This window comes from Papio anubis, chromosome 19 (assembly GCF_008728515.1).
Source record: "Papio anubis isolate 15944 chromosome 19, Panubis1.0, whole genome shotgun sequence".
NCBI lineage: Eukaryota > Metazoa > Chordata > Mammalia > Primates > Cercopithecidae > Papio > Papio anubis.
The window spans coordinates 17,083,445-17,227,623 of NC_044994.1; the positions used below are offsets into that span (position 1 = coordinate 17,083,445).

General features: G+C 41.5%; 1 pseudogene; it reads right to left on the reverse strand.

The window, feature by feature from the left end:
- Window positions 1-3,741: 3,741 nt before the first annotated feature.
- On the reverse strand, window positions 3,742-105,999 carry LOC101012818 (annotated as a pseudogene).
- Window positions 106,000-144,179: the final 38,180 nt, after the last annotated feature.

A 144,179-nucleotide genomic window follows, 5' to 3' on the forward strand; every position in this document is an offset into this window, starting at 1 on the left:
TGTGTGACCTTGGAACACAGTTATTTGACCTCTTTGCATCTCAATTTCCTTCTCTGTAAAGTGGGGGTAACCATAGGACATGCCCTATAGACCTGCTATGAAGATTAAATGAGGTAATCAATAGAAAGCGCTAGAAGAGTGTCGGGTACCACGTTAACTATCGTAAATGTTAGCTAAAATCCCAAATCCCGACTGCCTTCTCCAAAGAGCGCAAAATTCGCCCTTGTATCCAAGTGAAGAACGAATCAGAACTGCTTTGATTTTTTTTTTTTTTTCCTGGAATGGTTTCCAGAATGATTTGGCTTCTAGAGAGGGAATTATAAGGCAGCTGAACTTCTCTGGTTCTGTCTTCGACTCATTATCGTGCAGGAGTAACACAGGTTAATCGCATAGCTAATTAAGAGATAACATTAATGGAATCTGAGTTGGTGCCCTGATAAAGCCGAGCCCTGGCAGATAAATGCTGAGGTGGAGCCAAGCCATTTATTTGAGGAGCAGCAGGGCTCCTATCAGGGCACCAACTCTGCTTCCATTAAAGTTATTGATATTACACCCCAATCTACAACTGTAAGAAAATTCAATGTGTCTTTTTTTTCTGTTTCTGTTTTCAGAGGCAGTTCAGCGTTTGCTGTGCTGGCTGAACCAATGCAGCAGAAGCCAGGTGATATAGCTGCTTTTATTGAACAACACACTTAATAATGAATTAACAAATAAATGAATGAATGAACATTAAAGAAATTCATTCACAGCAAACACCACTGCAATTAATATGCTGCCATTTGCAGGGGGCTGTTGACAGGGCATCTAGCAGAGCAGAGCCCTCTCTGGATTGATCAGTGTTTTTCTTTTTTTTTCCAGGGCTCTGCCTTAGAGCAAATCAATGAAGAACCTAAAGTACCATTTCTATATTTCTCTCTGTCTCCTTCTAGTTAACTTGATGAAACGGTTTTGGAGAATTCCTACCCTATTTGCTGTAATAAATTCTCTCATGGCTTTTTTAATTGTTGCTTTTTTTTTTTTACCTTTCTCAAGGAATAATGATCAATTATTGCATTCAGCTGGCTGATGGCTGGCAAATTCTATTTGACATAATGCAGCTGTGATTTAAAGGAAGAGTCATGGTGCTAACTACGCGGCTGCTTCCTGAGGAACAGTGGGGATTGGACTGTACCCTCTGTGATGGTGTGAGCTTTAGTATCCCGCAATTAGGCAAGTGCATTTCACCAAGAGCCAAAGATAGTCTCAAAGAGAACCGGATGCTATCATCTCTGGCCATGGATCTGGGGACATCTTCACCATCTACATCCTCACAGCGTCCTGCACACAGGCTGCTGGTGCCCCTTGTCTCTACTCCCTGAAAGCCCCCACACAGGCAAATTCCCTTCAGAGTCAACAAGCTTCAACAAAGGCCTTCACCAGGCTGAGGGGAGTCAGCCACTGAAGAAATGAGACTTCACTTGGCATTCCTGTGCTGAGAATGTTAAATACCAATTCCAGAATGAGAAGTAAACACTGGGGCTGTCTGAGAATCACGAAGCAGTACCACACAAGCTCATCCACGGTACAGGCGTAACGGTGAGTTGGTCAGAACTGCGTCCGGATAGCCACTCTGCCACTTGTATAAACCTTGAACTCTCGGAGGCTTGGGAGAATATGTGCCTAAAACACAGTGTTTGGAATGGGTAAATGCTGAACACAGGGTAGCTCCTGTTATTATTGTTGTGGTTGCTGTGATGGTCATATGCTCTTGTTTTATAGCCCAGGCTTAAGTGAAAGCAAAGCCGAATTCCCAAAGAGTGTCAATTAGGAGGAGAGAAGGAGCTATCCCGTCCTAACTATTAACTCAGATAACGAAAATTCACAGCCGGGTGTGCTGGCTTATGCCTGTAATCCCAGTACTTTGGGAGGCTGAGGTGGGAGGATCACTTGAGCCCAGGAATTCAGGACCAGCCTGGGCAACATAGTGAGACCCTGTCTCTACAAACAAAAACAAAAACAAAAAACCCACAAAATTAGCTGGGTGTAGCGGCTCCCGCCTGTTGTCTCAGCTACTCAGGAGGTTGAGGCAGGAGGATTGCTTGAACCCTGGAGGTCAAGGCTGCAGTGAGCCGTGATAGCACTATTGAACTTCAGCCTTGGTGACAGAGAAAGATCTTGTCTCAAATAAGTAAATAAATAACAAAAATTCACTCTAGACAATGTGAGCTTGATATTTTGTATTATGATGTCAAGTAGGAGTGAATTTCAATATAAAGAAAGTTCTGTCATTTTTTTAGCTATATAAATTAAAAATAAGTTGAAAATCGAACATTCACACACTGTGTTCTTCAAAATTCTCATTTACTGAGTCTCAAAAGCAGATATACTCATTTTAGCAATTTGCCAAGTAAATCTGAAAACACCCGAGACATTGAAACTCAAGGGGAAAATTCTTTTTCTCTTGAAATTTTAAGCAGAAATTTTATAATAAGATTATATGTCATAATTGTGTCTGTATATATGAAGGTCTGTCATTAAGCCTTATAAACACATGATTACATGATTTATTTTTATTGCCTCATTAAACTAGTAATTCCTAAGTATATAAATATGTGATAAAATAGTCTATGAAAACTACATGCAAAAGGCCCTCACATTAGGAAAAGGAACTTGCAAAATAAAGAAACTCACAATTAAGAATTAAATCTCTAAAATCTACACACAAAGCAAACCAGAGTTTTATGGAGATGGTGACCTACCGTGCCTACGTACTAAAAAGTAAATTCTATTCTGTTCAGTCCTTGATAAATACACACAATTTCCATGTAGAGCTAACTCTAATTACCGACAAAGTCAATATGAAGTGCGTGCCCAAGAGCACAGAATAGCTAGTGGACATGAGGATTTTCTTGATTTTTTTTTTCCAGGGCACAAAACTTGAGGTTTTTTGTTTTGTTTTTTTGAGACCCAATCTCACTCTGTCGCCCAGACTGGAGTGCAGTGGTGTGATCTCGGCTTACTGCAACCTCCCCCTCCCAGGTTCAAGCAATTATGTTGCCTCAGCCTCCCGAGTAGCTGGGATTACAGGCACCCACCACCGCACCTGGCTGATTTTTGTATTTTTAGTAGAGACGAGGTTTTACGATGTTGGCCAGGCTGGTCTCAAACTCCTGACCTCAGGTGATCCACCTGCCTTGGCCGTTCTAAAGTGCTGGGATTACAGGAGTGAGCAAATCATGAATTTGTGAGCCCCAAACAGGCCAGTTCTTTGTGTGTATGTTTCTCCACATCTCTTTCCATTTAAAGTTATAGCAAGATGCTCTAAAAGAGTGGCTACAGAGGCAAAAAGAAACATCTGACTTCCTAAAAATGTGCAAAACATGTCAGAGTCAAAAGTTAGAAACTTGCTACCTGACCTAGTCCGTCTCGCTGCTAGGAATCAAAGCTTCTATTTTCTGTGGTTCTCTAAAGCCTTTATCATATCCATATTTGCCTTAGTTTTCTGCCTTAGTTCATCTCTCTTTTTCACACCTTGACTTCTACAATATGTTATGCACCATCTGTATTCTTTCACCTAATTCTTTGTGATTCCTTTCAACCCAGTTTTTATTTACTTCATGAGGGCAGAAACAGTTACATTTATTTCTCCCTATTCCCTGAACCAGATGCACAGTCTCTAGCATAGAGAAGGTGTTTCTAAAAGTGTTTATTGAACTGAATTATTGAATGTGGCCCTCTAATCATCACTTCTCATTTCGTGTGTGTGTGTGTGTGTGTGTGTGTGTGTGTGTGTGTGTGTGTGTGTCCTCCGGGATTCCTTAATAAAACGGCTCTTGAAAATTACCCTTTCCTAACTCACTGCAAACTCTGACACATCTTTCTTTCAGGGGGTCAACTTCTTCAGCTCTGCTGGGGCCTCAAAATGTCCTCAGTTCCTGTATGTGGGTCTCTTGTATTTTTCTTTCCCCCATAATTTTTCATTGAGAAGTTGCCTCTTTCTTTGCTCACAAGTCACCTGAGTGGCTTCTGGGCCAACCTTGCTTTCACCTGTGCCTACCATGAGGATGAACTGGTGAGACACTAAGATCCCAATCTGCTATGACCACGGAGGGTTTTAACAGTGATTCACAGGAAATGCCACGGACTCTATGTTTCTGTTCAATGAGGGATGCGTCTTGAGCCTTGGTCCTTGCTAGAAGTTATTCTTCCTACAGAAGGAGCAATGGAGACACATCTTCTCTACAGCATAGTCAGACTAGAGACCCTCCACAAAGTAGAGGGAAACCACTCTCTACTAATAATTAACTGGCTGCAGATATTTTAAAGTGAGAAGGACAAATGCTGTTTAGCAATAAATTAGCATAGTCCTTGTTCTTTTTTACACACAAAAAAATCACATATACTGTCTAATTATTTTCTGCAACTAATAAGTGCCTCAATCAACTAGAATCCGGCCAGAGAAACAGAGCTCATATCACCTCAATGGAGGGAATTTTATATGGGGTACTGGTTATAAAAGTGTTGGAAGAGTTAACAAAAACAAAACACACACATAAAAAATGGCAGGAAAGCAAATCAGAGATTTACAACAACAGGAAACCTCTAGGACTTGAAGGTTTGAGGGAGGTAGTGGTGTTTCCAGAACCCAGATGCTGTCTGATGGCAAGTAAGGTCACAGAGGGCAGGCCTGCACCAAGGATCTGGGACTGCAAAGGAGACGGCAGGAATGCCACCTGAAGCAGAAAGAAAGGAAAGAAATACCTTAGATTTTCTTCCTCCCCGTCTAAATTACCAGGCTCAGAACCCAGGACTTTGCAATGATTGCAATACAGACTTCCGCGGGCTAAAAACCACGTGGAATGCATTCAAGATGCTTAGAAGCACCTGGACTATTGAGAAGAAAATAAATCCCAACCAAATCAGAACAAATACTCTAGTATTATCCACAACCATCCATGAGGTTTTTTGTTTTGTTTCAATTTGTTTTTTAACCACTCTTTTAATGAAGAATAACTAGAACTTGATAGCAGAACCCCAGTATAGATTCATGTATGATTTCTTGCATATAATTATATTTCATGGTTTACCCCATATAGTTCTCATTTCATCAGTGCAGTCATTTCAGTTAATTTTTTTATTGTCTTCATAAAGTCCAGCATCCACAGATTCTTCCAGGTATTGTCACAGATATTGAGTACAAGGTGGTTCCTTGTTGACCAGTACAGAAATAATATTGGTGTCCAACTTAGGCACCTTTCTGACATTTATTTTTGACTAGAAAAGCCACATGTTACACAGCCATAAACACATTTCTCACTTCCTCTTATCTTTTAGCGCAGGTCACCTCTCTGACATTTCATTCCATTAAACAAGACAAATGGAGATTTTTTTTTTTTAATCTCTTGAAAACTCTTATCCAAACTTTCACCAAACTACGAGACATTAGAAAGTTCTTATTCTCCTAGAGAGTACCTTAGGTCTTCTTCCAGTTCCCCTTTCCTTCTCTTACTCTTTTCTCCTTTTCCTTGAACATATTTCTCTCTTCATAACTAAGTTCCTATCTCGGGCTCCAATTATCTTATGTCTTGACCCTTACTGTTTTCCCTCCAGAAACTTCCTTTTCTTTTCACTAATTAATTAGAAGGGAGTGTCCCCCGTTATCACCTATACCAATCCTACTGATCAGGAGTCCTCCCTCTTCCCATGCCCTGGGATGTCTACCCTACAAAGTTCTTGAAACTTACTCTTTTTACAGTACAGAGGGAAAAATATCTCGTCCTCTGCAGTCTCAGAGAAAAAACTCTTTTTAAGTTTTTTGAGAAATATCGACAAATCAACTTGTTCATCGTGTTCAATATCTGGAATAAGCAACCTCCATGGCTTCGTTTCAATCCTCATTTCATTTCATGAAATGGAACCTGTTCTCTTTGCAGACTCCCATAGTATCTTCCCCAAAGTACAAATCAGAATAGCAAATCCAGGTTAAAGCAAGCTCTGTGTCGATGTGGAGCCTCAGACCAGACCCCAGACTCCTCCAAACCCCAACCCTGGTAGCCAAGGAAGGGAAATGCCTGTCATTTCGGGGGCAGGGACCCTCTGCGGAGATTTCTCAGTCTCCGGTCTTAATGAGTTTAACTCTAGAGATGGGCAGCTCCAGCCTCCCCGCTGAGCATAATTATGTGATGGGGCACCTGGGGAGAGATTGTCACAAAGATAACTGGGTCTCAGGCTATTTAGCGCTTTACAGATGAGAGTAAGGTGGTGACTTGGAAAAACGAGGTCTGGTTCAGATAGGAAGACTGCAATGGTTCATCTTCCTCCCTCCTGTGGAAGCATACACTGTTGTGTTTTTAATTGATGTACGGGAGCCCAGGGCACAAAATGGACTCACGTGAGAAATCACAGGATACCAAGACCGGATGGCACTGGAGGGGTCATCTCGTCTACCCTCAGCCTGCAGGCAGGACTGCTTACAAGCTATCTTGGAAGGAGGGCTCACTGCCCTTTTCATCACTACCTCTGGAGGACCGAATACAGCAGATAACCAAGGGCTACCTGGGCACCAGTGCACACTGCAAAGGACTATTTGTATGTGTTTATTCTGGCTCTCCTTGCTTAAAAGGCATAGTCAGGGTCAGGATCAGGTCCCCAACATGGGCAGCTTAGAGCAGCACACTGAAATGTCAAAAATTCACCGGACGGCATGAATATACTGAAGAATACACAAAGAAAATATATTGAATCATCTTGTGCAAATTCACACCTCACCGAGGTGCTGAATGAGGAGAGTGATCTCTTAACCACGTCAAACTCTTCCTGTGAGTGCAGCAGGACGGGACAGGATTTCTGTTTTCCCCTAAGAAAAAGTTCATGGAGGACCTAAAACAGGGAATGGTGGAAGGGGGATTGGACAGCTGATCCTGAGGCATCTAGATGCTGACATCCAGGCTCCTGCAGAAAGGAAGCACCTAACCATGCAGATCAGGATGAGGTAGGGGGTTTGGGAACTGCAGTCCCATTCTGGCTTTAGGGCCTCCCTTGTCTGTATTAATGTGATAACATGGAGAGGAGAGGTTGTGTTTAGGGCCCGATGTAGGCAAGCCACAGGGTGCAGGCTCCAGGAATTGGCAAAGAGAACTGTCCCATGGTGCTAGTCAGACCGGAGGACATCTGTCAAGAAGCCTGGGCACATTCCCATGATGCCAGGGCACAAGGGAAAGTTGTAGGGCAAATGGGCCCTGCTCCCTGCAAAGAACTGAAGTGGAGGTTTCTCTCTGGACTGTCCACACCTGAAGCCACTGGATTTCATATGTCTCTGAAGCCTCTAGAGGAGATGAGGAACCCCTCCTCTTGGCCAGAGATTCACAAACTATGACTCATGGGCCAAATCTAGCCTGTGGCCTGCTTTTGGACAGCCCAAAATGTTTTTATATTTTTAAAGAGTTGAAAAGAAGAAAGATATGCAACACAGACCATATCTGGCTCACAAAGCCTACGTTATTTACTCTCTGGCCCTTTACAGAAAGAGTTTACCAACCCCCGTCTAGGTCACTGATTCTCAAATTTCCATGTTCATAAAAACCACTTAGAGCACTTATTAAATCTGCAGATCACCCCAGCTAATATCTGAGTTAGTAGATCTTGGACTGGGCCTCCCATATCTGCATTCTAAGAACTACAGAAGCTAATTCTAAAGTAGGTGAAGCCTAAGAGAACCTTAGCAATATTCCCTTTCAACTAATCACTAAGTCTGTATTTTATAATTTCTATGTGGCCAGCACCCTACTGAGTGTGGTGGGAGACACGATTTGTGGATGATCACTCCACTCCATCACAGAATGCGCAATCTTATGTGGGGAGAGGAAAGTCCTTATATGAGTGATAACTCAGGGCCAAATGGCTTGGGGCCAATTCCACATCAGCTGAGAGTTTGGGTGCAGGGCCACTCAGTATCATTGTAGCCGCCCTGAAGGCAATCGGTGCATAATGAGTGTTTGAGAAACAGTAGGCAAGTTTGGGATATGCAGAAGGTTTCACAGACATTTGCAAAGACACAGAGCAGGAAGGGGCTTTGGGGATGATAGCTGTGGAGGTACAGACAGAGAGCAGAATGGCCTGACTGCGAAGCGCTGTCTGGAGGGCAGCACTGCTGGGCTTCCTCTTCACAGCAAGAAATACTCAGAAAAGCAGCTTTTCTTCCTTACCTCCTGCTGAAGCCTCGTTAGATCCTAAGCCATGGCAATCATGATTCTGTATCTTTCTACCTAAACTGCTTTTGCCACTTTTCACTCTTCCCTCCTTGCATCCACATATCCTCTCTAAATTCTTACCTCATTGAGAGTTTTTCATCATGCACTACAAATTTATGCCTTTATTTCTTTGCAAATGTTATTCTTGTAGACTAGATTGTTCTTTCTATATCGCCTTCTTATTTATAGAGAAAATTTTGTCTCGTATCCCAATACCCAATTTAAGCATCATATTCTCCATGAAGCGATACTTTTCCTAACCTTATTCCTTCTAAACAGAGTTCAGTTATTTTTTATTTTGCACTACCCTGGTATCTTGAACAAGGCAGAAGATAGGGCTTATATTGTATTAGAGCTCTTTGTCTTCATTTCTATCTTCTGAATGACTATGACCTCTTTGATATCAAAGACCATGTTTATCCACCTTCACTTCCTTGGTGCCTACGACAGTGCACACAGCAGTGATCAGTAAACATGTCCTCAGTGAATGATTGAATGATTTATGAGAAGGGCATTTTCGGCTTGGGGAAGCCCCTAAACATCAAAGGAGTATGGCCTTGCTGATGCTATCAACGAGACCCATACAGGTTCTTAAATAGGGGATGATTCCGTTTTAGGTTACTTATAAAGAAAATATGCATGGGAAGTAGGAGTCTAAAGATGATTCGTTGAATAGGTAGGAAGGCTGGAACTTCTCCCTAGAGGAATATAATCTCATACTTTTATAATAACCCCTTGGCATCCCAGCATCTTTAAATTCAATAAATATCTGCAGAGGAAGATCACAGGTGAGATCTGAGCTAGACACTGTCCCATGTGTATTGCACCTTGGCTGGGCCCTGTGCTATTTGATTACCTGAGATTTCAGATGGAACAATATGGGAAGAGCTGCTGGTGCCCTGGAAGTTCTAGAAGACTAGAATAAATTAAAAAGTAATAATAATTTTAATATCAACTACACCTCTAATCTCACAAATCTTTTAAAATTAGAACTTAAATCTGCCCACAATAGGATGTGGTCCAGTAACAACTTATTTACCTTAAGGACAAGAGCCAACACTACATGCAGAGAAACTGGAGAAGTTCTAGAGAACAACCAGAAAGTACAAAGACAAAGGAAAACAGGTCTATGGAAGTTCCGTAGAAGATGTTAAGAGGGAAGAGATGTTCTAACAGGCAACATGGGAAATGTCAATGGGCAAATGCCAGTGATGGTTGGGTTTCCAAGCCGCAAAGGGGAGATTCAAAGTAGGTGGAAATGTAGCAATTGTTTTCCAATTGGTGGTTCCAGGATTCTGAGTTTTGTTTGTCAGAGGATGTGAGTATTATTTGGGGGAATATGGCAGAGCCAACTATCTGGACTCCAAGGATATCCAGCCAGGATTTTTATTTTCCTGACTCCTCACATCTTCATGGGACTAAGTGACAAATGCAGGCCAATGGAATGTGAACAGAAGTAGCAGGTGTCACTTTCAGGCGAGATGGTTAACTACCTAATGTGCCTTCCTCATACTCTCTTCTGCTTCTACAGCCACCGGAGAGGCCCTTGATTAAAGTTGGAGACATCTCAAGATGGGAGAAGCCCCATGTCACGGCTTGAAGGAGAGCTACCAGGAAAGCTGCCAGAAGAGACATATCTATATTGGTCTTAGCGTGCAGGAGAAATTAACTTTTATTGGATTAATCCTACGAGATTTGAGGCTGTTCCTTGTAATTTATTAATTCAGGGTAGGAGGCTAGATTTCCGGGAAATTTTCAAGGGGCTACCAAGTCACAGCCTAAATTAGCATTTTAGGCAGGGCACGAGCAGGATAGGAAGAGTCCTGGGTGGTCTTGGGGCAAATAAAAATGTAGGAGAGATCTTGGCCAGCAGTCCTTTTCCACCATTGATTTTTGCTGGGGGCAGCAGCCTTCGACTCATTGATTTTAGCTGCTGATTAAGTCATGCTCTCCAGCCTGTCAGCAGTCACTTCATTTCCTTTCATCTCATGTTTTCACCTGCTTGAAGCTCCACAACAATCAGGATGTTGATTTTGCAACTGAACGTTCAGGAGGGCTTTAAAAATGGCTCCCATCCCTGCATGGCAGTTTTCAGCCCAGACTCTTCCTCTCTCCTCCAAGACAATTGTTCTCCGGGCTGATGCCTGTTAGGCACAGGAAAACGCTAAAGCCAGAGGCAGCTGGTCTTCACAGAGGCTACAGCAGGCCAGAGTTCCATCTGGAGGAAACTGGAGACCGACTTGGAGTTACCTCAAGACCAAAATGCTCCTTTCTCTTCTGCAGAACGAGCTGTGAAGATACCCAAGACCCAAAGCAAGATTTACAGCAAACAGGAACTAAAGAGCAGATGGCAGGAGGTAGCTCAGATGCCAAAGCAAGCCTCATTGTAGTTGAAGAGGGGGCACAAAACTAGAATTGAATGCGGCCCAGAGTGCTTAGAGTGGGAAAGAAGATTCGAAGCCTCGGGACAGATCTGTAAGGGAGAGAGGAGATGGACATATTCTCCTCACTCACTTGCTCACTCTGTCTCTCTCTTTCTCTCTCGCATCTGTGGTTGCTTAAACAAATAAACAAAACAAGATGGCTGCTGATGGATGGCTGTCCCCTGCACACCGGCAGAAACATCTTCATGCTAGGTTTGCCCGGCTAAACACATGCCACAGCTGATCTGTCTGTCAAGCAGGCCGCACACCACTGCTGATCAATCTTCACATGCCAATTATGTGATGTGGAGTGGGCTGGGAGGGGATGCACAGGTGAGGGGCGCTTGGTGCAGGGAGGAAATCGCTCTTGGGATTCTTCTCTGTGCCCCTGCTCTCCTCTTTGTCCCTGCTAGGAGAGAGTGAGGGGACAGTGAGGGCTCCTCTCCTCCCAGCACCACACCATCTTATACATAGTGCCCCACTAGGCAATGTTTGGTGCCGCCTCCATCTGCCTCTGAGGAGGGCCAACAGAATCCAAACATGAGAACTTATGACAGACAGGAGATTGGTTCCTGTTTGTGGCAGATGCAAATTCTGTCACCAGGCTGGAGAAAGGCTGGCCACTGTGCATTCTTGTTAGGGTTTCTTTTTCTTTTTTTTTTTTTTCCAGACAGAGTCTTGCTCTTGTTGCCCAGTCTGAAGTGCAATGGTGTGGTCTTGGCACACTGCAACCTCCACCTCCCGGATTCAAGTGATTCTCCTGCCTCAGCCTCCTAAGTAGTTGGTATTACAGCCGCCCGCCACCACCCCCGGCTAATTTTCTATTTTTAGTAGAGACAGGGTTTCTCCATGTTGGCCAGGCTGGTCTTGAACTCCTGACCTCAGGTGATCTGCCCGCCTTGGCTTCCCAAAGTGCTGGGATTACAGGCGCGAGCCACTGCGCCCAGCCTTTGTTAGGATTTCTGACAGGGATACAGATTCGTTTTGTGCCCTCTCTTTTCTTCTTCCCTGTGTTAATAGGCACACCAGAAGCTTAACTCCCCTCCTCAAGGAGGTCAACTCCCTTGGCAGCCAAGCCCCAGACCTACTGATGGTGGTGTGGGTAGGGGAGTGGCCAGCTTAGCACATGTGTGTGTGTGCGTGCACACATGTGTGTGGTGTTTAGTCAACACATCTTCTCAAATTTTTGCTACCAGTTTGAGTAGCCGTCTGAGGGGCTCCCAGGGAAAGCTGGCAGGACCTAGCACATAAGAGAAGCCCCAGTGTCTAGATGGCAGTGTATGGAATGAAAACCTCGTGGAAGGCCTGGGTTATTCTCCTGAACCCACAGAGCCGCACACTCAATGCATTTCTAAGATTCTTGTCTTCTCTCCAAACCAAAGCTGCGTAGCAATGGCAGAGGTCCTCTTGTCCTTCCCAAACTCAACTTTTCTTTCCTCTCCGTAAGCATTAGTTCATGCATCGTACTTACCTGCAGGCCAGAGTCCAGCCTGCTCTCCCTTCATAATCTCTTCCATCACCTTAGCCAGAGGGACCTCTTCCTTCCCTCTATGGACTTTATTGTCTGAATATCTCATGGAACTCTGCTGCACACGATATGGTTTGTGAACACCACTAGATAATTAGTCCAGTGAGTTCAAGTCTCTGTCTTGCACGTTTTGGTGTTTCTGCACAGCGCCAATAATAGTGCTATTCAACTACTGGGCTTGAAATATATATTCACTAAAATGAGGGAGTTCTCAGGAAGTGGCAACTTGAAGATTTGCCCCTGCAAAGTATATGCCTCAGAAAAAAATACTAGTAACAAAGACCCTTACATGTACGCCACACTCCCTGCCTTCAAAGCTTCCTCAAGAACCAGGAAGTCCCGTTGACTGATCAGTTTCACAGTGCTTCCCTGGCCATTGCCTTCCTGCTGTGAAGCCATTGGAAACTTCCCTCATTTGCTATTATTTGTTACGGGCCCCAAAGTCAGAATCACTCATTGCTAAGTTTTGGTTTTCAGGCTCATGTAGAAGCATTTTCATTTGTGTCCTTTTTCATCTGACTCTTTAAACTAATCCTTCTTGACTTCAGATCTTTGCACAAACCTCCCGTGTCATCATCGGGGAGCTCTGGGCCCAGAGCAAAGGTAGGAGGCAAAAAGCCCCAAATCTGCACGTTTTATTTCATTGGTACATGTATTTAATCCATCTGCAAACTATTCATTGGATAGCATTGTAGGCTTCCCTCTCTGGGAACACTAAGGTATGTGTATTCAACAGTGGAAAATAAACATAAGATTTTATTACAAAGTGCCACTGCCGCTCCTGGCATGAGTAATTTGTGCACCTGCATTTTTAAAATGTTTCAAAGTTTTTCCCCTTGGTGGATTCCGTGGTAACACACATTAGCTTCCTGGCTGTCACAGCCTGGTTCTTGTAGGCTCCTGTGACTTCTGCCCATGCCATCCAGACGTCATTGTTTTCAGAGCAGATAGCAAACAAATGTGATGACTGCCCCTGTAAGCCTTTGAGAGTGCAGGTTCCTCTTTTGTCATGATAAATGCCTTCCTCCCAAGAATGAGCAAAGCTATGGAGTGGCTTAATCCCAAATCCCAAGAGGTAAAGGACAGATTATCAAGGGAGTAATAAAAGTCAGGCTTTATCCCCAAAAGACATGGGGATGGTTTTAGAGACAAAAGCTGAGTTGATCCCTTCTGCCATGCTCTTTGCCTTGTAGTCTGCTGTTTCTTAAGCACAGAAACCAAGTCACTTGCAGCTCCTCACTGAGGTTCTCCAGCAAATTGGGCAACCCAATATGATCCAGTCGGAACTGAGATGCCCCGTTAGTGATGGAACCTGGCTCCAGGGAGCTTCAGGTTTGGAGAATGGTATGCAGGCATTGGCAGGGGAGTGCACTATTACTTGGAATGGGACACAGCATCTTGGCTTTCCTTTATCTTTTCCTTTCTCTCTCGCTCTCTCTTTTTTTTCCCCATGATTCTGATTTTTGCAGGTGTCTAAAGTCAGCTTTGTGTGCACATTGCTAACTAAACAATTTCCCCTGTGATCTCTGTAATCTCCTGGAAATGTTCATTGATTCCTTCCAATGTCCCCCACAACAGCCCAGAAGACTGGCAATTTCAAGTCATCTTAGGCATGTTAATACTTTCTTAAAGTCATATTGCAGCATATTGCACACTTCTCCCTCAAACAGTGGGTCTCAGAGGAAGATGATAATGACCCACTGCTACATCAACTCGATCATTAGAGTTTCTGTCTCTCTAAGCAACATCAGGCAGATAACTTGATCTAAAGAATATTTATCTGTCCAATGTGCAAATGGAGACAGAGAGAGCTCCACTGATAGAATCGCTGGGTGTGAAATCTTCATTGTTCAGTGTGATCGACAGCAATGGAATGCTTGTTTCATTTAAATAATACTGAGTTTTCCAACACTACACACCATCTGCCTTGGGAGCTGCCTGGCCCAGGCAAAGAATTTAATGTATGTGGCATTTTGAGTGGTTTAAATGCAAGTTTGTTCTGGTTTTAGTCCAAGGGGTGGTGGTGAAGTAGTAGGCAGTGTTTTCACTGCTGAGGCTCAAATTCTTCATTCTTGCTGTAGATGAGGCCTTCATTGGCCAACTGTCCATCTCTGAGCTTGACAATCCAGGAAAATAATTTCTCCAAGAATGTAATTCTTTTTTCTGGGAGAACAGGAAGAATCTTGCTTTGATATGCTCTGTGATTTTGTATACCAATACTTATAGTCAAGTCCCAAGTTTAAATTCTGGGAAACATTTCTCAAAGAATCCCCTAAAACTTTTGAACCAGGTTCTCTGGTTAGTTCTGCCTTCCATGGATGTATGGACCATTGTCTAAAAGGAAAGACTCTTTGAATTGTAACTAAAACCAAATATAAAATGCGCACACGCGCGCACACACACACACACGAGTTTATTTGGAGAGAAATCAAAAACTTATTTTGACAGAGACCACTTGTGCCCAGGTTGCTTGTGAATGTTATTTTGTGTAAAGAATACTACAAGCAGACTGGGTAACAACACAGGAAGTAAGTGCCACATTCAGCCATTCAGCTGTGTTGTATAGTGAGTAGCATTTGATAAATATACCTTGTCTTGGATTCAATATTGCTTAGGCTCTGTCTACAGTTTTAGGCAAAGAAACTATTTGGACTAATTACTTCAACAAACCAGGGTAAGGATACTGTATTGGTATAAGAAACTCTAACTTCAAATTTACAACCCTACAATTTCAGCACCTTAACAGAATAATGGTCTATTGTTCCTCCCACCACTGTTTTAATATGAGTTGGGGGTAATGTAAGGCTCTGCATCATGAAGTCATTCAGGGATCCAGGCTTCTTCCATCTTTTGTCACCTCCATCTTTACCATGCAGTCACCAAGATCACCACAGAAAACGAGGAGAGAAATAGAATGTGGAACCTGTACACTCACTCCTACTGTCTTGGTCCCAAAGACTCTCCTCAATACAAAAGGACTGGAAATGTAATCTGGGGCCAGTCTTTGCCACAGATGCCATTGCCTTCATTATCTAGATAGTTCATGTGAAAATATCCAGCTGCAATCATAGGGAATTGTTCCAGCTCTCTCCATCTCATTGTGTCTTGGAGCTGGTGGAAGGAACACTTACCAAGCCCCCTTCCTGAGGTGTTTCTTAGTGAGTACTAAGCCAGTGTCCTCCACAAGAGCGATGGCCTCATGGTGAGTGGTTGTGAACGGAGCTGATGATGTCACCATGGCATTTATGCCTGAGGTGTTCTTCTAGCAGTTTCAGTGACTCCAGTCTAGTTTAGTTATTCTTTAGAGTAGCAGGACTTCTTTCATTTGCAACTTGAAAAAAAAGTATAATAATATCAAAATTAGGCCATAAATATTGTTTTATTATATTGAAATAATAAATAAATTAGTAATCCTAACTTATAATAATTTTATAATAAATTAGTAAATTACTATTTTCTTTTTTTTTTTTTTTAAATTTATTTATTATTATTATACTTTAAGTTGTAGGGTACATGTGCATAACGTGCAGGTTTGTTACATATGTATACTTGTGCCATGTTGGTCTGCTGCACCCATCAACTCGTCATTTACATCAGGTATAACTCCCAATGCAATCCCTCCCCCCTCCCCCCTCCCCATGATAGGCCCCGGTGTGTGATGTTCCCCTTCCTGAGTCCAAGTGATCTCATTGTTCAGTTCCCACCTATGAGTGAGAACATGCGGTGTTTGGTTTTCTGTTCTTGTGATAGTTTGCTAAGAATGATGGTTTCCAGCTGCATCCATGTCCCTACAAAGGACGCAAACTCATCCTTTTTTATGGCTGCATAGTATTCCATGGTGTATATGTGCCACATTTTCTTAATCCAATCTGTCACTGATGGACATTTGGGTTGATTCCAAGTCTTTGCTATTGTGAATAGTGCTGCAATAAACATACGTGTGCATGTGTCTTTATAGCAGCATGATTTATAATCCTTTGGGTATATCCCCAGTAATGGGATGGCTGGGTCATATGGTACATCTAGTTCTAGATCCTTGAGGAATCGCCATACTGTTTTCCATAATGGTTGAACTAGTTTACAATCCCACCAACAGTGTAAAAGTGTTCCTATTTCTCCACATCCTCTCCAGCACCTGTTGTTTCCTGACTTTTTAATGATCGCCATTCTAACTGGTGTGAGATGGTATCTCATTGTGGTTTTGATTTGCATTTCTCTGATGGCCAGTGATGATGAGCATTTTTTCATATGTCTGTTGGCTGTATGAATGTCTTCTTTTGAGAAATGTCTGTTCATATCCTTTGCCCACTTTTTGATGGGGTTGTTTGTTTTTTTCTTGTAAATTTGTTGGAGTTCTTTGTAGGTTCTGGATATTAGCCCTTTGTCAGATGAGTAGATTGCAAAAATTTTCTCCCATTCTGTAGGTTGCCTGTTCACTCTGATGGTAGTTTCTTTTGCTGTGCAGAAGCTCTTTAGTTTAATTAGATCCCATTTGTCAATTTTAGCTTTTGCTGCCGTTGCTTTTGGTGTTTTAGACATGAAGTCTTTGCCCATGCCTATGTCCTGAATGGTACTACCTAGGTTTTCCTCTAGGATTTTTATGGTATTAGGTCTAACATTTAAGTCTCTAATCCATCTTGAATTAATTTTCGTATAAGGAGTAAGGAAAGGATCCAGTTTCAGCTTTCTACTGATGGCTAGCCAATTTTCCCAGCACCATTTATTAAATAGGGAATCCTTTCCCCATTTCTTGTTTTTCTCAGGTTTGTCAAAGATCAGATGGCTGTAGATGTGTGGTATTATTTCTGAGGACTCTGTTCTGTTCCATTGGTCTATATCTCTGTTTTGGTACCAGTACCATGCTGTTTTGGTTACTGTAGCCTTGTAGTATAGTTTGAAGTCAGGTAGCATGATGCCTCCAGCTTTGTTCTTTTGACTTAGGATTGTCTTGGAGATGCGGGCTCTTTTTTGGTTCCATATGAACTTTAAAGCAGTTTTTTCCAATTCTGTGAAGAAACTCATTGGTAGCTTGATGGGGATGGCATTGAATCTATAAATTACCTTGGGGAGTATGGCCATTTTCACGATATTGATTCTTCCTATCCATGAGCATGGTATGTTCTTCCATTTGTTTGTGTCCTCTTTTATTTCACTGAGCAGTGGTTTGTAGTTCTCCTTGAAGAGGTCCTTTACATCCCTTGTAAGTTGGATTCCTAGGTATTTTATTCTCTTTGAAGCAATTGTGAATGGAAGTTCATTCATGATTTGGCTCTGTGTTTGTCTGTTATTGGTGTGTAAGAATGCTTGTGATTTTTGCACATTAATTTTGTATCCTGAGACTTTGCTGAAGTTGCTTATCAGCTTAAGGAGATTTTGGGCTGAGACAATGGGGTTTTCTAAATATACAATCATGTCATCTGCAAACAGGGACAATTTGACTTCTTCTTTTCCTAACTGAATACCCCTGATTTCTTTCTCTTGCCTGATTGCCCTAGCCAGAACTTCCAACACTATGTTGAATAGGAGTGGTGAGAGAGGGCATCCCTGTCTTGTGCCAGTTTTCAAAGGGAATTTTTCCAGTTTTTGCCCATTCAGTATGATATTGGCTGTGGGTTTGTCATAAATAGCTCTTATGATTTTGAGGTACGTTCCATCAATACCGAATTTATTGAGCGTTTTTAGCATGAAGGGCTGTTGAATTTTGTCAAAAGCCTTTTCTGCATCTATTGAGATAATCATGTGGTTCTTGTCTTTGGTTCTGTTTATATGCTGGATTATGTTTATTGATTTGCGAATGTTGAACCAGCCTTGCATCCCAGGGATGAAGCCCACTTGATCATGGTGGATAAGCTTTTTGATGTGTTGTTGAATCCGGTTTGCCAGTATTTTATTGAGGATTTTTGCATCGATGTTCATCAGGGATATTGGTCTAAAATTCTCCTTTTTTGTTGTGTCTCTGCCAGGCTTTGGTATCAGGATGATGTTGGCCTCATAAAATGAGTTAGGGAGGATTCCCTCTTTTTCTATTGATTGGAATAGTTTCAGAAGGAATGGTACCAACTCCTCCTTATACCTCTGGTAGAATTCAGCTGTGAATCCATCTGGTCCTGGACTTTTTTTGGTTGGTAGGCTCTTAATTATTGCCTCAATTTCAGAGCCTACTATTGGTCTATTCAGGGATTCAACTTCTTCCTGGTTTAGTCTTGGAAGAGTGTAAGTGTCCAGGAAATTATCCATTTCTTCTAGGTTTTCCAGTTTATTTGCGTAGAGGTGTTTATAGTTATCTCTGATGGTAGTTTGTATTTCTGTGGGGTCGGTGGTGATATCCCCTTTATCATTTTTAATTGCGTCGATTTGATTCTTCTCTCTTTTCTTCTTTATTAGTCTTGCTAGTGGTCTGTCAATTTTGTTGATCTTTTCAAAAAACCAACTCCTGGATTCATTGATTTTTTGGAGGGTTTTTTGTGTCTCTATCTCCTTCAGTTCTGCTCTGATCTTAGTTATTTCTTGCCTTCTGCTAGCTTTGGAATGTGTTTGCTCTTGCTTCTCTAGTTCTTTTAATTGCGATGTTAGAGTGTCAATTTTTGATCTTTCCTGCTTTCTCTTGTGGGCATTTAGTGCTATAAATTTCCCTCTACACACTGCTTTAAATGTGTCCCAGAGATTCTGGTATGTTGTATCTTTGTTCTCATTGGTTTCAAAGAACATCTTTATTTCTGCCTTCATTTCGTTATGTACCCAGTAGTCATTCAGGAGCAGGTTGTTCAGTTTCCATGTAGTTGCGCGGTTTTGATTGAGTTTCTTAGTCCTGAGTTCTAGTTTGATTGCACTGTGGTCTGAGAGACAGTTTGTTATAATTTCTGTTCTTGTACATTTGCTGAGGAGTGCTTTACTTCCAATTATATGGTCAATTTTGGAGTAAGTACGATGTGGTGCTGAGAAGAATGTATATTCTGTTGATTTGGCGTGGAGAGTTCTATAGATGTCTATTAGGTCTGCTTGCTGCAGAGATGAGTTCAATTCCTGGACATCCTTGTTAACTTTCTGTCTCGTTGATCTGTCTAATGTTGACAGTGGAGTGTTGAAGTCTCCCATTATTATTGTATGGGAGTCTAAGTCTCTTTGTAAGTCTCTAAGGACTTGCTTTATGAACCTGGGTGCTCCTGTATTGGGTGCATATATATTTAGGATAGTTAGCTCTTCCTGTTGAATTGATCCCTTGACCATTATGTAATGGCCTTCTTTGTCTCTTTTGATCTTTGATGGTTTAAAGTCTGTTTTATCAGAGACTAGGATTGCAACCCCTGCTTTTTTTTGTTCTCCATTTGCTTGGTAAATCTTCCTCCATCCCTTTATTTTGAGCCTATGTATGTCTCTGCGTGTGAGATGGGTCTCCTGAATACAGCAGACTGATGGGTCTTGACTCTTTATCCAGTTTGCCAGTCTGTGTCTTTTCATTGGAGCATTTAGTCCATTTACATTTAAGGTTAAGATTGTTATGTGTGAACTTGATCCTGCCATTATGATATTAACTGGTTATTTTGCTCGTTAGTTGATGCAGTTTCTTCCTAGCCTCGATGGTCTTTACATTTTGGCATGTTTTTGCAATGGCTGGTACCGGTTGTTCCTTTCCATGTTGAGTGCTTCCTTCAGGGTCTCTTGTAAGGCAGGCCTAGTGGTGACAAAATCTCTAAGCATTTGCTTATCTGTAAAGGATTTTATTTCTCCTTCACTTATGAAACTTAGTTTGGCTGGATATGAAATTCTGGGTTTAAAATTCTTTTCTTTAAGAATGTTGAATATTGGCCCCCACTCTCTTCTGGCTTGGAGAGTTTCTGCCGAGAGATCTGCTGTTAGTCTGATGGGCTTCCCTTTGTGGGTAACCCGACCTTTCTCTCTGGCTGCCCTTAAGATTTTTTCCTTCATTTCAACTTTGGTGAATTTGGCAATTATGTGTCTTGGAGTTGCTCTTCTCGAGGAGTATCTTTGTGGCGTTCTCTGTATTTCCTGGATTTGAATGTTGGCCTGCCCTACTAGGTTGGGGAAGTTCTCCTGGATGATATCCTGAAGAGTGTTTTCCAACTTGGTTCCATTTTCTCCCTCACTTTCAGGCACCCCAATCAGACGGAGATTTGGTCTTTTTACATAATCCCATACTTCTTGCAGGCTTTGTTCATTTCTTTTTCTTCTTTTTTCTTTTGGTTTCTCTTCTCGCTTCATTTCATTCATTTGATCCTCAATCGCTGATACTCTTTCTTCCAGTTGATCGAGTCGGTTACTGAAGCTTGTGCATTTGTCACGTATTTCTCGTGTCATGGTTTTCATCTCTTTCATTTCGTTTATGACCTTCTCTGCATTAATTACTCTAGCCGTCAATTCTTCCACTTTTTTTTCAAGATTTTTAGTTTCTTTGCGCTGGGTACGTAATTCCTCCTTTAGCTCTGAGAAATTTGATGGACTGAAGCCTTCTTCTCTCATCTCGTCAAAGTCATTCTCCGTCCAGCTTTGATCCGTTGCTGGCGATGAGCTGCGCTCCTTTGCCGGGGGAGATGTGCTCTTATTTTTTGAATTTCCAGCTTTTCTGCCCTGCTTTTTCCCCATCTTTGTGGTTTTATCTGCCTCTGGTCTTTGATGATGGTGATGTACTGATGGGGTTTTGGTGTAGGTGTCCTTCCTGTTTGATAGTTTTCCTTCTAACAGTCAGGACCCTCAGCTGTAGGTCTGTTGGAGATTGCTTGAGGTCCACTCCAGACCCTGTTTGCCTGGGTATCAGCAGCAGAGGCTGCAGAAGATAGAATATTTCTGAACAGCGAGTGTACCTGTCTGATTCTTGCTTTGGAAGCTTCCTCTCAGGGGTGTACTCCACCCTGTGAGGTGTGGGGTGTCAGACTGCCCCTAGTGGGGGATGTCTCCCAGTTAGGCTACTCAGGGGTCAGGGACCCACTTGAGCAGGCAGTCTGTCCCTTCTCAGATCTCAACCTCCGTGTTGGGAGATCCACTGCTCTCTTCAAAGCTGTCAGACAGAGTCGTTTGCGTCTGCAGAGGTTTCTGCTGCTTTTTTGTTGTTGTTGTTGTTGTTGTTGTGTAGCTGTGCCCTGTCCCCAGAGGTGGAGTCTACAGAGACAGGCAGGTTTCCTTGAGCTGCTGTGAGCTCCACCCAGTTGGAGCTTCCCAGCAGCTTTGTTTACCTACTTAAGCCTCAGCAATGGCGGGCGCCCCTCCCCCAGCCTCGCTGCTGCCTTGCCTCGAGATGGCAGACTGCTGTGCTAGCAATGAGGGAGGCTCCGTGGGCGTGGGACCCTCCCGGCCAGGTGTGGGATATGATCTCCTGGTGTGCCTGTTTGCTTAAAGCGCAATATTGGGGTGGGAGTTACCCGATTTTCCAGGTGTTGTGTGTCTCAGTTCCCCTGGCTAGGAAAAGGGATTCCCTTCCCCCTCGCGCTTCCCAGGTGAGGCGATGCCTCGCCCTGCTTCAGCTCTCGCTGGTCGGGCTGCAGCAGCTGACCAGCACCGATCGTCCGGCACTCCCCAGTGAGATGAACCCAGTACCTCAGTTGAAAATGCAGAAATCACCGGTCTTCTGTGTCGCTCGCGCTGGGAGTTGGAGACTGGAGCTGTTCCTATTCGGCCATCTTGCTCCGCCCCCGTAAATTACTATTTTCTAATTTATTTATTATAAATTAGTAAAATTTATAATAAACTAATTTATAATAAATTGTTTATAATTTGTAATAAATTCTCAATTACAAATTTCTTATACAAATTTGTTATACAATAGTATACATTTGTTATATAATACCTTTATTTATATTACTTACACTAATTTATTATTTTTTTACCATAATTTATTATACAGTATTTATAAATTTCATTTATACTAACATAAAATATTTTATTCTAGTGTTAAAGGTGCTGTGTTCTGAATTTATAGCCACATGCAGTACCAAATTCTTTCTCATTGCTCACTGTGTAAGCATTTGGACTTGCCTCTGACCTATCTGCTCCTAACACAATACTTTTGACCTATTGGACCTACATTGTCAAAAGTGTTAATAATTTTTTTTCAGTCATTCTGAAATATTTCTTATACGTGTGACTTGTCCTATTTTAAAATTGTAATAGAAAACAATAGAAAAATGGGATTACTTCAAAAATTTTGCTAAAGGGTATTTGAACCAGTTGGAGTAGAAGCTACCTCGTTGCGTTTATATGCATCCACTCCCTTGTGCCAGAGATAAATTGCTGTCGTATTTGTCTCTATTCTAAGTGTGCTATACAGACAGGGGCCTACTCCTCAGGAGAATAACCAAGCCAAGGATGTCATGTTCCATCTTTGTGATGAAATGCAGATTGGTTGTTGAAAGGCAAATTCTTCATTTCCAAAAGTTGAATTTAAATGATGCTTTAAAAGATTTTAGCTAATGAAATTTAGGCCCCTCTCTTTCAAAAAAGAGGAATTTAAGAAAATGCTCTGGAACTTAGCCAGAGTATTTAATTTGGTTTCAAAATGCATACATTTTCTTTTACTTCATGATCTCGCCTTACAGTATTTTGTTATCTAGAGGCTTGCAGACAAATGTCAATAGCCTTGTTGAGTTCAGCATTACTGCCTGCTTGGTTTGTCTGATTTATTTCTGTGCCTCGTGGTTAGTTAAGCATAACCTGTGTGGTTTCTGGCTGTTCCAATAGTGAAAAGCTGTATGCACCAGGAATGGCGCTGCCACTCTGTACACTGCGGGTGAGCTCATCATCACTCCTACTCTACTTTGCAGCCCTTTTCTTCATCTTCTTTGAAATAATTTGTGCAAGAAGGGACGAAAGAGATGCCCTCTTCCTCTCCAAGATTTCTATCAGTTGAGGCTGGTTTTTCAGTCTGGACTCTGCTTAGGAGGTTTTAGGTTTTGAGGGGGTTTAAAGATTCTTCCAGGACTCACCAACTAGTCCTGAAAGACTTCAGTTTGGGGAAACCTCTTCCATCAGTTCCTCGCAAATGTCCAAGCAGGAAAATCTCACTTGACTCCCTTATTTCTGTTCCCCTGGCTCCGATGAGTCACTGCGGAGTTGGGTTGCTGTTATGGACTGGCCAAGGAGAATTGAGTGAATGAAACCCTGTAACTACATTCAATATAGCTGCTCTCAAATAACCAAAGGCTCTTATTGGAGAGGTAGCCATGTGCAAAGGCAGATTCTGCTTCCTGAAGCTGCCAGACCTTTAGGAAGATGCAACAAATGCAGTGACCTAGGAGAGACAGTCACGTTCTTTCCTATGTGGTGCTGGAGAGGCAGGCATCACACCTAACACCTTCCAAGTTGTTTTGCTATAAATCCCAGTGTGGCTTTGGAAAATTGAATTTCAACCTGTCCCACACATTCCTCACCCTCAAGACTATGAGTGGAGAAACTGAACCCACGGATTCATGGTGATGATGGTTGAGGTAGAACGGGCTGACAAAGGTGGTTCCTGCATGTCCAGGTCTCCTCAATGCCGAGGAAGGCCGATGAAGCATTTGTTAAACTAATGTGGTGGCCTCCAGTGTGGCCTCCATGGCCCATGCCATGGTTCTGCATAAATGCCCATGGGGAGACAGGCAGCAGTGATCCAGACACTGAAGGATGGCACTCTCTCAAAGTGAGATTATGTGGCTCACCCTGGATGTGAACTTAGATGAGGAAAAAAACCTGAATGACATTCAAACCCGAAGTGATTCCACTTCATCATTTTGTACACATACATTCACGATGTGCTATATGTTATATATAATTTACTAAAGCATGCTTTTAAAAATAGATTTGAGGAGCATGGAGACCCCAGAAGTGTATGTTATTGTACTGGGCTTGAGTTTCTCTTTCCCTCCCACAGGGGACCTCTGAGGGTCTATTTGAGGGCATGAATATGGAAAATTCAGCTCCAGCTCCTCCACCCCACTCCCTGAACAGCACTGCAGAACTGTGCTAAGCTCTTGTGGTTTGGAAAGAACAGATGCAAGAGACATAATAAGTATAAAAGGAATTTGGGGAATGGGTCCTAAGAATCACCGTGTTTCCTATCACTCTCAGAAAATGCATCTATTTTCAGGGGGTACTGTACATCTGTGTGGCTCCAAACCACCAATTATTTTTCCAGGCAACATAATAACAGCTTTCTTCTGAAAATGCCAAACACTGAAATGAAATACAGCTTCAGAAATTTTCACTTAAGTTGATTTGTTCCAATTACTCAGACCTGCTTTGCATCCCTGCCCCCCAATACATAAAAGGCAAGTTCTGTTTTTATCGTCCTGTTCACTTTTTCCAGATAAATAAAGAGACAGGAAAGAAGGTAGGAAGGAAGAAAGGCAGGGAGGAAGGAAGAAAGGCAGGGAGGAAGGAAGGAAGGGAGGGAAGGAAGGAAGGAAGGATGGAGGTAGAGACAGAAAGAAACCACCTGAATTCTACATATCCTATTAGAATACAACCACCCAGGACAGGAAATATAATTGAAGGCGGCAAAGAGAATACTGTCCCAGGGTATATCTGCACCCCTTTGTCTGTTTGGGCGCTGAAAGGTCACAGATATCACTGGCCTTCCTGTTGAGCCACTCTGAATGTAATCTGTTGGGTTTGGTTTACTGAATGTATATGCACGTCAAAGATTGTGAGCATGGATTATTTATAAGATGTTCACTTCCAATTAGTGCAGCTTAAAACATGAGCTTCAACTTGGCACGCAGCAGCTGCGGCAGCCTATTCTGAGAAGGCTGGGCAGGTCTGGGGGTAAGCAAGCCTCTTGCTGAGTAATGGTGTGAGCCAGTGGCTAAGGTAGCATTTGGGAACAGCCCTGTTTTGAGACAGATTCTTATTTCAGATAAACAGTCCTGTAAGTTACATGATAAAATACATATAAGGGTACATTTTCTAGGGGCCACCCGGGAAGCAATGCAGACAGGCCCAGAGACTGTTAGGTCATTTTGACCCATTACCCCTTAAGTACTCACTTGGCAAACTGATGGAGTCTCATTTAGGACCCATGTCTGCCTTGGTGGAAACCCCATTTTGTACCTTGATGGAGACTCACAGACAGTGGCTTCTAAATTCCAAGATCTGGTATGAAGCAATCGCTTCTGGGAAAATCAGTTTAATTTACCTATTTTTTAAACCAAATCTAATTAACCAAATTTAATTAATCCATTTGCTGAGGTTAATGAAACCCTTGTTAACCTGACTCAGAAGGAGGCTAGAAAGGAGGGCCTTTTAGGCTGAGATTCCTAATAGGCTCCATGCCTCAGGGAGTCATGAACCGATCAGAGACAGGGCACCAGGTGCATGCTCTGAGGCTGCTGACTCTGTCCTGGAAGGCCGCAAGGGGCCAATGTGAACAGAGACCAGGATCAGAAGTGTGGCCAGCACTCTAGTCTCTCCTGAAGTTATTCAAAACCCGACTTTGTTATTTAGTCTAAAACAGAGTGGACTTCCAGAATCCTGACATGTTATACCCAAATTGCGGCCGGCCACTCCAACACTGAACAGAAATGATTTGGGGATGATGTACACCGTCAATTAGCCGACCTGCTGCTCCATGTTACAAGGGGCCTCCTTCTCAGTCAATGGTATTGGCGAGGCAGCCATAAAGACCCAAAGCTATGACTCTCTTGCCTGAAGTTTAGTATCAGTGCAGTGAACTGACAAGCTTAGCCTGTTTTGTAGTTGCCAGGAGTCACTGTTACAAAAATCCCCTTCATCTGGCATTGGCCAAAAGACCCGGCAGCTGACTCAGCCAAGAAGGTTTGAATATCATGAAAGTGGGTGCCCTTTCCTCCCTTGCAATGGTGTTTCCTTAGCAGTTCTTTACCCTGGCTGTGTCTTCTGACCCTTCAGGGACAGTTATCATGCTAAGCCCGTCCTTGTCTGGAGGGTGGTTCATTTATTTCCTCAATGCAAAGCTTGTGCTCAGGAGGTAAAGAATGGACAAAACCTCTGCAGACATACAGAGAGAAGAGGCTAAATAGGCACTCTGCAGTCAGAGAACATTCTGTCAGGACACAGAGGAGCTTGAGAGCTCCAGAGGGCACAGTATCAGGAAACCATGGAGGTCTTTTCTTCTCGACTCAAAAGATGGTGAGATCAGCTCAGGACTGGCCTGGCCAAGTGAAAAGATTTGGAGACATCACACATTGCTGCATGCAATGAGCTCAAAATCTAAGGTTGAGAGAGAAGGGGTTCACAGCGGCATAAGATGCACTCCTCACACACTGAAAGCTGTTGCTTCCAATCGGACCCTCCATGTCGGTGACCTTGAGGTAAAAGGGCAGAAATACAAAGTGAAGCATTTCTACTGCTTGAAAGGAATACATTTAGCAAGCCCCTACCTCCTTCGATCTTTTGTAGGAAGACTGTGCCAAATGCTAGATGAACAATTTTATTCCTGATCCACCAAAAGGGGAAGGAAAAAAAGCAACTGAAGCTTATAGGAAGGATTTCTGCAGAACAACGTCAGTGGGAAAACATTGTAACAAGACTTGGATCAGATTTACAACAGGAGCAGAGCTTTTTCTTTATTGATTATTTTAAGTCTTTTTCAAAGAATTTTCCTGGGACTTTAGAAAAACTCAGTGGAAGACATTACTTATTTGTTTATGGGTGGAGATGGCACTTTTTCTAAGAAATATATATGTATATATATACACGTATTTTTCTAAGTAATATATATACACATATATTTCTAAGTAATATATATATTTCTCTATATAAATTTATATTAAAAATTCATATATATACTTTTAATAATATGGGTGGAGATGGCACTTTCTTTTTCTAAGAAATATATATATTTCTAAGTACTATATAGCTGTGTCTATATATATACCTATATAGTACTATATATACTTATATAAGTATATATTACATACATTATTTACTTAGAAATTTGTATACATATAAATTAGAAATTTGTATACATATAAATTTCTAAGTAATAGATTACTTAGAAATATATATAATCATATTATATATGAGACACCAAATAGAATATATAATATATAATATGTAATGTATAAATATATAAATTTAATATATAAAATTATATGTTTATATGTTGTGTGTGTGTGTGTGTATATATATATACAAAAACACAGAATTTGGCATTACTTAGCATGGAAAATAAAATATTTTTGGGGTGTTTTCCTAAAAATGGCCTAGTCTTTCAAATATAAAACATCCTTTTCTTAAAATGTCTTAAGTTTTAGCCATCTCCCTCATTCTTTTCCAGATAAATGCCTCCAAATAACTTAGTCCTCAACCTGAAGCCAAAGTGATTTCGGTATACCAGGATTGAAATACTTCTGTGTTCACAACTGAATAGATAAAGGGGCACTCCTTGTGGCTGCTCATTGTATGTCCCCTAGAGGGTCAGCAAGGCCAAGAATTGGTTTGTGGAACAAATATTCATTACTAGAATTGGGGATGAAAAAGAGTACATGCCATGGATTTTGCTCTCGGGAGTGATTGGTTCAGCGAGTGAAATAAGACCAACACGCACGAAAGGGTTGATGATGCTAGAATCTCCCACACTTTGCCAGTCACAGGGAAGTCAAATCAGTATTGACTTTGTTATTCAAATCAGCACCAGACTGGTCACTTTTAGAAGTGACACCACGGGAGGCAATTAAACCCAGGAAAATGCTGAGCACTAGAATGACCATGCAGGAAGGGGCCTTAGAGATAGATCCTGTATGTCTTCACCTGACGGTGCCAGGGCCAGAACAGAGGCCTGCAAGGGTAAGAGCAAGCTCAGCGCCACAGAACTTGTAGGTAACAGAGCCAGGCTCAAGTGCACGCTTCCTAACTCCAATTTCAACACTCCCATTCCAGATGAGAGTGAAAAGTATTTTCCCCTCGGCTTTCCCTGGTGATATTCCCCTATGCACCAGCAGAGCATGAGGGTATGAGAGAAGATCCACATCCTAACCCCAGCTTTGCTGCTGACTAGCCATGTGTGTTTGAGCAACTCACAAAACTTCTCCAGATTTCAGACTCATCTGTAAAATAAAGTCATTAGATTTGTCCATTGCTCTCCACAGTTCACCAAAGTGCCCCTCGTAGGAGAGTGGAATGGATGATGTTTAGGGTAGAAGCTTGGAGATGTGGCAATAAGTGACCTTGTGCAAGTGACAAATGCACTCAAAATATTGGAATTTGTCTGTCTTAATAATTTGTGTGGCTTCTACATTTTACTTAGTAGTATATCTGTGTTTGCTTTCGGGTGAAAATACTGTTTGAAATGTCTTACCATCCATGAAACTTGGTTCACCAAAGAGGGCCTGTTTTCCCTGAGGTACAAGGACTAGAAGGTTTTCTGAGGCCACTCCCAGCCCCCATTCATTGATTTCATGTCTTATGTTTGTGTTTTTTATTTTATCACACCCTCCTATTCCTGGTTCCCAGAATGTAAGTAGTTCTCCCTCCACAATGTTCAATGGTACTCAATAATGTCCGGCTATGTGAAGATGGAAAGGTGAGGGAAAATTAGCACCATAAGCAGAGTCTAGAAAGTTACACACTCATTTAACAGATGGAAACAGGAGGGCTGCCATTCTAGAAAGATATGGGGAGTGCTCATCAGCCTGGCTTCCGCTAGAGGAGATCTACTTTGGTGTCTAGCCAAATTTTGATCCTTTGCCTTAAATCTTTTCTGGAAAGAGATGGACTATGAATAAATATTTGGATTTAGGAGGAATTAGTTTAAACATCTCTGAAAAATACCACATTACTTTTTCTTCAGATGCAAATCTTCTGAGTACCTAAGAGTGGATTTTCCTCTCTCTGAAGTTGACACCAAAGCCAATGCCTAACTTTGCCTTGGATCTCTGATTGTGGCTCCCATCACCTCTGGAACTGTGGGGTGACTGGGAGTGGAAAGCATAAAGCTGGGGGATGCAAAGAAGGATGGTTCTCACCCAGTCTCTGGGCATTTATCAGCAGAGAGGGAGGTCAGCCAAGTTCCTCATCTGCTACAGCAGCAAAGGCGTTCTCCCCAGTGACTTTTCCAGATGGAAAAGTGCTCTGAGCTTCTGACCATCTCCCAGAGGATAAAGGGAATTTGATGAGGAGAGACTCTTGCTCTTCGAGGCAATTGCGCCTGCATGAACCAAGCTGTTGGTTGGCATCTCCAAGCACCTTGCACATAGTAGGCACATGATAGTGATTTTTCAGATGCAAAAATCAATATCATTCTTTCACCAAAAAAGAAAAGGTGGCAAGTGGCTTATGAAAAAGAACATTCTATTACAGTACAGCATCTCGGCCCAGGTTTTGTGTTCAAGCCTATATTTAGAGAATAACAGATTAACCTAGAAGAGGATGGAATTATTGTGTAACCAAATTATTTCAACTCTGGCTGCATGTTAGAATCACCTGGTAAGCTTCTGAAAAATGCTGATGCCCCACTCGAGAGTAATTGAATCAGAAACTCCGGGGAGAAGCCCAGGCATTGGTATTTATCTGTAATTTCCCAGGTGATTCTGGTGCACAATGAGACTGTGAATGACTCATTTCTCCAGGCAGGTGGAGTGATTTACCCAGGATCCCACCAGGCTGGTACGGGGCTGGGAAGAGAATCCAGGTCTCCCCATCCAACCCTGTGCTCTTTCCCACACACCACATCGACTCTCCTTTGGCCCTGTGGCCTGTGGGATAACTTGCACTTTTCCACTGGGAATAGGGAGCCGCAGTTGACCCACTAACCCCCTGGAAACAAGTGCCTCGGCACCATGGGAATTTTCCTGGTCCTATTTGTGGAAATACTCCAACCTTGGATGTTTTTCCAGTAAAGGATATTATGAGCAGGGTCCCTTTGGTAACTATCTATAAGCATTATTTGTGAGGCATGGGAAGATTCTGGCCCCAAAACATCCCCTTTGCCTTCAGTTACTTATGCTGCAAGGCATGTTATAAGAATATTTTAGGGGGTTAAGAGATATTAGTTATTAGAATATAAATAAAACTGTAAGTAGCCCCTTCTCTCTTGCTAGTCTAAATGAAGAGTCGAAGGTTTAAGTACCTAGCACAGTGCTTAGCTTTAAGTTTCACAGTACTTACATGGCAACGACCTCTTATTCTTGCTATGTTTGAATAAACCATGCTGGGTCTTATGTACATTCTCTAATTTAATTATCACCCAAAACTTAGGAGGCTGTTTATATCCTTGTATTAAAATGAAGACACTGAGGCTGACATTCTAATTATGATGCCTATAGATTTGAATGAAACTGGAAGCTCCTATTAGGTTGAACTAACCCCTTCTGCTTTACCTACGAGGGAAATGGGGTCTAGAAAGGTGCTGTGATTTTCTCTGGGAATATGTAACACGTTCAATTGTTTATCAGTGATTCATGTCATAATTAATGTATCAGTTCCTTTCAAAATTAGAAAAGGAAGGCCTTTGAGTCTCTCCGTTTGGTGTTCAAATCCTGGTCTGATCATTTTCCGGCTGTGAAAAAAGTGACTTAACTTGAAAGAGCCCCACCTTTGGAAGGAAAGGAGGAAGGCAGGGGAAGAAAAAGAAGACAGTGGGAGGAAAAGACAGAGGAAGGAAAAATGCAGAGAAGGAAAAGAAAAAAAGAAAAAAGAAAAGAGAAGAGGCAAAGAAGGGAGGGAGAGGACCGTTCTCTACACAAGGCAGAGACAGAGGAGACATGATGAGGAAGTGGTTGGTGGTGCCAAGCAACTGAAGGTCAAAGGGTACTTGGTATTGCGTTCTAAAGGGTATTTTCTAGAATCCAAGATTCCAATCAGAAGTCCAGGACCTGCTGCAAGAAGGAGGAGAAGGCTTGAAACTGGAATAAACAGGAGAAAGAGTGTGAGAGTTTCTACATAAACAGGGCAGGGGAAGAGCTGAATTTGTTCCGGAGAAATTCAGGGACAAGAAAGATGTGAAAAGAAAACTCCAGTGTTGGGTCCATAAAGGCTCTGAATGGCTTCCCTACAGGACTGAAGCAAAGGGCGTCATAGGAGTCCAAGGCATGAAACAGTATATTCCACCAGAAGAATGTACGTCTTTGAAGTACCCCGCCCCCCCCCCCCCCCCCCCCCCCCCCCCCCCAAAAAAAAAAAAAAAGGTCCATTGTGGACTATAGCTTTTGAAGAAAAAAGAAGGAAAAACTGGTGAAAGTGAATCAAAGGAAGTGATAAATCTGTCAGTGACCCTCTCCTGAAACAAAGCACATGATGCTTAATTAATGCATTTAGCTGCCTGAGCAGAGGAGCCTGGTAGCCAGGCCCACCTCCAGAGCCTCACCTAGTTCTAGAGGTCTTTGAAGATGAAAAGCACTTTTAAGTGCGGACTCGGACGATGACCACGAATGCTGTTAACTCCATGGGGAAAGAAATAAAAACACATATTAAATGTGTTATAATACTTATGAGTGCCCTTTGAAGGCAGTGTCCTCTAAACATAGGAAGACATATGTAAGGAAGTAGAGAAAAATGAGAAGGGGGTGGAGGGACGTGGAGAGGCCAGGGCAGGCCCAGTCGGCGTGCTCTCTAATGCCACACACTGGACAGGGTGACAAAGAAGGCTTTGGGCAGAAGGAGGAGGGAACGGTGGGAGGGAGGACCCTACCAATGTGAAACGTCAAGTGCCGGGAACTGAGAAGAGACAACTAAGGCCACTCTGAGGCTGGGCCACGTGAGAAGAAAAGAATTGTGTCACGGTGAGCTAGAAGTCGTTAAATGTCTAGAGAAGGGACATCACCCACATTTAAAGGCATCAAGCACCGAGGCTTTACTACTAGCCTGGGAAAACAGTGAAAGAGGACGTGAACAAGAAATTCTCAAAAAGCAGAACGGCACTCCTGGACGAGAAATTCTGTAGAAGCTGAACGCTGCTCCTCAATGGCCTTTTGGCCTTTCTCTCCCTGTCTTTCTCTCTCCTGTCTCTGTGTGTCTCTGCTATCTATCCGACATTCATCAAAGTTAGCTGAAATGACAATAGACAATACTCAAAAACGAGGAAAAGCAAAAAGTGGCATCCAGAACAAATGTAGGGACTTGTTTACATGAACCGTGTGTACTTGTGTATTTTTTTTTTTTCCAGTAAGGGAGAGTTCTAAGGTAGCAGATGGACTATTCAAAGACTTAGAAAATGAGGCCAAACAGATGAATAAATGGTGAGAGTAGTGGGTCTTGCTTTTAAACGGAATTCGTAATTTCTTTCTTTTCTTTTTTTTTAAATTAAATTAAATATTTTTTTTTTGAGACAGGGTCTCGCTCTGTTGCCCCAGCTGGAGTGCAGTGATGCAATCACGGCTTACTGCAGCCTCAACCTCCTGGGTTCAAGCATTCCTCCTGCCTCAGTCTCCCAAGCAGCTGGGACTACAGACACGTGTCACCATGCCCAGCTTTTATTTTCTTGTAGAGACAGGGTCTCACTATGTTGCCCAGGATAATTTATTTCTTTTAATTATTTGATTCAAGAACATAAGAGCATATCTGAAGTTTACTCATAAATTTGGGGAGACTTTCACGCCATCGGGTTAACCCCACAGAGGAGGTCAAGAAGAGGCCATGTGGCATGGCAGAAAGAACATGCAAGTGGCGGCCCCAAGCTCCAACTGCTTTTATTTGCTCCTCTGCGGACACTCAGCCTTGGCCTGTTAGCAGATTCTGGGGTTCAATTTTCCCCTTTGTGTCAGAACTATGGTATCCAAAGATTGGACTCAAGAAATCTCTGTTTCTGAATTGGCGTATCACCAAGACCTTGTGAATAAAATTTTGGAGCTTTGGCATTTTCATTACCTCCTGATACCTGTTCCAAACAAATATCCTTTCCAGGTATCAGCTTATGAATCTGGGAGAAATAGAATCAGCTGTACTTAAGTCTTCCTTCTGCTAACTTCCTGGTCAAGACATTGTTGAGTTTGATGCTTCTTTCTAGGCAGCCCCCGTATAGTTTCTTGGGACGAAGTATGTTCAAGGCACCTTTCCTATTCTGCCCTAATAAAGTAAGTGGATGGGACCATCTCTCAAGTGTTCCTGGGCCACCTCTTCCTGCGTACCTTGGACACATCCATTGGGAAGGCCTCAGAGCATGGTGAGGCTGAGACCTGGGTGTAGTCTAGGCCCTCTCATGCATCAGCCATGTGGCTGGAGCAGATGTTACTCTTCTTGTGCCTCAGTTTTCTCTTCTATGAAACAATCATAAGTGTGCTTGAGAGAGTTGTGAGTGTTAGATAAAATAGTACATAAAAAACACTTAGCACTATGTCTGTTTTAGAGTGAAATCAATAAACGTAAACTATTATCATAATGTCATTGTCATTAATACAATTACCAGGAACTTATTACATAACCAGTAGCCACAAATTAAATTCTGCTCACTGCTCTGGTTGTTCATGACTCAGATGTTTTTCCCATCCCCTTTCTGATTCTTACTGCTAGGTAGTTTTTTTTTTTTTTTAATTAAAATATAACAAGCCAGATATTGTTTAATGATAACAGTTAATTCAGGAGAATTATTTTTTCTCTTTTTTAAACACTTGAATTCATTCCACCTACCTTTATATTGGGGTCCTCAGGGTTAATTAGGAGCAACTTTGTACTTGGATAGTTGGTTAATCACCAAGAAGAATGTTGGAAGAAAGCTACTCATATGCTTTTCATCTTAGCATCCAATTCCCAGGAAACCTAGAAAAAACCATTTTACTTGTCTAAGGCCACCTGCAGTATTAGGTAATTATTAAAGCTGATTGCATATCAGAGCCTAAATACAGTGCTGCAGAACCGTGCTCCCCTCATGCTCCCCTCACGGCAAATGAATCAGAGATGCCGCCATGTATTTTTGAAGAGTAAATCTTTGTGCTAATTAATTATATTAATATCAACATGTTGATATTGATATAATTAGCACAGTGGATGACATTGATATAATTAGCACAAATATTTACTCTTCAAAAATAAGTGGCAGTGCATATGCATATAATAACCTTAATAATAATACTGAGCGGTTATAGCATCACTTTCTCTGAGGAGTTTACAAAATACATAAATAGCAAATAATTAAAACTCAAACTCCATTGAGAGCTTTGATAGCATCATTGAGCAAAGTTGAAGGGGTTTATGCAGTCAGAGTAACCTCACAAATACATCCTGACAGGGGCATTTTTTGCCCAAACAGAAGTGACTCTCCAAGCAGCTATCAGTAGGCCTAAAACTAAGAGATATACCAAACTCTGTAATTGAATTGAAATTGAATAAGGCCCTGTCTCTTTCTTTATTCTGATTCATGTTCAGCTAATCTAAAACCACAATTATTTTATTCTAAAATGAAACAACTGGGTGAAAGCAAGGATGTTGGGGTACAAGACAGAAAATATATTCAGGTGTCCTTTTCCCCAGCGTCTTTTTACGTAGAAAGACCATGGGCCTGCTAAATCTATCCAGAGGCCATCTCTCTTTTGTTTGAAAATGTAGACTCCACACCTCATCACATAATTGTATGTGGTACCATGAGAAGAGAGGTGGCATGGTGCCTAATGGTTCCATTGGCACTCTGCTGTCAGGAGCCGATGAGAACCAACTTTCCCACTGTGTTTGTGATGGGAGATATTAATCTCAACCAATTTCTTATTTCTTTATTTCTGAGAACAGGCTAATTGAGTTTCACGTTCTCTTACCATTACAAGTATATTTACTGCCACCAGCACAGCACATATACACAGAAACACACACATACACATCTGCACATGCAAACAGATAATTACATACAAAACAAAACATAACTGTGAGTTCCAATGAGCCCATTGATAAGCATGAAAGATACAGGCCAGGAGACTTTTAAAATACGTTGCATTTACAGAACACTGTGCTTACTGGCAAACATCGGAAAGTCAAATTGGCTTCATGGACTGACAGAAAGAGACATTAGTTATTTTAACCCTCTTTTCCTCTAAGCACTAACTTCTATAATAGAGCATCCCAGATGTTTTGCTTCTTAGTGCCTCTTTGGATGTGAAGATTGCACAGCAGGAGGCAACATCTGGGGGAGAAAGGAGAGATTGTGTAAGAGACTTAGGATATTGGTGCACACCCGGTTGTGATTCTTGGATATGTTTCAGAGATTTTTTTTTTAAAAAGGCAGCCTCCATTGTAATTATCATTTATAATTAATTTCTGGGTGCAATAGCAGAAGAGTATTTCAATATTCTAGTTTTCCAGAGAAAAAGGACTTTTCTTGCATTTGTGCAGATTTAGAATTTCAGCTGTAAATTGACCTCCTTTTTACCACAATCCGTATTGTTTTGCAACCTCCTAATACATAAAACTGCTTTGGTCCTTCAGTGAAAGGTGTCATTTTTACCATAATGAGAAAAACTAGAAGGGCTCAGCATCTCATGCATTGCTCAGACAGCGCTTGGTTCGGGGGGGTTTGAGGTTCAATCCTGATGTTTATGATTGTCTCATTTCATTCTGACATCATAATTGAAACTAATCTCCACTGATTTTTCCCCCACGTTCGTTCTTGCTTTCAAGTTTAATCATCCACTACAATTTGGACATAACAGCAGTCGAATGGGTGTTTTCTGAAAGGCACACATTGGAATCATTTTGCATTGTAGCTTCAGTTCATGACGTTTTGCTAAGCAGGTATCCAAAGGCACACACTGAAATCATTTTGCCAGCATACTTTTGCCTTTTAATAACTTCCTAACAGGGTATCTGAAGAAACACTCTTGAAACATTTTGCCCTCGTAATTTTATGTTGTAATGACATCAAAATGTCATAAAGCAATTACTGTCCCAAGCACAAAATGATCTTTAGAAGTTACTTTCTCCATAGGCTCATTAACTCCTTTCTAGCTTCAATATCTTGATTGTTTAAAAAAATGTTTAATACTAATTGAGAGGCTTCATTTAGAACTGAATACCATTTATCTAGCACAATCTCTCTTTCTCTCTCTGTCTCTCTCTCTCCCCTCCCTCAACCAAGTTGGACTAAGCTGACAGAACCCTATATTTACAGATACACACACTCTTTCTGACCGCTCCAGTTAAGATTCTAAGTGGAACTGAGCTGGCACAAAGCAAAAATCAGCATAGTGGATTGCTTTGGAGTCAAAGGAAACAGTAGATAGTGGCTGTGTACTTGGCAGTGAGCACATCCCAAACTTTCTGCACTGCCTGAAAAACATGAGGCTGGGTACTCATTATGGGGTCTGGAAGAAATGTGAGATGCTTAACTGGAGAAGTTCTACATGGCAACACAACCATCTGATTCCAACCACACTTAGTTCTAACGACTGAGATCTGCCAGGTATATTTCTCCAAACAAAAATGCTAAATCAAGGGAACAAACAATGACGCGTTGGGTTCAGTTATTCTGTGATACAGGCTGTGATTTGCAGTTATACCCTCCTGAACCATCTGTAGGAAGAGTTAAAGCTTAAGTTTTCCTCTGGGCCATTTGAAATAAGTAAAGAATAGCCACCAACCTCCACCACCTTTTTCTAGTATAAACATTAAAACAAATGTGCTTGTGCCAGATAATATTCATAACTTAACCTTTAACTGTCTGAGCACATTCTTATCTGGATAATGGAAGGGTTGGAAATGAGCTCAATGAATTTGCACAACACGATGCCAAGGATGTCATGGCCTCTCTACTCACATCAAGAGATAAGATGGTCTCTGACTTTTTCTATAGACTCTCTGTCCATGACTAAACAACATAGCTCTGTTCTTGCCAAATATTTTTTTTTCTGTTTTAAGCATCCTGAAAGGTGACACATAGAGTTCTAGCAACCAGTTTGATCACAGAAAAGAGGCAGAATGATTGGTTCAGATGTCTGAAAGTAAAGCTAAAACTGGGAGGAGCTAGTTGGTTAATAATAAATAACAAGAAAGATAAATGAATACAAATAAGCATCTTAATGATTTACCATTGCTATGAAACCAATAGGCTGGTAATCCAATCCGATATCTGCAAATTTGTATAATCCTCAGGGCAAAACAATTTAATGGGCTGTCTGTTTTATAGTTACAAAAGGCCTTTCATGTGATCAATTACACATAAGAGTACAATAAATGTAACTTTCTTCATACTAATCACATCTAACTTAAATTCTCTTGTTGGTCTTTGGAGTGTATGTGGCATTCCCAATAAAGTTTTTAGTTCTGACTCTTACCAAAAGTTAATCTGCCCAGAACTTCCAAATAAATCTTCAGTATGAGGGCCTTTTTTTTTCACACTAAATAAAACTGTTCAAACAATACGGTTTGTTAGAAAACTGCCACCTCCTCCTGTTCTGGCCCCTTCCTCGACACAACAATCCTGCTGCCTCTGTAAGCCAGTGGGCGGTGGGGGGTTGGTTTGATTGTTTTTCTTCTGTTTGGTTTTGTTTGTATTTTGTTGAAAAGGCAGCCTAACACTGTGTTAACACCGTCACCTGAGGCTAACAAAACTTGGCTAAGAGATGGAGAGTTCCAGTCCTCACTCCAGTGACAGGTCCCAGGAGGCCCTCAGACCCTCCCAGAATCGTATAAAGTCTAAATTCCCATCTGTTTTATTATACGTTTAATTGGTTTGCTCCTCTATGGAACAGGAAAGTAAAATGAAACCCCTCATCATGTGCCACTTAAGTTAGGGGTAAAGGTCACGCTGACTCTCAAAGAAGTGTAAAAAATAAGAAATGACTAAATTCCTCCCAATTGCCTAAGTCAATCAGTTGATGCCTGACTCTGAGTTGGTTGATTCAGTAAATTGATTTTTTAGCTACTATTAAGTACCAGAAACTATTCTAGATGCTGTAGATACAGTCATAAGTAAGAATTAACTCTGCATTTGCTTCCAAGAGTAGAATGGACTTTAGGACCTCCCCTGTGGACACACGATATACAATTCATTTCAAGATGGGAAGCATCTCAGGACATAAAGTATAGGACTGAGGAAAAGAATACAGAACTTCAGTGGGTTCTTTTCTGCAAGCATCCAAGAAGAAAAGGAAAGGTTTCTCAGAAAGGAGATTTCTTAAGGTCCTAGTTGGGGGATTACTTAGTCCCTAGAGGACCCATTTTGGAGTTACATATCCTGAGAAAGTTACAGGTATGTGAACATTTAGGAAAATCCAGGCCTAACTACTAAAATAAAAGGTGAGAGAGTTTGTGTGTTTGTGTGTGTGTGTGTGTTGTTTGCCCAAGAGTGCCTAAGAAAACATATTCTGAAGGCTCACTTGCTGCCTGCTCCATGATTTTGGCCTTCCAAGTGTGGTTTGCTAAAGAAATCAGGCACAGTATAGCAAATTGGAAAAATGAGCTGGAACATCATAATCTACTGCAGCTAGAGCACAGAAAAAGACATCTGGTAGACCACTTGGAAGCCAGCCAATGACGAAGACTTCAGTTAAAATAAAGAACGTGTCCTCAGGAGAGCATCTTCAAGCTCAAGAAGTTATAAGTCCAGCGAGCTACTTGAAAGCCAACTACTAGAAAAAGTCGTTTTCAAATAAAACAATCAAAGTGAGCAGCCTTTGAATTCTTCCAAGAATTCAACTCTTTCTGCATGTCTGTCCTAACGAATGACTTAATAGGAATTAGAGAGGCCGCGACTCAATGCTGGGAATTGGCTGTTATACAAGAAGAGAAGCTATAGGTCTGCCTGTAATGTTTCTGGGGAAACTTAAATGTTAGCATCAAGTGATAGGGGGTGCCATGGTGTAGCAGAGAGTGTGCTGGACCAGGAGTTAGCAGACCTGGGTTCCAGTTCCAGCTTTGCCACTTTTTACTTGTGAGCCTTAGGCAGGAGACTTCATCCTTGTGGGTCTCAGTTTCCTCAACTGAAAACGAGATTACTAAAACCTGCATCATAGAAATAAAGGGAGAAGTACATGAAATATTCCATGGAGAGACACTTTACACTAGTGCTTGGCATATAAAATGCTTACCACATGTTAGTTAAAGACTATAAACCTGATAAAAGATAAAAATCATCTTTGCTAAAAATCAGCTACTAATGTTCATATAAAAGTAATGGAATCTGATATAAACAGCATGTATGAAATAAATGCTATAATCATAAGATACTGTAGTGTTTTCCTGAAAGGAGAATCATGTGACTAAAGAAGGGACAAAAATAATTTTGTAGAGTCCCAGAAACAGAAACAACTGGATACCAAGGCATCGAATCTCCACTCAGCAAAAGAAATAAAGGGCTGGTGGTTGCAAATGTAATGAGGGTTCTGTAGACTGAAGTTGCACAGAAATTTTCAATAGACATGTAGTCTACTTACTTACTTCTTGGTATATCAATAACAGAGTTTTTTGTTAATATTCTTGATATAAAATTTTTAACAAGACCATTTCTATATTATAATTATTCCCAGAAATGCCAGTAACCATGAAGTTAAACACCTGAATGAATTCCAGAGAATTAGCATAGATTATGACCCTAACTCTTTAAAAAAATTTACTTTAATTGACATAAAAACTGTTTATCATGTATAACATGTTGTTCTAAAACATAGTTAATTATTGTATATGGTATGAGATGAGGGTCTAACTTTATTCCTTTGCATGTAAATATCCAGTTGCCCAAACACCATTTCCGCATTGTTTAACGGTTAAGTCTACCTAATTAATGTACGCATTCCCACACATACTTATGTTTTTGTGATGACAACACTTAAAATCTACTTTCCTAGAAATTTCAAGAATGTAATACATTGTTATCAACTATAGTCACCATGTTGCATGATAGATCCCTTAAGTTTATTCTTCTTATCTAACTGTATTCTTTTGCATGTAGATATCTAGTTGCCTAAACACGATTTAGACACTGTAGAATGTATATTTGGGATATTAACCCCTTAATATCAAAATGCGTAAGGGGTTTTTGGATGTAAACCCTTAATATCCAAATCTCCAGAGGTATGGTTTGCAAATATTTTCTCCCATCCTCTAGATTGTCTCTTCACTCTGTCCATTGTTTCCTTGGCTGTGCAGAAGTTTTTTAGTGTGATATAATCCATTTGTCTATTTGCTTTTATTTGGGGGTTCATATTTTTAAAAATCATTGCTCAGACCGACGTTATGGAAATTTTCCCGTATGCTTTCTTCTAGAAGTTTTATAGTTTCAGGTCTTACCTTTTAGTCTTTAATCCATTTTGAGCTAATTTTTATATATGGTGTGAGATGAGAGTCTAACTTTATTCTTTTGCATGTGGATATCCAGTTGTCTAAACACCATTTATTGAAGAAACTATCCTTTCCCTATTGTGTTTTCTTGGCATCTTTGTCAAAAATTCAATTCACTATAAGGGCATGGGTTTATTTCTGGGCTCTTTATTCCATTCCATTGGTCTACTCATCTCTTTTTATGCCAATACCATGCTGTTTATGCTGTTTGGATTATTAAAGCTTTGTAATATATTTTGGAGTCAGGTTGTGTGATACCTCTAGCTTTGTTTTTTGGGGTTTTTGTTTTGTTTTGCTCAAGATTAGTTTGGTTATTCAGGGTCTTTTGTAGTTCCATATAAATTTTAGGATTTTTTCTATTTCTGTGAAAAATGTCATTGGGATTTTGATAGGGATGGTTTTGTTTTTAGATCACTTTGGGTAATACAGACATGTTAACAATATTAATTCTTCCAATTCATGAACATGGTATGTCTTTCCACTTATTTGTTCCTTCATTTATTTTTATCAATGTTTTATGGTTTTCAGTCTTTCACATCCTTGGTCAAATTTATTCCTTTTCTTTTTTTTTTTTTTTAGATGGAGTCTTGCTCTGTCGCCAGGCTGGAGTGCAGTGGCACGATCTCACTCACTGCAACCTCTGCCTCCCGGGTTCAAGCAATTCTTCTGCCTCAGCTTCCCGAGTGACTGGGACTACCAGCCACTGGCGTGAGTGTGCCACCATGCCCAGCTAATTTTTGTAATTTTAGTAGAGACGAGTTTCACCGTGTTGGCCAGATGGTCTTAATCTCTTGACCTCATGATCCGCCCACCTCGGCCTCCCAAAGTGCTGGGATTATAGGCATGAGCCACCCCCCCTGGCTGGTTAAATTCATTCCTAAGTGTTATGCCTGTAACTCTTGAAAAAGTAATGCTTAAATAAACATCAATTAATATTCTAGAGAGAATTTGTTCATTGAGACTTTCTTATTCACTAAGCACAAACAAAACCCATCTCTGCCAGGCTTTCTGTATTATTATAATATTTAAATTGATCTGTGTTTGTGTATCTTTCTCTTCAGCCAGTCAGGAGTGTCTTGAAAGTAGAGATTGACTCTTACTCCTCTTTAAATCTTCAGCTACTATTAGAAAGACTGGCATATACTATATGCTAAAAAAAAAAAAAAACACAAACCATGTTCAATGAATGAGTGAAAGAATTCACCAGAAGCAATGCCTTGTAGAGTGGGACATATAAGTTGTGCAGCTTGTGTATCTAGATAATGGCTGGGGAAGGAGAGAAGGGGGCATTAACTGAAGGTAAGTAATAGAAATAGACTCACCTTATACTTCAGAGTTTAGCTTGGAGGAGATAGTCCTTACATTCCCAATTCCAAACAATTGCTTTAGTGGGTTGCTGACCCCAGGAAAGATAAAGTTCATTAGTAAACACTGTCTTCCTATTTGAAAACTGATGGATAAAGTCTGAAATAAAGATAGGCAAACTATGACTCTCAAAACTAATGACTGCTGATTACAATAGAAGAAATCCCCCATCCCCTGCTGCAGAGACAGCCTGCCCTCTAGCAGATGTGGAGGAATAATGCCTTTGCTCTTTTGGGAGATTCAGAGGGATCTGAAAACTGTCAGGCCTTGAGAAGTGGGAGTAGGTTTTTTGTGAAGCCAAGGATATGTGGATTCCAGGAGTCTGTGCCAGAGAACCAGGGCCTGACAAAGAAAATCCCCTTAAAAGTGGTGGGAGAAAAGAAACCAAAACCAAAACATGAATATAAAAGCACAGAAAAAAAATGGAAGAAGCTAGTTTTTTGGCTGGCTTTGCAACTGTACTGAATGCAGTTGTGAATAATAGGAAGAGGAGGAAGTCCAGGATCCTTTTTTGATAAGGCCTTGTAAACATGTCTCTCATTGTTACCTTTCTCTTCTGACTTTTAATGGAGAGGAGCACATATAATAAATGAGTCTGCATCATCAGATGGAGTATTAGCATTTGGGCTGATTTCCTCCTAATGCTTTAACGTACATCTTTAATTCAAAGAAGCCACATGTGCAGATGCCTTTTCCACAAGAGAGAAAATTGAGAGAGAATAAAGGCATTGTCCATCCCACTGCCATAACCTTTCACAGCCAGGGATCATAAAAGCCCTACTGTTGGCCAAATGCTGGTCCCTTCATATGGGAGTGAGCAGGACTATGAGGAGGAAGGAAAGATGACGGTTTCTCTAGGGCATCTCATTATCACACCAATTGGAAGGCCACCCTGAAAGTGACAATCTACAGTGCCCAACACACGCACACGGAATTCACCCATGAACTTGCCTTTTCTATGAAAGTCTCCTTCACTCTGTTTTGTCTTAAAACCATACTACCTGCAGCACTGGAGAACAGAAAGGAGCCACCCAGTTCTGGGGTCTGACCCTGGCTTTGCCCTTCACTGGCTGCCCCAACTTAGACAAATTTATTACCTTCTCTAAGGTTGTTCGATCTTTCTAAAGAATACAGAGTGTGTTACCTCTTTTAAGGGTCACCTAGAGGACTGAATGAGCAAGCCTATGTGAAAGTGCCCAGCAGGTGGTGAAAACTTAATAAATATGAGTTTCCTTGACGCTGTTGTTCCAGAGCAGAACTACTCACCCAAGGGGACCTGTCAGGCTTAGCCTCTTTATTCTACATTTCTCCCCACTTACCACAGTAGCTTGGCCAATATTATGGGACAGAAGTCACCTAGCCCATGATGCTACATCTCATGTCATTTTCTAGAATGTCTATTATGAAGTTTGTGAGGCCAGGCACAGTGGCTCATACCTGTAATCCCGGCACTTTGGGAGGCCAACGTGAGAGGATTGCTTGAGCCCAGGACTTCAAGACCGGCCTGAGCAACATAAGGAGACCTTGTCTCTCCAAAAAAATTTTTTTTAATTAGCTAGGCATGGTGGCACGTGTGCATGGTGGCTCATGTGCATGGTGGCTGCCACCTGTGGTCCCAGCTACTTGAGAGGCAGGAGGGAGGATCCCTTAGGCCCAGGAGTTTGAGGTTGCAGTGAGCTATGATCACACCACTGCATTCCAGCCTGGGCAACAAAGCAAGACCCCATCTCTTAAAAAAAGTTTGCTCAGCCCAGTTACTCAGGAGGCTGAGGCAGGAGAAACGCTTGGACCCAGGAGGTGGAGGTTGCAGGGAGCCAAGATCGCACCACTGCACTCCAGCCTGGGCAACAGAGTGAGACTCTGCCTCAAAAAAAAAAAAAAAAGAAAAAAAGTTTGCTTGGGAGGCTGAGGCAGGAGAATCGCTTGAACCTGAGAGGCAGAGATGGCAGTAAATCAAGATCACACCATTGCACTCCAGCCTGGGTGACAAGAGCGAAACTCTGTCTCAAAAAAAAAAAAAAAAAAAAAATGTGTGAGCCCCCAAATTGTCAGCTTCAGGTAAGTATGGCAGAACTACAAAACCCCACGCCATCCATGATTTTGGAATTCTCTTGGCTCTTGAAAATAACATGAATAGTAATAGCAACAATAATGAAATTCTGCTACTTTTAGTAGCTTATAAGTACGTTAAATAGTTTGCTAGGAGTCTTATATAATAATTATAACTTAAAGAAGTTATTATTTTTTAGCACTTATGTGCCATTGTAATGTGTATTACCTAATAACAATCATATAACTAATAATAGCTAATATTCACTTAAGCTCTTAAAATCTGCCTGGCACTGCCTCCCACCTTGTATAGGAAGTTGAGGCTCCAAGAAGGAAGTGACTTGCTTAAGGCTACACAGCTCATAACTGGCAAAACTGGGTTATCAATTTAGGACTAATTCCGAAGGGGTGCTTTTAATCACTATACCTTGCTCCTTTTGCAAGAAACCAAAGTTTCAGGTGAGATAACCTCAGAACATGGAATGTTCCTAGAGCCATAGAATGACCCTGGAGATAAAGGGCTGCCTTAGATCAGATAGTAGCTACTTTGGCCCACTCCAAATTTAGGGCCTCTGAACGCCCCTGCTCTTCAATCTGCACCCTCAAAAACATGCCCCTTAAGGGAGTGGTTACAATCTGAGGGTGTTTGTGTCCCTTGATGCAGCCCAGGATTACACACCATACATGTGTTTTGGGTGAATACCCTTTCTTATCTCCCAGCCACAACCAACCAACCTTCTGTGGGACCTGCCTGGGACTGCATCCTGGGAGGACTGTTTTAAGTAGTAACTTTTGGGCCAGGCGTGATGGCTCATGCCTGTAATTCCAGCACGTTGGGAGGCCGAGGTGAACATATCACAAGGTCAGGAGATCGAGACCATTCTGGATAATGCAATGAAACCCCATCTCTACTAAAAATACAAAAAATTAGCAGGGAGTGGTGGCGGGTGCCTGTTGTCCTAGCTACTCGGGAGGCTGAGGCAGAAGAATGCCATGAACCCGGGAGGCGGAGCTTGCAGTGAGCCAAGATTGTGTCCCTGCACGCCAGTCTTTGTGACAGAGCGAGACTCCATAAAAAAAAAAAAAAAAGTAACTTTAGCAATGGCAGAGGTGCAGTCACTTATAATTGTAATTTCCAGGATCTGGAGTAGGTGCAGTCACTTGCCATTGTAATTTCCAGGATCTTGATAGTAGCATTCTCATGCTGCTATAAAGAACTGCCTGATACTGGGTAGTTTATAAAGGAAAGAGATTTAATTGACTCACAGTTCCTCATTGCTGGGCAGGCCTCAGGAAACGTACAATCATGGCAGAAGGCACCTCTTCACAGGGTGGCAGGACGGAGTGAGAATGACTGCCAGCAGGGGAAATGCCAGATGCTTATAAAACTACCAGATCTCATGAGAACTCACTCACTATCAGGAGAACAGCGTGGGGGAAACCACCCCCATGATTCAATTACCTCCCACCAGGTCCCTCCCACAACACGTGGGGATTATTGCAATTCAAGGTGAGACTTGGGTGGCAGGGACACAGAGTCAGAGCATATCAGTTTCCTTTTTCTGAAATGCCTCATCCACCTTCTTACTGTGGTCTGGTGTTTCCTGAACAAGTGAAAAGTCTTCACTGCATGAGGTGATTGGTCCTGCAAAAGAGAACTTAAATGCAAACCAAGATGCAAATACCCAGTGTGTTTCTATATTGGAGATTTGTATATTGGGAAGGAGAGGGAACCTGGATGCCTAGAAATGGAAAAGAAAAAAACATGTACTTAGAAAAGGCCAGAGATGCCCCCAAACAATACACCTCTTATAGTCAAGCCAAGAACAGAGCCCACCCTGAATTAGTGTGACAGCCTGCAACAAATGGCTGGGAGCCATTGGATTACAGGAATGTGGCTGAGGTATGGGAGGTGTGAAAAGGAAACCAGAAAAGTTAAGAGCCCTGGTTCTGGAATCAGATGGGATTTCAAATCCCACTTTTGCTACTTGACAGCTGTGCATGACCATTGGGAAAGTGTTTTATAGTCATTGAGCCTGTCTCCTCCCCCATAAAATGGAGATGGTACTAACACCTCTCACTCTCTTTGTCGATGAAACAAAATAATACACATAAAGCATTTCGAACAATGGCCGACAAACAGTTGGTGTCTGATAAATGTTATTGACAATGATGCTATTAGTTAATATCATTAACTTTCACCAGTCTCCCAACTCTCCCTCATGCAGAGGGAGTGATTAGGGTAGTTCATCTTCATGGGTTTGGAGTGCTGACAAATGTCCTGTGGAACAAGGCCATGGAGGAGCAAGGGATCAGGAGGGGAAGGCAGGACTGTGGATTCCATTAGCATTGGGGTCTGATGACCATGGGGCTTCAGAAGCACTTCGGAGAGCAGATGAGACTCCAGATGCTTCATTTTTCACAAAGTTGCTTAATGTAGAGCACAAAGACTGTATTACATCCACTGAAAACACCACACCTTCTGCTCCTACCTGCTATGAAAATATTCTCATTCCCATTTGCAGGGTGGCAAAAACAAGGCCTGGCAGACCCTTGCCAGGGCCTGAGTGTGCACAGTGGGCCCTGAGGCTGCTTTGCCCAGGGGCAGCCCCACATCTGCTGGCTCAAGCAAGTCGATTGGCTGTCGGAGTAACTTGTCTTTGCCTCATTCCTGAGTTCTGAGGAAACGATCAGCTGCCTGAGAGGATGTGTTACAACTCAGTGCTTTTTAAGCTCCCCTAACACTGTTTCTGCAAAAGTTGCTCAATTTCAAAATGATCTTTTTACCAAACCTTGATTTCTGCAGGTTGAAGCCTTCCTGTGACACATCGCAAGCAGGCTGGAAGTCAAGTGGTGTTTCCCTTACAAATTACCCAGAAAGCTAAGGATTTTTTATATATATATATATATAAAATGATGATATATATATATAAAAAAATGATGATATATATATATAATCCATGCCTGAGCCCACGAGCTGTCTCAGACGTGGTGATAGAAACCAGGTAGCTGTCTGCTCGCAGTCACACATGGCTCTGGGTGGAGCCCAGAATCACAGGGAGTTTTCTCGTAAAACCAAGAAATACGGCACTGTCCTCCAGAGAGGAGCACGTGACCTGCTTTATTGCTGTGCCTTTGAGCCCATGAGTCGCCGATGGACTTCAGTGGCTCTTCCTGGCTGACCTGTTGCATGTGGTGTTCATCTCCAAACAGTTTCATAGTTAACACAGGAAATTCATGGTGTTGATCTGTTTGAAAAGCAATTTAAGACTTGAGGTGCCTGTGCTTTCTTCTTCCCATCATCATTTCTTCTGTGGCTAATGTACTATCTGCATGCTCCCTTTCTTCATGGCACCTGCTGCTTTAGCTAGCATTAATTCCTACAAATTACTAGAAAAGAGAAGGCTTCCGAGACAGAACCACTTAGGTCCAACCTAATGCTCTGAGAGGGCAGGGTTTTAGTCTAACTTGGTCACCACTGTCTGTTCAGTGCCTACCATAGCACCTAAATCACAGTAAGTGCTGAATGCAAATTTGTAATAAACTAGGGACTCCTGGGACTCACTGTCTGAAGGTATGAGCCACCAAAAATTACCAGGACCAAATTAATGCCTTTTATAAATCAATGCCAGATCTGCAGTTGTAATAGTTAAGCTTCACTTTAGTTAACTACTAGATAACAAAAGTTAAAAATCTCAGCAAAATGATAGGTAATATTTTACTGCATGAATACTGTGCTGTGTCTTAAAAGTTTGTCATTAGGACCTCTAGAACACTCTTGGAAGGGACCTACTTTAGAACTAGTAGGTCTCTCCTGTCTTCTTCTGATTATTACAGAAAAACTCTTCTCTGTGTATCACAAGTCCCCACGCCCCCACCACTGCTTCACTTGACAACCAAAGACCTCTCCATTCCTGCTATCCAGAAGGCAGTTCTTGAAAGGTGCCTTGCGTTACACTCATGTATAAAGAAAGTCTGAAATTAAGAAGTAAAAGAACATGTTAAGGTTGCCCAGTGTCAGGTTGGGTTCCCCCAAAACAGACCCTGAGATGAAGCATATGTATAAAATTAATGTATAAGGTGCTCCCAGGGAATTTGGTAAGAAAATGGGGGAAACAGAGTAGGGAAAGGGAGGAAAGCAAGCAAGCATGTGGCTCAGTCAAAGCCCCACAGAGGATGACCTCACACTGATCTCTAAGCAAGTTCTGGAGCCTGAGTTATGCCTCAGCATTGTCTACTCTAAGGGACTTCCGTCTCCATCTGTCATTGGTTAAAAGGTGCACCAGGGAGAATAGGAATCTCCAGGTGCTTCAATTTCTCATGAATGTGGGCAAAACAGGCTCCGGTAGCCTAACTGTGGACCCCCAGAGGACAAGCACAAGTGTGCTGTGTGAGTGGGGAGGGTGGGTGTGATATCTGTAGAAGGGGACCCAAGGGGACCTATGTAGGGCAACTACACCCACTGCCTGGGCTTCTGGCTGGCGAGCATGACTCTCCTATCATCATGCAATGCAGCTCCCAATCAGTAACCAAGTCTTCTCCAGAAAGTCTGGCTCTATGGTCTCATTTTCCAAAGGCTGAGCTGTCAAAACGCTTTCAGGAGACCACCTGGAGTCACAGAAGTGGAATGTTTTGAGGGAACCCTGCTAATTCCTTATTCCTTGCCTGAAACTCCACTGTTACATAATTCTTTGACCCAGGGTATCCTGTGTCAAAACATGTTATCTGAAAGGGGCATTCCACTAATGGAATCACAGCCATGACTCCTTTCATGAGGTTCATTAATCCGATTCTCCAGCCAGCTCCCGCTAAGGAGAATAAGCCTTGATGTGGTCAGGTGCAATGAAGTGAAAGTGTAATGGGAGAAGTGAGAGTGGGGAAGGTCCCCAGGGTTGAGGCGCTGTCTGGAAGGGAGCCACAGAAGAAGGAGCAAGACACAGCCACCTAATGGGGCAGGGGCAGTGGATGTGAAAGGAAAGGATGTGGGTCAGGAGTGAGTGGAGCACAAAATGATAGGGTGCCAGAGAGGGACAGTACTGTCACGGGGCAGCTTATCCCACATTTCTGTTGCGGGACAATCTGTTGGGGTAAAGCTTATCTCATATTTCTGACTTTTCCATCCATTGGAAGAAATGTACATTCTTTAAAGAGAAATTTGGCAAAATAGGTTCTGCCTTCTCAGGGATTCTCCCTAAGGCATCTAGATGCAGTTACATTCTCCTTTTGTATAATATACATTCTCTTCCTCCTTAGTAGGAGAGTCCTGATTCTGCTGAGCGTGCCAATGTTACCAATAAAGTATTTTCTCCTCCCTAGGCTTCCTTGTAGCTGGGGTAGATTTGCTCTGGTTCTGGCTACTGAGATGTAAATGGTCATCCGGATAGGGCTTGGGGTAAAGTTTGCTAAAGGAGGCCAACTCAACTGACGAGTCCCTTTTCAGCTTTTGTCTTTGGTTCTTCCCCTTCTTCCTGCCTGGAACTAGATGTGATGACTGGAGGGGGAGCAGCCATTTTGTGTCCATGAAAACAGGAACACAGATTAAGGAGGATGGAGCAGAAAGGGGAAGGGAACTAGGACCCCTTGTGGTCTGATGGCACTGCAGTGCTAACTCTGGACTGTCTACATCTGGAACATGTGTCAGTGAGAACAATACTACCTTTTGGTTAGACTATTTTTCCTGAGTTCCTGTTATATATGTAATCTGCCTACCAAAGGTTAAAGACGGAAGAAGGGGTTAGGTATTCACATTTCAGTTCTTTCTGGCTCTCCTCTTTTTTTCAAAGTGGCCTGTCCTCAGGGTATAGAGATTCTTTGTTTCTTCTTGCACCATGCTCATTATGTGGGTGCTACCCCTGTTGGTGGTGACGAGGGAATAGTCTACAGCTAGGTGGGTAAGTTCAGTTCAGAGAGGAAACTATGAGGCAGCCCAATTGTGGCCACACATCTAAGCACTCTGTAATCTTTAAAATCACCTTATCAGAGACAACGCTCATATGTGGCCTTCCATCTGCCTAATTTCTGGTCCATCTCTCTCTCTTTTTTTTTTTTTTTTTTTTTTGAGACAAGGTCTCGCTCTGTCGACCAGGCTCAAGTGCAGTGGCACGATCTTGGCTCACTGCAGCCTCAAACTCCCAGGCTCAAGCTATTCTCCCACCTCAACCTCCCAAGTAAATGGGACTACAGGTGTGTGCTAATTTTTTTTTAGAGATGGGATTTCACCATGTTGCAGGCTGCTCTCGAACTCCTGAGCTCAATAAATTTGCCTCCCTTGGCCTCCCAAAGTGTTGGGGTTAGAGGCATAAGCCACCAGACCCAGCGGTGTCCATCTCTTAATAGGTCTAGAATTTGGAGAAGAATCTTATGCAAAGGTGCTTTGGGCCCCTCACACTTCAGAACTGTTTTGCCGACTGACAAAGCTACCTTAATGGCTTTACAAACCCATTTCTTAGTAGTCTATAGGTTGGTGCAAAAGTAATGGTGGTTTCTGCCATTACTTTTGTACCAACCTAATAGATCCCATGTATGCCACTGAGAGAGAAGCAGAGACTGAATATGATCTTTCTTATTGCTGTATGCTCACCACTGCCACCCACACAAATACTCAGAGCACATGCAATGCTCTCATACAAATATTCTCTCCTCCAACAGCTCGAGAGGCTATCTCTTGAGAGATGTATGCTTTACAAGCCTGCATGTGGAATCCAGTCCATTTACTAATAGGTACCCACTGAGCACTTCCTTATTCAGTAAGTTCCTCTACTAGATATAAGCTCCATGAGGGCAAACTTGGCCTAGTTGTTTACCATTGTGCCCCCAGAGCCTGGAAGGGAGGCTAAATAAGAAGTGCTCAATAGATAATATATATATAATATATATTATATATTGTACAATATTAATATATATTATATATTGTACAATATATATTATATATTGTACAATATATAATATATATAATATACACTTATGTATCTATTTCTTAAATGAATGAACAAACGAATGAAGTCATCTCCAAGTAAGCTAAATTATTTAGTCAGTTTCCATCTATCTAAGTGAAAACTGATTTTGGATGATTTCGTCTACTTTTTAGTCAACTCAGCACTGTTCTTTAATGATTCAGTCTCTTGAAAGTACCTTCTAATGGGTTTGGTTATTTTATTTATTCTGTTTTGCTCAATCGCAGATAAATTTGCATTTGATTGGTCCTAAATGGTTGGCAAAGACCCATCCTTGGCTAAGACTCATCCAGCCATAATAAGACAAGCTGCATTTGGGCATTGTTCCACAGAAGCAAAAAAATATTTCCCACAAATATTCAATTCTTCATTTTTGGGTGGACTGTTCTGCATGAATATTATCTATATGTTTGGAATTCCTTCTTCCTCCAGCTTTCCAGCATTTGAGCTTTTCTTCTAACAAATGGTTGGAAGGGCACACGAAAGGGTGTGCATCTCAAACCAGTTCATGTTGCCAAGTAAAAGTAGTTCAGTTACCTGCAACTCCTGCATATTGAACTCTGAATTCTGCTTTCTCCTTCTTCCATGCATGCCCGTGAAGTTCTCTCTGAAATCCAGTCCTCTCACTAAACTTTATATGCAAACTCCGTCCTTCAGGACCCAGTCCATGGGGTGTTTTCTTCAGGAAAACTCTCTGTAGACAGACTTAAGTGCTTTCACTTCTCTGTACCCAAAGGCACCAGATTTGAAGGTTTCTTAGAACAGATTATTCCTGCCTTTTGTATAGACAAAATCAATTCACTGAGACCACAGTATTGCAGTAAAGAAAGAGTTTAATTAACTCAAGGCTGGCCACACAGAAGATGAAGTCATTACTCAAATCATCTCCCTATAGGCTCAAAGGTTAGGGTTTTTTAAGGACAGTTTGGTGGGCAGAGGTTTAGGAAATGGGTGCTGCTGGTTCGTTGGGGATGAAATCATAGGGGTGTGGAAAACGGTTCTCCTGCACTATGCCTGCCTCTGGGTGGGGCTGAAGGACCAGCTGAGTCACAAGTCACAGGTCTGGGTGGAGTCAGTTGGTTGTTGGCAATGCAGAAGTCTGAAAAGACATCTTAAAAGGCCAATCTTAGGTTCTACAATTGTAATGATAACATCACTACAGGAGTAACTGGGGAAGTCACAAATCTTGTGACCTCCAAAACAACAGCTGGTTATCATTTAACTATGCCTACATTTTAGCAGAATTTGGGCCCCTCTCACAATCCTAACTTTGTGGACTTTTATTGGTTTTACAAAGGCAGTTTAGTTTTGAGACTATAAACTAAATTCCTCTCAAAGTTTGCTTGGCCTACACCCAGGAATTACCAAAGAACGCTGGGAGGCTAGAAGCAAGATGGAGTCAACAGTGTCAGGTTTCTTTTACCGTCATAATTTTGCATGGTGGTTTCTTTAGCACTTATCATATTTTGATGGAAATTCATCAGAGCCATTAAGCACATAGGCTTTGATCCAGACTCACTGAGTTCAAATCCTGGCTCTACGCCTTATTGGCTGTGTGATCTGGGGCAAATGACTTTATCTTTCTCTGCTTCAGTTTCTCATCTTTTACAAAAGAAAAGGATAATGGTAGTATTGGGACCAGCATGGTGGCTTATGCCTGTAATCCCAGCACTTCAGGAGGCCAAGGTGAGAGGACCGCTTGAAGCCAGGAGTTCAAGACCATCCTGGACAAAACAGTGAGGCTTCATCTCCACAAAAAATGAAATAATTATCTGGGCATGGTAATGTGTGTCTGTGGTCCCTATTCAAGAGACTGAGGTAGGAGGAGCACTTGAGCCCACGATGTCGAGGCTGCAGTGAGCTATGATTGGGCCATTGCACTCCAGCCTGGGTGACAGGGCGAGACCTTGTCTCAAAAAAAAAAAAAAAAAAGGTAGTACTACCTACCCCATACTTTGTTCTGATGATTCAATGAGTTAATGCATTTAAAAAAAATAAAACCCAAAGCACTTAGAAGAATGTCCAGCAGGTAACCAGTGATCAATAAATGTTAGCTTTTAAAAACATTATTATTGCTCTTTTACATGTTTGCTTCATCAACTAAATGGTGATCTCCTAACAGGCCTTGATCTGTGAATTTGGCATCTTTCTACTTCCAAGTCCTAGAGCAGTACCTGGATCACAACTGAAGTTCTATAAATGTCAAAGCAATGCATAAAAGCTAGCCATTGTATATGGAGATATAAGTAAGGTTTGGACATTGTCTGCGAGTGAGTTGGATATCTTAGAAAACTCTTGTAAGGGGCTGTATTTCATGTAACTGCATTTACGGCCATGGTAAAATGGCCATCCCCAGGCCAGTTTTTCTAGGAAAGGCCCTAAGTTCTGAAGCTGGACTAGTGTCTCATATAGGGAACATGCTCATTGGTAGGTGCTGAACCTCAAAGCTACTCCAAGATAACAAGGACGATTTTGGCAGGTGGTCCACTGGGGTCGATAAGGTCCTCATTGTATTTACCAAGGCATTTATTACATGCACATTATTTAGGCTGGTGTTCAGAGGGGTTGGGATGGAGACTTGCCTCTGGTTGCTAGTAAACTATATTTTATAAGTTATTCCCAGCATTCCTGTGGCAGAGCTCCATTCTCCCCTTCTTCATTGCCCATAGAACTGTAATTTTCCTTCTTAGGTCAGTGATATGTTTGGCCCAAGACATTGGATCATGTTTGGCTTAGGCTAAACATGGAAACTGTTTTTTCCCTTGTGATATAATCACTTTTCCAGATTCCCCTGTGACTAATGGCCTTATGATACTATTTAATGAAGTTTAAGAGAAAGTCTCCTGGGGGGGACTCCTGGAAAAACTTTTGCTTTCTTGTTAAAAGGATAGGTACAAGAGACAAATTATTTGGCACCACTTCTTTCTCCTTCTTAAACACAAAATGTGATCTCTGGAGCTATGGCATCCATATTGCAACCATGAGGCTACAAGCATGAGGATGAAAAATCAACACAAAAAGGATGAGTAAGTACAATGATAGAAAAAGCCTAGATCCTTGATGGCATTGTGGAGTTGCAAAACCAAGAGGCAGTCCTGAGAGTGCTTGCCTTTGGACTTCTTGGTATAGTTTAAACTACGGGTTAGTAAGCATTTTCTTAATAGGCCAGATAGTAAATATTTTAGGTCTTTTCACTACAGGGTCCTCATAGTAATTGCTCAAGTCTGCCACATTTTATGCAAAATCAACCATAGACACTATATACATGTATGGGTGTGGCTCTTTCTATTTCAATAAAACTTAGTTTACAAAAACAGGTACTGGCCATGGACCTTAGTTTTCCAATCCCTGGTTTAAGCCACTTTTGGAAGGGTATTCTTTTATTTGCAGTTCAATGAATTCTAATTAATATATTCCTTCTCCCTAAATTCCACTCACTAGCTTCATTAACATCTAAAATTATGCAGTTAGCACCTTACTTCTTGTTTAAGTGAAAGTTCACTGCCCCGTTGCAGTATAAATGGTACTAAAAGGAATGAAACACCGAACTTTATCAGTTATTTCTACTTTAGTATAAATTGTTTTAATAAACTCTTTGTTAAGCAAAGAATGTTGTAGGCTAGATCAGTTTTAGGAAGGTATTTACTGTCTCTTCTCACCTCCATAGAAGATGGGCTTGGCCATGTGACTTGATCTGGCCACAGATACGGGTAGAGGTGATAGTGCATCTGTTCTGACCCTTAAAAGCATTGCCTCCTTTTTCTCACCTCTCTTGTGACTTAGTGCTTCTGTATTAGTATAAATAGGGTAGACCTGAAACCTACCCAAGACAAGCTGAGATTAGCAAAATCTAGCCAATCCACTGTTCCACAGCAGGGCCTAGAGCTCAGTGAGCTCAGTGAGCTTAGGCTCTCACTTCAGTAGTGCCTAAAACCTAGACCCTCTGCCTAGAGTGCAGCAACCCAAGATGGCTGCAGATAAGTGAATAAGAAATAAATGTTTCCCATTGCTGCCACTAAGATTTCGCAGTGTTTTTCATGTAGCATTGTTGGATATGGGTAATTAAGGAAGAGTAGGAGATGCTGAAACATAGACTAACTCTACCTCCTTTATATTTTTGTGAGCGTTGTCCCTAGCTAAGCTTAGAAAGCTCCATGTCTCATGGCCTATAGGAAAAAGTTGCATCCTGCCTCTATTTGCAATTGTAACACATAGAAAGAGAAATCTTGCAGAATTCCTCATGCATATTTTCCCACAGAGGGAAGGAGGAAATTTGGGAGAATCCCTTCTCAATAATAACCAAGTACTTAAGAGATGACTTAACCAAGTACTACCTATGTAAGCTGGAAATGTAACCTTTTGGTTGGACTCAGGAAGGGAAATAGATTGCTTCAAACATTGTGAGTAAAGCCCCAATTCTCCAAAGGCAAAGTGGTGGAGTGGAAGGTGTAAATCGGAAGGCCTGGAGTCAATATGATTTGTTTAGAAACCTGCTTCCATCAGGGCAAATTATGTAACTTTATTGACACAATTTCCTCATAAGCAAATTCAGGGTAGCAATATCAATTTTGCACAGTTATTTTGAAGAGTAAATGAGATAATCATGTAGATTCTATGGTTCATGGTAGATGGTCAATAATAAAAAAAACAGGGATTTGTGCTATTTTTCACCAAATTTCTCATTTTCCCTTTTTACATGAAAAGATACTATAACTGATCTAATGACATAGAAACATGTACATATCATAATTTAGTTATTTATATTTAAAATCGAATGGTAATCATAGCAGGAGGTATCTGGTTTTCCCAACACTGAATAACACTGCTCCAGTCCAGATGAGTTTAACTGGAAGGTGGAGATTCTGCTCCTTCCTTTCTCACTTTGACTGTTATGGAGGAGACGGAAGGCCTCAGGGAGGCTAAGATAGAGTATGGAGCAAGTCCTAGGCTTCCCAAGCATATGGAGACTTCTGCCAAGACAAGGCACAGTATTATTAAGATTAACGGTTTTCAGATGGAGTCAGCCTTTTCCACTGACTCAAGTCAGAATGACTGGTAATGATGTTCATAAGATGCCATTTCCTGCCAAACAGTAAGATGTGGAATTTGTTAAATTAAGCCATGTGATGGGTCTGAAATGTATTAACTTAATCCATAATGAATGTCACTCCATTCCTTTTAACATACTTCCCCAATTAAGCTATGTAGGCCTCAGATATCTAAAGAAATTGAGCTGTCCCACTTGTTGCCAATTGGTTAAATCCTTGATGATGGATAAAAGCTACTAGCAGCTTTTGCTTTCATTCATTTTTTTCTTCAGTAATAGCAATCTTTTAATCAGCTGCTACAAAAGAAATGCTTAATATTCCATAAATAAATGCTTAGGAAAGTCAAACAATTAGTAAGATTAATGCAAAGAGGCTGCCTGAGCACCTCTGATGGGCCCCAATAATGGGCTGCCATTACAGTCAGTGGGCCACATGAAGGACCTGGTGGTCATTTTTATTTTATTAGCCCCATGCTGGACACACAGTAGATGTTCAGTGTTTATCAGGCTGAAGTGAACTAAATCCTGGAGGACTCTTGAGGTTTCAGACAAGTGTCTTTCTACAAGACAAGCATTTCTGGATTTCTGGCACTCCTTCCCATTCCCATGGGGACCGTGCTAGAAATTCTTAATAAGAGCATATGCTTCTGCTGCACCCATAGGAGTGGGGGGTGATATGGTTTGGCTGTGTCCCTACCCAAATCTCATCTTGAACTGTAAGCTCCCATAATCCCCATGTGTTGTGGGAGGGACCCCATGAAAGGTAACTGAACCATGGGGATGGGTTTTTCCCATGCTGTTCTCATGATAGTGAATAAGTCTCACAGGATCTGATGGTTTTATAAAGCACAGTTCTTCTGCACATGCTCTCTTGCCTGCTGCCATGTCAGACGTGCCCTTGCTCTTCCTTTGCCTTCTGACACAATTGTGAGGCCTCCCCAGCCACATGGAACTGTGAGTCCATTAAACCTATTTTTCTTTAAAAATTGCCCAGACTTGGGTATTTCTTCATAGCAGTATGAAAATGGACTAATACAGGGGGCAGTCTTTACATAGGGAGGCCACTGCTTCATGTCCACAAGTGACTTAGGCAGCTTAGGCTATTCCTGCTTCAGCCACCAAGGCAGGCATGAAACACAACAGACATCCAGAGACTTTCCTGGGCAGTGTGTTATTTGCCCACAAAAGCATGGTGCAATCTTGCACTGTGTGACCTATCAACAGATAATAAGGTGAAATATTTCAGCTTGTGAACCTCACCTTCAACGGTGGAACATACCAACTTGAAGGAAACTTTTAGATAAATAGTTATCAATGGTAAAATTACTAAAGAATCTAATATTTCTGTTGTTTTGTTATCTTTGGGGCTCACCTGATATTAAAAGACATAATCTATTGCCAAAGCCCCTTCTATATGTGAAGGAGCTAGATGGGGAACTGGGGTGGTTTAGATCAGAGTCAGTATACTACAGCCTGTGGGCAAATAAAGTTTCATTGCAATGTAACACAGCCATGACCATTCATTTGTGTATGGTCTATGGCTGCTTTTGAGTTATAATGGCAGCATTAAATAGTTGGGACAGCAGTCATATATTTCATAAGGCCTAAATTATTTACTATCTGGCCATTTACAGAAAAAGTATGCCAATCCTTGGTTTTGATTTTTCTTTTTTTTTTTCTTTTTTGAGACAGAGTCTTGCTCTGTTGCCCAGGCTGGAGTGCAGTGGCGCAATCTCGGCTCGCTGCAAGCTCTGCCTCCCGGGTTCACGCCATTCTCCTGCCTCAGCCTCCCGAGTAGCTGGGACTACAGGCGCCCACGACCACGCCCGGCTATTTTTTTTGTATTTTTAGTAGAGACGGAGTTTCACCGTGTTAGCCAGGATGGTCTTGATCTCCTGACTTCGTGATCCTCCTGCCTCGGCCTCCCAAAGTGCTGGGATTACAGGCGTGAGCCACCGTGCCCAGCCAGTTTTGATTTTTCAAATATATTCACTCTTTCTCCCTTGTCTCTAATAAGATTATACTCCTCTCACCCCCATTGATGTTGGCTTGCCATGTGACATGCTTTAGCCTCATGGTGGACTAGAGGGCATGTCTACACCCCTTGACTTAGGGTCTGCAGTGGACCAAACTCAATGTTTCTGTCCACTGGCTATTCAATTAACATGAATATAAGTGTATAAGAGAGAGACTTTGCAAATGAAATTAAAGCTGCAGATCTTAAATCAAGGAAAGTAGCCCAGATTATCCAGGTAGGCCCAATTAATCACAAGAGCCCTTAAAAATGGGAAATCGCTCTGGCTGGAGTCAGTCAGAGAGATGTGGCAGAAGAGGAAGGTGGAAGAGATGCAGTACAAGGGGAAGTCAGAGAGATCTGAAGCACGAGAAGGACTTGATGTGTCCTTGCTGGCTTTGCAGATGGGGAGGAAGGCATGGGAAGGAATGTTGGAAGCCACTAGAAGCAAAGATGAGTCTTGCTGGAAAGCCAGCCAGGAAACAGGGACTTCAGTTCTGCAACCAAAGGAACTGAATTTGGCCAACAATCTGAATGAATTTAGAAGTGGATATGTTCCCAGATCCTCCAGTGAGAAGCACAGTCCTGCTAACCCCTTGAGCTAAGCCCATGAGACCCATGGTGGACTTCTCATTTGCAGAACTGTGTGAGATAATAAATTTGTGTTTTAAGTCACTAAGTTTGTGGTCATTTGTTATGACAGTCATAAAAAGCTAACACTAGGTCTACCTTGCTTTCACCAATAGGGTATAAAGAAACAGGATTCATGAGAGGCATCAAATGTGACTAGGTTTCTACCATTGCCATAAGAAGTACATGATGCAGCAAACCTAGTAGTCTAATGAGATTCACAGACCAAATCTGGACCCAACCTGCAGCTTGGAGTGGAGCCCAACTTTGCCCAGCCTGGATCAGCCAGCCCCTAGGCAACTCACAGATGCATAAGCAACATGACTGTTTTTAAAAGCCACTGAATTTTGAGATGGTTTGTTATGGAACATTATGATAGATAAATGATGAATACAGGGATGTATAATAGGTTACTTCCATAACGAAAACCTAAAATAGGTGGCAGTGGTTTGGGAGCCAGATAGTAACTGGTGTAAAAGCTACCATAGGGAGCTAGAAAAAAAAAAAAAAATGGCCAAAAACAAACCAAAACAAAAACAGCCATGCAAACACGTGTTGCAGGAGACTGAAAAACTGAGAGCATATGGTATGACATGAGCATGTCCATGTTAGCACCATGGCAAACACTGGTAAGCTATTGCCTACAATAATCTGGAAGGTTGAATATGCACTTAACGAATTTGTAGATTTGAGGGAGGAGATGGGAAGCAGAACGTTGAAAGCTTGAGCTGTTTTGCCTAGCTGCTTTTGACAAGCTCTGAGAAGGAGAACTCAGAAAATAGCTGACTATTTTTGCAAGCAAAATTTTGGGGAAATATAGAAAATTCAGAAATCTCATTGTGGAAAATAAAACTGACGTCTTACTAAACCCAGGGTGTGGCCATGATGATAGAGACTATGAAAAAATCAAATCCAACTGCCAAAAAGATATATTTTAAAACATAAAAACCAAATCAGAGGGATGGCTGTTCCATGCTTTGTTTGAGCTACAAAAGAAATAAGATGGTGTCTAATGCGCCTTCCCAGAGAAGCAAAAAGGCTTGTAAGAAGATTAGGCATAGTTCTACAGACATCTGGTGAGGCCAAAATACTCCTAGTTGATTCTAGAGAGAGAGAACTGTCTTGGAAATAATTAAGAGTGAGTTTTGGGCACAATGAATTGACTAGAATCAAATATACAGAAAACCCACACAACTTTTAAGAAACGCACACAGTAGTTTCCTCTTATCTGCCGGGGTTATGTTCCAAGGCCCTCAGTGGATGTCCTAAGCCATGGATAGAACCCAACTTTATATATTCGATGTTGTTTGTTTGTGACAGAGTTTCACTCTTGTTGACCAGGCTGGAGTGCAATGGTGCCATCTCGGCTCACTGCAACCTCTACCTCCCAGGTTCAAGCGATTCTCTCATGTCAGCTTCTCAAGTAGCTGGGATTACAGGTGTACACCACCAAGCCCAGCTAATTTTGTATTTTTAGTAGAGACAGGGTTTCACCATGTTGGCCAGGCTGGTCACGAACTCCTGACCTGAGGTGATCCACCCACCCTGGCCTCCCAAAGTGCTGGGATTACAGGCGTGAGCCACCACGTCTGGCCTCTATGTTTTTTTATACATACATACCTATAATAAAATCTATAAATTACACACAGCAGGAGTTTAACAATAATAAAATTAAACAATTATAACAATAAACTATAATAAAAGTTGTGTGCACACGGCCCCTCTCTCTTAAAATGTCTAATTGGATGTAATATTCTTGGGCCATGGTTGAGTGTGGGTAACTAAAATTGTGGAAAGTGAAACTGGGTAAGAGAGAACTGCTGTATTGGCAAAAGCACTGCTGGACATAGAAAAGGACTGAAATTGTTTGAGCTATAAACATCCCTTCTCTGAAGAAGCTACTCAGCCTTTAAAAAGCATATCTTTTCTTGTCTTCATCAGAAGTAGCCAAAGAAGATGTTGAGAAAAAAAAAAAAAGGACCTTCCAGAAGGTCGAGCCAAGAGTGGTGGAGAACAATGGACACAAGGTCCACCCTAAGGAGCAGAACTGGGGCCTAGAGGAGAAACATTCCTAACCTCAGGGAAGGGCCTGGACACTTTTGCCCAGTAGACTTTTCGTCTTGCTGTGAATGAGAGCAGCAATGGGCCACTTACCCTTTCCTTTTCAAAGAGGAGAGGGCCTGTCCCTGTTCCACCATTGTGTGTTAGGCGAGGAGGGAGCATATATCTTGCCTTTTCAGTTCTTTGGTCTTTAAATCAACCCAAATTTGATCCAGTTTAAGAAATCATGGGCTTTGAGCCTGATGCCATGATTAGATGAGGCTTTTGCCGGTCCTGACATGCAGTTTCTCCCACTAATGGCACCTTTAACTCTGAGTTTGGATTTGACCTTGCAATTTGCTTTGGTCATATTGGAGACCAGAATATGCCATCCCCAAATATGAAGGATGGAAGGATGGTTGAACTGAAGATGATTAATAAGAAGCAGATACAGGAACGCTGTCTGCCATCCCTCTATTTGCCTTTACTTGTCTAAAAGCAAGACTTAGATTTACCAAGACATGAGGGTATCCTGCCCCTCCACCCTTCCCTTCTACCAAAAAGAGCAAAGATAAACCACTGAAGACAACTTGAGATCCTTATTGGCTTTGACACGGTACTAGAGAAATTGACATTTGCTAACTTTGCTAACTAGCCTTTATCTGCCATTTACTTGCCTTCCTCCAAGTTACTTACCCTAGAGGCTCAAAGTCTTTTTATGTCTTGTCATTTCTCTAAAAATTTAACTTTCTTTGTTGAAGATGCTACATAAGCAGGAATTCAAAGCCATTACTTTGAGAACTACTCATTCCCTGGGTGTCTTCCGTGTATATATGAAATATACATGTTAATAAACTTGTTTGCTTTTCTCTTAGTAATCCCTTTTGTTACAGGGGTCTGTTCCCAATTAGAACCTGTGGGGGTTATTCTTCCCCTACAGTCAATAGAATGACATCAGAAGTGACACAAACAAGAGATGTGAAATGTCCTTAGGTGGTTAATCTTATTCTCCTGTGCTTCTGCCATTACCATGATAAGAGAAAGCTCTCACTGGTCCACTGGTCCAAGGAAGATGAGAGACATAGAGAGCAAGGCTGGACCCAAACTGAAGCTTGAAGCTAAGCCCAGCTGAGCCCAGCTTGAATCAGCCAACTTCCAGCTGATCCTCAGATACCTGGTGGTTGTTTTAATCCACTGAGTTTTGGGTGTTTGTTACAGCATTACTGTAGCAAAAGCTAATGATATTGGGATTTCTTTTTTCTTCTTTCTCCCAAGAATTTCATTATGAACAACAGTGACAAGTCCTGTGTTTCCTGCTCCTTTTAATATGCTTCCCAATTAGTCTTTTAACTGACAAACCTCTACTTCGGGAGCCAGAATACTTAGTTTTCAATACCAGCTCTGCTGTGTACTGGTTACATGATCGTGAGCCCATAAATTAATACTCTATTGGTCTCAGTTACCACATCTATGAAACAATGATAATCACCCTAACTTCCTATGGTTTTGTAAGAATGAAATCAAACAGCAGATTTCACAAAACAGTGTATTGCCTGACATAAAGCAGGGCCTCAATATGAATTGGGCCTAAATCATTGGAATGAGCTACTGGATGCTTTCCAAGTTTTCTTTCAGCTCAACAATACTACGGTGTTAAGAGATTTTTGGTTTTCATCACAATACTTGCTCACTGATGCTTGTTTAATGATGACAAACTTTTTTTTTTTTTTTTTTTTAGACGGAGTCGCTCTATCGCCAGGCTGGAGTGCAGTAGCGTGATCTCCGCTCACTGCAAGCTCCGCCTCCTGGGTTCACACCATTCTCAGCCTCCCGAGTAGCTAGGACTACGGGCGCCTGCCACCATGCCCGGCTAATTTTTGTAATTTTAGTAGAGACGGGGTTTCACCGTGTTAGCCAGGATGGTCTCGATCGCCTGACCTCGTGACCCACCCGCCTCGGCCTCCCAATGACAAACATTTTGATTTCACTCTTTGAGATCATCCTGACGCTGGTAAGATGCCAGGAAGGGTTAACACATTGACTTAAATTTATACTCTGTTGTGAAAGGCTAACACCAGGGCACATTTTAATATCCATGAGAAAGACACAAAATATTTGGGTTTACAAATAAGTTCCTAGCACATACTAGGTCAATGTGTGGAAATGAAAGAGAACATATTCAATTAGTCTACAAGCCAGGTAACATCTCTATAGTGGCCATAGATATAGATATCCTAGAGAAAGATATCTAACAGTATGTGTGTATTTCAGAAAATACTCTATAACCACTTCAACAAAACACTGAAGTCTAAAGCACCTATCCAAATAAACTAACAAAAATTATCCCAACAACCCATTTAAATCTTTTTAGAAATGCATTACGTGTTTCTAAGTATGGTAAAAACCCTTACATACTAAAATAGAGCTTGATCTAACTTAAAATTTTTAACTTTTGCATCTTTTTATTCGGTCTTTACTATTGACAAATGTGTGTCATACATACATTTGCTTTATTTTAGGAAATGAAAATTCGTAAGTTTATTTTTATTGGAGAATTCTGGGTGCTGCTTGGCCTCTGGGTCATTATTACAAATGGGAAATCTTATAGTTAAGGACTGAGGACATAGAAGGTACCAGAGCTGGGAATAAATCTCTAATTACATTAAATGCCCTGAAAATGAACTTTCCGATTAAGCCCCAGACAACACTACTATTTTCCCCCAAAGCTGAATATAAATAGAAACAAACAATAGCAAACAAACAAACATATAATTCAGCTTATTTCGAGATTCTGTTTAACTGGGTTTCGGTTAATTGCAGTTTTGCTGTATTTCCTCACAATGCCATTTTCCTTAACCATAACTCTGTAGATTACCAGAGTGGACTATTTCATGCACAATTTATTGCAGAGACAGGCAGTATTTATCAGTTCCTTCATGGCAAAGAAGAATCATCTGCTTGAAGGCCATCACTCACACTGCTGTCAGCAGAGTGGCAAAGGCTGAATAATAAAAGAAAAGACCCCCACAAATACTGGATCTGTGATAACTCCATTAATTTGAGAATAAGAGGACTTTTTTAAAAATGGGGAGAAAATATCCAGCCTTTTAGCAGAACATCCTAGATAAGATAGAGCCCAAGCCTTGGCTCATCCATCATTGTTTAGAATTAGCTTTCATGCACTTGACCTTAACCATCACTCTTTTTGTCAAGCCTGGGTGTCAACACAAAAGAAATTGGTTCATGGATGAAAGTACTGAATGAGCATCTGATCACACTTCTTTCAGGCGCTTACCTTCTCACAGTAAGGGATCAATTAAAACCAAATGGAGCAGATTTCTCTGGATATCTGGGTCGTCAATGTGGAATGCTATGGTTTGGGCAAAGAAGCATTTAACTGAGAAGAGAGATGCTCCTGGCCTGAGCACAAGCAGGCCAGGCATGTATGTCATAAGCTGCGGGATGTAAACACACTCAGCACTGGACACAAAAGGACAAGGACACAAGAGACCGTCTGTCATGTCATTACCTGAATATCTAGCTGTATTATTTATAAACCAACTTGCAGCAGATGTTGTCTTTTTTAACACAAATTCTCCTTCCAGGGCATTATGCATGAGGCCTAATTGTAAATGCCTATATTGTTTCTTTCCCCTACTGATTTATTGTTCTATAGACATCTACATGGGAACGCAGTGTGGAACTGCACTGTTTTCTCTATTAATTATTTTCACTCTTTGATTACTAATTTCAGAAGACAAACTTTTCACTGTTGACCTCCTCAGGAGTGGATTGTTTTACAACGAGACTGTATTAGGGAAATGAGTCCCCAGTGAAAGCAGAAGGGCATGAAAACCTTGTGTCTTATTTACATTAACCCAAACACAAGTTTCTCAGTCATTTCCCTCTTAAATCTTTATCTACTCGTGAAATAAAAGTCACAGATCCAGGAACAATGCTTCCACCAGAGTGATGGCAGTTACCGCACAATACTGGAGCTGTTACAATAGAATCAAAGTCTGCAAAAACAATTACTACTGTTAGACAATAAGACATGTATGCCTATTTCTGTGCCACAGATGTAAAACCACCAAGCACTACCCTGTGCACCCAGTAGGTAGGTGCTCAGATTATTAGGAGTGTTCTTCAAATTTAGAATCTGACATGATTTCCAAAGTAAGTGTTCATGACATAATGAGTTACAATTTGGGAGAGTCTGGAAATCTTTTCCAGAGAAGATTTTGAAGGCTTTAGTTGCGCCATGGGATTTGATTGGTTCTTTTGACCAAACGCCCCTCTGTATGTGCAATTGCCCACCCTCCTGCCTAATGGGAGAGAATTGCAGTCCCTGGGGAGCATCCAGGGAACCTGGCCCTTTCCACACCTTCCCTCTCACCTCCTCTCAGAAAGAGGGCGCACTCTGTATAAGCCAGGACTAAAATGTAACATCCAGTGGCTCCTGGGAGCCATTGTCCTGAGCCCTGGTGGGGAGACAGAGATAGAGATGACAAGGTGAGCATCTCTTGCCTGTTGCACAGGCTGCCCATCTCTGCCTGCGTCTCACACCTTCCTCAGAAGTTCATTCTGACCTTGGATGAAGTGTGTGCATTCAGAATCTAGAAGATTGGCACAGACCATCTATCGAACTCAAGCCTCTAACCTGAGCATCAATCTCTTCCATCCTACGTCACTTAAATGACCACCCAGCTTCTGTAGAGATGCCTCTAGGGATGGAGACTTCTCACGCAACAGCTCATTCTCTTTGGTGAGAGCACTAACAGAAAGTCTTTCATTGCACTAAGGTTTTGTCTAGAGAAGACCGTAATTTCCACCATTCTGTTCTATCAGCTTTCGGGATCCACACAGAGACTAACTGTTCTTCCCTATGACAGATCTTGAATTATTTAATGAGATTGTGCAGGGCTATAGAACTATATTTCATTTCTGTGCACAGGGGAGATAGTCACTTTCTGCCCACTGTGCCTAGTTCCTCTCAACATTGTCAAAAATGAGCAGAGGTTTCTCCAGCCTGGGGCAGACTGAGTAGCTAAGCCTGGTTGGGGCATGCAGGGCTGTCCACCATATGGAGGGAGAATGGAGGCCATAGGTAGTATAGAACTAATATTCCAGAAAGAGCTCACATGGATGGTTCATCTTGAAACTTGATAGTTCCCAGGCTAATGTTTCTTATTCTACTCCAGTGGAATTACTTCATTTCAGGTATTAAATATCTGGCCTTAGAGGTCTGCTTCAGTTCTGAAGGACACCCACATGCTCATAAAGGCTCAAAGAGGCTTTGTACATAGAAGATCTGGTGGCTTCCCTTTCATCGTGAAAGTAGTCACCTGCTCTTTAGAGTAGGGATATAGAGATAAACCATACTGACTCTCAGGGTCCCCAACACTGAAAGACACTGTCACTATTATTATAATCATGGTTCGTTTATTGCTCCAAACCCTGTTTTGATAGTCAAATGTAGCAACCACACTATGTGTTCAGGTTCTACCTTCTGTACCACTAAGCCATTTTGCTGCAAAAAGGACAACTCTGACTCCCCTGCCATCCAGATGTTATGAAAGGTATTTCATTTATTTTTAAATTCATCCAATCATTCATCCAATGTCTACTCTCAATAACATGTGTGAAAACCACGCTAAATATACATCCTCAGTGCCTGCCACCCTAGTAGGTCTGCAGTAAGATGTCTATTGAGAAGAGCTTGGATGCTGTACTCTTATCATCATTAAACAGTGGGCAGGACCTATAAATAGCACCCAAATTTTAAACTGCTCTTCTGGAGCAAAATGCTTAGTCTCACCATGCAATATTTTAAACGACTAATTTTGAAGTAATTATAGATTGGCAGGAAATGGCAATGATAATATAGAAGGGTCCTACAGACCCTTCACCCAGGTTCCCCTAATGGTAACATCTTGTGTAACTATAGTGGGACCAGGACATTGTCCCAAAGTCAATTGCAGATCTCACCAGCTTTACACATACTCATTTGTGTCATCATACACTTGCTGACTGGCATTCAGTACACAGCATACGACTTCTATTTGGCATTTCAGAAGAGCTTACTTAGAACTTTTAGAGGCACACCTTTCTCCTAAGAGTCCATTTATGGTAGCTTCTAAGTTGGGCTAGTTTCTCAAGATCTCCGAGTCAGCATACTCTCTCCCTCTCGCTTTCTCTCTCTCTCTCTTTCTCACTTTCTCTGTCCTTCATCTCTCAAGAACACAAGCAAATAGGGTTCTTATGTGTAATGAAGAGATAAGAAGGTCTTGTACCTGTGGCTATTGATTAAAATCTGTGATTGGATCCAGCATAAAGCCAGGAGAGGGTAGAATTGTGCAAAGCAAATAGGCTTTATTCCAGAGGCTGAGGAGAACCTCTGTCCCTAAACAGTGTAGCAAAAAAAAAAGGGGCATGAGGAAGAGAAGAGCTAATCTGTAACAGCACATGCTGAATATTTCCCAGCAAGGTTCCATGTGCTGGGTCAGGAGGCTGGGAGCCCAGACAAACCCTGCACCGTGGTTCCAGCACTTTGAGTTTGAGCTCCCTGCTTGCCAAGCTCCTGGTGATCCAGAGGACCTCAGGAAGATCCAGGCAGCGGGGAGGGGGTGGGGGAGAAGAGGTGAGGGGGAGTTTTCCCAGCCAAAACCTACTTCAATGGATCAGCCAGCCTCTGAATAGCAGCTTTTGACATCTCAGTGGGTTGTGAGGGAGGTGTGGTCATCACAAATGAAACAGACCACAGGGGGTGCAGGAGACCTCTGCAGGGCCCCTAATCAATTACTAAAAACACAGAGAGGGTCCTTGGAAAATGAGTGAAGAAGACAGACGCATGCTGACACTCAGTGGTATTACTGGGCACCAAAGGAGAAATTGGGGGATTTTCAACTTCACAGAGGATGGGGTGATTGTTTTCTTTCATCAGCCGTTGCCCTCAGAAAACAAAACAGAAACCAGAAGAGAAACATTGCCTATGGAAAAAAAAATACATATAGAGGCTGAAAAGGAGGAAATAAAAGGAATGAAATTTGCTTTTATGAAATCATTTAAATAGTCTTGAATGCCCAGAGGGCCCAGGCACTATATTATGCGTTACACAGAGGTTGCTATCTCCCAAAGGGAATATGAAATGGGAGATGAATATTATTAATCATCCCTATTTGCTATATGTTAGGAAACCGAGGAAAAGTGAAAATGAGTGATTTTACCTTCAGATTCACATGCTGCGGCAGCCACAGAGCTGGGATTGACAGACAAAAGCGTGACGCCCTGCAAAGCAGAAGCCACACCAGCAGGCTGGGGGTGCTCATGCTGTTGAATGCAATGATGCCCAGGATCCCCACGCGCCACCTAGCAGCTGGGTCGTCTGCTGCCTGAAGTACTCTGTAGGAGTGGCTGGGGACTCCTTTGCTGGGTCATGTCCACCAGCAGTTCACCTGCTTGGCTCAGGCTGGCTCCAGTTCACTTAAAGGGACTCTAAGGGATTGGGTTGATGTTGAATCTCATTGATCAAACTGAGATTACAGGGAACAGACTAGAACATTAGATTCACTAGATAGGAACTGTCTATTTAGTTTACTTCTATATCCCCAGGACTTAGAACACTGCCTGGGGCCCAATCCATACGTGTGGGATAAAGGAATAGATCATATTGCCACTTTCTTGGAGCTGGTCATGGTGACAGGCACTAGAAATAGAGAAATGAATAAGTCAGCCCTTCCTGAAGAAGTTCTGTGAGCATCTAAGAGGTGTTATGAAGGGGTAGGGAGGAGGAAGTTCTTTGACCAAATAAACATAAGAAGTTTGGTTTTATTTCAGAAGGATTTCTCATAGACTTCAATAAGTGAATATGGCTTGTGAATTTCCAAAAGGGGCATATATTTGCATCCTTTCTGAAGTATAACTGATGTTGAAAACCCACTCCCTGTTCTGTACACACCTTTACAGTGTATACTGGGACTGGTGTTTGTTCCTTGGGGAAAACATGGCACCTGTCCTTGAGTAGCTCTTGATCTCTTGGTAGCCACTTCCGTCCAAGGTCTGCCAAGCAATAACTCAGTCTTGCATGCCACTGGTCTGAGAGATGACTGGATCACTGTAAGACTATGGCTGCCAACTACTCTACCCCAGACATTTTTATCCACTGTGGTCCCTAGATAGTCCTTACCTGGATTCCCAACCCCGGGCCCCAGAACACAGGGGTAGAAGTCCTGATCTCCCTAAAGACAGTCAGTTCTAAATCCAAGCATGTGCTCATGATCTGATATTTAAAGCTGAGACAGACTCAGAAACCTTGAAGCCAGTTCTGCTCTCAGTAATTCTGACCTGGGAACACAAAGTGTAAATCCTGCCACCATGCCCATCATCGACGCAGGGATGAATAACAAAAGAAAACCGCTCTTTCAACCCCACAGCCAGAATATGCCTTCATAAGACAGAGCCCAGAGTTTGCGACGTGTGGCGTTCAAAGTCCCCACATTTCAGCCTCGATCTCCCACGTGGAGGGCCGTGCATTCTCTCAGGCAGTGGACTCTACCCTTGCTGTAGTCCGAATAAATCACCAGTGCCCTGGTACTGAAGGGAGTTAATTGCGTTTGGAAATACTCCAGGTACTGAGGCTGGTTTGGTCAAAGACGTGGGCAAGGGTAGGGTAACATATGCATCCACTTTCATGAAATACACGTTAAGAATAGTGGGCTCTGTGTTGCCTAATTTATAATGGATCCCACACACACTCCTCCCTGCCTTCTTTTCCTGGAGAAGAATGTGAGGAACCATGGCAGTATTTTTCTTTTAGGTATAACAGTCTGTCAGTATCAAATTCTCTCAGTCAGTGGGGAGCATATAGTGTTGATTTACTGAAAATCTGGGATTATGTCTGCTCTGTGGTGAGTAGATTTAAGAGAGGAGAGGTAAGGGTCTCGGAAAGGTGAGGAAAAACACAAATGAAAGCTAGCAGGGAAAAAATAGCTTGACAGTTAAGATACAGTGCAGCCACCATCAAAATCTTCTAGAAAGAGAAGCCCAGGAAGGAACACACTCACATACACATGAACACGCACGTACATCCGCTTCAAGTCCCATGTACTGGAAGGTTTGCAACCTTTTCAATTAACCCCTTTCTCTTTGGGGCATTCCGGATGTGTCAATGAAGGCTTAAATACTGTCATGTTTCACGCTGGAGAGAAATTGTGACAACAGATACAAAGTTTTGTTTCAGTTTTTAAGAACTGACTTAAAAAAAAAAAAAAAGATTTGTGGCGAGTAAAGGGAATTCTTTTCTTCAAGGGCCCTTTGACACTTGACTACATTCCTGGACCTTTTTGTCACCAACATTTCATTATCCTGATCATATCCCTAGCCTCCTGCTCTTTCTCTCCTTTGCCTCAAAATAGCTGTCGCCCTGTGTTACTTTACCCCCAACAATATTCCCTAGGAGCCCCTCAGCCTTCCCTTTCTTCTTTTACTCTTCCTCCTCTTTGTCCTGTTTTGAAGTGGAATACAATAACTAAATAGAATTAAAATGTGGGGAGAATAACACAAACCCCGTGGCAGTAACTGGGTGCTTTTGAGAAGGGATTTTGGTACCTTTCTCTTTTCTGGGGCAAGGCTCCCAGCAAGCACTGGGAAGGATAGAGTCGTGGAAGTGGTGGCAAGTGGGTGATGGGAGTTCTGGGGGTGATATCACCCCCTACCTGCTCCCTGACCCTCACCATCTTCAAGAATTTCCTCTGAGGCTTCAGGATGGTTGGCAGGGGTGCAGTAACTTTTGTCATGAAGCATCCCAGCACTGATGCTGTGACTCAGTAGCTCTAGAAGAATCGGATGAGAAAGGCAAGCCCTGAGGTTCCCATCTGGCAGCTAGAAGGGATTCAATTTGTCTTTCTGAAGGCCACTGCCAGCTGCAGAAGTGAAGGATGTTGGGGTTGGGGGAGGACCACACTTGTAAACCCCGATTGCTGTGGCCACTAAGAGACACAGGCACTGCTGAGTGTCTCAGAGCTTGAAAAGAGAGATGAGGGAAAAGAGAAAAAAGAAAAAGAGGAAAGAGGGGATAAATAATAGTAAAGAAGATGCCACTAGCATTCTGTAACTCTAGAAAAGAATACAGAGATATCCAGTTGTGAATGAAGCATCATTTTGTCTCTTTATTTTATTTAAATTATTTATTCTTCATCTGCATACTAGGGATTCCTGTGATTTTGCTAAGTGGATTCTCTTAGCTTGTGACTCTCCAAGACCTGCCTCCGAGTTTAGGACAGGGGTCCTCTGTGAGGAAGCCTGGCTTCTGCTGTAAGGCTAGCCCGCGTGTTAAGCCACCATGTGCCTGGAATAACCCCGGTTTATGCCTGTTGTCTCTGACTGATTATGACTAATACCCCTTTCACTAAAGTGTCCTGGCTTTAATGAGAAATTACATAGTCAGTCTACATATAGACAAATTAAAGACTTCTTTTAATAGGACTATCAACCACACCTCCCACGTTCATTGAGACTAAAAACTGCCTGAAAAGAGTTACTGCAAAATGAAATTCCAGGGCAAAGAATAACTCCTTCAAGATCATTTCTCCTCCTCAGAGATAAGTGCAGTTAGACCTCAGAAGAGGCTCCCGTTCACACGTACTTGGGCCCCATTTGGATGATATTTCTCTCTCCCCCTTTTTTTTTTTTTTTTTTTGCACATGGATCCAGCTATTCAAAATGGCACAAGAACCTGGTTGTGACCAATGTCATTCACAAAGCAGCATGACAATGACAAGTGTAATAGTGAAATCCTACATAATAGTGGACTAGCAATGGGGCCCACAGGGCTGGCCAGCTCGGGGTTCATAGAGGGCCCTTTAAAAATTTAGCCTTAGGGGCGCCTTTCACTTTATTATCAAGACCCAGAAAGAATGCTAGGGCCTATGAAAGAAACAACTGCAACTCCTCTCAGATTCTCTTCATACTGCAGGCTGCAACAAAGCCTGCCTTTTTTACATTTCAAAAGAGGCTGCTTTCTCTTTAAAAAGTAGGAGCTACTTGGTCTGATGCGGCTGCCTTTATCAACCATGAAGTTCCCAGCAAGGTGCTGTTAGTGCCTGATTAAACCTCATACCAACCCATGTCCCCCATGGTAACCCAGAAGACATCCGCTGAGACCGGGAGCGCTGATTCAGTTTAATTGCCCAGGCTCTCTGTGATGACCGGATTTCTTGTCTCTCAAGGCCTGGAATGGAAATCTATGTGATCAGATGAAGTATCCGGGTGTCTTGACAGATCTGAAATATGAATATGGAGATGGCGTTGTGCTCTGCAGTGACTTATGAAACCCCAATGGTAAAATATGATCTGCCATTGAAACAATTTCAGGAGTGTGTGCGTGATTCACATAAAACTCATTTTCTAATGGAACACTAATTATTAATAAATCAGACCCAAAATGGAAAAACAATGTGTATATACACACACATGTAAGATGTACACATATGTATAAGATATACATAAGTATATATTTATACACATGTGTCTATTTCTTTACCTATATATAAAAATATATAGGGCCCCATTTAGACTGTATCAGTCTGTATTCTTGCTTTTCTTGGACTAATAAGATCATAACAACTTGTATTTACAAAGTATCCTGCTCCAAGGAATTTGAACACTGAAGAAATAGATGGTGCCACCTCCTTTAATTTCCTAGAAAGAGAAAACAAAGCACTGATGGAGATGGTGATGAGCAGGAATGGGAACCTGCAATCTCCTGGAATCTGCAACACATTTCTGCTCTATCAGAAGAAGAAATGCAAGGAAGAAGTCAGACAAGATGCTCTAACAATCCTCGGGTCACCAGTTTCCTCCTGAAATCTCCCTTCCTTCTGGAAAGCCATCCAAAGTAAAGGCACTGGCCCTATAGGACCATGGGGTCACTTAAGGAACATTACAGAGCAATGATTCTTGACCTTCTCAGCTTCAAACTCCCTTGTAGAAATTGCACCCCCCTTCCCCACCTCAGACTATTTGTTCCAAAGGCTTTTATCTATCAAAGTGGATAGGGGTGCTCTAAGAACAGCTTGAGATCTACTGGTCATACCCCAGAGTCCCCGTGCTGACAACGACATCTTTCCCATCCACACAAATTATCCGTCGTTAACACATGGACTTGCTATATTTCTAACCAAATCAAAGAAACTGTACTGATCTTTTCTGCAGCCTTATTCTGAGTAAATATGTGATTTCCATTAGGCTTTTTGAAATATGTAAAATATATAGACTCCCATTACCAGCTTCAGGACCTCTAGGTGTTTTGGGACCCTTACTAGGAATTCACTCCTATGCCCAAAATGAGTTTGAAGATGAAAAATTATAGCTGGGGGGCGGGCGGGGGGAAGAACTGTTGGCGTAACAAGATATTTAAAAGCAAAATTTTTTTTCCCACCTGGGTAGGTCAGGGCCTAGCATTGAAGAAAGGGTTGTTTTCAAAGTGAGAGTAACTGCTAAAGCAAAATGTGTAAAACTGAGACACTGGGCAAAGCAGGGAAGGGTGTTGGCTTATAAGAGAAGAAAATTCTACTGTGTTAAACTGTTTCCCCTGAAATAACATTTCCACTCAGCTGGGAAATTTTCTGGGATCCCGAAACTTCATTAGGTTTTTGGCAATTACTCCAAGGAGACCCCCTAAAAGGCAGGCAATAGTTACACAATTGACATGCATTGTGTGACAGAAATGAAGGAAGCTGCACATGCTTTTATTCATTAATGTATTTTTTCCACAGTGCCGTAAGGAAGGAAATTGTAAATTTGTAATCAGGCAGATCTCTAAGTTTTCCAAGAATGGCTATTCTCTTCCCAACTAGGGTTAAAAGACAATTTGTTGCACTCTGGGCAAATCCTGACTTGGTTCCTGTCTTACTTAAGTAAGGTTCCAGAAGTAGTCATAAATCTTTTAAAATATTTATTATTAATTCATTTTGGGGCAGCTTTTATGATTCTAAAACTCCAGGATCTGTTTGAAAGTTTCCTGAGTCTCGAGTTTCATGGAGAAAGGCTGACAGGGAACCAAATTCCACCAGTGGTTTGGTGGTGTGTGAGCACAGGCCATCAGCCAGAACATTCTAACATGTCTACAAAGGGCATGAGTTGGGGTCTTCTCTGCCGAGAGACTCTATGGACTAGGGGGAAACACTTTCTTCTTTCCCCCAATACTATTTGGACTAGTTTCTAGAAATGGACAGAAACACCTCGTCAGCCTTGTGATAAATCCAATAACCTTGTTAATAAACAGACAAGGGTACTATCAACATGACTTATTTTCCACTAACTAGTTAATGCAAATAAGGCAAGCTAAAAGGCAAAATTCTGACTTCATTTCATCTATTGCTTTACCCCACACCAAATGTAAATGTAAAAGTCTCCTGAATTGGGTGCCTTATAATCTCGGTCCACTGATGGATTGTCTAGAAGCAGACTCACATTTCCCCAAAAAAAGAACCTTGTAAAAATAGCCATTGCTCTTTGTAGATATCAAATCTGTGACTCCTGCAGGGGGTGCAGTGGATGCAGAAACCCAAATCCACCTTCAGGAGAGGCAGCCTGGAGGAGTAGCATGAAGCAAGCAAAGAAGATTTGGTGGATGGGTTCTCAAAAAATCTTCCTTACAGCCAAGTCTGTGAGGCCAGGGGACAGTCTCCCAAGGGAAGTGGTGGGAACCCCACAGTTAGAGGCATTTAGAAGGGGCCTTGATGGAGCAATGGAAATGTAACCCTAGGTTAAAAACTGTGCCCTAAAAAGGGCTAGGGGAGACAAGTTTAGAGATTCTTTCGGCTGTAATTTCTAAGAATCTCATTAGACTACAGAGAAAAAAATAAAAGAAAAAATGAAACAGGAAAAAAAGGAAAAAAAAGCCAGAAGAGAAAATAATGTCAAGGCACCCTGTTAAGAAACACACCGGAAGACCCTCATGATCTCCCAGCCACTGTTCCATCCGAATGCCATGTAAGGGTTTGCTGAAAATCAAGTGAGCAGAGGGGAGATCCCTCTCGACTGACTGTGAACAAACCCTGCGAACTCCAGAGCCATTTGTCTAAACCAAGTGCTGAAAGAAAGGAAGCCTGAGATGGGGTAGCCACGAAGATTCATTTCCTTGTGGAGTTTGGCTATTCCTCCTCACTTTTAATCAATGCAATCCTGTCTAAACAGCCTACTTGCCTTAGCAAAGAAGTCTGGATTGAAGCTCTGAGCTTGCTTTTTTTTTTTTATTAAAGGCATGTTGGCAATATCATGGTACATGACTTCCCTGATTTCTAGCAAACAGAGTCATAGACAACCTGAATACCAGAGTGCTAGCTGCTTCACCCCAGTTGAAATCAGCCTAGATTAAACATGTAAGTCATATAGTATTCCAGCATGAATAAATACGATCTGTGTATTTATGATTGTATGTGTTGTGCATGTGTGAGCGTGTGTATAGTGAACCGCAGACATTTCCATGCTTAGGATTTTTTCTTTTAACTGGTGAAAATAACTGTGACCTGAATTGAGAATGAACCAGGCTCCAAAAAGGCAGTTTTCCTGAACATGTACAGACAAAGGAAATAGTTTCCTTACCAGAAAGGAGTCACTTGAAAGCTTTTAGGCCAGACCCTGCTCGGGCTCAGATTTCTTTTCTTTCAGCTCTTTGATGAACAACTCATATGGAGATTCAAGCGTCTTGTGCCTGGTTTGAATTTAAGCTGTTGCTGACTTTAGTGGAAAACTTTCATAAACTCAACTCAGGCTTTCTTCCTTTCCCCATGACTGCTGACCAGGTTTTGCTATATCTTTGGATATTCATCTTGAGTCATTCACTCTCAGTGTGATCATTATTATCAACTTGACGGAAAACAATTTTTCCCCAAGAGAGACTGAATTCAGTCTTCTCCTTTCTCCTACAGCTCTGAGTTCTGTCATTCTTCTGGAGCAGGGGGAGGGTGAGGCGGGGCTGGGGGACTACTGGATGCAGGAAGGAGGATGGAATGGGAGTGAAGCCTGCCGACAGCTGCTGGAGATCGCGTATCTCCGTGGCAGTGTTATTGCTGGGACAATACCACATGGATCCCGTCCAGTACCCTAGCAAAAGGGCATATTCTTCACGTGCCAAAGCCCTTCTTGAGGAATGAGCTGGGTGGAGAGTGTAGTTTTCAAGAAACGCCTTCGCCCTCAAAACAGGACTCTTCCTGTGGCTCACTTGAGAATAGTTCCCTGAAGGATTTCTCCCCGTTTTTGCTGGGCTCTTTGGTGAGAGTTGCAAGTTTGGAATGCCCAGAACACTTCGTTCAGGAACCTGTGCTGCCTTCAGAATTGTGCAGTGAAAAACAAGAGCCTTGGAATCAATCCAGCCTGGATTTGGAGCCCAGCTCTGCCATTTACATGGGTAACTTTAATAACAAGTCTTCCTGGTCTTCAGTGTATATGTGAATTTGAGAAACCCTCAATTTCTGGATATTGGAAAGACTAAATGAGATTACGCTTCTAAAGTTCACTGTCTCTGCTTCATTCTTCCTCTCTGACCCTATGCTCTTGTTGATAACTTTGCAAATTCTCCTGGTCCTACGTAACTAAAACAATTGTGTCCCGTCCAAGCATGGAGGATCCAAGAATGATTCCCTAGGGTGTGTGGGGCCCGAGGTGAATCACATGGCGTGTCCTCACTCCCTACATGTTTACAAAGCCACAATCAGATTTAAGCGATTTTGAGGGCAGGTTTGAGTTGAAGATGAAAAATATCACAAAAAAGGAGAAGTCTAAGGAATATGTGTGGAAGCAGGAAGAGGGGGCATCCTGTTTGGCCTCAGGGTGGCTGTGTGGGGCACTGTAAGATGCTCCACGCCCAGCGGCACCGATCTCCAGAGATCCCTGAATGCAGCTCAGCACTTACTCACTGATGCAGCACACAGGCGTCCCCCGGCCCAGTGCAGACATCCTGATTGGCCAAGACCTCCGGGAGTGCCTCTCACAGGAACCCTTCTCTCTTGCAGTTTCTGAACTTGGGGAGGCTCACTTGCCGCAGTTCTTGCATAAACTTTGTTGCAAATGAGCCAAGTAGTTTGTATTTGTTTCTATAGTGGTGCAAATCCGACAAGTAGCTACCCACACAGCCACTTCATTTAAAAATATATAAGACCCAGCCGGGCACAGTGGCTTATGCCTGTAATCCCAGCACTTTGGGAGGCCAAGGTGGGCGGATCACTCGAGGTCAGGAGTTTGAGAACAGCCTGGCCAACATGGCAAAACCTGGTCTCTACTAAAAATACAAAAATTAGCCAGGCATGGTGGTACATGTCTGTAATCCCAGTTACTTGGGAGGCTGAGGCACGAGAATCGCGTGAACCCAGGAGAACCCAGGAGACAGAGGTTGCAGTGAGCCAAAAATGCACCACTGCACTCCAGCCTGGTTGACAGAGCAAGACTCCATATCAAATACATACATATATCCATTTATATATATATATCCCATTTAAAAAACCAGGCTGTGTGTGGTGGCACATGCCTGTGATCCCAGCACTCTGGGAGGTCGAGGCAGGAGTATCACTTGAGACCAGGAATTCAAGACCAGCCTGGATAACATAGCGAGACCACACCTCTATCAAAAAGAATTAGCTGGGTGTGGTGGCATGATCTGTGGTCCCCATGGCCTGGGAGGCTGAGATAGGAGGATCATTTGATCCCTAGAGGTTGAGGCTACAGTGAGCCATGATTATGCCACTGTACTCCAGCCTAGGCAACAGAGCGAGACCCTGTCTCAAAAAAATAAAGAAAAAAGAAGAGAAGAGAAAAGAAAGAGAGAAAGAGAGGAAACAAAGAAAAAAAAAAGAAAAGAAAAAGAAAAGAAAAGAAAAGAAAAGAAAGGAAAGGCAAGCTATAGAATGTAACCACATAGCTGAGGCTTCCCTTTGAACGTAGCCCATTGGTGTGTTCATTTCCTAAGGCTTCTCCTACAACTTACCACGACCTAAGTGGCTTAAAACAACACAAATGTATTCTCTTACAGTTCTGGAGGCCAGATAGAGGAACTCAGTCTTACCAGGTTCAAGTCAAGGTGTCAGCAAGACTGGTTATTTCCAGAGCCCCTAGGAGGAGAACACGTTCCTTGCCTCTTCCAGCTTCTTGTGGCTGCTCCATCCCTTGGCTTGTGGCTACATCTACTCCAGGCTTTGTCTCTGGGGTCACATTGCCTTCTCTTCTTCTGGAATCAAATCTCCCTCTGCTCTCTCTTATAAGGACACTTGCAATGGCATTAGGGCCCATTCCGATAATGAGAATAATCTCTCCATCTTGAACTCCTTGATTTAATCACATCTGCCAAGTCCCTCCTGCCATATGAGGTGACATTCATAGGCTTCAGGCTTAAAGATGTGAACATCTTTGGGGACCTTTATTCAGCCTACCACAAATGGATCCCCCTTCATTAACAACAGCCAACAGATGCCTTGTTACAAAGCGTTTCTTGCCCAATAGAATAGAAAAACAATAACTCTTTGGTATTCTATTTTTTTTTTCCATTCTAAATCTATAATACAGACCAGTGTATTACATGGACGCATCATTTCCTGCTACTGCCATTGTCTCTGCCATCTCAGGAAAGGAGCTGAGAAGTGGATTCTAAAGATAGTGACAGTCCTAAGACCTCATTCTCCTTTATGCAGAATGACTGAACACAAACATCCCAGTCCTTTTCCATCATGTTAAAATTGATGATGTGCTCCAAGTCTGGCCAGAAAGCATGTGCTTTTCCAGACACACAAAAACCTAAATTTATACCTCCTTAAGAGACAAAAGAGTGGCATTAAAGCCAGGAATGGTTGCCCAGTTGAAAAACAGGAGGTTGTAAAGGAACAGCTATTTAAAAGTCACTCTGATATGACCTGTACCCCAAACAATTCATCGCAGGGTCACAGTCATTGTTGCTAGGTGGCATAACATTTATTACTATGGTGTCCTGGGCTCCTTGGATTGGTAACAGACACATCTATTCCCAGAGGATGAGCAAAGGTTGATAATATCCTCTTACCCTAGGCGAGTTGAACTTCAACCGCCAAGATACTGGTTGACATTAAGACTTTGCAACACCTATCATTGTCTGTCACCTCCCGAGATAAACTCTCTCGTGACTGGTTTCTCCCGTCACCAGCCACTGATGCCATTTTATTCTATCTCTTTTGTAGACTGGCTCTTGGGTCCCTGACACTGTCTGTCTGGCTAGATTTGGTCATATGCTCAAAGCTAAATTCACAGACCTCCAGACCTCACAGTGTGATGGGATAGGAAATAATCAGAGAGGCCTGGACGGAGTTAGACTGTCAGAGAAACTGCAAATCAGCAAAAGAAAGAAAGCCCCTTGACCCTGAGCACATCTGCCACATATTTAATTCTACGTTCTTGCCAAGCCCTGAAAACCCTGGCTGGGGAGACTTGGGAGCGAATGGGGTTATGAAGTCCAGGAGAATGTAGAGGTGAGAAGGCTGGCGGGCTGCCGGCTGCTGCGCTCCTCTCCCCGGACAGGGACCGGGCGTGGGATCGGTGGTGGTGAAGTGGACACTGTGAGCCCTGAAGATAGTCAGGGACACAAATGTAACCAGCTATGTGCGGGTGTCTGGATGACCCGCCGCAAGATGTACTGCATCGACTTTATTTGCTCGCTTCTTTGCCAGCTGGCTCCAGACCAGAGGAAGCAAATGAGCTTTTCCCTGTTCCTTGGGGTTTCTGATCTCAGGGCTACATTAAGGAGATCCCGACATTTGGGCGGAAGTGAGCCCGTGCCTTCCTGAGTTCCTGAGTGGCTTCTCATTTCCACATCTTAGGGGCAAATTAGAAATGGGTGCAGAAAAGTTTTGTTTGGGAAATGCCAGAGGGACCTTCCTGATAGGGCTGCACCTACTTCTCCAGCTTCCTTCTCACCTCCTGCAACCTCTTGCATTTTAGTTCTGGGAAGACTGAGGATTTGCTGTTGGTTTCTTTTCACTGCTCTTCATATTCCCCAGCTTTCTCATCTGGTTCAAATGTCACTGTCTCTTGGAAGCTTTCCTGGATTTCCCAAGCAGACTTAGATTACCCTTCACGGTTGTCTCTTAGCATAACCTCATATTCTTTATTATGTGAGGAGCCAGAATAATTTATTGATCTATGTTTTCTACTAACCAAAAAGTGTTTGAAGATAGAAATCCCATTATATTTCCAGTCTGGCACATGACAATGATTCAATAATTGTTTGGTGAGGAGAGGACATTCCTACGTTAGACACTAGTTTTCAATATAGACCTGGGCTGTGGACCTTTAGTTGTGGTAACAGACTGTGTGTGATGGATACACCACAGGGGAAAATCTATGAAGTCTCAGGAATTTTTCAAAAAGAAAAATGGCCCTAGCTGATTTTTTTATGTTAGTTGCTTGGGTACATTATTTTGTGGAGGCAAAGCTAGAGATGCTGGATGAGCATAAGGCAATCATGTATGTACCCAGCACAGGAAACTTGGCCAACATGGAGATGCCAACAGGAATTCTGCCCAATTCAGGTGCTCCACATTGAATGCACCTATGCAAACTCAATTAAATCTCTCCTTCAGAAAAATAAAGAAAAGCCAAATAAAGATCAGAGATAATAAAGTTCTAAAATACTTTGTGGGCACACCTACTTTTCTTATACTTTCATTAGACTGAGGCATATGATGTTTTCTGGTCCATGGACTGCAACTGGAAGTGACATGCATCACTTCTGGGCCAAAGCACAGAAAAGTAGGCAGAATTCTCCAAGCACTTGCTTCCCTGCTGTGGTGATCATGGAGGACTCATGTTGAGATGGCAGAGCAAGAGGATCAAAGCAGCCTGGATCACTGAGTCACCGCATGGAGAATAGCGGTGTCTTGGAGAGCTGCCCAAACCCACAGCAGAGTTTACATGAGTGAAAAAAAAATGTTTACTGTTATGAGCCACTGAGTTTTGGGGTGGGAGATAGTCTGTCCTGACTAGAGCAGGCAAGTTGTTCTAAAACACTTTCTTGCATGCTTATGAAATAGACCACTACTCAGTGTCAGAAGGATTCAGCTGATTGTTTCTTCAACTTCACGGTGAGTAATTAGCACTCACCTTTACTTGAAAGTCCAAGGAACCTGGAAAGCTGATAGGCTCAGGGTGAATTCAGTGAGCGTGTTGTGGAAAATTCAGAGGAGAGGCACTGACATATGGGGCTATAAACATCTGTGCGCCTTCCTTATACAAATTCTTGAATTATAGTGTCACAAATCAGTCATCAGATGACAGGGACAGAGATGATGGAGGATAGTGGTGGGATCATATATTTAATGCTTTGGGATATCTTGCCATAGGCCTTCAAAAGCCCCTACCCCTTATACCACTATTTGACCTCTTTTGTGTGTTTATTACTTAATACTTATTAAATGTGTAATAACTATACATTGTTAATTGGTTCAGGGATGTTTTCTTGGCCAGGCTTCTGAATGCATTCATCCCATATGGATATTGCTTAGCTTCCATGACCCACTATTTATTAATGTAAATAGCAGACCTCTGAATAGAGCAAGTGTTCAATATGTATCCTTTGAGTGAACAATTCTATTGAACAAATCTATCTCTTATCTTACCCTACCTTAGAGCTTACAAACACAGGATTCACTTACCTGAGCTAAAGAAAGTAATTACCTTTTAAGTAAACAACTACCTGGTTGTCTATTTCAAATTCTACAAGAAATATTCTACAATTTCTTTTCCTAAAAAATATGTAATTATTATATAGAACTAGAAGGGAAATAGGCTTGATTTGCAAACAACCTTAAAATATACAATATTCTCTCTCTCTTTTTTCCTCTGTAGGCTCCATGAGGCATTTCCTATTAAAAATTTCAGCTCTGCTTCTTATCACCTTTGCCCTCTCCTCCGCTCTGACTTTAAATTCAGGAGATGGTTTCCCTGGGGAATATAGATGCTAGTGCCATGTGATCTGGCCTAAAGGGTAGTGTGACAGAGCGAAACAAAAGAGGATGCTAACCTTGCCTTTCTCCCATTCACGTGTGCACTTCCCCACTGAATGCCAGAGACGTGCAGCGAGTAATGCTCCACCATCTCAGTAAAACCTATTAGTTTATGTGATTGAATCACTGGCAAGACTGACTCTGAAACAGAAGGGTGACAAGGAGTTAGCAAAATTTCTGGTGTTTGAAAGGGACTAGTAAGAAATGTAGTTTTTTAATGGCAATTACTGCTTTCATCTTTCCTTACTACAGAATTATTGCTCATCATGGAAAAAGCAAAAAACATACAGTAAATAAAAAAGACAGAAAAATCATTTTCATTCTAATCCTACAGATACTGCTCTTAACATGTTGGTTTGAAACGTTCTCTCTCAACCTCTCTCTGTCTCTCTTTCTCCCTTCCTCTCTCTCTCCCCTTTCTTTCCCTCTTTGAATGCCTGTGTATACTCAAGTGTAACTATTTATCTATAATTTAATATTATCTCAATAACATTAATTACCTTAAGAAATTAGAATTTGTTTTCTGAATACAATGTACAAATGAATACAATAAATACAATAAAATTAGGAAACTGTCTTGATATATTGCTCAAAGTTAGACAGTATGACACTGAAATCATGATTGACAAGAGACAACTAGACCAAAGAGATGCTTAAACTGCTAATACTCAGAGGTGGAGTTGTAAAAATGGGAGAGGGACATTTGGAGCCACTTTAGGGAAATCTAACATTCATTTGCACTTTTCTTCTATGTGCAGCTGAAATGTAATTCTTCTCACTATTTTTTCAAACCTCCAGTGCCTTCAGTGATCTTTCTGGAAGACATCAAGGAAAGATGCTTTGTCTCACTCCACACTTCTGGGGTGATGTCCTATGATGTCAACCCAGGATGGCAAAAAGGACAAGATTATCTACTCCCTGACCTACTTCAGCGACTGCGTAAGCTCAGGGTCAGAAGCACTGAAGAAAGCAATAAGGGGCCACCCCTCCATCCTAAGGCCTGGACCTCAGGAAGAGAGTCCCTGGAGAGAACTGGAGAAAGAGAGAGAATGTGAAATGGCGTTGGAGTGAATTTAATTTGAATTTCAAAGGGCAAGGTCCCTTGAGCTTCATCTAGGTTGCACGTACGTAGTTGTAAAAAGTAATATCATGCTGTTTCTGTTATTTTACACTCTATGGATTTTCATGTAACAAATATTTGAAGGCGATTCATGACATATATATATATATCCATAAACATCATGATGTTGGGGGTGGCTGTGACAGAGATTGACCACTCAGCACAAGTAACAGATGCTGCTTCTGGGCGGAAGGAGTGAAAAGACCAGGCATACTTCTCCAGTTTCCTCCTCCCTGTTCTAGCAATCATGGAAGGGACTTTGTATTGAGATGATGGTGCCAAAGAGGAGAGTGGTCTGTGCTGCTGAGTCATCATGTGGAGGACAGCTGCCTGGAATGCCGTACAGACTTCGGAGGGAAAGAAATATATGTTGTCGGTTAAGCCACTGAGATGTTTGGAGTTGTTACTGCAGCATCAGTAAGCCTACTCTGACTAACATATTGGTCACCAAACCCATTTTTTCCTTTTCCTGGTTACTCAGCTAGATGACATTTCCCAATTCCTTATAAAAAACTAGATCAGACTTGGTGGCTGAATTTTAACCAATGAATTGTGAGCAAAAGCTAACCATGTTACTCTGGGGTTGAGATGAGTAAGAAGTAGGTGTAGCTTCTCTTCCTCTTTCTCCTGACGACCATGAAGCCTAGGAGATGAAGGAGCCACAAGTTTAAAAAAAAATTGTGGATCCTTGAAACACTGCTTAGAAGAGAGCTGCCCACCATTTGGGAACACTTGTGTTGAACGTTATGTGAATGACAGTAAATGTCTATGTTTTTTGAGCCATTACACATTTTTCGTTTTGTTTACAACAGCAGACCACATTAACTTTTAAAGAAATTTGTATTTTGAAGTAGAGTGCTTCCATAAACCAAAACCTGAAATCAATGTCATTTGGCCTAGTGATGGAATGGCAGGAAGTAAAGAAACAAGCGGTATCCTTTCTTTGAAATGAAGGCTGAGTGCCTCATTATATGTTGGCAAAACATTTAGCAAAGTTGTTGCCTGTAATAACTTGGAAGGCTGACTATATCCATACCAAGACTGTTAACTCAAGAAAACTGTTGGCAAGAGTCAGTATAAGTATGTGATGGCTACTATTTAGCAAGGTTTTATAAGAAAAAGTGATGCTGAGGCCAGAACTGGCTAGTTTTCAAGTGCAGATGAAAGACACTGGAGAGAATTCAGTTCTGGACTTAAAGAAAGAATTAAACTTTTATCATGGGGACATTTTTGGTTTTGTGCTTTTTACAAAAGCTATCATTACTTTAAGTAATATGGCTGCATATTATTTTATTGTATGACTATCTCAAATTTGTTTAAACAAATCTCTACTGATGACCATTTGGGATGTTTCCAATTGTTTTGCCATTGCTAAAAGCTCTCCTTTGGATATCTTGATACTACAGTTTGTCCACTTGTCCGATTATTTTTTTACAATTTATTATTGTAATTGGAGGTGCAGGGTTAAAGAATATGGACATTTTAAACTTAATGTATTCTGCCCAATATCCCTGAAGAAAATTTACATCATTTTGATATCCCACCACCATAGCCTCAACATCAGAGGCATTATCACTATAGGTATCTTTAAAATAGATGAGCAAAAAACATGATGTTCCATTGTTGTTTTGTTTTCCTTTTGTAATTAGTGAGGTCGAACATAACTTCATATGTTCATAGCCATTGCATTTGGTCACTTGTGAACTGCACTTCTCTCTTGAGATAGCTGTCTTACTTATTTAGAAGGACTCAATTTAGTTTATCTGCGGAAGTCCTACATTACGCCTGTTCTCCTGGCATAAATACAAATAGCAACTCCTTTCACTCTCCAAAGTACTTTGGTCTGAACAATAAATTATATGAATACCCTGGATATAACCCCTTATTTTGCCAATATGTTGCTATTTTTACCCAACTTGTCATTCGTCTTTAAGTTTGATTAAATTTTTATGTTGTAAACTTTGTCTAGTTTTTCCTTATGATTTCCAGCTTCAGTATTAGACTTTGAAAAAAATCCTCATTTCAAGATTTCAGAAATAAGCACCTAGCTTTTCCTGTATTCATTTTATGCTTTTGTTATTCACATGGGAGCACAACGATGTTCTCTCACACTCTTGAGGTCTTCACCCAAATGTCACCTTTCCAGTTAAATTGCATCGCACACCTACCTACTGGGGAAACACTAACTCTATTTATGGCTTCATTTTCTTTCATAGTATTTGTCACCATTCAACCTACTATATATTTTGCTTATTTATTTCAGCGTCTGTCTACCACCACTGAAAGGTAAGCTCCACGAGGGCAGGAATTTTCAAGGTTTTTTTGGTTATTGTTGTTGTTAATTACTATATCTCTAGGAGCTGGAACAGGGCTTGGCATATAGTAAGTGTTCAACAAAACACATGTTTAATAAATGAAATTAAAGCTTCAATCCACCTGACACTTGTTTTGTTGTAAGTTATAAAGTAAGTGCCCAGTTTACTTTAATCCTTCTTTCCCTTATTGAATTAAAATCTCCTTTAGCCTATACTCACTCTACCTTCTGGTACCACACATTTTGTTACATTAGTCAGTCTCTCTATTCCTTCACCAGCATTATTTTTTAAACAAATATATACCATTAACCTATTTCACAGTGTATTGCAAGAAAAATTCTTCAATAATCTTCTTCATTTTTAGTTTTTTCTATCTCTGTCTTCAAACATTTACTAAAAGATAAAACTTACAGACATCTGTCATGTGTCCATTGATACACTACTGGGGATGATTGGAATCATATTTAAATCACAGATTGATTTAAAGAAAATTTACACTTCTATGTTTAGCTCTCTTGCCCAGAACAAAGTACAAAGGTCCATTTTCAAGGTCTGTGTGTGTGTATGTGTGTTTTAGTTATGGTAACACTAATTGCCAAAACAGATAACTTCTAAAAATGTGGTAGCTTTACATGAAAAGTTCAAGCAAGGATTCACAAGGCTGCATGCTAGTCAATGATGCAAGGATCAAAGCTTCTTTCACATTGTCATCCTGTCCCTCCTCTCCCTTGCTTCAGCATCCTTTGCCAGGAGGTGGAGAAAAAAGCAGCAAAAAGTATATACCCGTTTCTTAACCACTTTGGTCCAGAATAGGCATATATTATTCCTACCTTAGATCCTACCCAATGTTTTAAATAAATTAAAGAAAAAAATCTGAGGAGTAAGAACTGGAAAGGAAAAGACAGGCAGTTATCATTTGTAAGTCATAGGACCCTCATATAGAAAAAGAAGAATCCACGGACTTTACATCTAAGGGGTTGCCTGATCTGAGATCAATCTATAAGAATCAGTAGCATTTTTCTACAGCAGCAATACCCAAATACAGAATAAAACAAAAAGTTATTTTTCTTAATAGCAAAACAAAGATAAAACCCGACCAAATGATAATGAATACACAAATTGCAGCAAATACATAAGACCTCTGTAGAGAAAAATTCAAAATTCATAAAAGAACATAATTTTAAAGACCTGAATAAATAGTCATTACACGCTCTTGGATGGAATGACTTAACAGCAGAAAAATGTCAATTATTTCCCAAATTACATATATATATCATATATATAATTTGTATATATAATACATAAATTATATATATACAAATTACATATATATGATATATATGTACAAATTATATATATGATATATATACAAATTACATATATATATCATATGATATATATGTATACATATGATATATATGTAATTTGTATATATATAATTTATGTAGCTATTATATAATTATATATTATATGATTTTTATATAAATTCAATGCAATCTGAAATGAATTCCAGCTACATTTGTTTAGGAACCTGATATGAGTATTCTAAAAAGCACAGAGGCCAGGCATGGTGTAATCCCAGCACTTTGGGAAGCTGAGCAGGGCAGATCACCTGAGGTCAATGTTCGAGACCAGCTTGGCCAACATGGCAAAACCCTGTCTCTACTAAAAATACAAAAATTAGCTGGGTGTGTTGGTGCACACCTGTAGTCCCAGCTACTCGGGAGGCTGAGGCATGAGAATCACTTGAATCTGAGCAGTTGCAGTGAGCTGAGATCATGCCACTGCACTCCAGCCTGGGCAACAAAGTGAGACTCTGTCACACAAAAAAAAGAAAAAAAGAAAAAAAAACCATATAGAGTAATAAAGTTACACAAATTTGAAAAACAACAGGAAAGCAAAGATAAATTGCTTCATTCTCTATAGTAATAGAGTCAATAGAACACAATAAAGAGCTCAGAGACAGACACACAATTTAATGTCTTATAATGGTGTCATCACAAAGATATAGGGAAAATATAGACAATTAGTAGATGCTGTTCAGAAAAATGGATTACTATATGAAAAACCTAAAAGTTAACATCTACCTAACACCATAAACAAATATACAGTTGGATTAATAACCTAAGTATAAACAAAACACTGAAAAAAAAAAAACAGAAGAACATGTAGGGTAATACCTTTGTAACCTAGGAGTGAGGAAGAATTTCTTAAACAAAATACTGAAAGTACAAAATACTGAAAGTATGTCACAAAGCGAAAAGTGACATAACTTGACACCAGTGAAATGAAGGCTATCACTCAACAAAGAAAACTATGGATAAAATTGACATACATGAGACATTTGCAATTTCAAAAACAACCAAGGGCCTCGAATCAAGAAGAGATCTTGAAAAACCAACAGGAAAAAGACAGAAATACAATAGAGAAAGGGTTAGATTAATTAAGAAATTTCTAGAAAATGAACCTTAAAAGGCCACAGTGAAGATATGCTCAAATGTAGTATATTTTGATAACTGCAAATTTAAATGGCAGTGATATATGTTACACTCTTCACATTGGGACAAATTGGAAGACCGGACAATGCCAGGTGCTGGCAGGTGTATGGTGATAGGGCAAGCTTCCACCACAACAGGGGGTAGTAGAGACTAATGCAGACATTTTGGAGAACATTCTGTTAATATTTGATCAAAATACGTGTATGTATATCCCATGAGCCAGCAATCTCACTGCTGGGATATATCTCAAAGAAATTCACACAGTTTTACTTTTCTTTTCCTTGCCTTCTTGCTCTGGCTAGGATCTCAGTACAACATTAAATAGATGGGGTAAGAATAGATATTTTGGCTGTGTTCATAACATTAGAGGAAAATATTTGATCTTCTCCATTAAATATATTATCTGTAGGTGTTCACTGATGCTCTTGATTAGCCATCATTTCTTCAAATGTATTTTCTGTCCTTTTCTCATTCTTTTCTTCTGGGATCCCAATTACATGTATGTTATGCTACTTGATACTGTCCTACAGGTCACGGAGTCTTTATTCAAGTTTTTCAGTCTTTTTATCTCTGCATTTCATTTTGCATAATTTCCATTGCTGTGTTTTCAAATCCGTTGATATGTGATTATGTAGCATATAATTTGAGGTAAGTTTCATTCCAGTAACACTTTCTTTACATATGTTGTATTTCTTAATTTCTAGAATTTTTATTTTGTTTTTTCCATATGTTCTACTTATTTCTTCATGTTTTCCTCTAAATCCTTGAACATATTTATACTTGTGGTTTTAAACATCATTTTCTGATAATTTCACCAGCTCTGTTATTTCTATATCTGTTTCTATGATTGAATTGTTTCTCTTCATTATGGGTCACAATTTCCGGCTTCATCTCTATCTTACACTTTTTGATTAGATGATTAGATGCCACACATTATGAATATTATGTTTCTAAGTATTTGGACTTGTTGGTTTTATTTTAAGGAGTATTTGAATTGTGGGAGGGAGACAGTTACATTACTCAGCTTACTCCGTTTCAGATTTGTTTTTAAATTTTATTAGAGCAATTCTAGAATAGCTTTTGTGATTTGTTTTTTCTTCTTTAGCCTTTACTACATAGTTTGCTTCTTTTTCTCATCACACATGGTTTGTGAAAAAATTTAATGTATAGAAAAGCTGACAGAATGATATGCAATGAACAGCCATACACTGCTGCCTAGATACACTTATTAACATTTTACCATGTTTAATTAATCTATCTGAAATATTCCGTATTTATCTTTTTATATTAGAATGTATATTTTTCCTCCAATTTTTCTAAATGTTGCTTTTACGTCTTTATATACTAGCTTACACATACCAAACATTGCTGTATCTTTTAATCTATTTCCTGAACGAATGAGAAAAAATCTGCTTTTTTTTTCCTGCCACTCACCCCCTTGCTTCCTGGTATGTGTGTGTACATGTGTGTTTAGGTGTGTTGCTTTCCTTGAAGGTTCTGTCCATATCTATTGTATCTAAAATATTATTTTTATTGTATATGTATTCCATCAAAATTTAATATTTAATTTTTGTTTTGTAATCACAATGAACATAGTTGAACTTAGATTTGTGTGTAAAATGGGATTTGTGATCTATGGATTCCAAAGGAGGCCATGGATTGATTTCCATAGATTTCTGAATAACACCAAGTAGTATGTACATTTTCAGGTATCTGAAATTTCTCTTTCTGAGAAGGTCCATGTCTTCCTCAGAATCTCCTAGGGGTTAACAAATTAATTAAGTAATCCATATTCACAGTCCTTTTATACCATAATTTCTCTATTCTTTTTTATTCATCTTTCACATTGCTAGAAAACTTGTGCAAATGACCTTTTCCAGGAATTGTTCATTGGTAATATACTTCCCAAATTCTTGCTTTTGTGAATATGCCTTTCTTTTGCCTTTACAAGAATAACAACTAGACTGTTTATGGGATACTTGGCCACAGCCTTCCTTTTAAAATTCTCTTATACTGCTAATGTGAATCCTGGACTAGCCTGATGATTTCCATTGTTGGTTGCATGTTTTCTCTGGCTGGATGTTTGTGACAGTAGATGGCATTTACCAAGTACTTATTATGTGCCAAATAACAGGCTAAGTGCTTTTGCAAACATTTTAGTATTTCATCTTCATTATAATCTTGTAAGTTACATACTACCTGCTTAATATCACAGTAATGCAGCTTGTACCCAGGTAATCTGACTGTAGTCTTAAGCAGTGCTATTCTGACTTGAAGGATTATTTTTCTTTTCGTCCTTAAAGTTCTGTACATTTGCTCAGAGACACTTAGGGTTTGACAAATTCTTTCCATTTGGCTTGCTACAGTGAGCCTTCGCCACCTGTATATTTCTCTTTTTGTGTTTGTTTATCATTTCTGACTTCTGCAGGCACACAAACTATGTGCTGAATCTTTGTTGTTTGATTTCCATAGCTGTTATCTTCACACTGATCTTTTTGTTTCCTTTGTCTCTCTTTCTTCATTCTGATTGATTTTTTTCCAGGACAGTTCTCTATGGATTCTAGTTTTTAGTGTCAGTTCTGGCTTTGATTCTTCTACTGTAGTTTTCAGTTCCATAATAATATTATTTTTCTCCTTTTTTTTAAACTCACCTCAGTAGTTTCCTTTTCATTTTGTTATCTTCTCCCGTTTTATATTTAATAAGTCCATTTATCCTTTTCTCTTCATAGGAGTGTGATAAAGTTATATATATTTTCATTATGTCTTTTTGTATAAAATTTATGTCAAATTATGCCTTTTATCTCTTATCTCTCTCTTAGATGTTGAGCTCACTTCCTCCCTTTTCATTGTGTAATTTTTCTAGGTCGCAAGCTTCTGTTTTTATTTGCATTCTTCACCTTTGAAAGGGGAACTTGTAGCTCTGAATTTGCCATCAATATAGAGAGAACCAAATATTCTAAACTCTCATTCCATAGGATTTAATATGGAGAGCTAGATGTTGTTGATTAAAATATCACTTTATTCATTCATTTTCCCAAGGAAGCTAGAGAAGGAGCTAGGATCACACACAGCTTGGTCCGCTGAATTTGATAGACATAAAAAGAAAACTCTTTTATTGAGGGTCAGCTCTTGGAGGAAGGAGTAAGAAAGAGGGACTTTGGGTTTTGCTTGTTTTTCTAATACAGTTCTTTTTCCCTCCAGCTTTACTGTGGTATAATTGGTTTACAAAAAAAAAAAACTGTACATGATTATTGTATACAATTTGGTGAATTTGGACATATGTGTATACACTCATGTTACTATTACCACAGTCAAGGTAATAAACATATCCATCATCTCTAAAAGTTTCTTTGTATCCCTTTGTTGTTGTTGTTTTGTTTCAATGATAAGGACACTTAACATGAGCTCTATCCTCTTAACAAATTTTTAAGTGCATAATGCTTTATTGTTAACTACAGGTACTGTGTTGCACAGTAAATCCCTAGAATTTAGGCAACTTCTATGACTTTTCACTCATGGAGCTACAACTTCCCATATCTTCCTTCCCCCACTCTCTGATAACCACCATTCTATTGCCTACTTCTATATACATTTGATTACATTGGATGCCTCCTATAAGAGGAATCATGCAGTATTGGTCCCTTCGTGACTGTCTTATTTCACTTAGCCTAATGTCTCCCAGGTCCATCCATGTTGTTGCAAATGGTAAGATACCTTTTCTAGGTTTGAATAATATTCCGTTATATGTATCAACTACATTTTCTTTATCCATTCACCTTTTATTGGACATTTGGGTTGTTTCCATATCTTGGCTATTGTGAATAATGCTGCAGTGAACACAGGAGTGCAAATATCTTTTGAGATCTCGATTTCAAATCTTTTGGATATGCACCCAGAAGTAGGATTGCAGGGAACTTTGGCTATTCTGATACCCAAGAGCACTTAGGCATTGCATTTGGTCAGTTGGATATTTTCTCAACAGAATTATTATTGTCTGATGCTGCCAATCTAGGGTTGAATGTTGTTTTCTAGGAGATTGCCTCGCACTTTTCATTCATGTTAAGTTTGCCTCCAGACTATGCTCTCAAGCTTGAGAAAACAACATGGAGCCTGAGACCTCCAAGGAATTCCACCAGCTCGGTGCCCACTGTTGAGTCAGAGGGAGGGAATGAGTTTCTGGAATGTGGTTCCATCTCTTCAGCAGCCCACATTCCCAGAAACTCATTCCCAATTCTCCCCAAATTGGAAAACATTATCAGGAATTGACAGAATTGTCTCTGCTCACTTCCCTTAATTCTCCACCAGTCTCACAAGTGTATAAATTATACATTCACTCCTGGAATCTTCTTTTAATTTGATAGAGAATCTTCTTTTAAATTGTAGTATATCTGGTGGATGTCCCTCAAATCTCAGCAAATATTTATTTTCTAGAGGCAAATGGGTATGATTGATAGGTATTAGTCAGAAAGACTGGAAATGAATTACAACAGTGTGATAAGAGAAGATAGGTAAAACAAGTATTTTAAGACACAGAGTATACTTATGAAATAATGCAGAGACAACAGATAGAATAGGAACTGAGAGGAGTCCATAGAATTTATACAACAGAGAGGCCACTGATGAAGCTGGGATGGAGAAGTTTTCCATGGAATGTCCACAGCAGTGAAGGAACTGCAGAATGTTATTAAATACATTTTAAAACACTGTGAAATAGATGTGAAGAGTATATGGTAAGGGAAATGGCCAATGATCTCTCTGGTCACCAATTCCCTTCCCCATAAAATATGAAGATGGATTTGATAATCTCCAAGGTGCCTTTTGCAGTAGGAGCTGCTGAGTGCAGGTAAGGCTCACTCTCCTTGATGCACATTACCCAGGAACTTCCCCATCAAATCTGGAGAAAGAAGACCAACTCTGAAGCTTTTGCTGAAACAGACTGAAACTGACTCTAATAGAGTCTTTAGTCTGATTTCCAGTGTGCAGGAAATATAGGGGAGGGAGGAACAAGTTTAGGGTACCAACAAGGACTAATAGTCACGTGGGTCTCTCTGTTCCTCTGTCTGGGGTCTTTCTCTGGAACCATGTGAGCTCACTCAGCCCATAAGCAACGCAGCCCAGAAGTGAAGAGTGAGGGGTGAGAGTCTGTAGACAGAGATTTCACATACCCCAGCTGAGAGGTGTGTGGTACCCAGGTCCTCAGAGCATCACGAGTAGAATTAAGCCCCAGTTGCCTACAGTGATACACTGCTCATTAATGCATCTTTTCTTGGCCTTTCGCCCTTTCCTGCCTCACTTTTGCTGCTACCTCATTGTTTTCTTCCTAGCACTACTGTGCAAATAAAATGCCTGCCCTCAAGTCCTTATCATAGGGTCTGCTTTGGGGGAACCCCAAATAAAGACAAGGGGACTCTTAGAAAATTAAAACTATGTAGGAGACAAAACACTCAAAAGCATCATGTGGACATTGATTAGATCTGGGTTTGAACAAACCAACCGTAAAATAATGTATTTGAGATAATCCAGGAAATTTGAATATAGACTTAGCATTAGATGATATTAAGAAACTATTGCTAATTTGGTTAGTTGTGATAATGATATGATGTTTGTAAGATAAGGTCTTTATTTGGAGATGTATAAGAGTAAAATTATAGATCAGTGGGATTTTTCAGTACTTAAAGAAAGAAAAGGAAAGGAAAAATAGAATAAATAAAACAAGTGTGGCAAAATGTTAACTGTTGAATCTGGGTGATAAGTATTTGGGAGTTCATTATAATATAATATTATACTTCTTATTTTGTGTATTTTCAAAATGTTTCATAATAAAAGTTTTGTTCTTTTTTCAGAAGAGAAAAATTCCAAGAAAATACTACCTTTGACAGTAGACAAAATTCCTCAAGAGCATTTACTTTCAGAGACTTAAGTACAGAAAAGACTTTCATACACCTCTTTCAGACAAGACAAAAAAAATAGGCCCTCCTACTTGCTGCAAAATGACATCCACTGATTACTCATCTTCTGAATTCCCTGCCTGTAGCCTTGCCACATGCCACATTTCTCTCTCTGAAGTATCAAAAAGCAAACAAACTCTCCTGAAATCAGCATATTCCATTGCAAGAGGCCAGCCACTAAGCCGTCACATGAGTAGCACTCAGAGTACCAGAGTGGGTTTTGAAATATTCTGGCCAAGAATAGTTCCAAGGGCAGAGCCCAGACACGCCATGGAGCTCACGTAAAAAAAATTCCATACATTTTCCATGCACTGATTCAAGATGCCCACAGAAATAGACCAAGGCATTGCTGAATCAATTCTCAAGACAGGAAGGAACCTCCTAGAAAAAAAATAGCTCTTGGTCTCCTGCAAGGTAAAATGTGTGCCTCAGATCTGCAAATGAAAGAGTATCACAAACATATGGTTAATGACTCATCCCAAACGGAAAAACAGAGTTTGTTATATTTTATGGAGATTTTACATGTTGAAGGTACATCTGTTGCTATTTATGCTGACATGTATGTAGAGATTGGCAGAGCAAGTTCTCTGTAGGGATGAGCGAAATCCAAACCAAACCACAGAACTTTCTAACTTTGAGGCTGGCTCCTGGGATGGAAAACGGCTTCCTGATCCCTTGAAACACTGCCCAGTTGAGCAGGGTGACTCTGAGAGGCCCACATCACAGGACTGCACAGTTGGATAAAGCAACAAAAAGTCCTGCTTTGCACAGGGCCTCTAGAGAGAACAGAACAAAGACAGGAAGCCAGAGAGGTGTTGGAGAGCTCACGGAACAGTCTTCTGATTACTGAACACCTTCTTTGGGTGACCGTTCCAGGAAAAATAGACCACATCTATTCTGACATAAACACACCACCCAGAATCAGACAAAAGCCCACTCCCTTTAGCTCTGTTAATAACACTCTCTAAGAAAGTGTTCATCTGCTCTGGCCAACTTTTTTTTTTCCAGTTGGATAGCGCTGATAAGTTTGAAGACTTTTCCTTGGTTATTTACATTTCCACATCTCCCATTTTATAGTTCATTGGTCTTTATTTTTGTTTAGTTACATGATTGTTTAACCTGTGAATCATGTGTTTTACTGATTTGGTCTAGCCTCTGCCTTCTTCCTTCTCTTTCTCCTTCCTCTCTTCATTGCTTGCCATCTAATAGAGGAGAAACAACAGGCAAATAAACAACTATACAGTAAAGTTGAAGGAGAGTAGAAGTGCCAAAGAAGGGGAGAAGACAAGAAGATAAATTGTGTCCCCCACAAAATTAGTAAGTTGAAATTCTAACCCCTAGTACCTCAAAATGTAGCTATATTTGGAGACAGGGCCTTTAAAGGGATAATTAAGTCCAAATGGGGTTATTGGGGTGGGCCCTAATCCCATAGGGCTGGTGTCCTTATAATCAAAAGAATTTGGACACAGGCACAGAGAGAAGACCCTAGGAAGACACAGGGAGAAGGCAGCTGTCTATAAGCCAAGTAGAGAGGCCTCAGAAGAAACAAACTCTGTTAAAAACTTATCTCAGACTTCCAGCCTCCAGAACTGTGAGAAAATTAATTTCTGTTGTTTAAGCCACTCAGTGTATGGTACTTTGTTATGGCAGCCCAGCCAGAGGACTTCGGACAGCCACCAGACAGACTGCTATGAGAATCCAGAAGTGGAAGAGAAGACTAGTTTTCTAGGATCAAAAACCATCATCTGGAAGAGGTAGAATATGAATGATGGCTTCAGAGACAGGTAGAATTTGCTCATGCAGTAACAGCAAGGCTGAAAAACTGCAGCCTTGACCTTCTAGGCTCAAGTGATTTTCCCACCTCAGACTCCCAAGTAGCTAGGACAACAGACGCACACCACCACCCCCAGCTAAATATCTGTGTATTTCTTGTAGAGATAGGGTCACTCTATGTTGCCCAGGCTGGTCTCGAACTCCTGGAGTCAAGCAATCCTCCGCCTTGGCCTCCCAAAGTGCTGGGATTCTATGTGTGAGCCATAGAGCCCAACCCAGAAACTCAGTTTCTTATGTAGACTTTTCCAAGGTTGCATACCCAGGCCCAGTGAGTTCTCCATCATCCAAGGAGACATTTTCTACACTCTTGTGGCCAGGGCACCTCCATGGTGGTAGTCACTGTGCTCGCTTGTCTGATCCTTCCAATAGGAAGGATCAACTCTACTTTTGATTTAGATGAACCTACACAGAAATTACAGAGCTTGTTAACCCTCTGTTCACCTGCATATTAATACCATTTAACATTGGCCAAGAACTAACTGCAGGCCAAGCACAAACACTCACCTACCCCATTTTAGGCATCTCAAAAGAAACTAAGTATGAAAAGCAGAAACTTAATAGACTATAATACAGTATATGTGAGACCACTTCAGTTAACACACACACTATTTTAAATTATCGTTGGTACCATGGCTGCTGTTGAGTATTATATTACCCATGTACTAAATTAAACTCAAGTTACTTTTAATGTTGTCTAAAGTATTCTCATGTAAATCCACTCGTTCAAGGCTTGCATTATGAGACTCCAAGAATGTATTACTGACAGTCATGGAAAATGTATTTAACATTCTTATAAATATTTTAACTCTTTTTTTTGGCAGAGGGCAAAATTGTTCCTTTTGCCTTTATTCAAGTGAGATTTGGCTTCTCAGTGAATCTCAGTTCTCAGCCAACTGAGAAGGTTCGATAGTGTCAAGAGTTAGGTTTTTTGTCTCCAGCCTCTCCTCTTGTTTTTAACCCTCAACTTCAGAAAGATTACAGATGTTATTCAGTCAGAATCCTATAAAAATAACCCAGGTGTGGCAGATGCTGTTTCTGATCTTAAGGGAGATACAATAAGAGACTCTCTGGTGTATTAATGAAAAAATTTGTTCCAAGCAGCACCAGATAAGGAGCAAAAAGAGAGTACATGTGTTTACTATAATGATGACCAAGGACTAAGCCATCCCCTTTTAAGGCCCTCAAAGCTGCTTTAGGTTTTGATAGAGTCCACCCAGATAATTTAAAATAATCTCCTATTCCAATATTCTTTGCTTAATCATATCTGCAAAGTTCATTTTGTCATGGAGGGTAACATAGTCCCAGGTTCTAGAGTTTAGGATGTATTCATGTTTGTGTGTGATTATGTGTTAGGTCCAGCTCCTTCTCAAGAACGTTCAGTTATCAGAACTCCTATGTGCCCAGGTTGTTGATGAAGAGGGGCATAGGACAACTATTCCAACAACTCAGACAATAACATTTTTGTTGGAAAGAATCTAATAGTAGAAAGAGGAAAGATTCCATTTTGCAGAAGTCAAAAGATTTTATTTCTAATCTTTTGATTCAAGCGATTTCTAATCTCTTGAACCTGTGTGTGTGTGTGTGCGTGCGTGCGTGCGTGTGTGTGTTAGAAAAAGGGTCAAGGAGTATCATCCAGGAATAAAAAGATTTAGAGTCAGACCTGCATTTGTTTGGGTTTGTCTCTGTATAGTAGGCAGAATAATCCACCCTCTGCCTCCACTGACGAACACATGCATACACATGTACACACACACAGAAGCACATCCTAATTTCTAGAGCCTGCCAATATGCTAACCTAAATAGCAAAAGGAACTTTGCAGCTGTGATTAAGTTAAGAATTCTGAGCAAGGACATGAATAGACAATTCTCACAAGAAGATATACAAATGGCCAACTTATGAATAAATGCTCAGCATCACTAATGATCAGGGAAATGCAAATCAAAACCACAATGCACTACCACCTTACTCCTGCAGGAATGGCCATAGTCAAAAATTTAAAAATATTAGATGTTGGCATGGATGCAGTGAAAAGGGAACACTTTTACACTGCTGGTGGGAATGCAAACTAGTACAACCACTATGGAAAACAGTGTGGAGATTCCTTAAAGTGCTAAAAGTAGAACTACCATTTAATCCAGCAATCCCACTACTGCGTATCTATCCAGAGGAAAAGAAGTCATTATACAACAAAGATACTTGCACACACATGTTTATAGCAGCACTATTTGCAATTGCAAAAATATGGAAATGGCCCCCAAAACCATCAATCGATGAGTAGATAAAGAAATTGTGGCCTGGGCATGGTGGCTCACACCTGTAATCCTAGCACTTTGGGAGGCCAAGGCATGTGGATGACTTAAGGTCAGGAGTTCAAAATCAGCCTGGCCAACGTGGTGAAACACTGTCTCTACTAAAAATACAAAAAATTTAGCCAGGCATGGTGGCAGTCACCTGTAATCTCAACTACTTGGGAGGCTGAGGCAGGATAATCACTTGAACCTGGAAGGCGGAGGTTGCAGTGAGCCGAAATCACACCACTGCACTCTAGTCTGGGTGACAAGAGTGAAACACCACCTCAAAAAAAAAATTGTGATAGAGAGAGAGAGAGAGAGAGAGAGAGGGGTGATGGAATACTGCTCAGCCATAAAATGGAATGAAATAATGACATTTACAGCAACCTTGATGGAGTTGGAGACTATTATTCTAAGTGAAGTAACTCAGGAATGGAAAACCAAACATCATATGTTCTCACTCATAAGTGGGAGCTAAGCTACGAGGATGCAAAGGCATAAGAATGATACAATGGACTTTGGGGACTCAGGGGAAAAGATGGGAGGGGGGTGAGGGATAAAAGACTACAAACTGGGTTCAGTGTATACTGCTCAGGTGATGGGTGCACCAAAATCTCACAAATCACCATTAAAGAAATTACTCATGTAACCAAATACCACCTGTTCCCAAAAGAACTATGGAAGTAAGAAACAAATTTAAAAATTTTAATAAGAAAAAAAGAATACTGAGCTAGGAGATTGTCTTGAATTATCTGGGTGTGTCCTGTCTAATCACCTGGGTCCTTATGAGGGAAAGAGGGAGTGCAGGAGAGTCAGAGTAAAAGATGGAGATGGAACAATGGAAGCAGAGGTCAGAGAGAGATGAGAGGGCTGAAGATGCTATGCTGCCGGCTTTGAAGATAGAGGAAGGGGCCGTGAGCCAAGGAATGCAGGCAGCCTCTAAAAGCTGGAAGAGGAAAGGGAATAAATTCTCCCCTAGAGCCTTCAGAAGGAATCAACCCTGCCAACACATTTTAGACTTCTGACCTTCCTGGACTTTGAGAAAATGCATTTGTGCTATTTTTAAACCACAAGGTTTATAGTGCTCTGTTATAGTGCCAATACGAAATGAATATACCCTACTTTAGCACTTAGGAAGTGCTAGCTTACTCTTGAGCAAGTTGCTTAACCAGGTTGTGCCTCAGTTTGTGCATCTGTAAAAGGAAGTAGCAGTCACACTTATTTTACAGGGCTGTCCTGTAAGGACTGGGTGAGGCCATGCCTGTTAGGATTAATTGCCATCTCGGCCTCCACTGCTGTGACTGCAGGTCATATCCTTAACATCTCTGTATTTCCTCTCCCTTCTCTATGGAATGTGACTAAACCACCTTCCCAGGATGGTTGTGAGGATCAGATGAAGGAATAATGTAAATCGAGTATTTAAGGTATGATTCAGTTAAGTAAGAGTAAATTCTTTTAGTTTTTGCTTGGCTAATGCCCAGGGAGGCTTCACTTCCCTCTGGTTTGCAAGACAAGCCTTGCACCCCTTCCCATTTCCCATCCTCACTAGGCCAGCACTTACCATCCTCTACTGCAGAGCTGAGTTTAGGTCCTCCTCTCTCACTGTCCATGAGCCCCTGGAGCATAGCCCTGTCTGATTTGTGTTTGCATCTCCAGATCCTTGCTGTGGGTATTTGCTAGAGTTACAGAAGCCATGCAAACCTTCTCGTTCTTTGCCACACTCAATCCCCGGCCCCCTTTTTTGCTACTGCTCTATGACTGAAACTATTTTGCTGTAAACCAGTAGTTTTCAACCCTGGTACACATTAAGATCACCTGGGGAGCTTTTAAAAAAATTACTGGTGTCCAAGCTCCACCCTGGACCAATTAAATGAGCTCTCTAGGGGTGGGGCCTGGACATCAGTAATTTTTTAAAAGCTCCCCAGGCGATTCCAATGTACCGGCAGGGCTGAGAAGCAATTCGACGCTCAGCCAGTCACATCTGAACAGCTAATTCTGAACTCAGAGTTCAAATCGGAAGGGAGAGGTCATTTATCTATTCTTCTCACCAAGTCTCAAACTGTCCTCATTCTTAAAGACACAGATTCCAACTGTCTTTGAGACAGAATGTCAGAAAGGTGAATGTCAGAAACTATACAAATGATACAGGTGAATGCTCTGCAATCGGGCCAAAGGAAGAATGGCTCTTGTTTTTTCTAGTTGCTTTAAATGGTGGTCTACAACTGTTAAGTCCAGTTTGCAGACCAGAGAACTAGAAGCATACACTCAAGGAAATGATTCCAGACAGAGGGGAGAATGCTACTAAATCTATACCTTTGTCTTATCTAAAGAAATATTTCTGCTTCAGCATATGAAAACGGGGAATCGTGCTGACCACCATGTAAGTGAATTGACAGTCTTCTGTGAGCCAACCCTAACTGCAGTGCCACTGCAAGTCCTAGGACTACACTGTGGGGCACTGAGAAGTCCAAAAAGCCTCCCTGGACATTAGCCAAGCAAATTAACACAGAGCAGGTTAACACAGAGCATTCAGGAGGTGTCCTGGGCCTAGCACGCGGTTCTCCCTTTCCACTCCCAGGCTGAACTGAAACACAGCAAATCACCCCAGGCTTTTCCTTTTAATACGCAATTTCATTTCAAAGCCCCTTTTGATAGTGCTGGTGACTGTGACACACTGACACAACTATCAGAATGAAAGTTGGTTGACAATATCCAGAATGAAACTCTTCTATCTCTTCCAAGAAATGTGTGCACAACTACATTTACAGAAAAAAAAAGTTGCTACATGGGAGCTGAATGGGTCAATAACAATTTCCATTTTTATTTCCAGGTCTACTAAAATTGGACTAGTGTTCTAGGACAGAGTATGTGATTTAAAGCTCAAAAGCTAACTATGGCTTGTGAAATAAACTTCATTTCATAGATCAGCATTCACTGCATTTAAAGTGGACTTTTTTGGTAGAGGTTTTAAAAATCCATTAAAGCAACATGTTTTATATGTTACTGTACATTACTATAAAAGAAGTTTAAAATCCAACTCTAATAACCTCAAGAAAATGCTCAGCCTTTACTACCAAGTCATTGAGTAATAGCCCCAAGATTGTCATCTCTCCTGATAGATGGCTCTTCTCTAGCTGGCAGAGGAATATTTATGATCCCCATTAAATATATATGAGTAAATGATACAGATGGCTTGAATGCCAATTAATACACATGAAAATAACCAATAATATATCTTCTTTCTGTAAATGATTATAATTTGACAGTATTGAAATAATTTCATCCAGTTCTTCAAATTACGCTAATATTGCTTACCCTCTTTCCTTCTTTTATTTCTCCATGTTGCTTGGTACACAGCACACATACTCACAAACTCACACACAATGGCAATTACTATTATCTAAAATTATATGCAGTCAGCTATAAATATACATATGTAAAAAAAGACTTACATGTGTTCTAATTATGATAGTCCCTAGTTTTCTTTATGTATTAAGGTAAATATTTAAGAAGCAGCTTATTTCTCCTATTGTATTCCATTTCTGTAATAAAATTTTTTCCCTAAAGGTACAAAGTTTAGGAAGAAAAACATTATGTGCTTGGAGATTATAAATCACGACCTATTTAAGTGTAGTTCAAATGCCAAGAAACATTTGAAATGTTTTTGATAGGTTTCATTTTTTAAAAATATGCTTAATTGAGCTTTTATTCTCTGATCAATTTGTACCTTTGTACCTTTCTCTTTACATTTTAAGGTATACTTTATACATAAAATACATGTACCGTGTGTCATTTAGCGAGTTTTGATGAATGTACACAGCTGCGTAACAAACATCCCAATTAAAATACGAAACATTCCCATCATCCTACTAAGCTTCTTCATATCCCTTTGTAGTCTGTCTCCCCACTACTTACTTCCAGATGTGACCTCTATTATGGTTTCTTTCACTATAACTTATTTTCGCCTATTCTACAATTTCACACAGTAGAATCAGATAGTACCTGCTCTTTCAATCTGGCTTCTTCTGTGGTATGTATTACTGTTGTATGTGTTACTATGTTGCAATGGCTTGAGATTCATCTGTGTTGTATGTAATTAGTAGTTTGTTCCTTTTTATTGCTGAGTGTTAGCATCCCGTTAATCTGTTAATGAACATTTGGGTCATTTCCAGTTTGGGGTCATTTTAAATAAAGCTGCTATGAAAATTCCTGTACAAATCTCTCAGACACATATAAATATCGGAGTTATGTATCTAATGCTACACACTTTATATGGAGAAATCAAGTAAAGATGTTTATGTCTCTTTTCTGCAACCCCCAGTGCATACCAGGATCTAAAGGGTCTAAAGCAGATAAACACATAGGTATATGGTGGGGGTGCTGGCCGATATAGTGTCCTGGCTCTTTTAGGACTATGTAAGCCACTTATTTGGCACCTTTTGTATACACAGAATTGGTTTTGTTTTCCTTCTGCCTAGTATAGTACCTGGCACATAGGTGAAAAACAACTCATGAATTCTTATTGAATTTTAAAATACATGCATAATTGACTGAATAGGTGGATATAAGAATGAATAAGTGAACGCTTTTTGAAGTTACATATAAGTGAGTACAACTTTGAAGAGGATCGTGGCTATCATGATAAAATCTAGAATGAAGCTTTTCTTTCTGTCACCCAGATAAGTGTGGTCCTACCTTCTAAAATTCAGAAAAGAATGAATAGCTTTGAACATATCAAAGCAATACAAATCCAAGAATTCTACTGGGGTGAGTTGGTTAAATGTCTTCTGATGCCGTTTTAAAAATACCAAAACTGACCTAGCAAAATCCCTGGCTACCAAGTTTCTTGGCCTAACTCCTAAGGGTGCTAGATGACTAGACAACATCACCTTCTCTAGGGGTGGTATTAAAAAATAAGAATGTTCTTCTCGAAAATACTCACTTGCCTTCTAGGAACACGCCATGTTAGGAGGGAATGCTTCTTTCCCATTCCAGAGGTTTCCTTCCATTTGGAGAGAACACAACACTCCTGGCCTCGTTCCATATTGTCCTTCACTCTCCCCCTGGGAGAAGGAGGAATCAGTTATCTGGGAATGAGCTGGAGAGAAGAAACTGGGCATATTTCCCAGCCGTTTTCTCTCTTCCTGCTCTTGAGAACTAGCAGTCCATAGGAAGCAAACATTTTGCCCTGCTTCTCCACACCCCAAGTTCTCTGAGGCAGGCTCGTGTGTGGGGGCCAGTGGCGATCCAGCTAATGTGACCCACTCATAAAGTCTGTCTCATTCTGAGGCTCTATATTATGAAGCTGACTTGCCTGCAGATAAGATATAAGCCACATTCTCCAGTATCAGGATAAGAAGGTGATACTGTAGTCTCCTGTCTGTCATACTTTTATTTTATTTCTCACACTGTTTAGTAACTGCAGTGGGGAAGAAAGTGTTATTCGTTTGCCTCATACTACCTTGAATCTTGAACTCATGGCTTGCCTCCATCCCTAAATGGCCTCAAAAAACTATCTGATACATTTTCTTGTTCTTGAAAGAGTCATACTGAATTACTTCAAAAGCATCAAGTAACCTAAATATATAAAGTAGCAGTTGCATTACATGGCAGAAGAGCTGATAATTAAATGATTTTAAAGATTTATGGTCCAGATTAAATACTGCCCTTATTGCCATCCCACATATGGAACAGAGTGTAATCTTTTTTACAGATAAAAAGTCAAAGACACAGAGAAGATTGTCCAGTGAGTCTCAGGCAGAAAGGAGTTGGACCATCCTACTTTTTTTTTTTTTTCCTGTTACTTCATTTTCACTATTTCACATTTTCAGCCAACAAATCAAGGTACAAACAGGATTTATTTCACATTAACATATTAACTGGATTTTTGTCAAATAAATAGGGAATTCTCTTTAAATAACCATCTCCTCACTTCATGGCCAGTGCAGGAATGAACTAGAGCAAATGTTAGTATATCTGGGGGCATGAGGCTTATAGGGAAGAGGTAGGCTGAGGGGCTGTAGCCAGCATGCGGGGTCAGGGGCCCTCATTCCTGGCCCACTGAGCAGCCCCCCGGGTGGCACAACGGCACAGATATGCATTCTCTAGTTCCAGTAGAGAAGCGCCTTCTAGAAGGAAGAGAGAGGAGACAGAAAGCAAATTCCAGAAACACTAGCAGAAAGCAGGGAAGCTTCTTCTTCAGTGGGCTTACCCTGATGCCACTCAAGCCCTGGAAGCCATTTTATGGCCTCAAAAGTCACATGGAGTTCGCAACACCATGACCCAGGACAGGGAAGGGGAGGATGACAGTGGCTGGGGCCAGAATCAGGCCGAGTGGAATCTGGGCTGACAGTCTGCCCATGGTGGCCCTTCCAGGCCAGGCACAGACCAGAGGAGGGAATGTGAACCAGGCCTGGCAGGGGACTGTGGGAAGACACCTGGCTGGTCTGAGGGGGCTCATGAGACTGAGTGCAGAGTGGCTGCCAGACCAAGGGAGCTGGACTGCAGTGGAGGAGGTGGCCAGAGAGCCCCTGCGTAGGGAGAAGCTACGAGAGTGAAGCGGGAAGGCGGGGGTGCGGGGGGGATACCCTGTGCTCCCAAGAGCCCCAGAGATGTGAGGGAGGCACGCGGCTGGGAAGCAAGGAGAGGCCTCTCCCGAGGCCAGGGACCCAACTGTCCCCCAGCGCTCCTTCCTGGTAACCATTTATGATCAGACCTGGAGGAAGAACGAGGCCCTCCCTCAGCTCCCCCAGCCCCAGCTGCAACCCTGAGGGAAGGAGTAGGAAACAAGGACAGAGAGGGAGGCAGGCGGGAGGCAGGTGACGGGAGGCGTCTACTGGGTCTTCTTACCTTCTTACCCGAGATAAGATGGCGGAGGCTGCTTCGTGGGCATGGAGACGCGGTGCGGTTTGCCTGGGTTATAACAGGTGCTGGCAGCGGCTTCTGTGGCCCTGGCTTCGGCTACAGGAGTGGAGGGAACATCAGGGCTGACCAGAGGTTCCATGGGCCCAGGATAGGGCGGTGGCGGGGGCTGCACATACCCCATGGCCCTGTCCATCTTGAGAGGTCCTGGATAGAACTCAGGCGGAGACGGTGGAGAAGGGCAGCCAGGAGGGCAGGGGTACATTCCACTAGTGACTGGCGGGGGAATGGCACAAGTCCTGCCAGGCATGTGAGAGTGGCCGGTCGTAGGCTCCACTGACGGCTTCACCCCTGGACGCTTGAGATGCCACCTAGAACACGTGCTTCCCAGACTCAGTGGCGCCCCCTGCCGTGAAGGCGGACTTGCAGGAAGCAGAGCCTTCCCAGCCCCCGCCTGCTTCGGCTTTCACTGTTCCTTTGATGTAGTTTGTATCAAACACAGGCTGCTTAATCTCACAGGTCTTCACAAGATACAGTGGCATTACGAAGGACTGCATGGTATCGTTCGCCCTGGACAGAAAGAAAGATGAAAGGGGTAAGGTAGATAGTGCCTTTCTTGGTCCCTTTGGAGGCCTCTGACCGTTCTTCATGTCACTGAATGTAAGTTCCACAAGATCGGAGGACACAAGGATGCTCGCAGTGTTGTTGGCCATCACTCTGCGGCCCTCGGAGTGACTCTCCTTGAGCACCATAGTCTTTCCGAAAGCAGCCCCAAGACGCCCCATCCTGCAGTTGACCAGCTCATGGTGGTGGCTACATCTTAACAAATGTATTGATATAGTGACTTTTAGGTAGAGAAGCAACTCAGGGGAATCCGCACCCTCCCAAAGAAATCTTGAAGTTAGCCTAGGTCTTCCATATTTAGAAAGTCAGCAGAGGCAGGCCAAGGCCTAAGCTTACAAACAAATTTTTGTGTTTATTTAATGGGCCAGTGAAATGGCTCAGCCATTTTGGGGACCCTCATAGACAGATTTCAGCTAGTAATTATGTTGCCTAAGGGAGGTGGGGGGAGGACTGTGCTCCTCTCTTTCCATGTGGTCATTTGCACGTGGAAGTTTCTGCTTTTCTTATCTGTGGCAGTGCCACATGCAGCGCTCTCCTCAGAGTGTCAGCTCTGGAAAGATGCTACTGCTCTGAGGACTGGTCTTTGAAATTCTGAGGGTGAAGGATTGGCTTTGGTCAGCAGTCATTTTCTTGTCACAGTTGGGCACATCCTCAGGTTGTAAAATCTCTCTAATGCTAGGTATCCACTAGTCTCTTTAATGAGATCGTGCACAGACCTGCAAAGAGTCCCCACGATCCTTCTCCAGAGACCAAGGGGAGCTTGGAGGTGAGGGACAGTTCCAAATGCTGCCACCCTACCATTTCTGGTCTCAGTCTTTTTATACCAAACCTCTCATACTGCCAGGACTCTTAATTTTCTTTGCCAGAAGGAGGACACAGTGGCTCATGCCTGTACTCACAACAATTTGGGAGGCTAAGGCAGGAGGATCACTTGGGCCCAGGAGTGTGACACAAGCCTAGACAAAATAGTGAGGCCCTATCTCTACATTTTTGTAATTAGCCAGATGTGGTGGTACACATGTGTGGTCTCAGCTACTCAGAAGGCTGAGATGGGAGGATCACTTGAGCCTGGGAGGTAGAGGCTGCAGTAAGGTATAATTATGCCACTGCAGTGCAGCATGAGTGACACAGTGAAACTCTCTGTATCCCAAAAAAGAGGAGACAATTTTTAAAATATTCTTTTCTGTGTTGCCAAGCCTGGTCTTGAACTCCTAGCTTCAAGCAATCCTCCTGTCTCAGTCTCTCTAGTAGCTAGGATTACAGACATGCACCACTGCACCCAGCTTATGAGGAAATTTAAAACTTCATTTTTAAAAAATGAACTTGATCTCAATATTCCCAGCCAAACATTCCCATCATTTTCTTGGAAAGTCTAAATCAGTGGTTCCCCAGCCTTTTTGGCAGAAGGAACTGGTTTCGTGGAAGACAATTTTTCCACAGACCAAGGTTGGGGGTGGTTTCGGGATGAAACTGTTTGACTTCAGATGATCAGGCAGTACATTCTCATAAGGAGCGGGCAACCTGGATCCCTTGTATGTGCAGTTCACAATAGGGTTCATGCTCCTGTGATAATCTAATGCTGGGCTCATGCTCCTGTGATAATCTAATGCTGCTGCCAATCTAACAGGAGGCAGAGCTCAGGCAAAGATGCCCACTTGCCCACTGCTCACCTCATGCTGTGCAGCCCAGTTCCTAACAGGCCAGGGGCCATGGCCCAGGGCTTGGGGTACCGGTCCATGGCCCGGAGCTTGGGGACGCCTGCTCTACATAATGCAAATTTCAAGCAAAGAATGAAAAAAAAAATATGACATTGAATACTTGATAACAACTAGCCCGCATTGTGTTTGAGATGTGACTGAGGTAAAGTACTGATTTTTTTTAACCTCCCTCTTTTTCCTTTATACTGCATCACAGAGCTCCTGGCCCAGCTCAGACTAACATACTTGGCCATCTCTGATCCTTTCTCATTTCCAACTAACAAGCTCTGCTTTGTGACAGCAATTCTCTGCCTGTGCATGAATATATGCCTTTGGATTCACTCTGAAAGAGTAACCCTTGTGGGTTACGACCACAAAAAGTAACTCATAGTGATTGTGCTGCTGTCTTCTCCATACCTCTAGCTGCAGGCTAGGCATTGAAAACCAATGAAATCAGGCAGCTCTTCTCAGCCCAGGAATTAAGATGTCGGAATGTTAACAGAGACCCACAGACGGAACAACAACACTTGTTCATTGTTGGAAAGAGAACACTGCCCTTATGTTCCTTGGATAAACAAACACTGTGCGTCTGTCAGGTGGTGGCGGCCTGGACGTTGTGAGTACACAATCAAGCATAATCTACCAGCAAATTCTTTAACCCAGGGCTTGCAAGGAAATTTCCAGTTTTCCTTCCCCTGTATACACGTTACCAGACTGTTCAGCAGCATCTGCCCTTTTGCCTTTCTGGTGCCGTTTACAAGCTGAAAACACTTCTAGAAGCCAAACCCCCAACTTTCAAGGAAGGTGCGAAATGCTGTTTCTTGCTTGAGGCTCTCTTTCAACTGCCTTTCTCTTCGAGGAATAATAATGACTCCCTTCAAGACGGCTGTGGCAGGAAGGGTGATGAAGAGAGGTAGATCCTTCTCCCTCACAGAGGAAGTTGAAATTAGCCTAATTAGATTTTCAGAGCACTTAGATACCACAGTGATAGACGCCATCTAAATACATAGACAGATAGGAAGAGAGCACAGATGTTGTGTGAGACCAGTGATTTAGTTCCAAGTCAATACTCTTAATTAACTGCAAACTGTTTAAATATATAACATTCCCAACATGCAGCCAGTAACACCTATATCGTACTCTTCATCTGTGTAGCTCAAAGTAGAAAGCAAAATAATCCCCATATCCAAAAGTGTAAACTGGTAATAATAATTACTTATATGTAATGCTGATACACTGCCTCTAATTCCAGGCCCCCTGATGATATTACACACTTTGTAGATAATTGTCTCTTGTCCAAAACAGGAATACAGCCATCAGTGAGAAGCAAAAACAGCTGCAATCTAAAAGATACCAACTCTTCTGTATAGAGGGAAAGTGTTTTGTTTTGCTTTAAAAGCAACTGGCCTAAGAAAAATGCATCTGATTCCTACACCAGTTGGTGCCTAGGTGTTGTTAATAGTTGTAGGCTAAGCCCCTTGTCCAAAGTGAAGATTGGGAGGAGGCTCACTTCTCACTTGGGGAAGTCATAGTCTGTGACCTTCAGAATGAAATAAGCCTTAAGACACAAGCAAAATGCCTCATGATCATCAAGCCACATCCACTCATATTTGGGAACCCCTTGCCTGTGAGAATCTCAAAGACCATTGACAGTACTCACGGATGACATTCTTTTTTTCTAGAAGTTGAAGAAAGACACATAATGTGCTTGTAGTATATTCTCTTACTGGTCATACAAGAAACTCCACTGAATAAATATGGTCCCCTCGCTTGCTGTTTCAGAAGGTGACCAAAGAGCCTGTAAAAAAAAATGAGGACTAGCTCCTCAAGGTACAGACCTTGTGATTGAGATTATGAGAATCTTTTTTTTTTTAAAGCAGTAAATATTTGTGAATGCACACTGAGGGATCAATTGTGTAATTGCAGTAGCAGTCAGAATTTTTATTTAATCATACAACAAATATTTATGAAGCATTTATTTTGCGTGAAATCCTGCATATACAGTAATAAAGTATGTACCTACCCTCATGCTCATGTACTGTACATAAAGAAGATAAAGACTAAAGACATAACCATAAGCACGTCTAGTAATGGTGTTGGAGTGGAGTCGCTATATAAACCCTCCTACAGATGACAATTATAAATTCTGTAATAATAAAAAGAAAGAACAACTATTTATAGGAATAAGAACACATGAAAACGGAGGACAGAAGGCAGATTACTTTTAAACAACTGGAAGGGGGAAGAACTGGGAATTTGCTGTTATCCTGCCTGAAGATGTTCCCCAACATCCCTGGCCAGAGCAAAGAAATACATTAGTCACATTCCAGGCTCAGTGTAACAGAGAAGAGAGGACAGGAAAAATTTGGGGGGGAAATCTGTAAGCAAGAGAATGGCAAAAGGATTGAAACCCCCAAATCTTGAGTAAAAATTTTGCCCACATCACTGGTTGGCTAGTAAAGTATGCATATGTTAGGGAGAATCTGACAAAGGCATTAAAAAAGCAGGCAAAGGCCAGACAGGATTTTAGTCTGTAAAGATAGAACTATACCAGGTGAGTTCTCTGGATTTACCAAGAGGATATTTAGCAGCTGGAAGTCATAAAAACTGAGAAGAGATCAACAACTACACACCATAGAGGAGACAAACTTTTCTGTTTAAGCTCAAGCAAATTAATTGCTTAATGAAGTAATAACATGAATATTTAAGAATATAATCCACTGTAGTCAGTCACATTGTATTTTCTACAATGTCCATTTTTCAGACAAAAATTACTAAACGTGCAAAGATACAGAAATATGTGACCCATATTCAAGAAAAACAAAAAACGTTCATCGAAACTGACTTAAATGGAGCCCAGATGTTGGATTTAGCAGGAAAGAAAGTTCAAATTAGGTATTCTAATACTTTCAAAGTATTCAAGGAAAATGGTCTTAATGCAATCTCAACAGAGGAATGACACTATAAAAAATGGAAACTCTAGAGCTAAGAAGCACCATCACTTAAGTGAAGAATTTACTCATTTCAGTTAAATAAAAAATTCACTAAAACTTGGTTTTGTGTGTTTTGTTTGTTTGTTTGTTTGTTTGAGATGGAGTTTTGTTCTTGTCACCCAGGCTGGAGTGCAATGGCATGATATCAGCTCACCGCAACCTCTCCCTCCCAGGTTCAAGCGATTCTCCTGCCTAAGCCTCCCTGGTAGCTGGGATTACAGGCACGTGCCACCACGTCCGGCTAATTTTTTTGTATTTTTAGTAGAGATGGGGTTTCTCCATATTGGTCAGGCTGGTCTCGAACTCCTGATCTCAGGTGATCCACCTGCCTCGGTCTCCCAAAGTGCTGGGATTACAGGCATAAGCCACCATGCCTGGCCCCTAAAATTTGGTTTTAAAGGCAGATTGGAGTGTCAGAAGAAAGAATTAATAAACTTTAAATGAGATTAATAGAAATTACTCAATCTGAATAACACAAAGAAAAAAACTTGAAGAAAAATAAACAGAGCATCAGAGACCTATTTATATCAAGAGATACAAAGTGGTGTAATTGGAATGGTAGGAGGAGAGAATAGGAAAGAAGAGAAAAGGGCAGGAAAGTGTCAAAAGAAAGAATGGCCTATAACTTCCAAAATTTTATGAAAACAATTTTAATTTACAAATCTAGGAAAATCAGCAAACCCTAGCCAGAATAAACCTTTGTAGTCAAAATGCTGAAAGCAAAGATAATGAGAAAATCTTTAAAGCAGCCAGAGAAAGATGGCATGTTACATACAGCAGAACAATGATATGATCAATGGTGACTTTACCTCAAAGTAATGAAAGCCATATGAAATTAGAATGGCATATTTCAACTGTTGGAGAGAGAAAAAAACAACAACAAAAAAAAAAACAAAAAAACTGGCAACCAAGAATTTTGTATCCAAAGAATTTATCCTTCATACATGAAAGAGAAATTAAGGCATTGCCAGATAAACAAAACTAAGTTAATCAATTGCCAGCAGAACTGTGCTACTAGAAAAGCTAAAGTAGGTTTTAAATTTAATTTTTTTTTTTATTTTCACTCCTCTCAGCTCATACCTATAAAGTAAGTTTTTGAGGCTGAAGGGAAATGACACCAGGTGACCGCTCAGATTTACAGGAAAAAATGATGAACACCAGAAATGGAAAATGCCTGGGTAAATTAAAAGAACTAAATATGTATATACACACTCACACACATACCCCCAACACACACGCATACACATACACTTTTTTCTTTTCTTCTGTTAATTTCTTTGAAAGACAATTGGCAAATTAAGCAAAATTTGTGAAGCTGTATTATTGAGTTGATAACATATATTGATTTCAGATTCAAATGACAACAATAATGCTAAGAATGGGAAGACAGGGAAATTAAAATATACTGTTGCAAGGTTACTGTATTTTACCTGAAATTATTCAGTGTGAACTCTAAGTAGACTGGGATAAGTTAAAGATATATGTTGTTACCTCTAGAACAGTGCTATTAAAATGCAATAATTAGCTCGATATAGCTAGAAAGCCAGTAAAGAAATTAAACAAAATACTAAAAAAAATTTGATTAACACAAAAGAAGGTAGTAAAGGAGGAACAAACAAACATCAAGAGAGATAAGACAAGACAAAGAAAATAAACAGCAAAATGGCGACCTAAAGTCAACTATTTCAACAACTGCACCAAATTTAAATTAGTCAAATATCCAATCAAAAGACATGATTGTCAGACTGAATAAGAAATGAAGAATTAATTATATGCTGTCTACAGGAGGTGCCCTTGAAATACATAGAAACAAATAGGTTAAGAGAAAAAAGACTGAACAAGACGTGCCATGCTAATAGTAGGCACAAGAAAATAAGAGTGGCGATATTAATAGCAGAAAAAATATACTTCAAGATAAGATGTATTGTTAGAGACAAAGAGGGAAACTTTTTAATGGCAAATGAATAAATATTAGCTTGGTGTAAAAGTAATTGTGTTTTTTGCCAAAACCGCAATTACTTTTGCACCAACCTAATATATCAGAAAAATGTAATAATTATAAATATTTGTGTGTCTAATAAGATAACTTCAATATAACCATGGAAAAATTGACAGAGAAATAGACAAATCCACAATCACAGTTACAGACTTTCACAAATGTCTCAGTGATTGATATGGTAGCTAGACCCAAAAAAAAAGTCATTGAGGATCTAAAAGAATTAAGTGACCCTATCAACCACTTTTACCTAGCTGTGATTTATAGCAGACTATATCCAACAAATGCAGAATATACATTCTTTTAAATTCATATGGTAGGTCCACAAAGGTAGAGCTTATGCTGACTAAAACAAGTCTCAATATATTTCAAAAGATTGCCATCTTACAGAGTGCTTTTTCTGATTACAATGAAATTTAATTGAAACTCAACAACAATAAAATTTTAAGAAAACCTCAAATACTTAGAAATCAAACAACTCACTGTTAATAATCCATGACACAAAGTAGAAATTATGAACAAAATTTTAAAATATTTTAAACTAAATAGCAATGAAACACAACATATCAAAGTTTGCAGAAGGCAGCAAATGTCCTACTTAGAGGTAAGTTTATAGCTTTAAATGCTGATAGTAGAAAAAAAAAGAATAAAATCAATAATTGAACTATCCATTTTAGGAAGCTAGAAAAGGAAGACCAAATTATATGCAAAGTAAGTCGAAGAAAGTAGTAAAGAGTAAAAAGAAAAAAAAATCAGAGAAATAGAAATAAACAATAAAAAATATTAACAAAACCAAAAAAGTCTAGCTTGAAAGAATCAATAAAATTACTAGTGTTCTAGAAAGATCAAAAAGAATGAGAGAAGATACAAGTAACCAATATGAGCAGAACTTCACTACAGGCCCTACCAACATAAAAATGAGAATATAAACATATCATGAACAATTTTATGCCAGTGATTTCAACACCATAAATGAAATTGAAAAATTTATTGAAAGGAACAAATTTTCAGAATGGAGACAAGAAAAAATAGAAAATTGAATAGTCCTGTCTTAAAAAAAATTGGATTAATAAAAACTTTTCCAGAAGGAAAGCGTCAGGTCCAGTTGTCTTCAGTGGTGAGTTCTATCAAACATTTGAGGAAGAAAAAATACAAACTTTACATAACTTCTTTCAAGAGTTACTGTCCAACTCTCTCTCTCTCTTTTGTATTTTTGGCCACCGTTAGTCTGGTATAAAACCGGGCTGAAAAACCTTGTTTGAAAAAAGAAACTACACTTTTCTTTTTCTGGTTCCAAGATGGCCAAATAGGAACAGCTCCAGACTACAGCTCCCAGTGTGAGCGACACAGAAGATGGGTGATTTCTGCATTTCCATCTGAGGTACTGGGTTCATCTCACTGGGGCTTGTCAGACAGTGGATGCAGCCTATGGATGGTGAGCCAAAGCAGGGCGGGGCATTGCTTTACCCAGGAAGCACAAAGGGTCAGGGAATTCCCGTTCCCAGCCAAGGGAAGCTGTGACAGATGGTACCTGGAAAATCGGGACACCCTAATACTGCACTTTTCCAATGGTCTTAGCAAATGGCACACCAGGAGATTATATCCCGCGCCTGGCTCAGAGGGTCCCATGCCCATAGAGTCTCGCTCACTGCTAGCACAGCAGTCTGAGATCAAACTGCAAGGTGGCAGAGAGGCTTGGGGAGGGACATCCACCATTGCTGAGGCGTGAGTAGGTAAACAAAGCGGCCAGGAAGCTTAAACTGGGTGGAGCCCACCCCAGCTCAAGGAGGCCTGCCTGCCACTGTAGACTCTTCTTCTGGGGGCAGGGCATAGCTGAACAAAAGGCAGGAGAAACTTCTGCAGACTTAAACATCCCTGTCTGACAGCTTTGAAGAGAGTAGTGGTTCTCCCAGCACAGAGTTTGAGATCTGAAAACAGACAGACTGCCTCCTTAAGTGGGTCCCTGACCCCAAGTAGCCTAACTGGGAGGCACCTACCAGTAGGGGCCAACTGACACCTCATACAGCTGGGTGCCCCTCTGAGATGAAGCTTCGAGCAGAAGGATCAGGCAGCAGCATCTGCCGTTCCACAATATTTGCTGTTCTGCAGCATCCACTGGTGAAAGCCAGGCAAACAGGCCTGGAGTGGACCTCCAGCAAACTCCAACAGATGTGCCACTGAGGGTCCTGACTGTTAGAAGGAAAACTAACAAACAGAAAGGACATCCACACCAAAACCCCATCTGTACATCACCATCATCAGAGACTAAAGGCAGATAAAACCAAAAAGATGAGGAGAAACCAGGGCAGAAAAACTGAAAATTCCAAAAATCAAAGCACCTCTTCTCCAAAGAAATGAAGCTCCTCGCCAGCAATGAAACAAAGCTGGACGGAGAATGACTTTGAACAGTTGAGAGAAGGTTTCAGACGATTGGTAATAACAAACTTCTCCAAGCTAAAGCAGGATGTTCGAACCCATCACAAAGAAGCTAAAAACCTTGAAAAAAGATTAGACAAATGGCTAACTAGAATAAACAGTGTAGAGAAGACCTTAAATGACCTGATGGAGCTGAGAACCATGGCATGAGAACCAAGTGACTCATGCACAAGCTTCAGTAACCTATTTGATCAACTGGAAGAAAGGGTATCAGTGATTGAATATCGAAAGAATGAAATGAAGTGAGAACAGAAGTTTAGAGAAAAAAAAAGTAAAAAGAAACAAAGCCTCCAAGAAATATGGGATTATGTGAAAAGACCAAATCTACGTCTGATTGGTGTACCTGAAAGTGACGGGGAGAATGGAACCAAGTTGGAAAACACTCTGCAGGATATTATCCAGGAGAACTTCCCCAACCTAGCAAGGCAGGCCAACATTCAAATTGAGGAAATACTCCTCGAGAAGAGCAACTCCAAGACACATAATTGTCAGATTCACCAAAGTTGAAATGAGGGAAACAATGCTAAGGGAAGCCAGAGAGAAAGGTGGGGTTACCTACAAAGGGAAGCCCATCAGACTAACAGCGATCTCTAGGCAGAAAGTCTACAAACCAGAAGAGAGTGGGGGCCAATATTCAAAATTCTTAACGAAAAGGTTTTTCAACCCAGAATTTCATATCCAGCCAAACTAAGCTTCATAAGTGAAGGGGAAATAAAATCCTTTACAGACAAGCAAATGCTGAGAGATTTTGTCACCACCATTTCTGCCTTATGAAAGGTCCTGAAGGAAGCACTAAACATGGAAAGAAACAACTGGTACCAGCCACTGCAAAAACATGCCAAATTCTAAAGACCATCAATGCTAGGAAGAAACTGCATCAACTAACGAACAAAATAACCAGCTAACGTCATAATGACAGGATCAAATTCACACATAACAATATTAAACTTAAATGTAAATGGGCTAAATGCTCCAATTAAAAGACACAGACTGACAAATTGGATAAGGAGTCAAGACCCATCAGGGTGCTGTAATCAGGAGACCCGTCTCACATGTAGAGACACACATAGGCTCAAAATAAAGGGGTGGAGAAAGATCTACCAAACAAATGGAAAACAAAAAAATGAAACAAAACAAAAAAAGCAGGGGTTGCAATCATAGTCTCTGATAAAACAGACTTTAAACCAACAAAGATCAGAAGAGACAAAGAAGGCCATTACATAATGGTAAAGGGATCAATTCAACAAGAAAAGCTAACTACCCTAAATATATATGCATCCAATACAGGAGCACCCAGATTCATAAAGCAAGTCCTTAGAGACCTACAAAGAGACTTAGACTCCCACATAATAATAATGGGAGAGTTTAACACCCCACTGTCAACATTAGACAGATCAATGAGACAGAAAGTTAACAAGGATATCCAGGAATTGAACTCAGCTCTGCACCAAGCAGACCTAATAGGCATCTATAGAACTCTCCACCGCAAATCAACAGAATATACATTCTTCTCAGCACCACATTGCACTTATTACAAAATTGACCACATAGTTGGAAGTAAAGCATTCCTCAGCACATGTAAAAGAACATAAATTATAACAGTCTCTCAGACCACAGTGCAATCAAACTAGAACTCAGAATTAAGAAACTCACTCAAAACCGCTCAACTACATGGCAACTGAACAACCTGCTCCTGAATGACTACTAGGTACATAACAAAATGAAGGCAGAAATAAAGATGTTCTTTGAAACTAATGAGAACAAAGACACAACATACCAGAATCTCTGGGACACATTTAAAGCAGTGTGTAGAGGGAAATTTATAGCACTAAATGCCCACAAAAGATAGCAGGAAAGATCTAAAATTGACACCCTAACATCACAATTAAAAGAACTAGAGAAGCAAGAGCAAACAAATTCAAAAGCTAGCAGAAGGCAAGAAATAACTAAGATCAGAGCAGAACTGAAGGAGACAGAAACACAAAAAATCTTCAAAAAATCAATGAATCTGGGAGATGGTTTTTTGAAAAGATCAACAAAATTGATAGACCGCTAGCAAGACTAATAAAGAAGAAAAGAGAGAAGAATCAAATAGATGCGATAAAAAATGATAAAGAGGATATCACCACCAACCCCACTGAAATACAAACTACCATCAGAGAATACTATAAACATCTGTACGCAAAAAACTAGAATACCTAGAAGAAATGGATAAATTCCTGGACACATACACTCTCCCAAGACTAAACCAGGAAGAAGTTGAATCCCTGAATAGACCAATAACAGGCTCTGAAATTGAGGCAATAATTAATAGCCTACCAACCAAAAAAAGTCCAGGACCAAACGGATTCACAGCAGAATTCTACCAGAGGTACAAGGAGGAGCTGGTACCATTCCTTCTGAAACTATTCCAATCAATAGAAAAAGAGGGAATCCTCCCTAACTCATTTCATGAGGCCAACATCATCCTGATACCAAAGCCTGGCAGAGACACTACAAAAAAAGAGAATTTTAGACCAATATCCCTGATGAACATCGATGCAAAAATCCTCAATAAAATATGGCAAACCAAATCCAGCAGCACATCAAAAAGCTTATCCACCATGATTAAGTGGGCTTTATCCTTGGGATGCAAGGCTGGTTCAACATACACAAATCAATAAACGTAATCCAGCATATAAACAGAACCAAAGACAAGAACCACATGATTATCTCAATAGATGCAGAAAACGCCTTCAACAAAATGCAACAGCCTTTCATACTAAAAACTCTCAATTAATTTGGTATTGATGGAACGTACATCAAAATAATAAGAGCTATTTATGACAAACACACAGCCAATATCATACTGAATGGGCAAACCCTGGAAGCATTCCCTTTGAAAACTGGCACAAACAGAGATGCCCTCTCTCACCATTTCTATTCAACATAGTGTTGGAATTTCTGGCCAAGGCAATCAGGCAGGAGAAAGAAATAAAGGGTATTCAATTAGGAAAAGAAGAAGTCAAATTGTCCCTGTTTGCAGACGACATGATTTTGTATTTAGAAAACCCCATTGTCTCAGCCCAAAATCTCCTTAAGCTGATAAGCAACTTCAGCAAAGTCTCAGGATACAAAATCAATGTGCAAAAATCACAAGCATTCTTATACACCAATAACAGACAAACAGAGAGCCAAATCATGAGTGAACTCCCATTCACAATTGCTTCAAAGAGAATAAAATACCTAGGAATCCAACTTACAAAGGATGTGAAGAACCTCTTCAAGGAGAACTACAAACCACTGCTCAATGAAATAAAAGAGGACACAAACAAATGGAAGAACTTCCATGCTCATGGATAGGAAGAATCAATATCGTGAAAATGGCCATACTGCCCAAGGTAATTTATAGATTCAATGCCATCCCCATCAAGCCGCCAATGACTTTCTTCACAGAATTGGAAAAAACTGCTTTAAGGTTCATGTGGAACCATAGTCAGTATTGCCAAGACAGTCCCAAGCCAAAAGAACAAAGCTGGAGGCATCACGCTACCTGACTTCAAACTATAGTACAAGGCTACAGTAACCAAAACAACATGGTACTGATACTAAAACAGAGGTGTAGAACAATGGCACAGACTAGGGCCCTCGGAAATAATACCACACATCTACAACCATCTGATCTTTGGCAAACCTGACCAAAACAAGAAATGGGAAAAGGATTCTCTATTTAATAAATGGTACTGGGAAAACTGGCTAGCTATATGTAGAAAGCTAAAACTGGATCCCTTCCTTATACCTTATACAAAAATTAATTCAAGATGGATTAAAGACTTAAATGTTAGACCTAAAACCATAAAAACCCTAGAAGAAAACCTAGGCAATATCATTCAGGCCATAGGCAAGGGCAAGGACTTTATGACTAAAATACCAAAAGCAATTGCAAGAAAAGCCAAAATTGACAAGTGGGATCTAATTAACCTAAAGACCTTCTGCACAGCAAAAGAAACTACCATCGGAGTGAATAGGCAACCTACAGAATGCGAGAAAATTTTTGCAATCTACCCATCTGACAAAGGGCTAATATCCAGAATCTACAAAGAACTTCAACAAATTTATAAGAAAAAAACAAACAACCCCATCAAAAAGTGGGTGAAAGATATGAACAGACACATCTCAAAAGAATACATTTATGCAGTCAATAGACACATGAAAAAATGCTCATCTTCACTCACCATCAGAGAAATGCAAACCAAAACCACAATGAGATACCATCTCACATCAGTTAGAATGGCGATCATTAAGAAGTCAGGAAAGGGCCGGGCGCGGTGGCTCAAGCCTGTAATCCCAGCACTTTGGGAGGCCGAGACGGGCGGATCACGAGGTCAGGAGATCGAGACCATCCTGGCTAACACAGTGAAACCCCGTCTCTACTAAAAAATACAAAAAAATAGCCGGGCGAGGTAGCGGGCGCCTGTAGTCCCAGCTATAGGGAGGCTGAGGCAGGAGAATGCCGCAAAACCCGGGAGGCGGAGCTTGCAGTGAGCTGAGATCCGGCCACTGCACTCCAGCCTGGGCGACAGTGCGAGACTCCCTCTCAAAAAAAAAAAAAAAAAAAAGAAGTCAGGAAACAACAGGTGCTGGAGAGGATGTGGAGAAATAGGAACACTTTTACACTGTTGGTGAGAATGTAAACTAATTCAACTATTGTGGAAGACAGTGTGGTGATTCCTCAAGGATCTAGAACTAGAAATACCATGCGACCCAGCTATCCCATTACTAGGTATATACCCAAAAGATTATAAATCATGCTGCTATAAAGACACATGCAGACGTATGTTTATTGTGGCAGTATTCACAATAGCAAAGACTTGGAACCAACCCAAATGTCCATCAATGATAGACTGGATTAAGAAAATCTGGCATGTATACACCATGGAATGCTATGCAGCCATAAAAATGATGAGTTAATGTCCTCTGTAGGGACATGGATGAAGCTGGAAACCATCATTCTGAGCAAACTATCACAAGGATAGAAAACCAAACACCTCATGTTCTCACTCATAGGTGGGAATTGAACAATGAGAACACTTGGACACAGGGTGGGGAACCTCACACACTGGGACCTGCCGTGGGCTTGTGGGAGGCAGGAGGGATAGCATTAAGAGATATACCTAATATAAATGATGAGTTAATGGGTACAGCACACCAACATGGCACATGTATACATATGTAACAAACCTGCACATTGTGCACATGTACCCTAGAACTTAAAGTATAATAATTAAAAAAAGAAACTACAAATCAATATCCCTCTAGAATACAGACTCAAAAAATTCTTAGCCAAATGTACCAAGTCAAACACAGCAAAATGTAAAAGGATGACTACATCTTGAACAAATGAGATGTAAAGCCTGATTTAACATTCAATAATAAATTAATGTAATTTGTGTACTTTTAGTAAGGCAAAATATAATTATTTCAATAGATGCTCAGAAAACCTTTAACAAATTTCAACACCTATTCATAATGAGAGCTAGTAAACTAGTAATAGGAAAGAATGTCTTCCCATTGATAAGGAAAACCTATGTTCTTTTTGTTTTAGATTTTGAGGTAAAGTCTTGCTCTGTCACCTAGGCTAGAGTGCAGCAGCCTAACTTTCGCTCACTGCAACCTCCGCCTCCTGGGTTCAAGCAATTCTCATGCCTCAGCCTCCTGAGTAGCATGGATTACAGGTGTGCACCACCATGCCTGGCTAATTTTTGTATTTTTAGTAGAGACAGGGTTTTCCCATGTTGACCAGGCTGGTCTCTAACTCTTGGCCTCAAGTGATGTGGCCGCTTCAGCCTCCCAGAGTGCTGGGATTACAGGCATGAGTCACTGCGCCCAGCCAGGAAAATCTATGTTTAAAAAGCCTATAAACAAGGTACAGTGGTTTATGCCTGTAATCCCAATGACTCTGGAGGCTGAGGTGGTGGGATCACTTGAGGCCAGGAGTTCAAGACCAGCCTGAGCAACAAAATTAGACCCTGTCTCTACAAATATTAACAATAATGCTAAACTAGCCAGGCCTGGTGGTGCACTCCTGTAGTCTCAGCTGTTTAGGAGGATCACTTGAGCCTAGAAGTTCAAGGTTGCTGTGAACTGTGATGGCTCCACTGCACCCTAGCCTGAGCAACAGAGTGAGGTCCTGTCTCAAAAACAAACAAACAAACCCAAAAAGTAAAACTTCTACAGTAACATACTACATGGTAAAAACTGGAATGCCTTCCACTGAGATCAGGAACAAGCAGGGATATTCACTCTCACCACTTCAATTTAGCATTGTACTTGAGCTCCTAGACATTGTAATAAAGAATGAAAAGATACAAATAAAAGTGATTGTAACATTTCCTTTCCCCACCAACAGCATGTGAGATTTTCAGTTGTTCCACATCCTCACCAAAACTATCCTCCGTCTTTTTTTTTTTTTGAGACGGAGTCTCTGTCACCCAGGCTGGAGTGCAGTGGCGCAATCTCAGCTCACTGCAAGCTCCGCCTCCTGGGTTCATGTCATTCTCCTGCCTCAGCCTCCCAAGTAGCTGGGACTACAGGCACCCACCACCACGCCCAGCTATTTTTTTTGTATTTTCAGTAGAGACAGGGTTTCACTGTGTTAGCCAGGATGGTCTCGATCTTCTGACCTCGTGATCCTCCTGCCTCTGCCTCCGTAAGTGCTGGGATTACAGGCGTGAGCCACTACGCCTGGTCAACTATCCTCTGTCTTTTTTACATTAGCTATTCTGAAGGTTGTGAAGTGGTATCTCACTGTGATGACTAGTAATTTTGAATATTTTTAATGTGCTTATTAGCCATTCATATGTACATTGGAAAGAAAGAAACAAAAGCCTATATTTGATAATTCTATGATCATGCACTTACAAAATCCTAAGGACTTTACAAAAAAGAAAAGCAGTAGGTCTAGTAAATGAATTTAGCAAGATCAAAGCATTTGAGGTCAATAGACAAACCAGGGCCTGGTACAGTGGCTCACGCCTGTAATCCCAGCACTCTGGGGGGCCAAGGCAGGCGGATCACAAGGTCAGAAGATTGAGACCATCCTGGCTAACATGGTGAAACTCTGTCTGTACTAAAAATACAAAAAATTAGCTAGGCATGGTGGCAGGCGCCTGTAGTCCCAGCTACTCGGGAGGCTGAGGCAGGAGAATGTCATGAACCTGGGAGGCAGAGCTTGCAGTGAGCCGAGATCACACCACTGCACTCCAGCCTGGGCGACAGAGTGAGACTCCACCTCAAAAAAAAAAAAAAAAAAAAAACCACACACACACACAAAATAAAACACACACACATATACACACACACACAAACCAATTGCATCCTATATGCTACCTATGAATAACTGAAAATTGAAATTATGGCTTACGTCTATAATCCCAGCACTTTCAGAGGCCAAGGCGGGTGGATCACTTGAGCCGAGGAGTTCAAGACCAGCCTGAGCAATGTGGTAAAATCCCATCTATACAAAAAATTAGCCTTGTGTGGTGCCTGTATTCCCAGCAACTCGGGAGGCTAAGGCAGAAGGATCACTTGAGCCCAGAGATCAAGGCTGCAGTGAGCTATGATCATGCCACTGTATTCCAGCCTGGGCAACAGAGCGAGACCCTGTCTCAAAAAAAAAAAAAAAAAAAAGGGAAAAACATTACAATTACATTTTACTATAGCATCTGAAACATGAAATACTTAGGGATAAACTTAAGATACATGCAGAGCTTTCCTATTTCTTTATTTCTCGAGCTCCCAGGTGCACAATTATAGTAGCTCTTACAGTAAATTGATTATTTGTAGGAATTCTGGGGCAATTCTTGTTCATTGCCTTATCATCAGCGTCTAGCATAAAGCCCAGCAAAATAAATTAATAAATTATATATTTACCCTAAAAACACAACACATGTACATGAAAGGAAGTTTTGAAAATGGAAAAATGTGGAAGATATATTCTCCATAGCCCCTTCTCTGTCAATGTTTTAGACTATTTCCTTCCAACCTTTATTTTTTCCTATAGGTGGAGTTTTGGAATTTTTCTTAACATAGTATTCATACAGTAGCATTATTTGTATAATAATGGTTGAACCTCTATCTTATTCATTTTGAGATTTCCTTTAGTTACAATCGGTTATTTCGATTTACTGAAACACAATAAAATATAATTGGTGGCCAGAAAGAGGCTGTCCTCATTAAAAAAAAGCAGTGAGTTGGTGTCTTCATGCAGTCACTGGTCTGGTTCTCCCACCTCAACACCTGTCTTCACACTCACCTGTGTTGTGTTAACTCTGAGGGGATTTCTCCCAGGTGTTCTTTTGTAAAACTCTAGCATAACTGCTTTTTAGGCTCCCTCATCCAACAGCACATTAAAACCAGAAAGCCGGAGATGAAGTGCGTGCCCGTTACAGAAAAATTGGGGCCATGATCTGAAGATGTCTAACATACTGAATCGAAATTGCCCTAAAAAACAATGTTGTCCAAAAAAAAGTACCTAAATGCTAAGTAGAATGAGTTCCTGCCCCAATTCCTTGTTCATCAAGAAACAATTTAGGTCACAGTCGAAACACAAAGTTCAAAAACAATGAACTCTATACACAGAGAAAAATAAGATTCAAACAGGGAAGGACTTTTCCAGATAGACCAATACAAGTGTTTGTCAGCCACAATAAAAATGCTCAGATCACAGTATCGAGCATCCAAGAAATGTCCAACAGCAGTAACAACAGAAATAAAACTCCGGTCATTAGAAACAACAGACCAATGGGATCGTTGTCTTGGAGCTAAAGACAGAACAAAACCTAGATTGATTGAAATTTTCTATATCAACTCAGAGATACATGGACTTTCTGAAGCAGTACTGCAGACAAACGCTCATTAGCCACTGTAAGAAGCAATTCTCCATGAACTCTTTCCTTGAAAATTAGATACTGTAGTTGCAAACCCTGTGTGTTCACTTCTAACAGAGTAGAGATGCACCTAGGGAAAACAAAAGGAAGAAGGGAAAGAGATAATCACACAATTGCCTAACAACCCTTTGCAAAACCCACTCTTCCAGACACCTGGGAGAAGTGAGCTGGCTAGACAGAAATAACCTCTAGGTGACACTTTATATGCCTTCACTGGATGCCAAAAGAAATCAGACAGGAAAGGTAAGGAAAAACTAATTTGATGAAAAAGCCCAGCTGAAATGAGAAAGGAGTGACTCTTCTGGTAACCAAGGTATCTGGCCAGCCACACACCAGAGTTCTTCCTCAACACAGCTCTCCTAAGAGCTACCATTTTCAAGACCCTGCAGAGCTCAGCACCTTAGGGCAGCCTGCTCTGGTTGCCTGGAATGTGCTCCTTCATGCACTTCATCACATTGTACTGGAATTCAAGTTGTCATTCTTTGTCTCCCCACCCAGTCAGTATAGTTTGTTGCAGTGAAGTGTTTATTTGTAATGATACTAGGGCAAACACTACATCACAGTCATTGCCTTCTGCCAGTGCCTCGTATAGAGCCCGCTAAATGAATTAACGAATACTTACGGTAGTCCCACCTTATCTGTGGTTTCATTTTCTGCAGTTTCGGTTACATGCAATCAACTGCGATCCAGAATATTAAATGGAAAATTTCAAAAATAAACTTAACTTTTAATCTGTACGTCATTCTGAGTGGTATGATAAAATCTCTCACTATTCTGCTCCGTCTTACCTGGCACCTGAATCATCCCTTTGTCCAGCATATCCATGTTTGGAACATATCCCTCTTGGATAAGGGGGCAATACTGCACACATATACTAATTTTTAAAACACAATATATGTGCATAAAAGGGGCCAGGCATGCTGCTTCACACCTGTATTCCCAGCACTTTGGGAGGCAGAGGTGGGTGGATTACCTGAGGTCAGCAGTTCGAGACCAGCCTGGCCGACATGGTGAAACCCCATCTCTACTAAAAATACAAAAATTAGCCGGTCGTAGTGGTGGGTGACTGTAATCCCAGCTACTCAGGAGGCTGAGGCAGGAGAATCACTTGAACCCAGGAGGTGGAGGTTGCAGTGAGCCGAGATCGTGCCACTGCACTCCAGCCTGGGGGACAGGGCGAGACTCTGTCTCAAAACAAACAAAACTAAACAAACAAACAAAAAACCACACACAATATATGTGCATAAAAGGAAATGTTTACACTCCCTGAAAACTGTCTTATTTCTCGTTCCCCAGAGCTTAGTAAGATGCCTGACACATTGTAATCACTTCATACCTTCTAAATGAATTCAAACTTTGAATCATGTTAAAGCTCTGACTTTAAACTCAGCAAATGACTCTACCTTGAGTTTATAAAACTGACCAATAACTGAAACTAAAAATCAGACTGCACATTGTTCTTTGAGCAAAGCCATCTGTCAGGATTTTTAAAAATTAGAATATCTCAGAATGACCGCAACTGGACTCAGATTGGGTGGTGTAACCCTGACTCAACGTCCCCATTATCTTTCAGCAAACTCCAAAGAGCCCACTTGTGCCGCAATGCCCAGCCAGTTCGGTAAAAATAATGATGCTTGAATCAATCTGGAAGCAGCCACCAATATGAGTAGACTTCAAGAAAGAAGCTCTTCTTGATCTTGTGTTTTCTCCAACTGTAAATGGAATAGTTTTTCACTACAGCCAACGCCAAAGAAAAAAGAAGGGCCTGTTAGAAGAACAGGAAAGAAAAGCTAGTGATATACTTTCAGAATACGAAAAGAAAGTAGGTGATTCACCTTATTTAAACCTTTAAAAAAGAGAAGTGCCCCAGTCAGAATAGCCATTATTAAAAAGTCAAAAAACAACCGATATTGGCAAGGATACAGAGAAAAGGGAAAACATATACACTGTTGGTGGGAATGTAAATCAGTACAACCTCTATGGACAACAGTATGGAGATTTCTCAAAGAACTAGAAATAGAATGACCATTCGATCCAGCAATTTCACTACTGGGTATCTACCTGCAAGAAAAGAAATCTTCATATCAAAACACCTCCATGCGTATGTTTATTGCAGCGCTATTCACAATAGCAAAGTCTTGGAATCAACCTGTGTCCAACAGTGGAGGATTGGATAAAGAAAATGTGGTAAATATATGCCATGGAATACTACTCAGTCATGAAAAAGAAAGAACTCATGTCTTCTGCAGCAACATGGATGGAGCTTGAGACCATTATCCTAAGTAAAATGAGTCAAAAACAGCAGGTCAAAAACCATGTTCTCACCTGTAAGTGGAAGCTAAACAATGGGTACATATGGACATACAGACTGGACTAACAGACACTGGAGACTAAAGAAAGGGGGAGGGTAGGAGAGGGGTGAAATGCTACCAGTTGGGTACAGTGTACACTGTTCAGGTGATGGTTACACTAAAAGCCCAGACTTTACCACTACACAATATATCCACATGTATTAGTCAGGGCTCTCTAGCTGGACAGAACAAATAGAAGAGAGATATATATAGATAAAGGGGAGTTTATTAGTATTAACTTACATGATCACAAGGTCCCACAACAGGCTGTCTGCAAGCTTGAGGAGTAAGGAGAGACAGTCCGAATCGCAAAACTGAAGAACCTGGAGTCCAATGTTTGAGAGCAGGAAGGATCCAGCACAGGAGAAATATGTAGGCTGGGAGCCTAGGCCAGTCTCGCCTTTTCACGTTTCTCTGCCTGCTTTGTGCCCACCAGATTAAGGGTGTGTCTGCCTTCCGCAGCCTACTGACTCACATGTTAATCTCTTTTGGCAATACCCTCACCAGGATCAATATTTTGCATCCTTCAATCCAATCAAGTTGAAACTCACTATTAACCATCACACCATGTAACACAGCTGTACTTGTACCCTTAAATCTAACAAATAAAAGAGAAGAGGATGAAGCAGTGAAAAGCCTTTGCATGTGAAGCAGATTCTTACCCACGCAGAAGATAAGGCTCCATATCCACAGGGAACTGAACAAATAAAGAAGAGTAGAATTGTCAATATGAGAAGTTTATGCTGCCTCTAAAGTGCTGGAGTCCCCAGCTTCCAAGTGGCCCTGGGGACATTTAGAGACTCAAAGAACATCCAAGAGGTAACAAAATCCAGACTTCACTTCAATCCCATCTTCCAACTTCAGCCGACCTCTGTTGCTGGTTGTTCTGACTCCGACCTTGAATAGGATTGCATTCATTAGGCGAGGAACCCTCAGAATCGTTGCCCTGAGCCTGGGTACCAACCGCTGCCACCACCATGGGCTCCGTGCACACCAGTGGCAGCTCCACTGCTATGATGTCGCACATCTGTTATCCACTGGAAGCCAAGTTCCTCTGGTGGGAGGAGATTTTCCTTCCAGCCTGACAATCCTTTTTTCTTTTTTTTTTTTTTTTTAAATTTTTTTAAGAGGGAGTCTCACTCTGTCACCAGGTTGGAGTACAGTGGCATGATCTTGGCTCACTGCAACCTCTGCCTCCTAGGTTCAAGCAATTCTCCTGCCTCAGCCTCCCGAGTAGCTGAGATTACAGGGACGTGCTGCCACATCCAGTTAATTTTTGTATTTTGAGTAGAGATGAGGTTTCACCATGTTAGCCAGGATGGTATCGATCTCCTGACCTCGTGATCTGCCTGCCTCAGCCTCCCAAAGTTCTGGGATTACAGGCATGAGCCACTGCGCCTGGCTGACAATCTTTTCAACAGACCTTAAGTTCTCTGACCCCTATTTTTTAGCTACCTAAGGTTAGTTTTTTGTCTTCAGCTTTATATTGTCCTTTGTTGACTGACTTATTTCAGATTCTGGGCCATGGCCTGCCTGGGAATTCCGTTCTATGTTGCATTGCCAGCCTGCTTCCTAGACCTTCATCTTCTGTCAATATCACACATGCCCTTTGATTTGCCTCTCCTTCAGGAAAGCACTTCAGGATGCTTCTTTCTGGAGCACCTCTTTTCCCTGCACATTGCTCCTCCTTTCTTAGTCTGAAGGACCTGAAACTGACATGTAGTCTGACCTAAATTTGTCTCCACTATTTGTCCAAAGGTAAGAATGGCATATAGCTGGTATGTGCACTGCCACGGCCTCTGCCTCAGGTGGCCATGGTAGACACTGCCATTCAATCCTTGTCTGAACACAACCCCCTTCCCAACACAGCCATCTACACTCTGCCCGTCACAGCAGGCACACCATGTGAAACTTCTTTGCCATTCCTTGCCTAGGGGCTCTGTACACAGTGTTCCTGAGGTAGGTTTGCAGCTTTGGTTCCAACTCTCAAGCAAAAAGCAGCTTTATCTCCTTGGTTATTTGCAAGGGAGATTCAAAGAGAATCTGGGGAATAATAGTGTTAGCTTTATTAATAGCTGATGAGCCTATAGGTCTGAGATGCTTACAGATGGGCTTCTTCGGGAAGAGGCAAGACTACATTATTGCTAAAGCCTCTTCCTTAGGAAGACACATTGCAAAGAGAGTCAGAAACTCAAGGAGTTTGTTCACATTAGTTCTGCCTTGTTCTTTTATCATTACCCAGCTGAAATGTCTCAGGCAGTCATATTAGGGTAATGATAAGATTGGCTTTATACATCATGGAGGTACATGCAAAACTATGGGATTTAGAGAATTGTCAAGCTAGAAGGACCCTTAGAGGTTACTGAATCCAACCTTCTTAGAAGAAACTGAAACCCAGATAAGTGAAGTGACCTGTCGTAGGTTCCTAAACCAAATAGTAGCAGAGCAAGGCCTTAGATGAGACCACAGGATCTTGTGGTCAGGTGTATCCGGCTGGGCTCAGTTTCTTCATCCATGGACTCATGGAGGATCCCCATCTTACATCCTTATTCTGCTTTGTGGTGTCAGACATTCTTCAGTGAGGGGCACATTTGTATGAAAGAGGGTTTGCGATGACAATAATAATAATAATAATATTAACTACCTACATATTTTTTGTTGATGAATGGTTCTGGAAATGAGTAATTTCAAGGTGACATTGAGTGTGTTTTCCTTGGATGGAAAAGGGGATAAAACTCTAGATGGCAGCCTTTTCAGATAAAAGATGAAACAAGGGAAAGGTATGATACATGAAGATAAGAAACTAGAATGATTAACTCCATGAAGACACCTATTAGTACCACTTCTAAGTCAGGAAGTGAGACAAAAGGCCTCGGCTCTTCCCCCAACATTCTGTGCCCTTGGGAGAAGACTGGGCACCCTATGTGGCAATGTGCAGGCAGAGGACAATAAATTAATCCCAAACCAACCCTAGTTCACTTTTTTCATCTGCTTGAAAGGAGCTTTCTACTTGATTGCTTTGGGGAGATAATTAAAGTGGGACACGTGGCTATATGTAACCAAAATTTGTCAACATTGGTTATATTTAAATAAGACTTCCAACAGTGGTCTCACTTCTTGGTTGAAATCACACACAAAACATAGACATTTCATGGTTTCTGGCAAGTTCTTCCCTTCTCAGGATGGAAGGGGAGTCTTAAAGAAAACATTTGCATAAATTCAGGTCAAAAGTAGCCGATCTTTGACTTGGTATGAGGGATTAGTGAGAAGGAGTTTATTTTGTTCCTCTTGAAATAGCTAGACAGTATACTGACTTTTCCACTGAAGATGTAAGCCCCAAAAGCCCAGCTAACAATCCCTCCCCTGGGACCACGACATTGTTCCTAAATGCCCAGAGCACAGCATTTCAAGAGGTAGGGATGCTGTTACTCCATTTGCATCTTCCTCTCCACAATTCTGACCTCATGCTCTGTATCATTTAGTCTTAAGAACTCACACGTATGCACACACACACACACACGTGCATGCACACACACAGACATATGCACACACGCAGGCATGCATGTGTACACACCTGCCACGAGTTGCCAGGTCATCCAGTGTCTCCATCAGACGATCCCCAAGTCCCTCACAGGCTTTCAAATTCTGGCAAGCCACTTTTCACCACAAATTCCAGTTTCTCGGGGCTTTCAGACATCCTGTAGATGTAATGATACACTCTCTGTTACTGCAATAATGATAATAATTTATACACACGGTAGCCTTTCATCCATGAGTGCTTTAACAATAACAAGGGCTACGGGAGCCCAGAGCAAAGCCTCTGGCCTCTCCCTGCAGCACCCCACCCTCGTATGGGAGACGTCACAGATCTCTCATTCTTCATGCCAACACCTCATAACCATTGCAGGCAGGAAGTAAGGCAATCTGTCCAGTCAAAACTGCAGAAAGGAGTTAGGTAATATAACACCTTTTCTTTCTCTTCCCCAGAAACTCTGAGTAATGCACCAATTTGCAGAATAAACTACCCCCAGACAGTCCCCTTGAATTGTTGGTTTTGCCTGGGGATTACATATTTCCTGGAACAGTAGATTTTCTTCTTTCCTTGCCTTATTTCCACCTAGTACCAAATTTATTTAAAGAATAAGATAAAAATATCTATATAGCTAGCCTATCAGCCCCTCACATGAAGAGTGTGACTGTTCTATATTTGCCTACCATTTAAAGATATCCCTATGAGACATATACTCTCTTCCTAAAAGGCAGTATGTCCAATAGTCCAAAAATTAAAATGAAGAAGGAGGAAGAAGAGGAGACTGATAAGAAGAGGAGAAGGGAGGGGAAGCGGCAGGTAGCATTCTCAAGAAAACAGCATCGGCCAGGCGCAGTGGCTCATGCCTGTAATCCCAGCATTTTGGTAGGCCAAGGCAGGTGGATGACATGAGGGCAGGAGTTCAAGACCATCCCAGCCAACATGGAGCAACTCTGTCTCTACTAAAAATACAAAAATTAGCTGTGGTGGCACACACGTGTAATCTCAGCTCCTCAGGAGACCGAGGCATGAGAATTGCTTGAACCAGGGAGGCAGAGGTTGTAGTGAGCTGAGATGATGCCACTGCACTCCAGCCTGGGTAACAGAGCAATACTTTGTCAAAAAGAGAGAGAGAGAGAGAGAGAGAGAGAGAGGGAGAGAAAGAGAGAGAGGGAGAGAGAGAGAGAACCACAACATGGAGGGGAGAAGCACAGCCTGAAGACAGCTGGTTTTAAATCTTGCCTCTGTAAACTTCGATGAGGCCACGCTGAGCATCAGTCTCCTCGTTGGCAAATGGAGATTAGAATGCATCCTTCTACAGTTGTTGTGAGGACTGAATAATAATTGGGACGTTTCTGGCCCAGAGTAGGTACTCTTATTCCTGTGAATTCTGAAAACTGAGATGATTTGTGCTCATGGATAAGCTACCAGATGGTAGCACTTTGCACTTACTGTTTCTTTTAGATGCTTTCAACCTGCTATTAAACGTGTGCTGTTGCATCGAATTATCCATTCATTGGCTTCAGGATAGTGAAGAGTTGGGCAAATAGGCTTCTGTGTTATCAGCAATGAAGCACAGGGTACCACGGGCAAGCCTGGACAGGATCCCTAACCCAGTCCTGGACGTTTGAGACAAGATGAGGTCTAACAATTCCTTGACTCCCTTTTTATACCCTTAAAGATGCACCCAAGGTAATTTCTTTACATTCCATGGCAGTGGTTGATTTTTTTTAGTGATTTAAAAAGGCAGAGGGTCTAAAAGAGCACAGCAGTGGTTCAGATTTTAGCTCAGAAATTCCTTGAGGAGAAGATAACCAAATGACCAATCCCTGTAACCAATCTAGTTCTTACAATAAATGGATCTTGATGAACCTTCCAAGAAGCCCTAAAAATGCCCGAGTCCTTATTAAACCTAACCATCATTCACCTGTGAGAGTCATTCACTTAGGGTGGGCCAGCTGGGAGCCATTTATCTTTTAAGACAAGGGGAAGCTCCCACGTCATCGGCGTGACCATGAGGCACCAAAGGTAATTAGGATAGCAGCTGCCCTTCCTGACCAGATGCAGCTCCTTTTATCCTTTCTTTTCTCGATCTCCTTATTCCTTATTTCTCTTTCTAGTTACCTGTCCTGTCTTTTTCTCTCCTTCCCATCATCTGTGCCTAGAACCTGCAAACCATAACAAGAAGCATGAACCATGCTGTTAGCACTCAGGCTAAATAGCTTTGACTTCTGTCTTGAAATATCATCACAGCCTTCCTCAATAAAGACACCAGGAAAGCGTTGGTGGGATGCCAAATAATAGAACAACAAGCACAGTGCAAACCTGGGAGTGTCCCTCTAGTGAGAGAAAATGCAGATGGCCTGAGATTTGGTCCTACCGACCTGAAGAGCAAGCACATTAACATTCAACATTTATTCAACAAGCATTTCATTAAGCACTTGCGCATCAAGTCTTTTCCATCAGACACGGATAATCGTAGCCCACAGTCTATTGGGGAGACAGATATAAAAATAAGTCGTTAAAATGCAGTGTATTGATAACTGTCTAGTCTAACTAAATCCCTGCAGGAAAAAGGGGAGTGGATAGAGAGATAACCTGAAGCCTCTTCTTCAAAGTCACTCCCACTGATTTATTCTGTGGCCTTGGATAAGTCACTTAAAACTGTGCTCCTATAAAATGTGATCAATGACAACTAATTATAGCTGGGTTATGGGAATGACCATGATAATGAACATGAAAATAATTTGAAGTATTTGGGAGGAAAGTGCTATATAAAAACAAGGCATTTTTTGCTGCTGTGTGGTCAATTTTCAGAGGCTAACTTCTCCATAAAATATGGGTGTATTCTTTATCTCTTGTTAGCAGACAGGTTCCCTCCCTCTTTTCCATGCTTACCTGCATCCACTGCCCTCCACGTCAGCTGAGTTTCCCCATCAGCACATAAGTAGGTCCTCCTGTGGGCCCCACACTGCGAAGACCCTGAGAATAGGGTAGTGAGTGAAATACATGCAGTTTTAATCAAAGAAATGTCTCTTTCCAGCTATAAACAGAATGTCCCATTTCTGTATGTTGTGTTTTCTTTGGGGTTTTGTGATGTTCTTTGAAAAATTATGTTTGGGCCATAGGGCTGAAGAGCCCAGAGCACGAAGGCCAGGCAGGCCTGGGATTCACTTTCCTTTGGGTATGAAACTGAAAGCAAATTGATCTGAGCTGAGGGCTCGGGAACTGCACGCATGGCTGTGGGTTGTGTTTTTGGGGAAGGGGTGCAGGTACAGCACCAATCACACCCCTGTAGGTGGGGCTGGAATTTCCCCTGAAAGAAACGGATGTTCTACTGGGAATCTTTCTGGGGAAAGCTGTATCTTGGGACTGGAAATGAAGACTCAGGAGGTGGGGCTCGGAGTGGGATAAGGAGAAAAACATCCTCCTTGTTCTGCAGCCTGAGGGGCATGGGAGCGAGAGGCCGGAGAAGCAAGGCACACTCCTGGTGGGGCATAGACCTGTGGGTGCAATGCAGGGACAGCTATTGATGGACCCGGGGCATGGGCCACGGCCAGCGTGTATAGGTCATTATATGTGATTCACTCAGCTGCCCCAAATTCACCAATCTTATTACTTGTTGACAGCCCATGGGAAATGAAGGGAAATGGTGCATCCACCATTGGAGATAGATGGGCCAAGGGGAGGGCAGTGATCACCTGTAGAGGATGATCGTGCCCTGCTGAGTGGCAATTCCTTGAGGCCTCTTGGTAACAGGCCCAAGGGGAGGGGGTCATAGATGCAGAAAGACATGCAGAACCCATTCCATGCATGCCTGAGCTGGATCCAGAAAGCGATGGGGCGCTTTGTAAAGGGCAAGGTAGCAACAGTTCATGCCATTGAAACTGAAATTATACAGATAATAAGATATGTCCAACAGGTTATGGTAAAAATTACCAGCAAACCAATCTAATGTATCAAAAATTAAAACTACGATGGTGTCTTTTTGTTCCCCAACAAAAGAGGTTTCTAGGAGGAACTGGACCTAATGACAAGATTTGAGAGGAGGGAAGCTGTGGACAGGTGTGAAGGGTTTCCGGAGAGGAAAGCAGGCGAGGCAGGGGCCCACCTGGAGCTCTCCATGGGCTGTGGTGCAGGGAGGTGGCGGGAGACCCAGGCGGCCCCAGCTGAGGAGAGATGGGGTGGAATACGTGACTCGGCACTAGCTTTTTAAAATAAAGTGCCTGATTTCCCTGCACTGGCTTCCTTGGGCTGTGTCTACCTGGGGATGGTGCAGTCCAAGTGGCTCAGTGTCTGGGGAATTTGATCTATACAGAAAGCCCATCAGGAAAATTCAGCCTCTGCAGATACTCCACTTATTTCTCATTAGCAGGGGTTTGGGTTTGAATTATGTTGATAATTGCCTCAACTCTCCACTTCATTTTGCCTATAGATACTTACCCTCAGAGGGGTATTTTGAGGATAAATGAGATACAGGCAAAGTGCTTTGAACTCCTCAGATGAAAGGTAGCATATCAATACAGGCCTTCTATTATTAAGATGCTTCAAATTGCCAATACGTGTATATTTATAATACCCATTACAATCATGGGATATCTTTTCTTTCCTTTTTTTATTTTTTATAAGAAGAAGGCAGGAAAATCTAATTTTTTTTTAACCACACTGCTTTTGTGCGCTTAACATTAACCTTTCCTTCCAAATGTCATTAGCTGCTAATTAAGATGTTGATTTGCAGATTGTATATCTTGCAATAGAAGTGATTTGTGAATGCTTACTAGGTGTTTATCAACCTACACCACTCATATTGGTTTAGCAAGAGCCTGGTGCATTTTAATTTACTGAGCAGTTTCCCAATTCTCCACTTATTTCTCCATGTGCATAATGAGAAAAAAATGATAAGAGAGGAAAAATGGGAAATACTATAAATAGTTTCTAAAGAAAAATACCATAGGAAAGAGTTATGGCTTTAAGTAGGTACTAAAAGACTGAACAGATTGAATTTATTTTCTCTCTTTAATGGGATACTTTAAGACATAAAATGTGCTTATTGGTTATGTGAGCAGGTGTGTACCTGTGTGGATGTGTGCACGTACAAACTGATTATAGTCAGCAAAAGGAAAATGATGGACAGACTTTCTGAATTTTTGGGAACGCACATGCTTTTGTTTTCCAGGGTTGGCCTGTGCCTTTGCCATGCACCCATCTGTAAGATTTCACAAATAACCTTCTTGCTTCTAAAATCACCTTTAAATCAAAGAAATACAAGGATTATTTAGTTCCTGCAAAGGATTCTGCAACTTAGGGACATTTCCACAGGACTTTTTAATATAATTTATGAATATTTGCTAGCAACATAATTGTCTTTTCTGCTGACATTTTCAAAGCAACACTGTGATTTGTTGGGTCTCTGGAGAGTCCAGCTACAAAACTGATAATTATATTAAATATACATAGACAATAAAGAGTGTGTTTACATAACTATGCCCATAAATATCTGATTGAACAGTCATTGTTCTCAAACCCCTTTTAAGCAGCTCTCTAAGGATTCCAGTTCTAATGACATGATGGTTTAAAAGATGTTGCTCAGTCTTGTTCCATATTTAATTAACTTTCCTTTTTTAAACTTGTGATGGCAGAGACAATAACAAATAGCTCTGAAAAGAGAAAGCGCTTTGAAACATGAGTGAGGCCTTGTCAGGCTTTGTGCGGCACCAACAGGAGGAGATGGGCGTGTGAGCGTCGCTGGCCTGGGACCTCCGGCCCTCCCCTGGGATTCTATTATGAGGCCATTCAGAGCCCTCTAATCCCGTACACCTTCTCTCACACACATGCATCTGTGGATCCAGGCTTCGTGCACATGCTCTTGCATGTAAGCAGCTGCATCTCTAATGATTTCTTCCTCTGGAAACAAAAAGATGAAAGCAAATTGGAAAACCAGCAAGATTTGAGAAGCAGAGGCAGAGGCAGGGTAGTGTGGTGGAAAGAACAGTGGCTGGCCCTTGGCTCTAACCATTGCAGTTTGATCTTGGGTAAGTGTATTAATTTCTTACTGCTGCCTTAACAAATTACAAACTTGGTGGCATAGAACAACACTAAAGTCTTATCTTATACTTCTGGCGGTTGGAAGTCAGAAGTGAGCCTCATAGAGCTAAAATCAAGATGTCAGCTGGGCCGCTTCCTTCTGGAGGCCCTAGTGGAGAATCTGTTTTCTAGAGGTTTCCATATTTCTTGGCTCACACACCTTTCCACCTTCAAAGCTTTCAGTGGCCAGTTAAGTCTTTCCTATACTATATCACACCTCTCTTATCCGGACTGTCCTGCACCTGTCTTCCTTTTTTTTTTTTTTTTTTTTTTTTTTGAGAAAGAATCTCACTCTGTCACTCATGCTGGAGTGCAGTGGTGCGATCTTGGCAATTTTGGCTCACTGCAACCTCTGCCTCCTGGGTTCAAGTGATTCTCCTGCCTCAGCCTCCCAAGTAGCTGGGACTACAGGCATGTGCCACCACGCCCAGCTAATTTTTTTTTTTTTTTTTTTTTAGTATTTTTGGTAGAGACAGGGTTTCACCGTGTTACCTGGATGGTCTCAATCTCCTGATCTCGTGGTCTGCCTGCCTCAGCCTCCCAAAGTGCTGAGATTACAGGTGTGAGCCACCAAGGCCAGCCTGTCTTCCATTTTTAAGGACCCCTGTTACTACATTGGATCCATTCAGCGAATCTACAATGATGCCCTTATCTCAAGATCTTTAATCACATCTGCCAAGCCCTTCTACCTTGTAAGTTAACATATTCACAGGTTCCAGGGATTAGGATGTGGACACCTTTGGGGGCCATTATTCTGCCTACCATGGTAAGTCAACTAATATTATCTGTTAATGAGGGAGGCAGTATGAAGTAGATTTGTTCATCCAACAAATTAAGGTCTGCATGACACAATAGTAAATAAGATAGACTCAATCCCTGTCCTCAACAGAGCTTTCAGTATTAAGGGAGAGGGAAGCATTATCCAGAAAAAGTAAACACAGTTAATTTCGGCTCTGTGAAGGGCTACAGAAAGAAGTGTAAGCATAAGGAGAGTGTTTTACAAAGCAATCTGGCCTACCTGTAGGTGAAAGGGGCAGGAGCAGTCAAGGAAGGCTTCCTTGAGGAGGTGACATTAAAACAGAGACATAGGAAATGACTTGGAGTTATTCAGGTCAAGTGTGTGCAGAGGGTAGGCCTGGTGGAGGAGCTGATGAGGAGCTTTCAGTTACAGGGCATAGCCAATGTCCGCGTTTAGGCTAGGAGTGTGGGGTGGAGGAACTGAGAAGTGCCTGGGGCTAGCACATAGAGACAAGAAGGAGAAAGCTTTGCTGTCTCATCTATTGAGCTAAGGGAGGCAGTGGGAAGTTAAAGCTTACAGGCGTTTGGCCATAGGTCAGGCACTGCTCCACGAGGTCTATGTGGAGCTGATTCCTGTAAGATAGATACTATCACAATCTTCATTTGTAGATCATGAAACTGAAAGTCAGAGAAGCTACATGACCTCCCCAAGGTAACCCATCTGGCAGAACCAGGACTCACACTAGAGTGTGCCCTCAATCACTATGCAATCACTGTCCTGCTTCTCAGGCAGGATTGTGGGACCCGGACATTTGACGCTTATTCTAAGGGCGATTGGGAGCCATCGAGGAGTTTCAAACACCGCAGACAGAGTACTCTGGGTAATTGATTGGAGGCATCAGGCCAGGGAGGAAGCAGTAACTCTCAGGTGAAACAGTATCAGCCCAGTCTGCAGTGGTAACGCTATGGATGGGGAGAAATTGAGAAACTCAGTAAATATTGAGAGAGTCAAATTGACAAGTCTTGCTTATTGATGTGGGGTGAAGGACCGAAGGAGGTGTTAAAGATGATGTCCTTGCTTCCAGCCAGATTGTATTAGAAGGAGCCGTCAGTGCTATCCCTCTCAAGCAAAGGGCTCATGTGAAGCTGCGGATGACAAATGTAAACATGCTAAAACCATAAAACCATGGAGGAGCTTCTTACGTGAATAAGAAAATAAGCTAGGACTTACAGGTGTGAGTGGGTTTCAACTTCTCAATGAAAATTCAGCAGAATTGCTCTGTGGCAATCCTGCAGGAGATGAATCCTGCTCACCATCACTGCTATGATTCTGTGTTTGTGCTGAACTCTTTCTAATTGTCATCAATTATGATTCATTTACTTTTAGGTGTCTTGCTCGTCATAATATTATCATTTGTAAGTCTTTCCCTTTGCAGGCTGTGAGAATCTGTTGTGACATCTCAATAAAGCAGGATTCAATCAAGGTGTGAATGAATTGTTAATCTTGTTATAAATAGAAGGTACCATATGTCAGGATGTAAGGGATGTCTCCTTCTTTGTTGCAAACAGTGTTCCTGAAACTAAACAAAAGAAGTTTCGGAAATAGCTGGTTCAGCTCACGGAGCTTCCAATTATATAATGGCCAACAAGTCTCTGCAGAGGATTCCGATTTCTGGGAGTCATCTTCATACTTATTTAGAATCATCATTTGAAAGAAAAAATTAGTGTCAGGTTTGGGTATCAGAACCCCAGGGATCTCCAGTCCTCCTGATTTTGACTGTGGAGTTAGCCTTACAATTCTCTGCGTCTTCTGGAGGCACATCCGACGAGCTATTTGATCAAAATATCTTTTTCCTTCTTTACCTTTTCCCCGTGGTGTGCAGATTTAGAAAAACAGGGCTAAATTGACTGAGCTCCAGCCCAAACCAGTTCATGAAAAATATACTGTGAGTCTTTTTTTACACGTGCGCTCTCAGCGGTGAGGGCTCTGGCCCGCTCTGTCCCTGATAACACGTCCTAAATGTGCTCCTCAGCACCTGCGGCAGTGTGTTTTCTGAGGAAAGCCTGCGTGTGCTCAGAGGTCCAGCAAACGCCAGAACCAATAAAGCTTAAATTAGCATCCCATAATCTAGAGCTATTTCCTCTCTGCTCTTCCAGAGCCCTCCCCAATGCCTCCTCCTCCCCCAACTCCTAACCCAATCAAAATGTGTTTGTACCTTGTTCCATTTCTTCAGGGCCTCTCTAAGTGACTAGCTTGTTAGTTCAAAATAAAGTTAATGGCTAATAATAGTTCTCCCCCAGTGCCCAGTGGCATTTCCACTGAGGATCAATGTAGAATGGTGGAAAGAGCTTGGATTTTGGAATCAGCCATGTTTGGGTCCAAATGCTGGCTTTTCTATTCACTAGCTGAGTGTTCTGGCTGGTTTTTTGGGTGTTTGTTTGTTTTGAGACAGTCTTTCTCTGTTATCCAGGCTGGAGTGCAATAGCACGATCTTGGCTCTCTGCAACCTCTATTTCCTGGGTGCAAGCAATTCTCCTGCCTCAGCCTCACCAGTAGATGGGATTATAGGTGGCCGCCACCATGCCTGGATAATTTTTGTGTTTTTAGTAGAGATGAGGTTTCGCCATGTTGGCCAGGATGGTCTCGAACTCCTGACCTCAGATGATCTCCCTGCCTTAGTCTCCCAAAGTGCTGGGATTAGAGGTGTGAGCCACCGTGCCCGGCCTGGCTGTTTTTTCTAAAAGGTTTTTAGAAATTATAGCCCCATCTGTAAAATTGTGAGTCATACATCATGGAGTTGCTATGAGGATAAAAGAAAATAATGTGTGTTAGCAGCTAGTACAGAAACTGGCCTATTTATTGATAACTGGGCAGAGGCCAGATGCAGCCCCCTGGATACCCACCTCAGCCATCAGTCACACTGACCATCTGGAGACTGGTATTGTCATTCCCTTCTTCTCTCCAGCATTTTCTCCTTCCCCTCTTTCCTTCCTGCCTTCCTTCCTTCCTTTTTTTTTTTTCCTTTCTTCTTTCTTTTCCGGTGGTTCATTGAGCTCCAGCTGGCTTCAGAAGATGCTGTCTCATTTTTTCACTATTACTAATACAGGGTGCAAAGAGCATCATGGCACAAAAATACGAGAAGGTGGGAAGCGCCGTGCCTGGTAAAGAGCCATTTAGAACAATAGCCCTTCTGCCCCATCCCTCCAACATTCACTGTCAACTTGTTTCACAATAGTCATTAAAGACACGAAGGAAGTGTTGATAAGCTCCATGATTCATTGAAGGGCCAAGGTTAATTTTTATTTATTCCCAGGTCATCACAAACAGAGGCAGATGGTGGTGGCATTTCCTTCTTGCCGGGAGCTCAGATACTATCTGGACAGATTTCAGCAGGCTTTGTATCCGCTCCCTCTCAGCGCCACAGCTTTCCTGGATAAAGCCCTAGCCACCCAAACTGCAGACTGATTTTATTTAACCAAGATGACTTGCGGTAAGTAATTGAGGTCACTTGGACCTGGCTGGAGGAAAGCCAGCATTGCCAAGGAGAAGGGCTGACATCGTTTATCCTTCAGTGGCTCTTCCTTTAGAGGATTTATTTTTGGTGACCCATTTAGGAGGTAGCTTACTAAGCTGTGACGATCAGTTTATTGAAAAGTGACTTTCTTGGAATTTTACTAGTGTCAGGTGACTTTGGGATGGTTTGAAACAACAGATTGTGGCATCTACTTAGGTAGTACTATAGGAACGATTGTAAAGTCATATCCAGAGTTAATTGGTTTCCTGTTACACACGTGTAAGTAGACGATGTGGCTCCTACTTTCAGAGCTTACCTTCCAGGTGAAGAGGGCAGTCATAGCATATTCATAAATACCATGAGACTGTAATGTAGTGCATGGCTAGTGCATTTGTGGGCAGCGTACAAATGCCAGTCAAGTACCCATCCTGCTCCTTCAGGTTCACAGAAAACTGAGAACAGCACAGGGATGTAGATGAAGAGCAAAGAGTATCAGCTTTATTCCTGCCTGGATGGAATCCAGTAACTCCTTAAAGCAGAGCTTCCAGTTGGTCTGGAACCACAGAACAGCTTCCATCTGGCTTCCCCCAAGTAGACTTGGAGGTCTCTCTGGGGAGTTGGGTCTGCACATCAGACTGACCAGCACACAGAAGGGAGCAAGGAGCCAACTTGGGCCGAGCAACAGACAGATCAGAAAGCACCAAAGTGAGACCAAACTGAGGCCCCAGATTTGGCTCTTCCCTCTGTTAACGTGGCCCAGTGGTTGGCAGCTTCTCCCCATCTTACCAAAAATGTCACTTCTTTTCTGCAGAGAGGAATAAGTAAGAAGGTGAAGGGAAAGGTCAGCTGTTCCCGTGCGACTATTACTCCCTCCTGTGGGTGGGGCTAAGGTTTTTTTTTTTTCTTTTGCTATGGAAATGAGAGGACAAGAATGAGTATTTGTCTCTACGTTGTAATTTAAGAACACAAAGCGGGAGATCAGAAGGCATCAAGAATGGCGAGACTTAGAAGGATTAAGACTAGGAATCTGGACATATTCCCCCAGTGGGGCATGCTCTGGCTGTTCTGAATTAAACGTGGTGCTGAGTGGGAACCTGGCTAGGGGAGGCATGAGTGGTGCCTGGAGCATTCGGTGGGAGTTCACGCAACCAGACAGCCTCAGAGACGTCCAGGCAGCTGGGACAATCAAAGGGACGAACTATTGGCAAGCAGGAAATAATCAGAGAACCAGGTCGATCAGGAGGCAGGCAAAATAGCACTGAGGAGGTCTGACATCAAGTAACAGGATGGAGCTTAGGTCAGGCTGGGCAGGAGACGGGCAGGAGACAGGCAGAAACACAATTGTGGAGAAAATGAAACCCTGTAAGGACACTCAAGGTGAAGCTCAGGAAGAACGGGGCAAGAGAAGGGTCTCTACAGCCTGGGCAACATAGCGAGACCTCATCTCTACAGCAAATAGAAAAATTAGCCAGGCGTGGTGGTGTACATCTGTGGTCCCAGCTATGCGGGAGGCTCAGGTGGGAGGATCACTTAAGCCTGGGAGGTTGAGGCTGCAGTGAGCTACGACTGTGCCACAGCACTCCAGCCTGGGCAACAGGGCATGAACTTGTCTCAAGAAAAAAAAAAAAAAAAAAAAAAAAAAAAAACAAAGAGAAAAAGAGAGAGAGAGTGAAGGTGCTCTAAAAAAACCTAGAGCATCAGTCAGAAAACAAGCCAGAAGACAGTTTTTAGCCCCGAGGCACCAGGTTTGAGGGCATTGCAACAAGACTGATCTGATACTATTAATGACTACAAGCACTAAGGAATTAAAGCTCTAAAATGTCTTAACACAGTTCCTGTAACCCTTGAAGGACTCAATAAACATTATTATTTTATTTTTTGATTTGATTACAATTTTGTTATTTGATTAAAAATAAATTTTATTATTTTTATTATTTGATTAAAAAGCTGGAATTAACTTGAGTACTAATTTTATTATTTGATTGTATTGATTTTATTTTTTATTTGATTAAAAAGCTGAAATTAGCTTGAGTACTAAGTGAAGGCTTTCTATTCAAAACGTATTCTGAATGGTGGACTCTTCACCCTTGACACCAAAGGGGTGATCAAATCTGGGTGAACCCGGATAACTTTTGGCCTCTGTTACATTCTGTATCCTGTGAAATCCACCAAGAAATCTTTTTCGAGCTCTTACTGGCATTTGTTTGGCCATCATCTCCATGCTCAGGAACCAAATCTTGCTGAAATTTGTCTTAAATAGAAGTACTTTAAAGGCAGAAAATATATAATCCTGAATTTTCATGCCCTGAAGCTGGTTATGAGGAAGAGATGAACCTTAATAAAAATGTTTCCAGGGAGGATGGTGATAGCTGCTATCAGGTAAGCATCACCAATATTAATATCCCGTCTCACTGGGTTGTTTTAAAAATCAAATGTGATCATGTGTTTAAAATGCCTAGTGCAATGCTGGCACCCAGTGTGTGTTTATAAATGATTGATAACCTTTCATTTGATTTAAACGTAAAATTTCTAGGACATACCCTATCACCTCCCTATCTTATTATCGCTAACACACACACATACACACACACACAAAATGTGCTCTGCCACCAGCACATTTAATGACTAGCTGATGTTACAAAGAATAAAAAGTGGAATGTACATGATAGAATTGTTACGAAGATGATTTGTATAAGTAAAGGGCTTAGAAGAAAGGATGACTGACAAGCAGTAAGTGCTCTATATAAGTATTAGGTGCTGTTAGGAATAGTAGAAGTAGTAGCATCAAACTTCCTCGTTTCTGTGGCTTTAGGTCCTATCATCCACGATTAAATCAAATCCCAGGTACAGTCTGAACACGGTGTGTGGATAAGAAGTGGGTAGAAATTTAAGTTTAAATTTTAAACCTAACATAAACTTACTACTACTAATTACAACGAAGTAGTAAGTTTATGTTAGGTTTAAAATTTAAACCTAAATTTTCCAGTGATGACAACTACTAATACAAGTCATAGTAGTCATTGTCATAGTATTTTCTATCAGATGCCCTCTCTGTTGCTCATTGCCCTGCAGAGCAGAAGGGTAGATTTTGCGGACGATTCAGGAACGGAGAAGTTCACTCATATTGGCAGGAATGGATCCTGCCACGCTCAACGCAGGAACCCACCCCTACATCACCCTCATGTAGTCTAAGAAATCTCTCTGACAACAGACTCCATCCACAGTCCGCCGCATCTGAACCATGTTCACAGCCTTCCTTTTCCTACATCTGTTTACCATTTCAGACTTTAGATGCCATCTTTATGAGAAGTCGGGAGATGAAGATGGAATCTGGGAGAATTGTATTTTGAGATATTATTTAATTAAGGGATTCTGGCCGGGCGCGGTGGCTCACGCCTGTAATCCCAGCACTTTGGGAGGCTGAGGCAGGTGGATCACAAGTCAAGAGATCAAGACCAGCCTGGTCAACAAAGTGAAACCCCGTCTCTACTAAAAATACAAAAATTAGCTGGGCGTGGTGGCACGTACCTGTAGTCCCAGCTACTTGGGAGGCTGAGACAGGAGAATCGCTTGAACCCAGGAGGCAGACGTTGCAGTGAGCCGAGATCATGCCACTGCACTCCAGCCTGGTGACAGAGCGAGACTACATCTCAAAAAAAAAAAAAAAAAAAAAAAAAAGTGATTCTTTAGATGATTGCATGAGACGAGCTTTGTTAGACTGGTGTAAATCTAATTGTTATTTTTCCCTTCTACCCGACAGATGGGTGCTCATGAAAGTGATCAAATCAATTAATAGGAAAATGACAAAGCTACCAGTTCCCTGCACCCTTTGGTGTATGATGTTGAGACACCATGGATATGAACATCCAGGCTTTCACCATTTAACCTTATTCGTGTAGAAGAATCTTGGCTCATGGCCCCAGAGTGGTGACATTTTACTAGCTCCATTAATTAGCATCATATTTTGGTAACGGTTTAGGGTTCCCAGGGATGAATCATGTACACAAAAGAATAAAGAAAGTTAAATGAAGATCCGGAGATTCTTGTGGTTAATGTGCAGCTGTATGTTCCAATATCAATCGATGAAAACATTGTTGGATATTGTCATACTTTTGGAGCTAATGAGTCCTTGCTTTGTTTTCCTTGCCTCTACTCTGATTACCATCCCCAGAGGCAGGTTTCAGATGTGTCATAGCTGTAGGCAGGTCAGTCTGAGCTTGGGGAAAGCTTAGTATTTAATTACTTTTCCTATTTTTTGTTGACCTGGGATGACAAAAAATGAATGGGTTCATTTTTTGACTCACTGAACCCATCAGTCTCCCTTGCTGTAATCTGACTGATTCCTTCTTTCTCCCAGAATCCAGTCCTCTGTGTCCCATCATGTCCCCATTCTGATACTCCTGTGGTCTTTGATCCCCAGGAGTTTGGTTGAGAATTTCTCAAAGCTGCTGGCCTCTTGGTCTACCTGTCTGCATTGGCTGTGGCCAGTCTGTGGGCTCTTGTGGGCATCCCCTGTTTCCTCCTCAAGGACCAAAGTGTGCTCTTGGCCTGAACTTTGAAATTCAGGAATTTCCAGGTCCTTGGACATGATATCCAGGCAGACCAAATTTTGTCAGCAGGATCCACGCTGCCCAGAGCGTGGGTTGCATATTCGTTCATTAACAACACTTGCCCAGCACCCAGCGTGTACTAGCACTATGTGGGGTGCTAGCAATATAGCAGTGACAAGACAGTCACAGTCTCTTTCCTCTGTAGGGCGTTTGGTCCAGCTTGAAGATCAGGAGCCAGGTTCTGAACTCCCACTTACTCCTTATCCACACACCGTGCTCAGAATGTACCTGGGATTTGATTTAATCATGTACGGTAGGACCCAAGGACACAGAAATGAAGACGTTTCTACTCACAAATTCCGAGAAACAGGAGACAAGGCACTCCACACAGGCCACATGGGGAAGCACCAGGGTTGG